General features: G+C 33.5%; 1 non-coding gene and 3 pseudogenes across 1 annotated transcript; 2 read left to right on the plus strand and 2 right to left on the minus strand.

Moving 5' to 3' along the window:
- The first annotated feature begins 22,086 nt into the window (after positions 1-22,086).
- On the plus strand, positions 22,087-22,451 carry LOC126018582 (transcription elongation factor A protein-like 8; annotated as a pseudogene).
- A 299-nt stretch (positions 22,452-22,750) lies between these two features.
- Positions 22,751-66,833, plus strand: LOC126018583 (elongation factor 1-alpha 1-like; annotated as a pseudogene).
- On the minus strand, positions 23,799-23,908 carry LOC126019598 (uncharacterized; annotated as a pseudogene).
- LOC126019322 (small nucleolar RNA SNORA51) lies at positions 62,351-62,483 on the minus strand. Its single transcript, XR_007499049.1, has one exon. It is a non-coding gene; the product is annotated as a small nucleolar RNA SNORA51 (small nucleolar RNA).
- Positions 66,834-144,179: the final 77,346 nt, after the last annotated feature.

Genomic DNA, 144,179 nt, shown 5'->3' on the forward strand with positions numbered 1-144,179 from the left:
TGCACTTTCAAATGTGAAAGGATACTCTTAGATATTTACATTTATTTTTCATTCTTTGCTATGTTAAAAATTTCTTGTAGGCTAAAGGAGAAAAACGAAGGAATCATTTGGCATTTCCATTTGCAATTCTATTACATCCATTAGGATGAATGACACGTCATGTCATAGTGAATGATACTTGATAGATGACTGAGACAGTTGGAAAACACAACTCCTTAGATCATGTTTACAGCTTCAATGATACCAGATGCTAAAGCTGCCTTACTGACTAAATTTGAAATGGCTAACAGGCAAAATAAAATTAAAAACAAAAAGTATGATGAATGAGCTTTTTGGAAGGCAAAGTCAAGGATATAAACAAGGTAACCATTCCCTTGAAAGCACATTTTTACAAGACAGACTATAATTCTTCTGAACTACATAATGTAAATAAAATAGAACTAGACATAGAGTATAATTGATTTCACTCTTTACAGAAAAACATAAATTAAGAGGCAAGCAAAACCAGGTGGAACATATAAAAAGGAACAGAATAGGATATGGCATGAAATAATAAAGATCCTGAGTTGTTAAATTAATTATGTACCACAGTTTTATTTTATTAATTGCTTTCTAAGTAATGATACTAATATGCAAACTGAAAAATATTATACCAGAATGGACATTTTTATGATTATACTTCTCTGCTTTATAATTTTATAAAATTTTTAATTTTTATAATTTTATAATTTTTATATCTTTTATTCTTTTTTATTATTTTTTCATGTTTTTATTGGATCATAAATGAAAAGGGATAATGTACAAGTGATATAATAACCATAATAGATTAGTATGCACAATTTTATATAGCTAAATTAAATCATCCAGAGAAAATAAAAATAGTTTTAGAATCTCACAGCCATTCAAGACTTAATGGAACAAATAGCAAAAACACCAACAGACATATTCAAGAATGGAAATTTAAACTAAAAAACAAAAGTGCAGTTCCAGATATTTTTACTAGTGGTTTCTTAAAGGTTTAGAGTCAAAGGATCACTGTAAAAACAGTGTTAGAGTGGCAATTATTGTTTGCATGGGCCCACCAAAATAGGCTGCAGGCAAACTAGTTTGTTCAATCCAGGTCATTGTCTGTAGTGCCCATACAGTTTTATTTTTCAAACAGTCTCTGTAGTTGGTATCATGTTTTTGTATTGAAGATCCTGGAATCTGTATATCATACATTGAAGTCAGGATGGTGCAGAGTGGCGTCTAATTTAAACTCACAATTAAAGGGCAATGTAGAAAGCCCTGTCCAGTACGCAGGTCGTTGTTGTTGTTCTTTAAATTTTTTCAGTGTTAAGGGAAGACTCTTTTGAGTAAATAGATGTCAGAGCAGCAGTAGGGTCTTCCCTGGTTAATTTTTTATCTCTTTTATAATTTTTATTTGATTAACAAAACCTTGCTTTTTATGTTTATAATGCCTGCCAAAATATTTTGAAGGATTATTAAAACCTCCTCAGTTATAGCTCTCATTTTGCTTATTAAAAACATCCTCTTTTGAGCTATAATTTTGCTGTGAAAATGACTTTTGCTACTTAACACTTTGATTACTCCACATGTACTATATTTTGTCCTCTCTGTAATGTAGAGAATATTTCTTTGAATACTATCAAATCAGCAACTTTGCATTCTGTATGCATGATCCAAATGCTCCAAAAGTGTGTGCATCTAGAATTTTTTGTCACAATACTATTTGAGTTAAATTGCGATTAATAGGGATTGGAGAGATAGCATGGAGGTAATGCATTTGCCTTTCATGTTTAAGGTCATTGATTCGAATCCCAGCATCCCATATGGTCCCCTTGCCTGCCAGGAGCAATTTCTGAGCATGAAACCAGGTGTATCCCCTGAGCACTGCTGGGTGTGACCCAAAAACCACACAAAAAAATTGCGATTAATACTAATATAATTCTGGTGTCTTTATAGATGACCTAAACTTTCAATGCCACTAAAAAAGGCAAATATAAGTTCTAATTCCCAACTAGTGTTCTTTTTAGGTGGTATCAATATATATATGACAACATGGGACTATTAAGGAAAGTACTATTAAAATGGTGGTGGGAATGCCCCTGATTCAATGTCACTATGTACCTAAAAATTACTGTGAAATATTTGTAATCTACTTTAGTCAAAATAAAAATAAAAGATTCAAAATATAAAGAAAAACTTCTAACCTTGGTGCACACACAAAAGTTATTTGTAAATGTTGTACAAATACAAGATTGCTTTTAATGTATTCTACCAATAAATTAAAGCAAGGCAGATATAATTAAAATTTTATAGCTTTACAAAAAGGCAAAGAAAATAGTCTTCTGATTAATTAGACAAATACTGATCAGAATATTAGGACACTTTCCATACTTAATTCACTGTAATTTTAAATTTAGTCTTGAGTTCTTGCTAGTACTTTCTTCCATATGTTTACATGAAATAGGGTTAAATATAGAATAGGGAATGTTTGCCATGAACATATCCAAATAGTTTCCATATCTGGCTTTTCATATCAGGGTTACAAAGATTTCCTTTAGTGATTCCAAAGTACAGAACCAGGACTAAGATCCAAGAAAATCAAAAAGCCATTTGTTTTTTGGGGGGTGGAATACCCGGTGGCGTTCAGGGGTTACTCTTAGTTATGTGCTCAGAAATAGCTCCTGGCTTTGGGACGCTGCGAGATCGAAGCACTGTCCGTCCTAGGCTAGCACGGGCAAGGCAGACAGACGCCTTACCTCTTGTGCCACCTCTCCAGCACCCCAAAAGCCATTTTTGTAATGAATTTTAAAAGTTGAAATTTTTAAATAAATTGTTATTATGACCAAAGTGCATTACAAATCTTTGACAGTAATATTTACGGTACATAGTGACAATGAATGAGGGGCATTCCTACCACCAGTGTTGTCCTCCCTCCACCTCTGTTTCCAGCATGCATCCCATATCTCCATCCTATACCCCCCAGAATGCTAGTGTAACTGGTCTCCACTTTACAACTTGTTGTAGATTGGGTATCTATTCTGTTCCATTGATTTTGGGTTTGGTGTTCAAGTCTGATCAATTTTTATTTCCACTACATGTTCATATGACTGGTCCTGGTATCATCCTCCCCCCCCCTCAATTTATGAGGCTGAATGATTCAAGTTATGTGATTCTGTTAGAGATAAAAAAGATAAGAAAAGGAAGGTGAAAATTTGGTAGCAGCTACCAAAAAAATATGCACCCAGCAAAAGAAATCACCAAGTAATAATCACAAGAGTGAAAAAGAAAGAAAAATGTGAAAAAAAAGAGAAGGAAAATAATATCAAAAACAAACAACAAAACAGGTAAAAGAGGGAGTGCTGGAGTGGCAGGGTTTGGTGTTCCCAAAAGTTGTGAATTTTAAGAGTTGTGGGTCCATACAACATCTCTAAAACAGCCAATGAGCTGCTGCTAAGCTGCACTCAAGACACACTTTATCTGAAAAGCCTAGAACTTGATCCTTTCCCCCATGGTTTGAAAGAAGAAATAGTTCAGAACCCCAGGTCAGAGATTTAGGTGATTTCATTTAACATCACACACAGACCAATTTTTGAAGGCAAAAAACAACAAACACAAACAAACAAACAAATCCAACAACACAAACTCAGAAATTTTCTTATAAGATGAAACATATTAATTGTATTTTAGATATGCACATATCTATAGTGTTATAAATATATGCTGCAATCATGAGTATGCATTTTGCCTCAGGGATTTTATGTTATAGTATAGCATATATTTGTATTTTCAAATAAGTCCTATTTCACGTGGGTTTCCTACTTGCTGACTAATCTCTCATTTTAAAAAAAATCTTTAGCTAGTTTGGAACATAATAATTAATAATTCTTCATATTTTATTTCGCATTTTCTAATGGTTCTGCATTAATGCAGTTTTTTTGTTACTTTCAACTAGCACAATATTATTTAGGATGTTTGATAAAAATTTATTTATTTTTTTTTTGCCTATTGATTGCCTTCATTTTTATATTTCTAATATAAACCACTAACCACTGAAATTCTTTCAAATACACCATGCAGAGTCTATATTCTGGCTCCAGAATTTGTTCTTCATGTGTGACCTTGGATAAGTTATGTAAAATTTTGGAATGATTTTTCTGATGTTCAGAAATGCAATAATAAAATCACTTTGAGGATTTTTCCATAATGAATTTTAGGAATGAGATTATATACGTGTATTTAGAAGGATGTGGATACTCTAAAGGCCTATATGGGCACTCTATATATAACTATATACATATGAAGATATATTGAAGTAATAATATACAACATATATTTAAACTTGAATTTTAAAATGTGATATTATTCCTAGACTTGAAACTCTGAGCCTAAGGAAAAATTCAATGAAAAGTGTCATAAAGAACATATTCAGAGTTTTACTGGAATATTGTCATCCATTGTTTGCATACTAAAAACAAAACACATCTTTCTGAGACAGTCTGTTTCTTGACAAAAAATGTGAGAGTCAGTAAAGTGGTAAGTTATAGCAAAGTGTTCTAAATGATGATTTCAGAGAGTGTACTATGCTTCACTGCTAAATAAAATCATTATGTGTGAAATCCAAGCTTTTGCAGTGACGCTCCTTTTGATGCTGCCTGGTTCTCACTTTCATTAAATCACTGTAATGGAAAAATTTATGCTTAATCTTGAACAATTTTGAGTTGAAGACATTAAAATAAGCAGTAAAACATTCTTCTTTTATAAAAGTACAATAGTATTTATTTTCTGACAGCTTTGAATGTCATTAGCAATTCAGAAGTTAGTTGAAAGTGCTAGAAAATATTACCTCTTTATATTTAGCATTGAATGAAATCTACTTTTTTCTTTTAAATTCCTCTGAAAGCAGAAATTATCAGCAATTGCTTAAAGTTAGGCCAAACAAACATTATAGCCATGTATTAAATTTATTTATATGCATGTTCTCCCAGCTACTGACGCTTCCAAATGGCCTCATTAACTTCTATGGTTGGTCTTACTACAAGGATTCATTGGGAGGTCTAATTGACTTGTAATTTCTAGCAAAATAGTTTGTCACCAGGAATTCTCAAACACAGAAAATAGCCCAAGAAATAGTTAGCTCATTTGTACTACAGAAAAATCTCTTTATCAGAGAACATATATTCTAGACCAGGGATCTCAAACTCAATTTACCTGGGGGCTGCAGGAGGCAAAGTTGGGGTGATTCTTGAGTGAAAAGTCAGTAGTAAGCCTTGAACATTGGAGAGTGTGACCCAAACAACTAAAACAAAACAAAACAAAACAAAAATTTCTCTAGGGCAGGGCCACAAAATGTTGTATGGAGGGCCGTTTGCAGCCCGCGGGCCGCGAGTTTGAGACCCCTGTTCTTGACTATTGCTCAAAATCACAGAAAAGTCTCACATCTGGAAAAAAGACATAGTCTAGATATTCCAAAATTTATAAGAAATTTAACAATAATCTGAGATAAATATTTACTTTGCATGTTAATGTTTTCTCATTATTCAAGAAACTACAAAAAGAAAAAGTTGAGAAATTTCTCAAGGAACACAAAGGTTTTTCTGAAGGAAATCAAAGATATATTTTCACTGACTATTAAACTATAGAAATATGACTCTGGTGTCTGTATAAAACCATAGACTATTTTCAGACTAAAGAATAAAAAGAAGAAAATGACAATATTTTACTCTGTTTTTAATGGTAGAACACACATCTTTGTTACTTGCTAAAAAGTAACTATATGAATGTACATATGGATATAAATATGTGTGTACGCCAAGGTTTGATCCTGGCAGTAACCAGGAAACATTTTAGGGCCAGATTCTGAGCACATTTTCCTGTATGCAAGGCATGTACTCCAGTGCAACACTGGACTATGTTCCACTCCCTGGCCCACAGCACATGAGATTTTTACTTTCTTTTTCAGAAGAAACAGAACAGGGCATATTTGAAAGGAGCATTGGGAGAAAACTAAATGAGGGAAAATTAGATCAGTTTATAATCCAGTTCTTATCAATCATTCTGTTTTAATTATGATAAAAATCAATTTTGAAAAGCACATTAAATAAAAATAATCTCTTGCATAATTTAACATGACTTGAATCTGGAAGATCAAATGGAAATTCTAATATAAGTATCTTAATGATGCATCACTAAATAGTTCTGATCTTTGAAGCCTGAAAACACAAATACAAACACATACAATCGAGGTAATGAGACCATATATTTTTAAAAATATTTTTCATTATTTTTAATCAACATTAATTATAGAGTTACAGAGTTACTCATAATTAAACTTCAGGCATACAATGTTCCAACACCAACACTTTTGACAGTAGCCAATTCCCTCCACCAATATCCTGAATTTTCCTCCTGTCTCTGAACTTGTTTCTAAAACAGATATTTTCCTCTCTATATATCAGTATATACAATTATGTACATGTATATATCTGTATGTATATATATATATATCTGTGATGTAGATATTTCATTTTTGTTTTGAGTTGCAGCTCCCTGATTATTAATGATGTGGAGAATTTTGTCATATGCCTTTTGGCCATCTGTATTTCTTCTTTGAGGAAATGTCTATTCAGCTCTTCTTTCCATTTTTGGATGGGGTTAAATGATATTTATTGTTAAGCTCTAACAGTGCCTTATATATCTTAGATATTACCAATTTATCAGATGGGTATTGGGTGAATAGTTTCTCCTATTCTTTGGGTAGTCTGTATTCTAGTCACCATCTATTTACATTTGTGAATGGGGTTGCTTATTTTAATAACTATTTCTTTCCTTTCATTATTTGAATATATAAAATATATATATATATAAATATATATAAAAATTGAATATATAAAATTATATAAAATATATAAAAATTTTACTTAGTAAGTTTGTAGCTTGTTATTTTACTATACAAATATATTTTTTCTAGAAGCTTTTCTTATAAATTCTATAGGATGTTCTAAATATAGTATCAGGTCATCTATAAATAGTGAGTACTAGGCTTCTTCTTTCCTATGTAGATGACTTTGGTAACATTTTCTTGCCTAATTGCTATGGTACTCCCAGTACTATACTGAACAGAAATAGTAAGAGTGGACAGTATTTCTTGATCTTATAGGGAATGCTTTTAGTTTTAGTTTGTCCCCATTGTATATATTGTTTAAGGTAAGCATCTTAAATCCTTTACTACCTCCCCAGCCACATACAATCTTTCAATTTTTTTAACTCTTTTTTTTTGGGGGGGCACACCAACAGGGGTTATTCCTGGCTATGCCCTCAGAAGTCGCTCCTGTCTTGGGGGACCATATGGGATGCCTCTGTCCTAGGCTAATGCTGGCAAGGCAGACACCTTAACTCTAGTGCCACCACGCTGGCCCCTTTCTAAACTCTTGAATAAAAGAATTATAAGTGAAAAAAAAGAATCATAAGTGAGTTTTATGAGGCCATAACTCTATTGTGAGCAGGACTGAGTTGCCTACTTTAGGGAAGACTTTACAATTTCGATGTCATCTGCATTTCTTTATTTATCGACCATTCTCAAATCTCCAGGTCTGAGTCATTCAGTTCATATATCCAAGTCTAAAATATTATCTTCTTTTTTTATTTTATTTTTTTTGGTTTTTGGGCCACACCTGGTGATGCTCAGGGGTCACTCCTGGCTATGCGCTCAGAAATTGCTCCTGGCTGGGGGGACCATTTGGGATGCTGGGGGTCAAACCCAGTTCCGTCCTGAGTCAGCTGTGTGCAAGGCAAATGCTCAACCGATGTGGTATTGCTTCGGGCCCTAATTCTCCTCTCTTTGGGACCTTTGCTAATTTCACTTCCTTGACTCTGATCAGAAAGTCTATCATTTTTAATTCCAATTGGAAGGTATAAGATTTAGATAATTCAAGTTAATCTCTTCATACCAGTATATTTAATTCTATTATATATGAAAATTCCTATCTTCTGTGAAACAGCATATTCATTAATTCATTGAAAATTATGTGGACATTTTAGAAGATAATTATTGAAGAAAACTCACAAAATAATTAAAATATTATATTAAAAAATCAATTGACAAGTTAAATGTATGCCTAAATTATATCTTAAATGTTAAAATATATATTTGAAAAATTGAAAGGATAAGAATTTGTAATATTGGTGATTTTGGACCACATCCAGTAGGCATTACTCTTGTCTATGCAGTGCTTACTCTACCTTCTATGAACAAAAGATTAGATTTGACTGTTCTTGGGGGTCCATATGCAGTGCTTAAGATGGTAAGCTAAGTAAGGTTTTCAAAAAATTTAATATAAAGATTAAAACAATTTTTACTTTATTTTTTTTTGTTTTATGGGTCACACCTGGCAGTGTTCAGGAGTTATTCCTGGTTCTGTGCTCAGAAATCATTCCTGTCAGGCTCGGGGAACCATATAGGGTTCTGGGCATCAACCACCATCAATGCTGGGCCTGCATACAAGGCAAATGCATTATCACTGTGCTATTTCTCTGGCCTCAATTTTTACTTACTTTAATTAATAATTACTAAAGATTCTGTATGCTGACATTTTATTATTATCAGGATAGTAATTTTGCTTATGTTTATAACAATGTAAAATATTAATAAAATTATATTTCAAAGTTACATTTAATTGTGGCACACAGATAATGACTGATGCTCTATTTTATCCAAGTATATTATTATTTTTCTTGAAATTTTCTTAAGAGCAGTACAAAGAAGATTCTGTCCTCTCCTTTTTTATTTGTGTTGTTGGTTGATGATAGTAAGTTCAAAATATAGATAGTAGGCTTAGTAAATATTAAAAAAACAATTGCATCATTTTGAGAAATTAAAAAGACTTATACCATTATCATATTCATCTGGCAGAGAACTCAGAGATTCTCTATGCCATGCTCCATTAGATGAAAATAATAGTAAAATATATTAACTTCAGAAGTTTCTAGGAAACTGTATTTAAAATGAAAAAAAAGCAAAATCACTGCGTTTTAAGCAAAACTAAAAACAATGTACACAGTTACTTATCAGTACTTAGTAGTATAATAAAGTGCTTTCTTTTTAAGTGAGTGAGTGACATCTTCATCAACAGTGATACATCATCTTTTTAGGTTAGTCAACCCATTTGTAAAATCATTGGGCTTCGTCTTCTCAACTATGTGAATTGCTAAGCACAACTTGACCCTAAGGCATATAAGAAATTAAGATTAAGGTGGTGGGCACATGAACTCTATAGATATTCTAAAACAGTCCTTAAAACACATTTATGTATAAAAATGCTATCCGTTCCCTTATGTATCTCCTTCCCTTTTCCAGAAGATCTCATTTCATATCTTTTTCCATAGATACATCAAAATTAAAATACTGGTTTGATGGAGCCAGAGTGGTAGCACAGTTGTAGGGCATTTGCTTTGCACATGGCTGACCCAGGTTATATGCAAGTTCAATCCCAGGCATCCTATATGGTGCCCTGAGCTAGAAGCAATTTCTGAGCAAATGAGTGCTGCTGGGTGTGGGCCTAAAGAATAAACAAATGAAAAATTTTGGTTTGAGTAACTATTTCTACCATTGCTATAGTTGTTTTAAAGAATTAATTGAGAAATCAGTTTATCTCCTAAGTTTAGGGTGGCTGTATTGTCAAAAAACACCTCAAGAGACATTAATGAATCTTAAGGATTTCTTTTCTTTTGGTCATATCATAGCTATATTAAAATTAAAAATAGATTTTCAATTAAAAGAACGAACTCAATTTTCAGGAATCAAAAGATTTATTATTCTGTCAGATCAGCCCCAGCTCTATACTGTTTCTTTTATACCTAATAATTATATAAAACATCCTACTGAAATTAAAAACGAATTGATTAACTATAGACAGTTACTTTTTCTATTAACAAAAATAATTAATTTTAAGAAAATATTTACAAAAGCTGGTGAAAGATTGATTTTTGTTAGTTTGTTTGTTTTGTTTTGGGGCCTCACCTGGTAACACTCAGGAGTTACTCCTGATTATGCACTCAGAAATCACCCCTGGCTTGGGGGACAATATGGGACAACAGGGGATAGAACAGCATTCAAATAAAACCCTCAGAAGAATATGGAAAATCTATCTGCTTCTAATCTTGCTTATGTATTGCAAATGAAACAATTCCATTCATTTTAGAGATTAAAGAAAAGCATTCTATATATTGAAAACTATCAGTACAAAATTTATTTGGAAAAATTAAACAAAATTGTGGCAAGATCTTAGTATTTCATGACTAAAGTAGCTAACATGGGCCACTTAACAATTTTAATAAAAAATAAAATATGAAATTGTGTCTTTTATACTAAATTTTGATTTATTATACTCACTCTTAAATTCAGCAAAATTCTTATAAAATGCTTTTTTTTGGGATTAACTATATAACTTAAAATCACATACCTTTTCCTCTAAATAATGCAGATTTATCCACACAAGATTGGCAATATCTTGGCAAGCTTGGATGCCAATTTCTAGGACAAACAACAACCCAAACCTTAATAGTGAACCTACCAATTCTAGTCAATAAATTTTACTTTAAAGTTATAGTACTAAATTATGATATGATCTTCTACATTTAAGTCTTTGAAAGAGTGCTCTGTCTCCTTTGTTCTTATGTTCCAAAATTCATTTTGAGGATGCTGTAAAAACATCTGTTGCTTTTTTTTTATTGAACAATTAAGAACTCATTTGGTTTCACCCCAATTCCCAAAAACTTCAATTTTTCATTCAAAAATGAGATGAATATACTCTATTATGACGACAGTGTAAGATTGTCATGACTTATAAGGTTATAAGTATAGATAATTCTAAACTTGAGTACATGACTTTTAGTGGCTTAAATTATTTAAGTTCTAGTCATAAAATTTTATCCTTATATACAAATATAAAGACAATTTTCCAACTAATCAAATTGTTCTTTTGTGCAAATCTGCAAAGCCTTCTGAGTATGTCATATATATATACATACATGTATATGTATATATATATGACATACTCAGAAGGCTTCTTTATATGTGTATATATATATATAATACATTCTAGACAAGATTGTGAACCAGTTAGTTTACATATCTACTTCCAATGAATTTACGAATTTTAAAAAGAAAATAAAAGGAGGCTGGAGAGATAGCATAGAGGTAGACCATCTGCTTTGCATGCAGAAGGACAGTGGTTCGAATCCTGACATCCCCTATGGTCCTTTGAGCCTGACTCTGAGCACAGAGTCAGGAGTAGCCCTTGAGCACTAACGGATGTGAACCTAAAATAGCCAAAAAAGGAAAAGAGAAAAGAAACAAAAAAGAAAATTAAGCAAATAAAAATAGATTTAGGTTGACATTAGTGGCAGAATGTTATATTAAATATTAATTAGCGAGTCCTAGTGGATGGATGGATGGATGTTTGTATGGTAAGGCCTTTCTCAGCTCTGCCAGTACCTGCAGCCCTTCTGCCCGTGGGTCTGTTGGTGCAGCATGATAGTGAAGAAATGATCGACAGGAAGTCAGATGAAGTTTCAGGAGACAACCAGCTTTATTACAAGACCCTAATCACCATGTTTATATTTCTCACGTGGCCTCTAAGCTAAGCTTTATTAAGCAGCCTCCATCAGCTGCCCTGCAAGCACCAGTCTAATCTCTCTCCTTGCTGCATCTGCTCTAAGTTGTTAGCTCCCCTGCTTCACTGCCCACTCTGCCATCTGTTTAGATCAGGCGCCATGTAGTTCAATTTTTGGGGATCTCCATTCTCACTCCAGCTGAATAAGGCCAAAATTAAACACAAGACCAGGGAACTCGCCATCGTTGCTGAGGTCTTCTTGGGTCCAAGGTTCAAGTCCATGACTAGGTACCAATTATTGTATTAATTATTAATTAAAGAGTCCTATTAATATGAATGGCAAGATGGGGAGGCCTTTCTTAGCTCAGCCAGCACCTGCAGCCCCTTCAACCCATGGGTCTGTTGGTGCAGGGTGATGGTGAAGAAATGATCCACAGGCAGTCAGATAAAGTTAAAGGAGACATCCAGCTTTATTACAAGGCCCTAACTGCCATGCTCATGTTTCTCACATGGCCTCTAAGCTAAGCTTTATTAAGCAGCCTCCATCAGCTGCCCAGCAAGCACCTGTCTGATCTCTCTCCTAGTTGCATTTGCTTTCACCTTTCCCCCTAGGCCACTCTTAATTACCAATAACAGACCACTCCCAGCTGTGGAGGGTCTCACTGTCCAGGTAACATTAGCATTTGGCTTTGGGGAAGGTTAACACAGATTATCAAAGATAACATTGTAAATTACCTTAGAAAAATTAAGGAAGCTAAGCAAAATATTTTCAAAAAATGGGCACATATTTATACACTGAAGAGACCAACACTTGTTTAAAAGGTTGAAATATTTATTCATGAAGCAAAATATTACTGCTCAATTTAGAGTGATAACCAAACTAACCACTTTAGATTAATTAGATAAAAACCACAACTAATACCTATATCTTCATGGAATTTAGTCCAATTATAAAAGCACATATTAAATTAAAATTAATTTAATAACTCCATGAATATATATATATATATATATATACTTAAAACTGAGTGATTCAAAGCTTTCTAGCAAAACTATTCTAAGCATGTTATGATAAACTCTAAATTAAGGTGATATTGAGGCCAATAATTGGGATAACTACTCTGTGTTATAGTTTAATTACATCAACAGAACAACTTGGGATACATGTTTGTCTTGAATAGTCATTTTCTCATATGTCCTTTGAAGTATAAGAAGGAATCAAGAAATTAAAAGCTATACTATCACACCACAAAGAGTAGTAGTGCAGTTGAGGAAATACCTACACCAACAACTATCATGACAATCTTAATGAGTGAAAGAAGTAGAATGCCTGTCTCAAATACAGGCAAGGTTTGGGAAGGAGTGGGGCATTGGTGGTGGGAATGTTGCACTGGTGAAGGAGGGTGTTCTGTTTATGACTGAAACCCAAATACAATAATGCTTGTAATCATGGTGCTTAAATAAATATTTTATATATATATATATAAAACTAGAGTTAAATTTATATGCATGTAATTGGAAAGTTTTCCTCATTTTATTATATTTAGTGTGCCCTTTTCTAATTATGGCAGGCTAACATATGATGAAATTATTTAATTAAAATTACAATTTATAATATTTCAACAGCTGATAAATTTATCAGTATGTAATCACCATCCAGAAGTGAGGAAGTCTTAATTAGCAGTCTTCACTGTGGCTTTCATTTTTAGTAATATTTTAAAAATCTTTGCATTGATAATTTCTACAGATCTATGGTAATATAATAAGCTGAATGGCACTATATTTAAATGCATCTAATTAAATTCTAATTATTTTTGAAGTCAGAAAATTTATCACAAAATTAAATTATGTTATGCATTGAAATAGAGCAGTATTAGATAAATCAGTTAACGCACAGACTGTTATCTTCTGAATTAAAAGTGATATCTTCTTGTAACATAATTAAAATAAAGAGGGACATTTCTAGGTCATATTAAAATCCCATATGTAAGATATCATTCATTTTTAAATGGCATGTGTTATTCATAAATCTAACTCCTATCTTTTTTGGACTATATTAGAAAATACTCATGTGTAAGAACAGGTAGGGTGTCTGGAATAGTCAACTAGTTAACACTTTTAACAATGTTCAAATCTGCCTAAAGTAACTGCAAGGCAGATCTCAGTCAAGGATAAACTGTTCTATTTCTCACAACCAAACATCCCCAAAGTACAGATATTCACTACATTTATAAGTTACTTTTCAAAACAACAGTGTTATATAGAAAGCAATCTATTGCTATCTGATTAAATGACAAAGATTTGGTGTAACATATATTAATAAAAACTAATTCGAGATAGAATTGAATATAATGTGTAACAAAAGCATCCGTTTCCCCAAATTGAAGTATTTCATGAATGTATCAATTTATATTTTTATAAAATGTAGATTAAAATAATCCTACACAGAGTTTCTGAAACAGAAAATAGTTTACTATGACTCTTATTTAGGATATAGTAATAACTTCATGTAATGTTCACTGTCTACAAGGTTATTTCTATTTTTCACTTACTAACTCATCAAACAGTAATCTTAGGAGTGCTATTACTGGTAATATCATTACTAGTATTATATACTTTGTATAGTTGCTGTGACTACATCACAGAGTAGTAAATAATTTTAATTATTTAATAAAATTAGGAGAAGCCAGTGAGAAATAATGTACCCAATTTTTTGATTTCATGGACTATATTATTCATAATACTTCAGTTCCTCATTTTATCACATTCATTAACTTACTGAATTGATACTTAGCTTTATTTTAGTAACATCTATTTATATTTCAAGTTGCAAATAATATAGTTTCCTTTCAGAATCCAGTGTATTTCCTACTCTCATCTAAATATTCAGTTATTCATTTGTGGTACTAAAGAATTTACGATATATTGTGTGTTACAATCATCATATATTTTAATTACCCCTTCCACTCCTCCTTTCACACTAACTTAGTATCCTTATAGGCCAATATATCATATTCCCAATGAAAAATTGCTTAATTGGAGTCTAACAGATAGTACAGCAGAGTTGGCACTAGCTTTGAAACATAGATGACCCAGATTTGATTCCTTATAGCCTTTTATTTTCGCAGCAGATGTGGATTGTGTGAGGCTACAGTAGAACAAAGGTTTGCAGCTGTCCTGAAAAGGATTGACCCAAGTTAGCCCATCTGCAACTCTTTCTCTCCATAAATATTGAAAAATGCTAACATTGCCTAGTCAGACCATTTAGGACCAAGAGTGACAAAAAAAAAAAAGACCAAAAAACAAAAAACCCTAGTAACTTGTGTACTTAAAGACCAGCAAGATAGCCTCTATATTATTTTTTCTTTGTTTTTTTTCTTTGGCTATATCTTATCAGGAGTGGTCACAGCCACTGACAGCTGACCAGAAATACTCACCCACACTTCTCTCTATGGTATGCAAGGTCCATGAACCTAGACCAACTGCACAGACTCTCCCCTGCATTGGACCCCATTGGTTAGCACTGGCTGAAGCTGAATTGCCAGCCCTATCTAGACTTTGGTGTTCTTTTACTGTGTACCCTAACCATGATTACTTCTGATTACTTCTAAAGTGGTTGCTTGATCAAGGAAGAGGTATTAATAAGAAGCTTAACTCTGTAAAGGGGAGAAGCCTTGACTAACTTTGAGATGCCACATATATACAAGCTGCACAGCAACCTAATGCATTGGTGATAAGCACTTTTGTACATTACTCTCTTACCTGTGTAAATACACACACATATATGTGTATATATATATATATATATATGTATGTATATATATATAAAGTGTGAGAATAAAATTCCCTACTATACTTATGAAGAAAAAAATAAGTTTTTCAAGGCTAGAGATAATAGTTATGTGGGTACGGCATAAGCTTTGCATGTGACTGACACAGGAACAATATCAGGGATGCCATATAGCCTTCTGAGAGTGATTTCTTTCTTCTTTCTTTCTTTCTTTCTTTCTTTCTTTTCTTCTTTCTTTCTTCTTTCTTTCTTTCTTTCTTTCTTCTTTCTTTCTTTCTTCTTTCTTTCTTTCTTTCTTTCTTTCTTTCTTTCTTTCTTCTTTCTTTCTTTCTTCTTTCTTTCTTTCTTTCTTTCTTTCTTTCTTTTCTTTCTTTCTTTCTTTCTTTCTTTCTTTCTTTCTTCTTTCTTCTTTCTTTCTTTCTTTCTTTCTTTCTTTCTTTCTTTCTTTCTTTCTTTCTTTCTTTCTTTCTTTCTTTCTTTCTTTCTTTCTTTCTTTCTTTCTTTTCTTTCTTTCTTTCTTTCTCTCTCTCTCTTGTGGTTTTTAGGTCACATCCGGCAGTGCTCAGGGGTTATTTCTGGCTCCAGGCTCAGAAATTGCTCCTGGCAGGCATGGGGGACTATATGGGACACCAGGATTTGAACCGATGACCTCCTGCATGAAAGGCAAACACCTTACCTCCATGTTATCTCTCCGGCCCCCTGAGAGTGATTTCTAATCACAGAGATAGGAATAATTACTTAGATTCTTTAAGTGTGGCCACCCAAAACAATACAAAACAATAATCAGTTAGGTGTTATCGAGGTAATTTTAGCATAATATTATGGACATTAGAGCATTTCTCATTTTTTCTATCAAATAATTTGGAGAATCAAGATTATTATTTAATTCTACTAAAATAAAGATGTTATAAAGTGACAGGATCTTTTAATGTATTTGAGAATACATGAAACAAATTATTGATAACATAAAATACAGGACACACTAAAAATATTCATAGCAACACATCTTATAACTGCGTGGCCTGAGCAGAAGTTATTGATTAAGTGTAGTTTTTAAGCTGAATTCTTAACATTCCAACTATTTTTTTCATTTTCAAAAATCACTTTTGATCATATTGAAAGACATCTGGGTTAGACAGGGCACTGTAAATTTTGTACATTTTTAATTATACCATCTGGGGGCTAAAGAAACCTACAGATAGAGAGAAAAACACCTCAGACAGATGTAGTGAGATTCCTTATTTTGAAAAATTTTATGTATATTTATCATTTCTTCAAAAAATAATTGGATTAGAGAATTTATTATGCAAGTGAGAAACAGCACAGTATTGGGCCATACCAGAGATCACTAATCCTTAATAAATTTACACAACATATCAGAGCAGACTCAGAGATTGATAAAGACACCATGAGAGAAAACGAAAGAACTATGTAAGATATTTTGTAAAAAAGCTATATTTTTAATTATTAATTTAAAAATTTTTTAAATTTATCTATGTATAATTTTTAAATTTCACTTGTTTGGGTTTTGTTTGGTACAAAATTTTAGAAGAAAAAGTTTTGCATGGGATAAAACCTTCTCACATCTTTGAGCATTGCAGGAATGACTTCTGAGCACAAAACTAGGAGTAAGTCTGAGCATCACAGGATATAATCCAAAATAAAAATAAAAATGTGTGCTGAATCTGAATCTATATATAGGAGATTAAGAATAGCATGACATGGTTTGGTAAAATTTCTGTAAAAAGTATAAATAACAAGTATATAAAATATTGGGGCTGGAGTGGTAGTGCAGTGGTAGAGGTTTGCCTTGCACATGGCCGACCTAGGACAGACTGCGGTTCGATTCCCCAGCATTCCATAAAGTCCCCCAAGCTGAGAGTGATTTCTGAGCGCATAGCCAGGAGTATCCCTGAGCATCTCTGGGTGTGGTCCAAAAACCAAAAGCAAACAAACAAAATAAAACACAAAAAAATTTTAAAAATATAGCTTTGGACCTGGAGCAATAGCACAGTGATAGGAACATTGTCTGGCATGTAGTCGACCTGGGTTTAAATCCCGGCATCTCACATGGTCCACTGACATTAGGGAGTGATTTCTGAACACAGAACCAGGAAAAAACCCTGAGCACTGCCAGGTGTAGCACCAAACCCAAATATATATATATATTTATAAATAAAATACATATATTTTATTAATATTTATTGTTAAATAAATATATTTTATTTATATATACATAGCATTTCACTTATTGTTCATGAGTGTAGCACTTCTCTTATTTACCATAAATGGACATTTAAAGCAATAAAACCTCTCATAAACATATTTATATATAAAATATAGGTAATTAACAGTAACAATAAAATCATCTAAATGATTGATAATTTATGAATTTTGTATTGTTATTAAACTGAGAAAGTTAAGAAGTAAGATGATGAAAATTTATTATAGATGATATACTATAGAATTTAAGTTTCAAAACCTTGATAGAACCTGAAAGCCATAAAAAAGTTGACCTTAAGTAGAGAGGAGGATGGGGCTGGAGAGATAGCACAGTGGTAGGGCATTTGCCTTGCACACAGAAGGATGTTAGCTCAAATCCCAGCATCACATATGGTCCCTGAGGCCTTCCAGGAGTGATTTCTGAGCATAGAGCCAGGAGTAACCCCTGAGTGCTGCCGGGTGTGACCCCTCCAAAAAGAAAATAAATAAAAGAAGAGAGGAAGAGTTAATTGAAGGGTCACTTGTGGAGAAAAGTTAAATCTGATGGTGGGTCTGATATTAGACAGTGTATGCATAAACCTCTATGATTCATAGCTTTGTCAGTCAAATTCCTGAAAAAATATATTTATTGGAGCAAGTAATTCTCTGTGCTGGAAGCAAATTTCCTTATTCCCATTTTATTGTCTTATAACTGTCAGGTCTATAGCACAAAAGTTGCAAACTTGGGGCCGGGAAGGTGGCGCTACAGGTTAGGTGTCTGCCTTGCAAGCGGATGGACCGCGGTTCGATCCCCCGGTGTCCCATATGGTCCCCCAAGCCAGGGGTGATTTCTGAGCGCATAGCCAGGAGTAACCCCTGAGTGTCAAACGGGTGTGGCCCAAAAACCAAAAAAAAAAAAAAAGTTGCAAACTTGTTATTGGGATTATTTACTAGCTCACAAATTTTTGCTGTGGATGCAAAATAATTAAAAAATTGAACTGGAAATTAATAAAAATTAAGGTTCATTTCACAAAGTAAAGAAACATATGAACTATTCAAATAGAATAATCAAAGATCATTGACTTTGAGAGCATGAAAGATATATCAAACACGATACCTGGTAAGGGTCAGAGAAAGATTACAGTGGGTAAGGTGTTTGCCTTCCACAATGTTAACTGGAAGTTAATCCCTGGTATCCCATATGGTTCCCTGACAGAAGAAATTCCTGACTAAAGTCTGCATTAAACCTCATAACACCTGGATGTGGCTCCTTTATTTTTAATTTTAAATATTCCTTACACGAAGAAGAAATATAAATCCAAGGAATTTATCTTTGCTTCCTTTTCTCTTCAGACTCTAGTGTCTTGTAATATTATATATTTAGATCCCTACAACAGATAAAGTAAATTTTCTTCTTTTACAGGAATTAGAAAGTTAAGCTTGTTCTTCATTAGTACTTTAGTCAAAACATTTAATCTTCAAAATTATTTTCCTCTGAAAAAGTAGGTAATATTATTATTTTTTTCTTTTTTTCTTTTTTTATTTAAACACCTTGATTACATACATGATTGTGTTTGGGTTTCAGTCATAAAAGGAACACCACCCATCACCAGTGCAACATTCCCATCACCCATGTCCCAAATCTCCCTCCTCCCCACCCGACCCCTGCCTGTACTCTAAACAGGCTCTGCATTTCCCTCATACAATCTCAATATTAGGACAGTTCAAAATGTAGTTATTTCTCTAACTAAACTCATCACTCTTTGTGGTGAGCTTCCTGAGGTGAGCTGGAACTTCCAGCTCTTTTCTCTTTTGTGTCTGAAATTTATTATTGCAAGAATGTCTTTCATTTTTCTTAAAACCCATAGATGAGTGAGACCATTCTGCGTTTTTCTCTCTCTCTCTGACTTATTTCACTCAGCATAATAGATTCTGTGTACATCCATGTATAGGAAAATTTCATGACTTCATCTCTCCTGACAGCTGCATAATATTCCATTGTGTATATGTACCACAGTTTCTTTAGCCATTCATCTGTTGAAGGGCATCTTGGTTGTTTCCAGAGTCTTGCTATGGTAAATAGTGCTGCAATGAATATAGGTGTAAGAAGGTAATATTATTTTTTATCAACTGTCTGTATTGATATTTTCTGCTACCTCAATGCCACCTCTGCGTACTTTATACATTAATTAAGACATAATATTCATAGCTCTCAGCCTATTATTCAGTTGACTTCTCTCAGTAACCAGGTTAATTTTCAGCATGAATACCAAACAATACTTTTACTGTAAATGCAAATGATACTAAAATTATAAATGCCTCATTAAATTGGGAGTATACATTGTTGCAAATAGTCATGCAATAATTTACAGTCCATCTCAAATCTGAACTTTATTTTTGCCTAAGTTGTTTTAAGATACCTTGTTAGGAAACAAGATTGTGGAGCCGGCACGGTGGCGCTAGAGAGGTAAGGTGTCTTGACAGCTCTAGCCTAGGATGGACCCTGGTTCCATCTCCCAGTGTCCCATATGGTTCCCCAAGCTAGGAGCGACTTCTGAGCACATAGCCAGGAGTAACCCCTGAGCGTCACCAGGTGTGGCCCAAAAACCAAAAACCGAAAACCAAAAAAAAAAAAAAAAGATTGTATTTCCAAAAAATAAAGTTAATATTCTATTACTACTTGATTCTTTGATCACCAATGAGAATCAGGGCTAAAGTAAATGCAATTTTAATCACCAGTTGAGACTTTTATAACCTTATCTTATGACACTTTGTTAATGATTGCACTATTATATCAAAATAAATAAGATCAATGTGATAGCTTAAAGTAATACTGCTTTATAATATATAAAATGTGTAATTGGTGAAACAATAAATTGACTTTGAGAAAAAAAGGAGCCAGGTATAATACAAAGAGCCAGCCATTTTTTAATGTACTTTAGTTTGTATTTAAAATATGTGGTAGAGGGCCTTAGTGATAGTATTGTGGAAGGGCGTTTGCCTTGCAAGCAGATGAGCCTGTTCGATTCTTGGCATCCCAAGATCCTGAACATGTAAGGAGCAATTTCTGAGTACAGAGGCAGGAGTAAGCCCTGAGTACAGCCAGGTTTGACCCCAAGAAACCCAATATAAAATATAAAAACAAGTGGTAGAATTGATAATTTACATAATAATGGTGATTAATATTTTAAAAATCTAAGATAATTATTGTAGAATGACTAGCTCAACTTCTGTAATAATAAATAATGAATATAGTTTTATGTTACTGAATTTAACAATAGTAAAGCATTGATATTGCAGGAAAGGAATATATACTGCTGGTTTATTTTCCTCTTTGATCAGAATAATCAGTAGAGATTAAATCCTAAAATAAAATTAAATTGCTGCACTATTGACTTTGAAAGAATATGAGGAACTCAAACTAGAATTTCTTAGTGGGAATATTTTAGTAGAGCAAATTGAGAGAATTCCCTCAAGTATATATATTTTTGTATTGGTCTTAAGGCTAAATAACTTCCAAGATCCTTGGAAATAATACTAGCTTTTTACTGTAAATGTTTGGTAAAAGTAATAGTAAAGGTTAGTAAATAAATGCATTTCATTAGTAAGTCTCTCTGTGGAAATATAACACATGACAATGATCACCTGAATAAATAATTTTTAGTATCCAAGTTAACTTTAGATTACCTTCAACTCTCCCTGTATATTTTCAGAATGGAGTAGACCCTATGTTTGTAGTGGAAGTCTCTCAGGGAATAATGATTTTGCTGAAAAATTTGTAATATCTTTACACTACAAGTAGCCAGAGTTCTTTGAAAAGATGGAACAAAGCAATGATATCTGAAATGGCATATGTCAACTATGACATGAAAACTACTACCACTGTATAAAGATGTTATCATTAACCTTTATCAATATCTAGGATGTGCAACAGAACTGTCAATGGTTCGTCAATCATTTTGAATTACCTTTTTGATGACCATTACTAACAGAAAGTTCCTTTTGCAATAGTTAAAGCTAGATATAACTAAACGAGTATCTTAAATTAGGACAATAAAACAGACAGCACTATAACAAGTAAAAATTAAATCTTTACCCAGATCAACACTGGGCCACGGAAGTCTTTTTTTTTTTTTACCAAGAATTCAAATTATTTTTAAAAATTTGTAAATAACAGAATCAAACAGTATTTTGTAAAGAATTATTATGTATCAACCCTCCTCCTAATACCCCAGCTTTAGTTATTTTGACACTCACTGCTTTCAAGGATCAAGTCTTTACTCTTTGATCCTCAAATTATGGACTAATCTCTCTATTCCCAAGTTATATAGCTTTTAAATTATTCTTGTATGACAGAAGTCCTTTGGATCCAGGGCTGTTTCTCTCCAGCTGCTCTGTGTTGCCTGTACTGCTGTTTGAAAAAGTATCTAAATCTTCTCTAATTCATTCTTAAAGGAAATTAAAGATACACTAATTATGTAAAAGTCTTGTGAAGAAAATGAAGGAAAGCACAGAATTTGCCAGAGGCTGAGGAAGATCATCCTTTGGTTTATGCACCACCTGAGGAGGAAGAAAATTTACAATCTTCCCAAGAAGGGGTAAGCCTGAAGCAGAAGGAAATCTTAGAGGAGACCCTACCCAAACCGTAGGGATTTGAAAAGAATATTCCTGTCAGGCATTTGGACTCTGTAGCAATCATAAAAAGAGTATAATAGTTGGAAAGGTTTAGGGAAGAAATAAGAAGAGTGAGAAAGAAGTTTGTGATGATGCAGTGGAAACAAAGACATTCAGGAAGCTGTCCTGATCCTGTTGGTTGCCAGGCTTTAGGCCTTAGGCCTTGAATTCTTTTTTGTCTGATAAAATTTGGCTCCTGATTTGTTTGTAAGCATTTTCTGCTTTACTTTGACCCACCTTTGACTTTCAGTAATATGGCAGAATTTTGTTTAGGATAGTTTCCTTTTACTAGCATCTCATTGAATTATATTTTAAATAATTGTTTTTGTCTAATTTTCAATTAGAAATTTTCACAGAGATGCTCAAATATATGTCCATTTCATGTAATAAAATAGAACAAAAGATTATAAAGCAGCATATGTATATGAGCGCACTTTGGATAAACTTCCTAATTAACATTTTAAACATGAGACAAGACCTTATTGTTGGGATTAGCCGGTTTTCACTTTCCCTTGCTCTGTTCTTGGAAATGGGCTTTGTTTTCACAATAAAGGTTCCCTGGGAACACTGGAAGGTAAGCTGCCATCTGAAAACAAGATAACCTTAACACCTTACAATAATTAAACTTATAAGTGTGTCTTGCAGGGAGACTGAGTTGAGAATGGGAGGGAACCTGGCCATCATTCAAATGAAGTTGTAGCTGATTATAGGATTGGTGTTGGAATATAGTATTATTAAAATTTTGCTATGGAATATTTGTAAATAATAGATAATTATTTTATTTATTCACAATCAAATTAAAAATTAAATACCCTCATGTCACTATATGGTAATATTGTTTTAGGCCATCAATCTACTATTTTTATTTTTTTATTTTATTTTTTAGGGGGGTGGTTGGTTTTTGGGTCACACCCAGCGGTGCTCAGGGGTTACTCCTGGCTATCTGCTCAGAAATAGCTCCTGGCAGGCATGGGGGACCATATGGGACACCGGGATTCGAACCAACCACCTTGGGTCCTGTATCAGCTGCTTGCAAGGCAAAGGCTGCTGTGCTATCTCTCCGGCCCAATCTACTATTTTTAAACTTGCCAGCTTGTTGCCAATAAAACTACTTTAGATGACCTAAAAAATGTCTATTACTATATCTTTTTTGAATGAAGCTCAAGTGACGGTGGAACCAAATCATTCAATGTTACACTAGTGATTGTTAGAGAGCAGTGTACTCCCAGAGTTGTAGCCTGACACACACATGCCCTGGCCGTTCAGGCCTTAAAGTCTGAGCAATGGGAGGAACATGCAAGACTGTTTGCTTAGGTAATTATCCTCCTTGGGAATTGTATCTTTGGAATGTTTAAATGGGATGTACCTCCACTGAGGGAATGTAAGAGCAAGAAAAAGTCTCTGGACCTTTCAAGGTCTCCTCTCAGAATATCTGTCAGCCGTAAAAGGATATCAGATCCCGAATATTGGGGGAATTGCCGACAGCAAGGACTCTTGGTTGTCCCTGTTGCGTGCTTTTATCCTTCCACAAACTCTCTTTGCTATTTGTTAATTTTGTTTCAATTAGCAATAATCACACTACGGATAAACCTAATTGGCTACGATACTGCCACTGCACAAAGCTTATTTGTTAATTTTGAACAAATACATCTGTGTGCACCTGTGAAATACTTGTGTTGATAAACCTGTGAAATCCTTTATAAGCCCTGTGCTTCCTTAGTTCTGGGTCTGCAGATCAGCATATTATATCTGGAAACTGTCGGACCCTTGGGAACCCGGGTATTAATAAAATCCCGATGTTACTGGCATCACGAATTGCGGATTGCTAGTCTCTGTATCTCTGGATTTGAGGGTGATAGGCAACTCTGGCTTCTCTGATTCTAAGAGTGATAACATGTCTTTTTTTTTTTAATTAATTTAAGGGGCTATTTTTTCCAATGTGAAGTTTACATATTCTACTACTATTGATAACCCAGCATGAAACGTATTTATTCATATTTCAAAGAGGCAGTTATTATAAAAATATATTTCAAACTATATGAGAACTTGTAATGACTTTAGAAGAGAAAATTAAACTAATTCACAGCCTTCAGTTATCAGAGTTGGTTGATAGATAATACATTTTATAATTATTATGAGGCTTAGTAATTGAAATAAAAATGAAGCTTTTGCACCTTTAAAAAACTAGCCCAAGGGTACATTTCTTCATTTCCATATAATAAGTTTTAACTATTCAAATCTTGGCATAAGATTATCATTGCTGTGTTCTTCCTTGGTTATTTATGAGATAATTAGGTTTAGCTTTGAGTATATAAAGTACTAATTGCCTCACAATGCTCAAATTAGAATATACCTTCTAAGGTTAGCTGTTTTGAACTTGCAAATTTTAGATGGACATTCTTTATTAGATATTTATATACATAATGCATATAAGTATATTTTTCATAGTTTAGGTACCTAAATGTTTTTTAAATTTTATATATATTTATTTTAATATATTAAACAAATGGGAAAGGCTGTCAAAATTATTTGAAGATGTGCACCTTGAAATTTTTCTTTCAGTTTATAGCATGATAACCTTCCTTACTTAAAAAAATTCAACAGACACTTTGATAAAAAAGAAATACAAATGGCCAAAGACACATGAAAAAATACTCCTCATCACTAATTATCAGAGTGATGCAAATCAAAACAATGATGAGATACCATCTCACACCACAGAGATTGGCACACCTCACAAAGAATGAGAACAATCAGTGCTGGCGGGGTTGTGGAGAGAACTCTTATCCACTGCTGGTGGGAATGCCTTCTAGTCCAACCTCTTTGGAAAGCGATATGGAGACTCCTCCAAAAACTGGAAATTGAGCTCCCATACGATCCAGCTATACCACTCTTAGGGATATACCCTAGAAACACAGAAATACAATACAAAAACCCCTTCCTTACACCTACATTTCTTGCAGCACTATTCACAATAGCCAGGCTCTGGAAACAACCAAGATGCCCTTCAACAGATGAATGGCTAAAGAAACTGTGGTACATATACACAATGGAATATTATGCAGCCTTCAGGAGAGATGAAATCATGACATTTTCCTATACATGGATGTTCATGGAATCTATCATGCTGAGTGAAATAAGTCAGAGGGAGAGAGAGATGCAGAATAGTCTTACTCATCTATGGGTTTTAAGAAAATAAAAGTCATTTTTGCAACAATCCTGAGACAATGAGAGGAGGGCTGGAACTTCCAGATCACTTCATGAATCTCACTACAAAGTGTGGTGAGTGCAGTTATAGAAATAACTACACTGAGAACTACCATAACTATGTGAATGAATGAGGGAACTTGAAAGCCTGTCTAGAGTACAGGTGGGGGTGGGGTGGGATGGAGGGAGATTTGGGACATTGGTGGTGGGAATGTTGCACTGGTGAAGGGGAGTGTTCTTTACATGACTGAAACCTAATCACAATCATAATTTGTAATAAAGATGCTTAAATAAAGATATTATAAATAAAAAATTCAACAAAAGGGTTCAGAGAGATTGCATGGAGGTAAAGCATTTGCCTTTCATGCAGAAGGTTGGTGGTTCTAATCCTGGTATCCCATATGGTCCCCTGAGCCTGCCAGGAGCGATTTCTGAGCGTAGAGTCAGGAGTAAACCCTGAGCACTGCTTGGTGTGACCCAAAAAAACAAAACAAAACAAAAAAATCAACAGAAGTCAAAATCCACTACCTCTTTTGTTATTATTAGTTCATTTAGTATCATTATTTCCTATCTTCACAATATATCCTTCCTGATAGATTTGTAATAGTAAGGTATTATTATGACTGATTATTTTATTATTCATGAAGTAATGTTCATGCACTCAAAGAAAAGATTAATAAATAATACATAGGTAAATATCTAGTATATTATTTTTCAAACTTTAATATGAATATATATAATCTAGTTATCTCAGTGAAGGCAAATATTGTTTTTTTGATATTTTATGTCTTGTGAAATTTTTACTAACTCTTACATATTCACAAAGATAAGAAATATAAAATATGACACAAAACATATAAAAATATAGTAAACCAGACACATTACAGGTAATAATAAAATAGAATATTATTATAGATATTTTGGAAGTAGAAAATAAAAGTTTGAATACTTATATATGGTCTAAATGATAATCTGTCATTTCAATTAAGTAAGAAGGAAATACGGAAGAAATTCATTGATCTATTTGAAAGGAGAGAACTTTTATGGAGGAAATTACAAAATATTTCACTTGGAACATATTTGTTATGCTTGAGAAACAGCTAGAAAAATTGTGACTGTAAATGAGTGAGAAGAAATATATGCAGTCTTCTTAATATGGATTAATTAGATCCATATTATATAAATACACAAAAACAAATTTTGTTTTATGTATATTGATGGCTTTTAGAGATTTATGATAAATATATATACAGCTGAAGAGATAATTAACACTCACTTTCAAAACTATCAAACTATATAAAGTACTATTTTTAAGTTAAATCCAGAAAATTGTAACATGAAGGGAAAAAGTCAAGAGAGGTTTATAAATGTGTATAAGTAAAAGGAAATAAAAAAATAAGTGTATTTCAAGCTCATAAATAAGACATTTCAAAGAGGAAAAAGCTGCTTAACTGAAGTATATTTCACAAGCCACTTGTCAATACATTGCTGCTCTATTTATCTAGTAAGTGGCATGACAATTATATCATGCAATGATTTTGCAATGAGGTTACAAGTCCATTTTTGAACTTAAAATAATGAAATATAGCAAATGTAAAACGGGCTTAGAAATCTTAATTGTAATTATTAGTAGAGAATATATTGTATTTGGAGAGGCAGTACAACAAATTAGGTACTTACCTTGCATGTAGCCCACTGAGACTTAATCCCAGCTCACACTTTGAGCATCATCAGCAGTGATTCCTGAATACAGAGCTAAGAACAAGCACTGAACATTTAAGAGTGTAGTCCCCCAAACCTAAATAGAAACACAAAATAAAACCTCTAAATCTGACTACTGATAAACATAACTTGAACTCTTTTCTGTTATTAACTAATTCATTATTGTCTACTTCATAAGATTTTCATCTTTATTGTGTCTTTTATTTTACAACTGTATTTATAAAAGTTAGGAGCACACAAGGGTTTTATGTGCCTTTATTCTTCATCTATCATAGATTATCTTCAAGGATAGTTGGTTTTTTTTTTTTAAATATCTCCTTGTATCTCCAACTTACAAACATAGCATGACTACGTTATTTCTACGTTTCGCTCCAAATATGTGTTTCTTCCTCTCTTGCTCTCATTCACTTTCTCTCAAATGTCAAAAGGTGATAATCAAAGCAATTTTTTTTTGTTTTTTGGGCCACACCCGTTTGATGCTCAGGGGTTACTCCTGGCTAAGCTCTCTGAAATTGCCCCTGGCTTAGGGAGACCATATGGGACACTGGGAATCGATCTGCGGTCCTTCCTTGGCTAGCGCTTGCAAGGCAGACACCTTACCTCTAGCGCCACCTCACCGGCCCCAACAATTTTTAACTTCAAGACATACACTCAGTAATAGTTTGACAGGTTGTTATTCCAGAGTTCTCCATCATCTTTCATAGTCTAGTAATTTTATAATAATGTCCAGAAACTCATTTATTAATAAATACTGATCCCTTATTTCAACATGTGATGAAAAATATGTTTGTCACTTACCCCTTTAACAACATCTATTATAGTTTATTTTTTCTCTCAATTTTCTACTTTCACTATGAAAGTTATTGCACTTATAACTCACTTTCCTGGATTGTGACCTTCCTTGAATTATTTCATTACTTTAGTCTAACCCCCCTCTGAACCTTACAAAGAGTGTCAAATTAATCTTTTAGCACATATATATTGTATCTCAGCCTTCAAAACCTATATGACATTTTATATTATTAATAATAAAACGCCTCAACACATTGACTTTGCAATTAGAACTCTTAACAAGTCATGTACTCTCATCGTTCTATATGTGTCATCAAATATTTCATTTTGGATTTTTAAGTTACAGCAACACAAATTCTGCAGTGACACAAATTGCATTTTCAAATATTAGTATCCTACTCTTTTCCAGAATGCTATTTTCACTAAGCCTTTTACTCTTACAAACTCAAACTCAGCTTTCACATGAGATATTTTTTATTGAAGTTGCCTTATTCTGACCATAGTAATTAAAGGGGAAAATGTCAGTTCAGTAGAAGTCTCACTTTATAAAGTGATTTCAATTTGCTATTTGTCTCATAATCCAAATTATTTTTCCTTATTTGCAATAATCACTCTGTATCATACAAACAGCCATATCAGAAATTAAATAAAAATTTATATTACAGCAAGTTTTATTTTTCAATATTAGAGTATATCAAATACTCTTTAGAGACAATATTTGCTTAGCTGAATAGTCTGATTCTTTGTAATGAGTCAGATAAATAAACTATTGTAGCTTATTCATATCTAAAATCTTCCAAATTTATTTTTTATCACTTTGACTAGAGCTATTTCTGAATGGTTTGTCTTAAGGCCATGTGAGTTAAAACTATTTTACAATGTCTTTTAGAAGTAACAAGTAAACATTAGAAATTGCGGACTATCTTTTCTGATTAAAAAGGTATTATTTATAACTTCCAGAAGAATGCAGGGCTATTCATAGTGCAAGCAAGCAAGGGAAAAATATGGTTGTTAGTTCTGTACTTTCAGATTTTCCAATGTAATTGTATGAGTGACATCTGAGTAATAGTAATGCTATCAAAAGAATTTTGACTCATTGAAGAAATTATGACTGTTATTTATTTTAAAAAATAATTCAAGGAGTTTGTGGTGTTTGGATGTGGGGAGGAATAGTAATGGGAAAATCAGAGATAGAAAAGGAAAAATTAAGTCCTATATAAAGAATTAATGCAACTATTAGGAATGTAAATATGAGTATGAGTGTACCTAGTGTGGAAAATTCTATTTAGTCTTTGACTATCATTTCTCCAGAAAACTTAAAGGCATTGTGTGTATCCTAACTATAATATTGCAAGATTTGCAAGAGTGGGTTTCACTTAAAAAGTCTTCCAAAGTCTAAATGTATTAATGATGGGTATTAGGAACATTTAATATGCTTCTTAAAACTGTCCCTTCATAAAGTTATGCTACCACACAATGCACTCAAATAAGTATACATTGAGGGGCTCTGGTAGTAATCATAAACATTTTAGAGGTGATAATGTAATATTATATATTAATAATCAGCAAAAACAGAATCAATAGGCCTGTCAAAATTAATATAGCCATAAACATTGTTATGAATATTGCATAGGATTTTAAAGTTCATTTCTATAATCAGAAGTTCTATTGTCCAAAATTGAATAAATTATATAGTTTAATTAAAACAGGAATAGCTTAACTTATAACAGTCATGCCATCCTTATTAGAAAACACTCCATTATTTTACTAATGACAGAAACAAGTTTCTATATGAAGAAAAATCTCACATTTGCACATTGGAATAAATACTATTAAAATACAGCAATTCTGATTATTATTTTTTAAGTTTAGCAGACAGATTTGTGTTAAAATTGCTAGATCTAGACTATGCTCTAGTGATTCACTAGCTCTTCATATATTATATGTGATATTGACCGCCAAGTAACTAGACAGGATCTCTTAAAGATAAATGGCAGTAGGAGTTAAAAATTTGAAATTAAATTGAGGTTGAATCAGGGCTCTATAACCTAATGTAATTAGGAGCCAAAATCCAAAGTATTCATTCACAAAATAAATGAGTAAAGAAGCTATTACTTATTACTTCAGATAATCTTTTTGGCCTCCCATCAATTTGAAAATTTGAAACTATCAAAGAGCATGGTAAGTTGTCAGAGTATTCTACATAAAGGCTGAGGTGTAGAGGTTGGAGTTATTGCATTACTTCCTATGGACTAATTAAGGTAATTATTTTATCCTTCATAGCTATAATTTTACAGTTAGGTGGAGTATGGAGAGTCAATGTATCTCATAAATGAGCTTTTTTTTTGTGGGGGGGGTCACACCCGTTTGATTCTCAGGGGTTACTCCTGGCTAAGCGCTCAGAAATTGACCCTGTCTTGGGGGGACCATATGGGACACCGGGGGATCCAACTGCGGTCCTTCCTTGGCTAGCACTTGCAAGTCAGACACCTTACCTCTAGCGCCACCTCATTGACCCCATGAGTTATTTTTTTAAAAATCTGAGATACTTGGCTGTTTCCAGAGTCTTGCTATGGTAAATAGTGCTGCAATGAATATAGGTGTAAGGAAGGGATTTTTGTATTGTATTCTTGTGTTCCTAGGGTATATTCCTAGGAGTGGTATAGCTGGGTCGTATGGGAGCTCTATTTCCAGTTTTTGGAGGAATCTCCATATCACTTTCCATAAAGGTTGAACTAGATGGCATTCCCACTAGCAGTGGATAAGTGTTCCTTTCTCTCCACATCCCGCCAACACTGCTTGTTCTCATTCTTTGTGATGTGTGCCAATCTCTGTGGTGTGAGGTGGTACCTCATAGTTGTTTTGATTTGCATCTCCCTGATGATTAGTGATGTGGAGAATTTTTTCATGTGTCTTTTGGCCATTTGTATTTCTTCTTTGTCAAAGTGTCTGTCCATTTCTTCTTTCCATTTTTTGATGGGATTAGATGTTTTTTTCTTGTAAATTTCTGTCAGTGCCTTGTATATTTTGGAGATTAGCCCCTTATCTGATGGGTATTGGGTGAATAGTTTCTCCCACTCATCTATGGGTTTTAAGAAAAATGAAAGACATTCTTGTAATAATAACTTTCAGACACAAAAGAGAAAAGAGCTGAAGTTACAGCTCACCTCATGAAGCTCACCACAAACAGGGATGAGTTTAATTAGAGAAATAACTACGTTTTGAACTATCCTAATAAAGAGAATGTACGAGGGAAATAGAAAGCCTGTCTAGAGTACAGGCGGGGCTTGGGTGGGGAGGAGTGAGATTTGGGACATTGGTGATGGGAATGTTGTACTGGTGATGGGTGGTGTTCTTTATATGACTGAAACCCAAACACAATCATGTATGTAATAAAGTTGTTTAAATAAAAAAATTTAGAAAAAAATCTGAGATTCATATATGATTAATTATAAAATAAATTATATTTTGAAAATGCAGAATATATTTTGAAATGTAGTCTTGTAGTGTTTTCATAATCTATAGATAGATAAATGATAGATAGATGATAGATATATAGATAAGTAGATAAAGTCAAGTAACTAATCATTTATACTAGCAAATTGTCTCCAAAAGTCTAAAGTAAATAAAATATGGATGATATCAGGGCCAAAAATAGAGTCAACTACATTTAAAATTAGGCAACTTCTTAAAAATCATGAGAAAAACAGTTAATTACCTTGTCAAAAATTTCTGAACACTGGGTCAATACCTCTGATACTGGGCAATTTTTTTAATATTACACATTGTACTTATTGCACAGTTTTATAATGTTGTTAAGCATTTTCTAATAAAATTATAATTCTCAAATAAAAGCCATCTAAAATGGATCTGCATTTCTCTCACTAATTTAGCTATTAAGGTTGGAATGAATTAGTTGCACACATGTGGACAAATCTGGAGTATAAAAATTTTAATGAATCTATTAATTTGAAAATAATTTTCTGTTTGTTTGGATATATTCTTTATTTTTGTTCTTTTGATTGAGTTTTGAGTCAGCCTGTGGTGCCTTGACTTGTACCTGGATCTACAGTCAGGAATCATTCCTTTCAAAACTTAGGAACCTTATGTGTTACCTAGGATGAAACACAGGTGGGCTGCATAGAAGAGAATCTCTTTGCATAGAGAACTATTTTCTTGACCTAAATTCAAATTGCTTTGCCACTATTTGAGCTTTTCTTGTATTTACCTACATAGTCAATCTAACAAATTAATTATAAGCAGAAGCAATTAAAAATTCAAATGTGTACTACTCACTGTGTAAATTGGTTTTTATGCATGTGTGGTATTTCATTGACCCCTCTACCATATAGATCATAAAGTATTGGAAAAATAGCCTATATTATTTGCTGAGGTGAATTGCATTGTGAACCAAACCAAATGAAGCTATTCTTATTTCTCTGTGCATTTTTATCTATAAAAATCTCTTCATACATTTTACTAGAAAGTTCAGTTCTCCAGAATGTTGGACAAGAATAGAGTTAAGATAATGATTTGAATACAATGCTACTTTATACAAGTTGTCAGATATGTCCATGGTCTTCTCAATAAGATGAACTTAATATCATAAGGTCTTGGTAACAAATGTTTCCATGCTTATGTTAATGTAATACATAACAGCAATAATTCATCCAGCAGAAGAATAAGCTTTATTAGATGTTTATAAAGGTCAAAAGGGAACCTACATAGGCATCAAAAAGGCACCATTAATTGGTCATATCTGTTAGTCAAATCTCATGTTATTTATTAACTATCTAAATAATTATCACTCATATTATAAATGATGGCAATTGTAGTTTGTAAGATGTAAAACATTCCAATTACATCAAATCTGTTGTTAGATTAAAAATTAAGTGTAAAAACCAACTTTTTCTATCTATAGTATGTTCTAACTATAGTATATTTCTATATATGTATACCTATATTCTAAAATTCTTAACTGGAAAAGATAATTGATCTGTTTGGCTATTTAGTTTATTGATCTACTTGACCACTTAATTGATCTACTTCACTATTAGTTTTATGTTGTAAGCAAATACTCCATTCATTATTGTTTATATTTTTATGTATGGAATTACATGGAATTTATACATCCCATGGAATATTGGTCCATAAAGATTTATACTAAGAGGATATATTATATATATCTACATATATCTATATATCTATATCTATAGATATATATTATATATGTAGATATATTGTCATTAATATTTATTTGCTACATTTCCTGTCTAAATATGTGAACTCTATTATAAAATTTCCCTACTATTGTTTGCTATACATAAAATTAATAAGTGCTGGGTAAAAGGAAAAAAACAATATTTGTACTGGCAGTACAGCTAGGAATAATAGTACATTTATTGATATTTTCTATTTTATAGGATTAAATAATAAATTCATTACGATTTTCAATTACAGTAGTAAATAATAAATTTATTTCTATTTCTATTTTACTAAACAATAGTAAATAGTACACTGATTACAATGTTCTCTTTAAAACTAGAAAATTTGTAAATATTCTTCCTCTAGATAAGCAATGGTTTTAATAACCTCAAAAATTCATCTCTTTTTAAAATATTGCCAAGACTCTGAATCCTAAGAGCAGAGATATTTTTTTTGAAAACAAAACAAAACAATGATAATAGTTATCAATTTAAAGTCTAATTCTCCTTCTGATATTGAAAATATAGTAACTTTCTTTAAATTATACTATTGCTGTCATGCAAATAAAATGTCATTTTAATCAATGGAAGCAGTATTTCTCAGTGTTTAGCTCTGAAACAGTAAGGTCCCAGATTCTATTAAACCTAATTTTTAAATTTCACTGAAGTATTTCTGAAGTAGGTTTTCTGGGACAGCTGGTAACACAGGCCTTCATTTTGTGTAGTTGTCCTCTAGGATGTTTTGACAAAGTACAGTTTGAGAGAGAGACCCTGCAGGTCATTTCTTGGGGGATAATTTTCCAGGTCAAATATTACAAAAGCTATGCATGAAACTAATAAATATGGAACTTCTCTCTTTGAAGAAATTGTGAAGGTCAGCCAAACTTCTGATTGTTTCCTCCTTCAACCAATAACAGTCTTATCTAAACCCCTGCGGATTCTTAGTGTAGAGTCAGTAAAGCACTACCCAGTTTCTTTCATCCTATAGTTTTTACTGTAACAATCTAATTTGGTGGAATGCTTTAGGCAATGCTTATAGAAAATGTAAAAGGACAAAACACTCCCTTTAAACAAATAAGTAAATTGCAATTTGTGTTTTGAAGGTAAACAAATATGAGAAATGGAAAATTACTGAATAGGAGGTATGCTTCAAATAGATTAGGATAGTTTATTTTCTTCAGAAAGCTTTAGTTTTATCAATTGGGTAGTGGATGTGATAATTAGATGCTAATGCAGGCAAAGGGGCTGTGGCTAGGCTTCTGGGAAAAAAGTAGATAGTTTGGAAATAGTCATATGGGAAAATGAAGAGAACATTAACATGGGGAATATGTGATGTTCTTGGTACAGAATTAGGGACCACCTGAGCTTGTGAAATGGATTAAAATTTCAGTAGTTGTCATTGTCTGCAGACTGATGCAGCTATCATTCTGTAGCTCTAGAATTTTTTTAAAAGTTAGTTTTTTCTTAGAATTGTCATTTTACCAGAGAGAATTAAAAATAAAAGAAAAAAAAAACAAAGAAATACAAGAATTTAAAATAAAATGCAAGGGAGTAATTATAATATGGGAATTTAATTGGGCAAAGGCTATAGTATAGTTTACCATTATAAGAAAAGAAGTCATCTGATTTATCTAAAGATTGTAAATATAATTCTTTTAAAGTACTTTATTGCCCTTGGTGGGGGGGTACTGATGAATGGTATTACTCAGAGACTCCCCCCAATCAGCCAAATTGATAATTAAAAGTCAATGGGCTTTAGGTTCCATTTGGAGTCCAGAAGATGAGGTTCTGCTCAATCTATGTAGTGCCTGAGAGAAGAATTACATGGGCCATTTATGCATTGCTTGGAGATATTTGGAGTCACATCTGAAAATGTTGGAGTTGAGGAGACCTTTAGGATTGTAACTAGTGAAGTTTAAGGGACCAAATAGCATTAAAAATCTAACGATAAGAAAATAATCTAACCATAACCACTTTACCCGCATGGAAGCCTTGCATCTAAATATAGTATTATCTTATTGGCCCCATACTACTCATTTATCTTGGTAACATAGTTGCTTCAAAAATGAAATATTTATTAGATGTTGTACTCTTGAAAATTGTATCAAAGTTGCAGAAAAATCTTGGAGCTTAAGAAATTAGGGTAGGGCTGGAGCAATAGATAACTCAGTGGTAAGGTATTTGCCTTGCATGCTGCTTCAAGGATGGACCTGGGTTTGATCCCCAGGTCCCATGTGGTTTCCCAAGCCAGGAGAGATTTCAGAGTGCATAGCCAGGAGTAGTCCTGAGTGTCACTGAGTGTGGTCCAACAACCCCCCAAGAAGAAGAAGAAATTAGGTTGTATTATATAGTTCAAATAGTCCTGTCCAGAAACCAAATATGCAGGCCTCTTCTTTACCTATGTATGACAACTCTTATCAGGTTTTAACGATTCTATCTCTCCTCAAACTCCATCCAGTTTTGCACCTTGAGGTCTACTTGAGTGTACAATGACCAGATCCTGTCCCTGCATCATATACAGTTTCTTTATATATCTTTATGCCCCGGGGCCGTTTCTAGACTGTACCTAACATTTCCCTACCATCTTGTACTTTCATGAGATCTTAGCCCAGGCTGTATTTTGACCTTGTCCTAATTTATTGTCTAAATTTATTGTTGTCTAAACTTCTCTTTTTGGATGTGGGTGCACAAGACCTACCAGATTCTCTACTCTGTCTAGGTTTATATGAATAGAGATAACTAGAAAGAAGAAAGAAGGGCTCTGGGTGTCTTTTATTTGTAGTTATTTCCCACCTAAAGCCATTCCAATTATATGTTTTGATTGGCTTCCTATTCAATGGACTACTTTTTTCATAAGCAAGAGTTAAAGTAACCAATGAATTAATGGGAGCTTCACCTTTTCACTTCTGCTGCATTAGGAATAAAATTTTCAAAATATGAAATTTTACATCTTAACATATCCATACTACTCTATATTTATCTTTGTAAATAAAGTGATAGCCTAACCATAGTTTTTAAAAGTCAAGGAGTTTACATTTACATTAGGAAAAGCATATATCATGTAGTAATCCAGAAAGGGATACTTTACTTTGTTTGTAGAAACAGAAAAATATCAAAATACTTTATTTTTGCTTTTATGAGATTCAGTAGATTTTATTTTTATTATTTTTCTCTTGCTCAATATACTTCCTATTTTCTGTATAGTGCTCAGGGGTTACTCCTGGCTCCATGCTCAGAAATTGCTCCTGGCAAGCACGGGGGACCATATGGGACGCCGGGATTCGAACTGATGACCTTTTGCATGAAAGGCAAACGCCTTACCTCCTTGCTATCTCTCTGGCCCATTTTTTCATTTTCTTTATTCATACTTACATCCTAATTTCTCCCCTCCTCTTCCTTCCTTTGTGTTTTTATACTCCCTGCCTGCATCATTTTTATTTTGAGTGCCTAAAATGGATGGCCCATCACTGGCGTTAATTTCTCTAAATAGTCTAGTTCCGTGATTTTCCTAAAATTTTACTTTCTATCAATAAGTTTCAAATTAGATAAGTGGAATAGACTCCTAATTTTAAAGTAACTAAAAACATTTTTAGGATATTTTACTAAAAATTGAGAGAGTGGTGCCAGAGTAATAGCACAGCAATAGGGCATTTTTTTTCCTTGTACATGGCTGATCTAGAACAGACCTTGGTTCAACCCCCCAGTGTCACATATTGTTCTCTGAACCAGGAGTGATTTCTGAGTGAGGAGACAGAAATAACTCCTGAGCATCACAGGGTGTTCCCTCCACCCCAAAATTTAGAGAGTTTAGAGAGACAGTACAGCTAATAGGGCATTTTATAATATATGATGAACACACATTTGGTCCTGGTGCCCTTGTACTCCACCCAGAGTAATTCCTGTATGAATTGTCAGAAATAAGTCCTGAAAACAGTCAGGTGAGTCACAAATATTAAAAGAAATATTAGCATTAATTGATATTTGTTATTACTTTTATGAAGTATTTATGATGAACATTGCTGGATTATGTATATGTATATTTATATCTCCTTATCTCCCAGTCTTTTATTAAAATTTATATCTGGATTGCCAAAAATTAAAGATAAAATTACAAAAGACTTGGAAACTATTAAAATTAAAGTTTGAACATAGCAAAATATTTTTGAACATAGCAAAACATTAAATGAATATTTTATATAGCTATTTCTACTCTTTGCCTGTCACCTTCATAGGTCCTTTTTATATAGTTACCAGAGAAACTAATTGAGAGTAGAAAATTTTCATTTATATCTAATTATAACACTAGGGAACTAACCTAGGAGACACTGAGAGAGTGAAGGATATAATTTAATTCATAAACTGAAAAACATAACACATCAGTTGGAACAATTGAACTTAATATGATGAAATAAATGCCTGAAACAGAATAGAGAAATACAAGTGAAATTAAGTACTACCTGGGTTGTATAACCTTTCCTTGACTTAAACATTTAAATCTCTATCAAATTTTATAATAAACTTCTACTGAATAGATAGAAGCTCTGAGAAATACAAAGAATGATGAATAAGATTCATATGAGAAAGTATAGCAACAGAAAAATCATGGAAATAACATGTGTCTTATACAGTTATACCATGTTATATGCTTTATGGAAAATGTCTATTAAAATTATAATAGAAAAATGCAAAAAAGACAAAGGTGAATATTCACAATAAAAACCTTGCTCTTACAAGCCACCATTCTCTTGCCTCAGCAAAAAGCTGCAACCAATACTCCTGCTAAATCATTCTATGCGGCCCTTTTTTTTTCCACACATCCCCGCAGCAAGCATGCTACCAGATTCAGCTCTAGAAGGTCCCCCAACTCAAGGACACTACCTGAACCTGTCCTGCTGCTAATTATTTCTCAATCCCAAGAAGAACATCGTGTGGGACAAAAATATGCTCTAATTCTCAGCCCCCCGCAAGATTGTCTCAAACGACGTAATGGGATATCTATATTTTCTATGTAAGTTTAATTTCATAAAAGCTATACCTCTAAGTGTTTTTATTCCCAAATGCAAAGATAGACTTTTTCAACCCCTCTCCCCCCTTTTTTTCCAACAGAACCATAGAACACAAATACATTTGTTCTGTCTCATAAATTGAGAAGAAAAAAAAAAGTGGATGGTATCAGGGGCAAGCAGTCTCATGAAAATTGAGTGGAAATAATAAAAGATCAGCCAAAAATACTCAACCCAAAGTCAACGACTAAATAGAATCAAAGACCCAAACTACAACAAGCCATACACAAAAGGGACTTGTTACACTAGCAGTCCAGGAGACTAAGGCTGGAGACAGGGGAAGCATGCTGGGAGTAGGAGTGGAGGGAGGTCAACAGTTGGTGGTGGGAATTGCCCTAATTCTCTGTCACTGTGTATCTTAAATATAATTGTGAAAGACTTGTAATTCGAGGCTGGAGCAGTGGCGCAAGCTGTAGAGCATTTGCCTAGCATGCACTAACCTAGGCGGTGATTCCATTTCTGCCATTCCATATGGTCTCCCAAGCCAGGAGCGATTACTGAGCGAATAGCCAGGATAACCCTTGAGCCCTGAGTGTCACAGGTGTGCCTCAAAAACCAAAAAGAAAGACTTGTAATTTACATTGGTCTCAATAAAATAAAAAACAAAAACTAAAAAAAAAAATAAAACCATGCCATTTCTGGTACTTAAAATCAAATAACTTTCAGCACATTTATACTTGTAAATGTAATATTCCTAATAAATACCATAAAATGATTACCAGTATATATGAATATGTATTTATATTTTATATTTATAATAATTAAATTAAAAATAGGGGTGTGGTATGCTTTTATATGAATATATTCATATAAAGTCCAATATTTGCTAATTCTGACACTCAATTCTCATGAAATTAATACTGCTTTAAGTTTGCTAATGGCAATTTGTTCCTCATAACATATTTTTGAACTTTATTTGTTTAAAATATTCTCATATTTGATATGTATATGATGATCTTGATGAAAAACTGTAAAGCCTATTGAACTTGAAAAATAAAATGACAGTATGCCAGCTGCTTCAATTTGACATCTATCAAACACATACATTTTGTCATGATAGTCTCCATATTTTTTAAAACTCTTCATTTAACTGCCAGAAATTCATACTGGAATGTTTACATCCTTTGTTACTCTTTTTGTCATTTATCTGAAGCTTTCTTTTTTTGGTAAATGTAAGCAAAAGATACTTTTTTGTAATTTTACTTCTAAACATGTGCTGCAGATAATTAGACTAAGCTAGTCTATAGATAGAGCTTGTTATTTAGAGGATATAGGAGACAGCTGTGTTGAAGTCCAAGGGTCAATACTAAAATAAATTTCTGAATATTGACTGCATTTCTTCTCCATCATAAAAAATTGAGATCATGAATATAAGATGGTATGAGGAAGAAGAGAATAAATGCAAATGTTATGACCAAATATATATCACTTTTAAAAAAGAAGAGAATACAGGTAACAACAAATCCATTAAAATAACACACAAAAATAAAATTATATATTAAACTTAACGTTTAGAACTCAGTACTATCTAACATATACAAAACAGAAATAGAAAATAAAAAAAATCTGAGAAAAAAAGAGGTAAATAGACTTTGCTAAATATGCTTTGTTAAAAATTATGTCTTTGCTGTGGCCAGAGTGATAGTACAGAGGTAGGACATTTGCCTTGCAGGCAAACAACCAGGGATGAACTTGGGTTCAATTTCTGGCTTCCCATATGATCCCCTGAGTCTGCCAGTAACAGTTTCTGAGCACTGTCCCCTGAGCACTGCCAGATGTGGCCCATAACAAACAAACAAATATCTTTGTTAAAGAGTATAAGCCAAACAAATTTTAAATGGAGGTATTAATCACAGAATTAGAATAAAAAAGGGAATTCCCAAATCAGATAAATGTTAGAAAATTTATATTATGTTTCTATCAAAGGTGAGTAGAGGATGAATGAAAACTATACTATCAAGTTACATTAATCATCTAAGTAATATAGAATAATTTCTGTATGAGCATTCAGACCTACATAGATCTGAGTAGTATGTACTAAGTACTATGAAGTTGATCCATAAAATAACTCCTTTCCTTTCTTACTCTTCTTTTTTTTTTTTTGGTTTTTGGGTCACACCCGGCAGTGCTTAGGGGTTACTCCTGGCTTCACGCTCAGAAATTGCTCCTGGCAGGCTCGGGGGACCATATGGGATGCTGGAATTCGAACCAATGACCTTCTGCATGAAAGGCAAACGCCTTACCTCCATGCTATCTCTTCGGTCCCTCTTACTCTTTCTTTTCCTTCCTTCCTTCCTTCTTTCCTTCCTTCCTTCCTTCATTTCTCTCTCACTCTTTCTTTCTTCTTCCTTCCTTCCTCTTTCCTCTCTCTTTCTTTTTCTTTCTTTCTTTCTTTCTTTCTTTCTTTCTTTCTTTCTTTCTTTCTTTCTTTCTTTCTTTCTTTCTTTCTTTCTTTCTTTCTTTCTTTCTTTCTTTCTTTCTTTCTATCTTTCTTTCTTTCTTCTCTCTTTCTTTCTTTCTTTCTTTCTTTCTTTCTTTCTTTCTTTCTTTCTTTCTTCTTCTTTCTCTCTCTCTTTCTCTTCTTCTTTCTTTTTCTTTCTTTCTTTTTTCTTTCTTTCCTCTTTCTTCTTTTTTTTTCTTTCTTTTTCTTTCTTTCTTTCTTGCTTCCTTTCTTTCTTTCTTTCTCTCTATCTTTCTGCTTTCTTTCTTTCTTCTTTCTTTCTTTCTTTCATTCTTTCTTTCTTTCCTTTCTTCTTTCTTTCTTCTTTCTTTCTTTCTTTCTTTTTTCTTTCTTTCTTTCTTCTTTCTTTCTTACTTCTTTCTTTCTTTCTTTCTTTCTTACTTTCTTCTTTCTTTCTTTCTTTCTTTCTTTCTTTCTTTCTTCCTTCCTTCCTTCCTTCCATCCTTCTTCTTTCTTTCTTTCTTTCTTTCTTTCTTTCTTTCTTTCTTCTTTCTTTCTTTCTTTCTTTCTCTTTCTTTCTTTTTCTTTCTTTCTTTCTTTCTTCTTTTCTTTCTTTCTTTCTTTCTTTCTTTCTTTCTTTCTTTCTTTCTTTCTTTCTTTCTTTCTTTCTTTCTTTCTTTCTTTCTTTCTTTCCTTCCTTCCTTCCTTCCTTCCTTCCTTCCTTCCTTTCCTTCCTTCTTCCTTCCTTTCCTTCCTTCTTTCTTTCTTTCTTTCTTTCTTTCTTTCTTTCTTTCTTTCTTTCTTTCTTTCTTTCTTTCTTTCTTTCTTTCTTTCTTTCTTTCTTTCTTTCTTTCTTTCTTTCTTTCCTTCTTTCTTCTCTTTTTTGCTTCTTTTTTCTTTCTTCTCTTTTCTTTCTATTTTTGATGCCATACTTCATGATAGTTAGGAATTACTTCTGACTCTATGCTCAAAGATTAGTCTTAGTGGGTTCCTGAAATTATACAGGGTACCGAGAATTGAGCCTGGGTTAGCTGTGGCTAACATACTGTAAGACAAGTGGCCTATGTACTATATCATATACCCAGCCCTAGAAATCTACCTTTATGTGAAAATCCTAAGGATAATTAAATGCATGAACAAATACACTGACTTCTTTCCATTAACTCATTTCTATCATTTCACATATTTTAATTCCACTGTCACTAAAATGAGAATAAAAGGGTAGTTTTATCTGGAATTTGAATCAGGCAGGCAGATAGAATAAGATAGACTATGATTTTTTTTGGATCAAATAAAAAAGCTGAGTTATTATGCAGTCCATATTCTTTGGAGGTATAGGAACTAAGAAATTTTTGAGAAAATTAGCTCAGTAAAGAACAAACATTAAAATAAATTAAGTCTGTAATAATAACACCAGAGAACCACTAGAAACTCATAGTTTTTCCCCATAATATAACCTCTATAACAACTTTTTACTGTATAGGAGTTATAAGTGAGTGAGTCAGTAGGTACAGGATTTGCCTCTCTCTGAGCCTACAAACATGGTACAGTAATAATTCTTGAATACATCTGATTATGAATCAACAAACAAACAAATAAGTAAAGTCTAGGTAATGCCATTTTGTAACAATTTCTATAAAACCAACTTCACATCCATGACAAGTGTATTGTTTGATATATTGTTGTTGTTTCCCAATAGTTATGTTTTTAATTTGTCTTGTTTGGATTACAACCAGCAGTGATTAGGGTTTCTATTATCTCTGTGTTCAGGGATTACTCTTGACAGAGTTTAGAGGGCAATATGTGTTATTGGTAATGAGATCTGGTTTAACCACATGCAAAGCAAGCTGCACTGTTCACTACAACAATGCTCTGCTCCTCAAGAAAGAGCTTTAATAACAATGAATCAGTTGACTCAAATATGTATATGATGCCTCATATTTCTAGAGAACTATTTTACCTGGATGTTGACAAGAAACAATTCACAGAATAAAATAATTGGGAACTATATATTACAAATAGCACATTTCAAATTATGAAGCTCCAGTGAGGTCAATAAATGCCCTTGATGACTCTCCCTTGGCTAAGCCATTTCTGAATGAGTGTCCAGCCTATATATATATATATTTTTTTTTTCCCCCTATGTAAACATTTGAATGGAATCCATGTTACATTGTCTCAACCTAGTGGTCAACTAATCCCATTTAATGTTCTAATGAAACGTTGTTAGAGTCATTTTATCTATTAAAAATACAAAATATTCAGATTATTCGTATCACATTATTTCCTGTGACTGATGTAAATTTCAACCATTACTGACAACCTTGAAGTCTAAAATACTATGAAAATTAAATTAACAAGGATATACTCAAATATAAAACTATTATTAAGTTATAGGTAAATTATAGTTATAGTAAATAATAAGTTATAGGTAAATCTTCAAAAATCATATTTTTCTTGATACATATCCAAACTATGTCACAATTATATTCATATATACTCACTAAACCAGGACAATGACCCCCTTGTGATGATATACTGAAAAAACCAAAGCAGCCATTTGCAAAAACTTATAGTCTAGAGATTCTTTACTAATTTAGCTTTTTATTTTCCAGAAATAGTTTAATAAAAAGATATTTATTTTATAATGAGACAGAAATGGATTTATATTCACTTTAATGTTAAAATAATCTTTATTTCAAGTTTTATAGTAATTTAATTTGTATAAGCTATAGGTAAGGGGACATGTCATTGAATGTTGATAATGAAAAAGTTGGTTTCAAGCATGCACAGAATTATTACAAATAAGTTAACAGTGAATTTTTATGTTATGCTAGCTATGTAGTAGTTTAGCAAGTTTGTTTTTAAAGGAATACCAAGAGTGTCTCCTGATATGTAAAGTTTAAAAACATGTGGTCCCCTAAACTTCATTTAAGCATAATTTCTGAGCACAAAGCCAATTGCCCCTGAACACTGTTTAGTGTGTTAAAATTTTCACATCAATAAATAAACTTTAGAACTTTAAAATTTAAGAATATATTTTAATATTTAAAAATATATATTGAAGTGAGAAGCAAAGGAGTTATTTTCCAACTTTTGCAAACATTAGTTTATTTAGGTTTTACAAAACTTCTCTAGGCTTCTGAATATGATTTTCTAAAGCAAATTTTCACACACTAGTGCACAGGAAAAGGCTTCTCCACTCTAAATTAAAGATTCAACACTAAATTGGTACTATATTCTATCACTACCACCTGAGATATTATCATATGCTATAGAAAATGAGTTCTATATGACAGAACTGCTCTCTACTTCAGATGCCAGGCACAAGAAAACATTACTTCTGCTTCTATTAGTTCAGAGGTTTCCAGGATGACATCTAGAATGAATTTACAGAACTGAAAGATTCCCAGAGTGTCTCCTCAGTGATAAATTTACCTAACCCATCACCAATTTTAGAAAAAATTAACAAAAATATCAAATAATTTAATAGCAAATCATTAGAAGAATCACATTAGACCAGATATGAAGTAAAAAGCACTGAATTTCAAAAAGGAAAAGTTGATGGAGGTAAAGAGATATTCTTTATACCCCTTTAGATAAACTTGAATTCCAAATAGTGTGTTTGCTTTATCACATGCTGTTAGTGTTCAACCAAAATAATTTTGCCATTTAACTTCAATTCTTATTGTCCTGGTTGGTTAATAAATCAAGTAACTTAACAAATTTATTTTAATATGTCACAAATTTTAAGTTATGTTGCATAGTTTTCAGACTCTGATAAGTATAAAGAGAGAAAATATGTTTTATATTCATGTATACAAAAATGCAAACATATATTAAATATTTATATACTTTGATTAATATAAAAGCTCTTAATTCTATTTTTGAAATCTAGAGCCTCCATTATTATAGATCTGGATCCTTTAAAGGAGTAAAATCTTAGACATATCACAAATTGAAGAATTGAAGTTTATGGGAGAGTGGATAAAACATTTATATATATACATATATATATATACATATATATATAAAACTGTGCAGTGGTGTATGGAGAGATATTAGTAGTTTGGTGGCTGACATGCTATGGTAATACTATTTCCTTAACATAGAAACTGAAAGATCTACTTTAAGACTAAAAAACCAATGTCCTTTTGAATTAAAAAAAAATTCTCATCAAAACCAAGCCTCCTTGAAGTGAGTCGGTTGGCCAAAAATCAAACTAGAAGTTTCCTTAAAGTGTTATAGGTCTATTTTACTGCTTACATATTCAGCACAATAAATGATGTGATTATTGATTTTTGTCTTATTGTCTCATTTTGATGAAACTTCCTCAACATTTCAATGTGTGTTATAGCTTTGCCAGTTACAATTTACTTTGATGTGGAGTAATTTAGAAGATAAAGCACAAGCATAAATGTCTGATCCAGACAGAAGATATTTGATGAAATTATTCCAAATATAGAATTGCTGTTTGTCTCTTAATGGTAGCATTGATCAAAATGGAAATCTGTTAAATTGGATAAGATAAAGATAAAAATCTAAATCAGCAAATTTATTCTGTAACAAACAAAATCTCATAGTGTACAATAGAGTTTATTTGATGTGTATAGATTTCTGAAGTGTGATTGAGACATAGTTCTGTTTCAAGTTTCAGATTGAGTTTAGATGCTAAATTATGACCAAAGTAAAGAAAGTAACTTTTTATGGAAGATCAGAGAACCAAAGCTAAATACATTCTATGTGCATATTTATGTTGATTATATTAATGTTTTCATAGATAAAGAAATTCATAAAATACATTAAAAACTGATTAGTAAAGACATAAGTGCAAACTATTATATAAAGTTATAAAATGGATTGAAGATTGTGCTATTTTTAATGAATTTTATGTTAAACCATAGATTATACTAGTTTACAAACCCTACCTAAAATCATTGTTGAATGAAAAAAAATGTAGCAGTCAATAGAGCAAGAGATATTTCTTTGGAATTATGCATTAAGGCATTTTTTAACAGTGACTTTGCTTTATTATTCTGGCTTTAATATTAAAAGCTGCAACAAAAACAGGTGCATATATATTTACCAAAAAGATATTTTTTTTGGTTTTTGGGTCACACCTATCTGTGCTCAGGGGTTACTCCTGGCTTTGTGCTCAGAAATCGTTCCTGGCAGGCACAAGAGACCTCATATGGGATGTCGGGTTTTGATCACCGTCCATCCTGAATCAGCTGCATGTAAGGCAAATGCCCTACAGCTGTACTATCTCTCCAGCCCCAAATGTTTTATATTTTATGTTAGAAATTTTAAAGATTCTGTTTTATGTATCATTGGGTGAAAGAAATGTAATTGTTTCTATGTTAAGGAAACAGTATTATCATAGCATGTCAGCGAACAAACTACTAATATCCCTCCATACACCACTGCACAGTTTTATATATATACATATATATACATATATGTATATACACATAAATGTGTATATACATATATGTATATATAAATGTTTTATACACTCTCTCATAGAGAAAAACTGAGAGAAGCTACAAAACACTAAAAAAATATATGACAATATTTTTCATATAATTTGCAAGTTATCAAAGCAATATTTCATAGTATCAACCAAATAGTTGATATTAATATACACAAAATTATCATTAATTTTTATCTATGATATAAAATGCATGCCTTAATCATACATAATTACCTTTTAAAATTATAAAATTTGGGGACCAGAGCAGTAGCACAGTAGTAGGGCATTTGCCCAGCATGCGGCTGACCTAGATAGACCTCCACAGTGTCCCATATGAAGCCAAGATTGTTTTCTGAGGTCATAGCCAGGAGTAAACTCTAAGTGTCACTGGTTTGGCCCCACATCAATATTTATATATATAATTTTATGTTTCATAATACTATTATATGAAATGCATATCTTTAAAACATTGAAAATCTTCTGAAATAAATCATAGTTAAAATGAAATATTATCATCAAAATATATACTCAAACATAATCTAAAAAAATGTCTTGGTTTAAGAGATACTAAAAAGAGTAAGCAGACACTTGTCTTGCATGAAAATGGTCCTGAGTTTCATCTCTCACACATAATATGAACCTACAATTATTGCTTGTGATATTCCCTGGTCACAGATTCAGGAGTAAACCCTATAGTCAAAATTAATAAAGATTAAGAATAAGATAAGAGGTCTCACAAAATATAATCTAATATGCAAAGGATATTTAATTTCTATACAGCTTATTTCTTACTGTATCAACATTATAAATTTAATTCAATTTTTATTTATTTTGAGGTGTTTAATTTCTTGCTCTTTGGTCAAAATCTTATTCAGAAATTGGTGGAGTTTGCAGGATAATATGTGGTAAAAATGAAGGGAAAATTAATCCCAAATTTTATTTACTTTTTATTATGCTGGTTTGAGCAGCAAATATTTACAAATATTGAGGAACAAATATATACATGAGTCTCTACTCAACTGAATTTCAACGTTCAGTAGATAAAAACCACAGAGAAACTAACAATTCAAGAATGCTTTGAAAACTTTAATAAGTTACAAAAGATTTGGAGTTACTTTAGCAGAAGTATTATCTTTACTTGCAAGAGCCTAAAAGTACTCTCAAAGGTTTAGGAAAATAATGTGAAGAGGACTTGCTGAGCAAAGAAAGTCCCGTTGTTCAGTTTGAAGTATATTCAGAATGAAAACAAATGAGAATTTTATAAGAGGAGAGTGCAGAATGGAAAGCTCAGAAGCTGCCTGACTATAGTCAAGTTGAGGAAGCTTTATAACACAAAATATTTTGGATACATTATTTTCCATCTGGAAACTATTAACTAAGAAAAATTGCATTAATTCAGTGAAGTCAAGAGGACCTTTATCATATCTTTAATGATTTATAATTTTTTGGCAAGGCACAACCACTCTTACTTAATGTCATTCTTAGCCTGGTTCTTTGGAGTCACTATTAGCAATACTTCAGGGACATGTAGTGATTGAGATTGAATATGGGGTTTCTGAAAGCCAATCATGTGTTCCACATTTTCAACAATTTTTCTGACCTGAATATGTTTTAAAGAGGTCTATTTATATATTTCTTTAGTAATATTATTTAACCTATAATTGCAAACATTAGAGGAGGGATCCATAAAAATATTTAAGATACCAAAATCCAAAATTCGAATTGAAGGCACTTTTGATATTCTTTTTATAAATGATTTAAAATATGTTTTATTATGGAAAGTTGAAAACAAAAGTTGTACAAAAATCATAAAATCAACTATTTGGGTAATAAAGTATAAACATAAATACTAAAATAAATCAATTTGGGGCTGGAGAGATAGCATGGGGGTAAGGCATTTGCCTTGCATGTAGAAGGACAGCAGTTCGAATCCCGGCATCCCATATGGGCCCAGAGCCTGCCAGGAGCGATTTCTGAGCATAGAGCCAGGAGTAACCCCTGAGTGCTTCCAGGTGACGCAAAAACCAATATATATATATATATATATATATATATAATATAATATATATTATATATATTATATATAATATATATAATAAAACCATTTAAGAGTTAATAATGTTTAGATTGAAGGCTGTGGATTTGGAGAAAGTGTACATAGGCAACCTAACTGATTCAGATATGCTTGTTCCAACAACCAGCTGTTACTCCAAGTTCACAGTTCATAAAATCTTGGGAAACTACAGAATTATGTAGTTGCCTTTATCTCAAAGTTATTAGAGTGTTGAGGTTCAGCAAGCTTAGTCAGCAAGTGGGATCTGAAAGTTTTAGTACTTGTCAATGGCTACAATGACAAGATGAAAATGGAGTGAATGGTGATCTGGGAATTCAGTTATAAATGCATAATATGGTTCAGATATTAAAATCATGTTGAATTTGGCAGTCACTGAAAGAATGTGGTTATGAGAACCCAGAAGTAGTTATTACATCAAACAGAACTATGCAGTAAATTATCTTTTTATGAAGAATAAAATTCAGCTTGACACCCATCAGCAAGATAGAAAAATTTCTCTGAAATGGAATCTGCAAGTGATTATAAATCTTATATATACTCCATATATCCTATATTGAAATTACAGAAGCAAAAAAAGAATTGGGATGCCATGTGTCCCATGCACTGCTCCTTTGTAATATAATGTTCCTAAATTTATAATACTTTTGTGTGGAGTTAGAGATTAGCAGGGCGAATATATACTTCTCATGCAGGAAGCTTATTTGATCCTTAGAACTGTATGACATTCTGGGTACCTTCTTTGCACCGTTTTAGGTATGGTACTCCCTATCATTGAGTGAGACCACATTCCCACAAAACAAACACTAAGGAAAGAAACTTCTCAGTTACAGCAAATGGATTCATGGTAGAGTTATTTTTATTACAATGGCCCTCTCGAGTTCACTTGAATTTTGTACTTTTGACACATTCTGCTGGGCAAGTTTGTCCATCAGTGTTTTATAATCGGTCTGTTACATACTTCCAAATTTTGGTATAGATTTTCCAAGATTGAAAAAGATGTAAACATAGGTTTTCAATGTTTCACTCTTTTGTCCTCTCCCATTTATTGATATGATTTTTAGTTAAAATATATGTATAGACTCATTTATATTTATCATTATATATATTATGTATGTGGATAATTTAGTACAAAATATTCAATGAATATTTACTTATTTTTGTAGTTAAATAACTAAAAGTGGATCAAAAACATAAACAAGACACTCTTTAATAGTAAAATAAATGACATTCATCTCACAATTGTTAGCATGGTTTGCAAAGAGAATAAGTTATAATTTAATAGTATAATTCTTTGAAATATTATTTTATTTCAGTAGGAGGAGAGCCCCAAAGCGTGGTTTTCCAGCATCTTCCCTAGAGGCCGCTTCCAGCTAGAGCATCCGTCCCACTTGCAGGAACCTCAACCAGATCAGGGACAAATTATGGTGATCCAGCCTTGCTTCCACTAGCAGCAGGGGTGCAAGCACAAACGGATTGCCTGCAAGAGACCCAGCAAGATTGGTGGAGCATCATGATGATCTGACCTTATCCCTTCAAAATGTTAGCCATTATATACTGAGCATATGGGATTCTGTGAGGCCACTGGTCCAGCAGTGTGGTAATTTGGCCCTACTCATGAGCTGCAAAACACTATTACGGCCCAACCATAGCCATGTATTAATTCTATTTAATGAAACAACCCCCAAAATATAGAAAACAACACACTTACAGGCTCAATACGGGACTCCACCACACTTAGAATAAAGATGGAAGCTCTGAGGAACTGAAAAGTATTGGCCACCTATATCACCTCTCCAATAAGGACTTTAGAGAGAAAATATGGAGAATTTTCAAAGAACTCTAAAAAGGACATGGAAAGAACTGAACAAACCATAAATAAAACTCAAGAGGATATAAATGAAGAAATTTCAAACTGAAATAGCAGGGCTGAAAAACTTGGTAGGTGTTACAAAAACTCTCACTGGCAGGTTTCACCAGCAGAATAACAATAGTAGTCATCAAAACAGCAATGTATTGAAATATAGACAGATCCTCATAATAAATGGAATAGACTTGAATATTCAGAGATAGACCCACAGGTTTATAATCAAAAAAATCTTTCATAAAGGAGCAAGAAATACAAAGAGGCAAGAAAGACCTCTTCAACAAATAGTACTGGAAAAACTGGCCAATTGCATGCAAAAAAATTAACTCAGACCTCTTTTTAATGCTTTGCAAAACAGTCAAATGAAAAGAGATTAAAAACTTTGATATCAGACCTGAAGTCATAAGACACATAGAGAAAAACTGGGAACACTGCATGATTGAAGCTAAAGTCATCTCAAGGATTAAAATCCACTGTTCAAGAAAGTAGAAGCAAATATAAACAAATTGGGCTACATTAAACTGAGAAGCATCTGCACTTCAAAGGATACAGTGACTAAGATACTATTCATCCAATACCCATCAGATAACTGGTTAATATCTAAGATATACAAGAAACTGATAGAACATCACACACACACACACATATACACGCACACCATCAAAAAATGGAGGAAATGGGGCCGGGCAGTGGCGTTAAAGGTAAGGTGCCTGCCTTGCCTGCGCTAGCCTTGGACGGACCGCGGTTCGATCCCCCGGTGTCCCATATGGTCCCCCAAGCCAGGAGCAACTTCTGAGCACATAGCCAGGAGTAACCCCTGAGCGTTACCGGGTGTGGCCCAAAAACCAAAAAAACAAAAAAAATGGAGGGAATAAATGAGCAAACATTTTCTCATAGAAGAAATACAGATAGCCAAAAGATACAGGAAAAAAAAATGCTCCACTTCCCTAATCACCTCAGAGATGCAAATCAAAACAATGATGTGGTGTCACCTCACACCACAGATACTTGCAAACATCAAAAAGAACAAGAACAACCAGTGCTGATATGGATGCAGAAGAAAGGGACTCACATTCACTGCTGGTAATGAAGCAGATTAGTCAGCCTTTTTGGAAAACAATATGGATACACCACCACAAAACAGATATTGAGCTTCATTACAATTTTGCTAATCTACTAGATAGCCTATGAACACAAAAATGCAATGCAAATATATCTTTTGCACTTGTATGTTAATTTCAGCACTATTTACAGTAGCCAAATTCTGAAACCAACCCAGCTGCCTGAAAACAGATGAATAAGCAACTGGTGAAATACAATGAAATACTAGAAAAAAGGAAGTCATGAAATTTGCTTATATGTGATAGATATGGAGATTGTTATGCTGAGTAAAATGAGTCAGAGACAGATGGATACACACAAAATAATCTCACTCATCTGGGAGATATAAGAAAAACTTAGGACAGCATTGTAATATTATCCAGAGAAAATAGAGATGAGGGTCAGGCGGACTAGCATATGGTAAGAAGCTTGCCATAAATAGAGGTGAGTGCAGTTTGAGTAGAGAAGGTTACACTATGTCAATGATAATTTGAACTAATAACTCAAGACAAGTGCTAAAGGGAATAAGGAACATGTATGACACCTTTCCATCAACAACAGTACAAAACAGATGGTCAAAGATGAAAGGAGAGAGAAACAAAGAGAGAGAGAAAAAATGGCTCTCAGAGACAGGAATGTGAGAAATGGGGGTCATTAGTAGCAGAAAGGGTGCATTAGTGATGTGCGGTCTACATTTTATTACTGAAACCCAACTATAAAAAATTTTATTACCATGGTGCTTAAATAACACAACAAAAGTCTATTTTAATGGAAAAAGATCATTTTTATTTTTCTTCAAGAAGAAAAAATATAATGTAATTGAAAGGACATATTTGCCTGTGTTCATACAGTGAGCAATGGCTGATGATTTCAATTTGCTTTATATTTAATATAGAATAACTAATAAAATGTTTTAGTTACATTTTATAGATAGGTAATTACGGTACCTGGCTATAGTTTTATAGCTGGTAGATGAAAAGTAACTTGGACACATAGTGATCAAAATTAGACTTTAATCTAAATCAGCAGTCCAAACCAAGCAGCACAACATTGAAATTAGAATATACTCTAATCACTAAAGACATATTGTTATAAATATCACCTTACATGAAATAATATATTACTAGTGTTACTTAATAAAGACCTAGAACAGTCATCAGAGTTTATAATCCAATTACAATGGGATCTTACTCAGTGATGAACATTTTTCTTGCATGTCTGAAGTCCTTGGGCTCTATTACTACTACTGTCATTTTTTAAAAAATGAAGATACTACAAAAGCATATACATTAACGCATTACACTAATATTAACACAGTAACATTAATAATAGTGTAATAGTGTTTTATGTGAGTAGTTAAATTAGTAATAACATCAAATTATGAAATATGCATATAATAAATACAGAAAAATATTGTTGATGATAACTCAATTCTATATTAGCTGATTATTAACTAGAAACCTTTATTATGTTACATGATTAAGATGTTTAGTCAATATTTGTTAAAATTATTGTTTTCAATTTTATGGTAGATTTGCAAGAAGAGGCAAATTTGTATCCTATAAAATTTTTAAAAATCCAATATTTAAGCAACTGCATAATAGAAAAAGTGATATAACTATATATATGAATAAATACATAAGATTAATTTTTTAAAATAAAATACAAGTATTATTTAATATAGACCTTATTTACCTATCTATATTATAGAGGTAGAGACAGTTCATGAGTTAGTGTCATGAGTAGTACAAATAAAAGGAATATCAAGCAATAAAATGTCATTTTAACATTAACAATTAATTAAATGTTGCACTGTATAAAAATATGGAGTTCTAACACATTAGAATAAGTAAATTTATTAACACATTATCAAAATTCAATGAAAGGAACCAATATATGTATATGTTTAATGAACCTTAAAATACCTTCTATCTTAAGTGGTTTAGTCATCATCAAACTATTTATATAGTTTTTATAAACAAGATAAAAATAGAATTATTTAATTAGATCATGAGACATATAAGAAAAGCATAATCTACCCAAATATATTCAGAAAATAAGAAAAATATTAATATATTCCAAAGTAAAAAGTTACCTTAGGTTTTAATGGAAACAATATACATCTAATGCTTAGAATTTAGGCATAGATTTTAATCTTAGAATTTATATTGGATTCTGCCTAAGTATAGTAGGAATTTTTAATTTGAACATATATAACATTTAGGAGCATTTTATTTTATCTGCAATCACATGCCTAGATGTATACTACATTCAAGTAAATACAATAATTAGACACTGACACATTTCCAAGAAATTTTATAATAATCGTTTATATTTTGAAACTGAGAAACCTCATGCAGCCATTAAAAAGTTAATTTCTTGTAGAAATTTTATATAAATCATTTGAAACTTAATTTATCTAGGGTCTTAGGTTTCAATTTATATAGTACAATTTTCAGGAAGAGTCCTCACAGATATCTCTTTCATTTTTATCATTTCTACCACCCAAATTTAGAGCTGTCCCATCAGCAGTTTATGTACCATTCCTCTCAGCATTGTTTACATTTCTTATAGTAAGCACCATAATTTTTTGATCTATTTTATATAGATTAGTTTTACTTATTAACTTTCCTGGACTTATGCCTTAGTTATTCACTTTCAACTATGAGTAAATCCCTCTAATAACTGTTTAATTTTATTAGTTATTTCATTTAGCTTAATATTCATTGATACTTTATTTTATATATTAGTAATTTTAGGTCATTCTTGGAAATGCTTGAAGACTTAAAGCTGAGAGCAAGATAAATGTCCTGTACATTCTTACCCATGCAGAGTTTTATAAAAATTAAAACAGTATCAAGTAATTTTATCTAAAATAACTGTTGGGATGTGTCTTATAGCAGTGCTAAGATTACATTCTAATATGCATATTAGTCATTAAAATAATGTTATTTATTTAAAATTTAAAATACATTTAATTTTAAAATTATGAGTGATTTTTAGAAATTATATATTTTATATTAATTTTTATTGTCATATTATAAAAAATATACAGAAAGAAGACATAACATTTTCCTCCTAACCCAGGTATATTGTAAGCCTTAAATGAGGTGAAGGTTTGATTTTGTATTGTCAAATGTTGACATAATTAATAAAATGTTAGATAAAAATCAAGAATAATTTTATGTTATTATATGAGGACATTGAATCAAATTATCTTTAGCTTCTTATGCTTTAGAGCTCTGTTTTTTTAGATAGGAGACTTTTGTTAAACAATTCCCTATTGTAAAGGTTAATTGACTTCTTCTTTTGTTTAATAATAATCTTTATTTAAGCACTTGATTACATATATAATTGTAGTTTGGTTTTAGTCATATAAAGAACACCCCTTTCACCATTGCAACATTCCCATTACCAATGCCCCAATATTCCCCCACCTCTGCCTGTATTGTAGATTGGCATGCTACTTCTCTCACTTATTGAAATTGTCACCATAGTTGTCAGTGTAGTTATTTCTTTAACTGGACTCACTACTCTTTGTAGCTTCATTTCATGAGCCAGTTCTTCCAGTCCTTATATCTATGGTGTCTAGATATTATTGCAATAATGTCTTTTATTTTTCTTAAAACCCATAGATGAGTGAGATTATTCTCTGTATATCTTTCTCCCTCTGAATTATTTCACTCAGCATAATAGACTCCATGTACATCCATGTACAGGAAAATTTCATGACTTCACTTCTTCTGACAACTGATCTGTTGAAGGGTATCTTGTTTGTTTCCAGAATCTAGCTATTGTAAATAGTGCAGCAGTGTATATTGGTGTGAGGAAGGGATTTTTTGTATTGTATTTTTGTGTTCCTAGGGTGTATACCCAGGAGTGATATAGCTGGATCATATGGAGCTCAATTTCCAGTATTTTGAGGAATCTCCGTATTATTTTTCATAAAGAATGGACTAGCACCAATGTTCTTAGACTTTGTGATATGTGTCCATCTCTGTGGCATTAGATGGTACCTCATTGTTGTTTTGATTTGCATATCCCTAATGATTGAATAGTAATGTGGAGCATTTTTTATGTGCCTTTTGGCCATTTGTATTTCTTCTTTAAGATTGTCTGTTCATTTATTTTCCCCATTTTTTGATGGGGTTAAATGTTTTTTTCTTGTTAAGTTCTCTCAGCCTTTCCTCTGAAATCTGGTTCAAGATAAGGATACTCTCTTTTATCCCTCCTATTCAACATAATGCTGGAAGTTATTGCCATAGAGATTAGGCAAGAAAAAGATATTAAGGGCATCCAGATAGGAATGGAATAAATCAAGCTTTCACTGTTTGCAGATGACATGACACTATATTTAGAAAACCCTAAAGACTCTAACAAAAAGCTTCCAGAAACAATAGTTTCATATAGTAAAGTGGCAGGCTACCAAGTTAACATGCAAAAATCAATGGCCCTCTGTACATCAATAATGATAGAGAAGAAATGAACATTAAAAAACAATTCCATCAAAGAGGAAAAAAAAAGAACAGAGTCAAGGCAAACAGTTTAAAATAGATTATATAAGGATCAAAAACCATGAACCCAGAAAAAACAAAAAAAATAACAAACAAAAAAATTTAAAAAATCAATTCCATTCACATTAGTGTCACACAAACTCGAATATCTTGGAGTCAACTTCACTAAAGAGATTAAAGGTCTTATACAAAGAAAACCTTGCTTCAAAAACAAAGGGGGGAATAGGGAGACCAGAGTGATAGCACAGTGGTAGGGCATTTTTCTTGCATGAAGTTGACCCAGGACAGATTCGGTTCAATCCCTAATATCTCATATGGTCCCCAAACCCAGGAACTATTTCTGAACACATGGTCTGGAGTTAACTGTGAGCCTCACCGGGTGTGGCCCAAAAATTAAAAACAAAAAAAAAAAAAAGGATACACCCCCAAAATAAAAAACAAAACCCTGCTTAAGAAATAAAAGAGGACACATGAAATTGGAGACACATACCTGGCTCATGCATTGGGAGGATTAACATCATTATAATTGAAATACTCCCTAAAACATTGTACATATTTAGTATAATCCCCTCTAAAGATAACCATGACATTCATCAAAGAAGTAGATTAAACACTCCTAAAATTCATTTATAACAATAAACACCAGTGAATAACTAGAGCAACCCCTAGGAAAAGGAATATGGGAGGCATTACTTTCCCTAACTTTAAATTGTATTAAAAAAAGCTATAGTCATTAAAACAGCATGGTATAGAAATAAAGACAGACCCTCAGTTGAATAAACTTGAGTATTCAGAGAATATGCCCCAGACATACAATGAACTAATCTTTGATAAAGAGGCAAGGAATCCAAAATGGAGCAAGGAAACTCTCTTCAAGAAGTGGTGTTGGCACATCTGATTGGTAACATGCAAAATAAGTGAAATGAGACCTACATCTATCACCATGGACAGAGGTCAAATCCAAATGAATTAAAGACCTTGATATCAGACCCAAAAGCATAAGGTATATAGAACAATACATAAGTAAAACACTCCATGACATTGAGACTAAAGACATCTTCAAGGAGGAAATATCACTCTCTAATCAAGTGGAAGCAGAGATAAACAGATGGGAATATATTAAGCTTAGAAGCATCTGCACCTCAAAGGAAGTAGTGCCTAGGATACAACAGCCACTCACAGAATGGGAGAGACTATTCACCCAATATCTATCAGTTAAGGGACTATTATCAAAAATATACTGGAAATTTACCTCTATAACTAGAACAGCAATCATAATTATACCCATCTCTTCAAATCAGTGCCCTAACATATATATATATATATATATATATATATATATTAAATACTCAAAATGATAGCTTCTACAAACTTGAGATCATCTTTCGTTGACTTCTGTTATTTCACATTCTAGAGTGATCTCATTAGTGCATCTCAGGATCTTGTAATTTCAAACCACATCTCATTGATGAACGTGTCTCACTATAACCATGGTAACACCATGTCTAATCCACACATTCTTTCACCTCTTTTACTACATTGTCCTACTAATTAATCTTCCTGCTGTTGCTCTTTGTGTAAAACAGATTTCTATCTACTAATCATAATGACATATCAGATTATGTGATTTTCCTATTCAAACAACTTCACCAACTAACAAATCTGCAAGTAAAGTACTAATCATTTGCATTTTCTAATTTGTCCTTGCCATAAATTTCTAGTCTGACAACTTCACATATCCTTAGTATATTCTTTCTCTGTGTGTGCTTTGCCTGAAAATCTGTAATGTAGTTGCTCATTACTTCTTTCTAGAATCTCTGTAAAAATTACTTTTTGAGAACCATTATTTGATTTCTCTTTATATGCTGCATACTTACTCAAAATTCATTTTCTTTAAATTGTTTATTACATCTATTGTTACAATTATGTAAATCACATTATCTTTTGTTATTTTCACCTAGTTAGATACACTCAACATATGAAAGAATCTTTACTTTGGGAAGCCTGAGTAATAGCACAGAAGGTAGGGCATTTGCCTTTCACATAGCCAATTTAGGTTCAATCTCCAGCATCCCATTCGGCCCCATTACCAGTAGTGATTTCTGAGCACAAAACCAGGACTAACTCCAAATACTAAAAAAATTTAAAAAAAAGGTTACTTTGAGAAAAAGTATCTTATATGACTAGTAGTGTGACTTGACAATAGTGAACTAAAAACCAGTATATGGTGCCTGAACGATGGTGAAGCATGCGGCTGACCCAGGACTGTGGTTCGATCCCTTGTGTCCCATTTGGTCCTCAAGCCAGGAGCGATTTCTGAGGACATAGCCAGAAGTAACCCCTGAGCGTCACCAGGTGTGGCCCTAAATAAATAAATAAATAAATAAATAATAAACAAACAGTAGATACCACAAAGGTTTGAATGAAATGCTCTTCATATAGGAAACCTGGACTCAGTCAGTAGTCTGTGCTCTAGACATTGTGGCAGAGACACAAAAGTACCAAACTAGTAGTAGACCCAAGCATTGTGTCTTTGGTCTAATAACCTAAAAGAAAGAAGGGAGGATGGAATGAAGGAAGGAAGGAAAGGAGGAAGGAAGGAAGGAAGGAAGGAAGGAAGGAAGGAAGGAAGGAAGGAAGGAAGGAAGGAAGGAAGGAAGGAAGGAAGGAAGGAAGGAAGGAAGGAAGGAAGGAAGGAAAAAATGAAGGGAGGGAGGGTGGGAGGAAGGGAGGGAGAGAGGGAGGAAGGAAGGGAGGAAGGAAGGGAGGGAGAGAAGGAGGGAGGAAGGAAGGGAGGGAGAGAAGGAGGGAGGGTGGGAGAAAGGGAGCAAGGGAAGGAGAAAGGGAGGAAGGAAGAAATGGAAGAAGGAAAGATGAGGAAAAGAGGGAGGAAGAAATGAGCGAAGAAAGAAAGGGAAAGTGGGAGGGAAGGAGGGAGAGAAGGAAGGAGGGAGAAAGTGAAAAGGGGAGTAAGAAAGGGAGGGTGGGAGGTGGGAAGGAAAGGGAGGCAGGTTGGAAAGAAGGAAGGGAGGGAGGGTGAAATGGAGGAGAAGGAGGAGGACGAACAGAATGAAAGAAGGAAGGAAGCAAGATTAAGGAAGGAAGGAAGGAAGGAAGGAAGGAAGGAAGGAAGGAAGGAAGGAAGGAAGGAAGGAAGGAAGGAAGGAAGGAAGGAAGGAAGGAAGGGAAGGAGGAAGGAAGGCAGGAAGGGAGGGAGGATGAGGATAAATAAGGAGAAAGAAAGGAGAGATGGAAGAAAGAGAAACGGAGTGAAGGAGGGAGGGAAGGAAGGAGGAAGAAAGTGAAAAGTGAGTAAGAAAGGGAGGGTGGAAGGTGGGAATGAAGGGAGGCAGGTTGGAAACAAGGATGGAAAGAAGGAATGAAGGAAGGTAGGAAAGAAGACAGGAAGGGAGGGAGGAAGGAAGGGAGGAAGGAAGAAAAGAAGAAGCATACTAACATCTATAATCAGTCTTAAATATGTGGGTAATAAAAGTCAGAGCTATTATATTCAGAGGTTAGAATGTTTTCTCTCATTCACTGTTCAAATATTTTAGAGGCCAATTAATAGGTCCATAGCAGCACACTGAATCACTATAAATTCTAACTTTAATGTGCAGAGTACCCATTGCTTCTATCTTGCTGTGCTACTTATTACATTTTTCTAAATCAGAATTCAGATAAATGATGCTTTTATCTCTAAAGCAAGTTACTGTCCTGAAAACAAAGATAAGAAGATATCCTTAAACCACCATCTCTCATGTTTTACAATGATTTATCTCTAGGACATTAAAATAAATTCAAGATACTCTTTTTGGTTTTATATCCATTTTTCTATAATTTTTTCTGTCAAAATATGCATCATGAATATTTCACTTAAATTTATGTGTAGATTTTGGTCCTTAAGAGTTCAGGATTCATGTGTTTTGTAACTTTATGAACTTACAGTTTGACAGTTTTTTCACACTTTCTGTTATGATTTAAAGAATTTGTTCTATTACACCCTCTTGGAAACTTGGAATCTTACCTTAAATGTCATAAAATTATCTTTATTTCACTTTGTGTTGTAAATATAATAGTTGAGTTCAAGCACATCTCAAATGCAATCATAATAAATACCAACTATTTTCTTATTAATAGTTGCATGGTTCTAAAATGTTTTTCAAACACAAATATTTGATTTCTTTATTAATTTTAATAATTCACATAAGAAAACATATGTAAAAAGTTATTTGATTTATAAATTTTATTTTTCTTGGGAAAGGACTTTTGAAATAATGAAAAATTTTCACAGGGCTTCAATACTCAAATAAATTGCTTTACTATTACGTTTTGTTGAAAACTCTGATAAATTGACATTCTAAACTATTTTCATTGGAAAGAGAATATAAAAGCCATTGTGTGAGGAATTGTCTCCTATAAATTAATTTCTGAAAACTGTTCTGAGAAACGAAGGGAACATGTATTCAATGCTTTGATGAAATGCATCATCTTCTTCACACTGTGTGTTTTCATGCAATTACGTTACCCTTGGAATTTAGATGAGTTAAATGAAACATATCACTATAATTAATTTTGAATGAGTCAATACTGTTTCTACTCAATCTGTTTCTAAATATTAGACTCACAAATACATAAAATCATATCTACCACTTAGTTTATTAAAGGTGCATTTTATGACATACAACTTCTTAGTCAATTTTAGAAAATTAACAAATTGATAATTCATACAAATTTACTTAATAGAATAAATTTTATACTATGATAGATTATAAATAATAGCTCAAATTTTGAATTATATTAACTCTACAGGACAATTCGATATGTACTCAAATTGTAGTAAAAATACTAAAATATTTTTGTAGGTGAATAGCAACCCAATGTGTATTAATTTCACAAGCTTTATCCATTCATCTTTTTTGTGCACCTAATTATTTTGCAGCTAGGTAAGTAATATTGCAATTAATACAAATATATATAAGCTTTTAAGTTATTATTCTTATAATACATATCCCAAGAGAATTAAATCACTGAGTTACATAGGACTTTAAAAAATACTTTTTTAGAAGACTACATGTCATTTTATTGTTTGTTTTGGTTCTTGGGCAATATCTGTCAATGTTCAAGGCTTACTCCTAGCATCTGTACTCACGGATATCTCTTAGATTGTTCTGGAAACCATATGTGTTGCTAGAGAGAGAAACCAGCTCTGCTGTTTATAAGGCAACTGCTATACCTATTGTACTATCTCCCCAACTCCAGTGTCTATGCTATTTTCCACAGCTATTGTGCCAGATGGCATTCCCAGTAACTGTAATAGGGATCCTTTTTTATTGCTTCCTCACAAATACAGGTTGCATAAGGCATATTTTAATATAGACAATTCTCACTTTTGTGTAATACTATCTCATTGTCAATTTTTTATTTTCCAATAAATAATAAACAATTTTCATATGCTATTGTCTATATATTGTTTTATTGTCTTTTTTTAAGGAAGTGATATCTTTCCCTAAATATTCATTTTATGCTATGTAATATAGCCCTATTATTAGGGTTTGAGGCTTTTCTAAATCTTAGCTACATCTTGTTTGTAGATTGCTGATTTATCTCATATTTATTCTTAAATGTGTGACATTAGGAAAAAAGAATGCTTCTCTAAACTAAAGTTAATAATCCTAATAAAATATCAACTGTGAGATATCAAATATAATCTTGACTATCATTAGCCTAGAGCTCATGCTTTGCTTTGCATCTTTGCATACAGGAGCTGCAATTGTTTTGTTTTGATTTTGGGCCACACCTGGTGATGCTCAGGAGTTACTCCTAGAACTGCTCTCAGAAAGATTGCTCCTGGCTCAGGGAACCATATGGGATGCTGGGAGATCTAACCAGAGTCCGTCCTATGTCAGCTGGGTGCAAGGCAAACACTCTACTTCTGTGCCATCACTCCAGCCCCCAGAATTTTCTTTTTTAAACTTCACGTTTTGACCCCAATTCTACTTATGAGTTATCTGAGGTGAGAAAGAGAGACAGAGAGAGAGACAGAGAGGGAGAGACAGAGAGAGAGAGACAGAGAGAGAGAGAGAGAGAGAGAACTAGATGATTAGCTATATTTCAGACAAACTTCTGAATACAGACCTCAAAGTACTGGTCCACAGATCAAAAAATAAAAAGGAAGTGAAGGGGTACATCACTTTTTATAAGTGAATACTTATATAAGTCTGCCTTATCATTAACCCTAGTTTATATTTTTCAGAACCAATTATAGTCCACTGACTATTTCCAGGTTATATGCATAGAGATCTATAAACAGTCTGTGGACACTGCTGTGTTTGTCTACCTCAAAAATAATTAAAAAATTGCATTTAAATACAAATATAAAACATGCATTAAGAGTGCTACATAATCTTCAAATAAAAATTCAAGAATTTGGGACCAGGAAGGTGGCGCTAGAGGTAAGGTGTATGCCTTGCAAGCGCTAGCGTAGGATGGACCGCAGTTCGATCCCCCGGCCTCCCATATGGCACCCCCAAGCCAGGGGCAATTTCTGACTGCATAGCCCGGAGTAACCCCTGAGTGTCAAACGGGTGTGACCCAAAAACCAAAAAAAAAAAAAAAATCCAAGAAATTTCTTTTCTTTTTATTTCTTTTTTTTTTTGTCCCCTAATTCACAATACAGACCAGACAAAGGGCCTGGGTTAAGGTGTATATGGGGTGCATTTACTGTACCTCCTCTTTCTGTACAGTCAGTGTAAAGAACACAGCCTGTGGTAAGAATTGGGAGGCCTTATTTCTTTTTTTTTTTAAATATATACAGATATATATATATATATATATAAATTCCTTCACCAGTGCAACCCAAGATTTTTAAAAATTTTTATTAAGACACTATGATCCATAATAGTGTTGTTTCAGGTATACAACATTGCTATGCCAATATTACCACCAGTGTTCCCTTTCCTCCACCATCCTTAGGTACCCCCACACTATTTTGCCTTCCCCTCCATACATAAAATAAATTTATTTTATATTAATTGTTCCAGCAATAGTTAACGTTATAAGAAAATGGAATTATCGTAAAATAAATTAATAAAGGTTAATCTTTAAATATTAATAGCCTTGAAATATTAAACAATGCAAATAAAATAATTAAAAGCATTTAATACAACACATTATACAGCCTATTCTCATGTATCTAACTGATTTATCTCATAGTTATTTGACAAACAAATATATTTAACTAAGGGGATGGAGAGATCGCTTAGCAGTAAGGTGTTTGCCTTGCATGCAGTCAACACAGGACAGACCCAGTTTGATTCCTGTCATCCCATGTAGTTCCCTGAGTCTGCAAGGAGCGATTTCTGAGCGCAGAGCCAAGGGTATCCCCTGAGCGTGCCAGATGTGACTCAAAAACAAAACACAGCAAAACAAAATTTAAATAATTGGATAATATTGTAGCATTATCATCTTTTTGTCATAAAGCTTTTTAAAAGAATTCTTGGAGCTGAAGCTATAAAACCGTGGGGAAGGTGCATGTTTTGTATGCACACAGCACAGCCAAGTGTTCCCACCCCCCAAAAAAAAAAACTTACCAAAATTCTGTAGTAATACATTTAGAATTTCCATGGAATATACAATAGCTACAGATGTAAAATTTATTAACAATGAAGAAAATTAAGAAAATTTAAATAGAAATATGAACAGATTTATAAATAGAGAATATTTTATCCTAAGAAATAGAAAGTTTGTTTTATACAGGAAATGTTATATTATATATACTGCTTAGGAGCATGAATGAATAATTAAAATGATGCAATACAAATCTCTTTGAAAAATAACTGATCATTTTTTGTTTCACAACAGGTTTGCTGCCAGAACACAGCAAAACAAACAGCAAAAGGCGAGCCAAATTTGGAGAGGAAAAGAGTCTTATAAACCTTGTCGTCACTGGGCATGTAGACTCTGGCAAGTCCACTGCCACCGGCCATCTATCTACAAATGTGGCAGCATCAACAAGAGAACTACAGAGAAATTCAAGAAGGAGGCCACCGAGATGGGAAAGAGCTCCTTTAATTATGCCTGGGTCTTGGATAAGCTAAAAGTTGAGCATGAATGTGGTATCACCATTGATATCTCCCTGTGGAGTTTGGAACCAGCATATACTATGTGACCCTCATCGATGCCTTAGGACACAGAGACTTTATCAAAAATATGATTATGGGCACTGTTGTATCAAATAATTAAGGATGGGGCTGGATGGCGGTGGATGGTGCTGGATTTCTTTCTGCCATCCCAGGCCACGTGGCTCTGCAACCCCATCCTGCTGGCGGGTCCCAGGCCCAGGTGAAAGGCGAAATCACTCACTCACAGGCATCAACCTTGGGCTACCACGTGAAGCCATTTTCAAAGATAGCCGACAACCCTTATGGGGGCACAAGGGCAATTGAAACAAGGAAGGTGGAAGCTTGCATCACCTCCAGCCCAGGCCCAGGCCCAGAACTGAAACTTTGTTACAAGAAACAAAAACCTCGGCCTCTTCAAAAACTTATTAAAAGTCTAAATTGGAAACGGAGGAGAAAAAAGACTGTATTGAAAGCGGACTGATTTTTCTGAGAACAACCTTCTGCTTGAATTTGGATTTCGACTTTGAAAACTTCAGACTGGACTTTTACAACTCTAAACATCCAAAAGCGCCCTGTAAAGGTGTGGCCGAAAACTTGCTTGCTAAGTGCCGCCGGGAGGGGAAAAGCGGCGAAAAGCTCCTATCGGCCTAGAAGCAGGAACGCCTCAGCTCAGCTCAGCTCAGCTTTTGCTCCGCTGCAAGCCTGGAATCCACCCTACAAATCAGAAAGGTGAAACAGCAGGAGCGAACCGGCAGCGGGCAGCGGAACCTGCAACCTCATGGTCAACAGAACCGTCTGCGGGGCCTAAAACTATGAAAGGAAGCCACGTGGTAAAATCAGCGTGGGACAAACCAGCATCTGAACTTTAAAAGTTTACAGAAGCCACGTGGTGAGATCAGCGTGGGACAAATTAATCATCTAAACTATGATTTTAGGTGTAGGGACTAAGCAGGTAGTCTTATATTTTACTCATAGTTGGTGATGGAATAAGTTTTAGTTAGTTAGTGGTTTAAAAAAAAATAGGAGTATTAGCAGTTTTAGCCCATTTAACATCTGATTTCTAACCGCCTGCATCTTTGTCTTAATTAAGTCATTTTCTTTATAATTTAAATGTGTTTTGTTTTCCAGTTAATATTTTCAATTGCAAAATGTTTTACTGTGTGTATTTTAAATGTACTTAGCCTGTTTGTAAAATGTATGTTTGCATTTATGCTGTAGTACTTGTATGTAGGAAAGGTTATAGGAACAAAAAGTTCCCCCAATATAGTTTAAAAGTATAGGAACATGAAAGTTCCGAAATAGTGCTTGGTGAAAAAGCATTAAGAGAATTTTAAGTTACAGGTGTAGAGTATATTTTGCAAAAATAATATGTTTTTGAAAAGGGCTGGTATGTTAATTTTCACTCTATTACGTTGGTGCATGAAAATATTAAGAAAAGGGGGAAATGTTGATACCTAAGACCCACCCATTTCTGGGAGGGGTCTTGGGAACCGGATATTAGGTATAACCTTACCTGCAAGACCCGGCCCATTCCTGGGAGGGGTCTTGGAAAAGTTAGATAAGCCTTGGACTGAGGGAATTCGGCCCTTTCGGCCCTGCTGAGCTCGCTGGCTTTGGGGTCTCTGTTTCTGGTCTTGGACCAGGATGGAGGCCAAAGGGAAGATGGTTGAAAGGTTTAAGACGCAGGGTAGCCTAGAATGGCTGCATGCTTAAAAGGTTATGAGATAGGCCACACACATGTGGTGAATAGGGCATGAATAAAGTTAATGCTTCCTGAGGCCTGCCTGTGAGTGAGTCTTAATTACACCGTTCACCTGGGCCTGGAACCCGCCGGCTGGATGGGGGATGAAACCAAGTGGCTGGATGGGGGATGAAGCCATGTTGCTGGGGCCTAAGCACAAAGGCCTCCATCCATCACCATCCAGCCCCATCCTTAATTATTTGATACAACAGGCATCTCGCATGCTGACTGTACCACTCTGATTCTTGCTGATGATGGCGTTGAATTTGAGGCTGGAATCTCCAAGAATGGAGAGATTCGCAAACCTGTCCTTCTGGCTTACACACAAGGTGTAAAGCAACTTATTATTGGTGTTAACAAAATGGATTCCACTGAGCCATCTCTCAGCCAGAATAGGTATGAGGAAATGGTTAAGGAAGTTATACCTACATTAAGAAATTCAGCCACAACCCAGACACCACAGCTTTTGTACCAAGTTCTGGTTGGAATGATCACAGTATGCTGGAGCCAAGAACTAACATAATATAGTTTGAAGGCACCCCGAAAGATGGCAGTGCCAATGAAACCACTCTGCTTGCAGCTGGATTGCATCCTGTCGCCCAATTGTTCAACTGACAAACCCCTTCACCTGCCTCTTTAGGATGTGTACAAGATTGGCGGTATTGGTACTGTCTCTGTGGCCAAGTTGAGATTGGTATTCTCAAACCTGGCATGGTGGTCACAAATGTGACCTCCAGACAATGTTACAACTGAAATCAAGTCTGTTAAAATGCACCATGAAGCTCTAAGTGAAGCTCTCCCTGGGGACAAGTTGGTTTCAATGTCAAAAAAGTCTGTTCGTCACGGCAAAGTGGCAGGTGATCGCAAAAATGACTATTCAATGGAGGCAGCAGGCTTCACTGCTCAGGTGATTATCCTGAACCATTCAGGCCAAATCAGTGCTGGTTATGCACCTGTGCTGGATTGTCACACAGCCTATATTGCTTGCAAGTTTGCTGAGTTGAAGGAGAAAATTGATGGTCCTGGGAAAAAGCTGGACTGCACGATGGCCCTAAATTCCTGAAGTCTGGTAAAAATGCTTTCATTGTTGATATGGTGCCAGGCAAACTCACGTGTGTTGAGAACTTTTCCTGAATATCCTCACCTGGATCATTTTGCTGTTCGTGATATGAAGCAGACTGTTGCTGTGGGTGTCATCAAAGCAATGGACAAGAAAGCAGCTGGAGCTGGCAAAGTTACAAAGTCAGCCTAGAAGGCTCAGAAGGCTAAATGAATATTATTTCCTGTACCTGCCACTCCAGTCTTAATCAGTGGTAGTAGATGAAAAGTCTGAGAATGGTTTGATCAATTGGCTATTTAAGTTTAATAATAAAGTACTGGTTAATGATAATAATGCACCATAAAGCTTTCAGAAGGAAAGGAAAACATTTTGTGGACCAATTGTGTGTGTGTGTGTGTGTGTGTGTGTGTGTGTGTGTGTGTGTGTGTGTGTGGCAGTTTAAGTTATTAGTTTTTAAAATCAATAACTTATAAATGGAAACACCTTGAGCAAAACTGTCACAGAAATTTGAAACCCATTAAAACAAAGTTTAATGAGTAAGAAACAAACAAAACAAAACAAAAAACACTTATTCTATAATAACAGGTATAAAGTAGATGGTAACTGATTATAGAAAATGTATTAAATTTCTTAGCAAAATTCCATTTAGGTTAATTTTCTTTTTCTTTTTATTGGGGGCGGGGTCACACCCAGCAGCCCTTAGGGTTTACTCCTGGCTCTGCACTCAGAAATCGTCCCTGGCAGGCACGGGAGGTTATATGAGATGCCAGGATTTGAACCACCATTGGTCCTTGGTTGGCTGCATACAAGGCAAACGCCCTACCACTATGCCATCTCTCTGGCCCCTAGGTTAATTTTCTTAATCTAGTAGAAGACAACCATCTCAACCATTAGTGATAACATACTCAATGTCACATATTTGAAAATAAATCTTATTCTTTGTCTTAATTATAATTTTATTGAAAATATTGTGATTTACTGGGGCCGGCACAGTGGCGCTAGAAGTAAGGTGTCTGCCTTGCCAGCACTAGCCTAGGACGGACCGCGGTTCAATCTCCGGTGTCCAAGCAGGAGCGACTTCTGAGCGCATAGCCAGGAATAACCCCTGAGCGTCACTAGGTGTGGCCCAAAAACCAAAAAAATATATATATATATATTGTGATTTACAAAGTCCTTCAAAGTTGGGTTTCAGACATACAATGAACCAGGGCCACATTCACCACCAGTGTCCAACTCTCTCCACCAGAATATCACAACTGCATCCTATACCAATCAGCCTGCCAAGATAAAAGGCACATTTTAAGTTTAGCTTGTTAAAGATTGGGTCTCGTAATGCCAATGCTTTTACATTGCTTGGATATTTAGTTCTTTCCTTTTTTAACACTACCAATGCACCTGAGATCCATTAGCTCCTGGCCCCCTTTTTTATATTTGTGTTTCTCCTCTTCCACTCAATTTCTTTCCTTCTCCTCCTCACTATACTGTGGGGCCAAGGGTGTTTGAGGCAACTACCAATGCATCTGATATCCATTAGCTCCTGGTCCCCATTTTTTTATATTTGTGTTTTCCCTCCTTTATTCAATTTCTTTCCTTCTCCTCCTCGATATACTCTGGGGCCAAGGGTGTTTGAGGCAACTCCTATTTAGACCACTGCATTTCTTCTTGCAGTTGTTCTAAATACCACAAATAAAAAATACCATTCTGTATTTATCCTTCCTCTTCTGGCTTACTTTTCAATAATTCAAAATTGAACTGCCATATGACCTAGAAATTCCTTTTTTGATATCTATCAAAAACATTTATATAAAAGGATTTAGAAAAACATTTATATAAAAGGATGTGTGCACATTATTATTCATTGAAGCACTGTACATTAGCCAAGAATTGGAATCAACCTAGATGTTCAACAACAAAGAGATCGTGAAGATGTGGTACATATGTACAATGGAATTCTACATAGTTGTAAGGAATAATGCAAGCATACAATTTGCAGCTACATGGATGTAACTGAAGGATATTATGTTATCCTATCTTACTATTTAAAGAAAATTTTAATATGTTTTGGAAATATGGTTTCAAGGCTATTAATTCCATAAGTCATTGCTTATCCATGAAGCTCAAAATTGTTCATTCAAGTCTGAATTATATTCTGATATATACTATTCTTGCTGAAGTGTTCCTTTCAAAGAGTTTTTAGTCCTTTATTCATTCATTTGCATCTGATTGGTAGAAATGCTTAGGAAAAAATATTTCTCTGTTGACATAATGTATAATTAGAAATTTAATTGTGCTTATGTCAATGTTACATTTATTTTACAAATACCAAAATATTTTAACTCTGTGCCTAATTGAGATGATTACAATATTTTAATATAATACCAATAAGTTATAAATTATTGTTCAAATTATTGATAATTTGGGGGTTTGTTAAACTTTTTAAAACAAAATTCAAATTTTATTTATTTTTTAATTTCCTAAGTAGGCCTCAGGCTGTGTGTAAATCATTTGGACCTAAATTTCTGTGAACCACAAAGACTACTTCTGTTGTTTTAGGAAATAGGAAGTATAATGGATCAAATTCAGTCTCCATATGCCATCCAATGATCCAGACTTTTGAGAAAATCTTTCAAAATTTTCAAGTTACAGAAAAAGCTTTACATACTGTTTACTCAATTTTGAATTCATAAGCAGATAATATATTTGTATTTTATATACAATATATGCTTTACTGCATAATATTTCATCATTGCTTTGGTGAAAATGACTTCTTTTTTTTTTTTTTTTGGCTTTTGGGCCACACCCAGTGGTGCTAAGGAATTACTCCTGCCTCTGCACTCAGAAATTATTTCTGGCAGGCTCGGAGATCAGATGAGATAAAGGGATCGAAGGTGAGTTGTGTGGAAGGCAAACACCCTATCACTAAAGCCCCCCTAAAATACTTTTAATTACAATTATTTTACTTTCTTCTCAAATTTATATTATACAAGAAAGATAAATAATTTTAGTTTCTAGAAAATTAAAACTACTATGTTTTTTAATATAATTTTTATTTTAATTATAGTGGCTTACATATTGTTCACAGTAATATTCCAGGGGAATTCCCACCACCGAATTGTCCTCCCACATCCACTCCCATCCTGCCTCCCATATCCTCCACTCTCCCCCCAGGGACTGCTAGAATGCGTGGTCCCTTCTGTGTCTAGTTTATTACTTAGTGGTCTTATAGCTGTTTGGTCTTGGTGCCTCCATTACTGCCCCCTATAATTGGGAAGCGGGACTAGAAAGTTCAAGTTCTGTGGTTTTGTTTGAGGAAGAGAAAAGTGATATAATGGGGTAAAACTCGACTACGCCGACTATGAGTAGAATCATTCTAGAGGCTCTCATCCTTGGTTTGAGGGACGAAGGGGTAAAGAAGAAGGTGAATGAAACACCACAACAGCTCAAAAAGAGGAATCAAATAAGATATTCAGTGAGCACTGTAGCAATAAAAACATGCACCACATAGTTGCCATGGTCTTGAGATAGGAATAAGGCACAAAGAGGAAGAAAGAAAAGAAGAAAGAAAAAGTAAATATATAAATAAAAAATGGACAACTACTTCAATATCTACCCCAAAACAAAGAAATCAACAAAAACTAGATAAAAAAATAATAAAAAATAAAAAAAAGGATTATTTAGTGTTTTTTGTCTCCCCCCCCCCCCCTGCATAGGCACAGTCAATATTGGGGTCATCCGAAACGGGAATCCCCTTGGCCTAAGAGATACAGGGTTTCTCTACCCTTGGAATATATTGTCATGAGATTATCTATAGACTCCTTTCACGTTCATTTTCTCTCCCCTTGGTGTTTTTGTATGGAAGACTTCTGCTCCAATCTGGATGATAAAAACAGACCTCTAAATCTAGAGGTCTCAGTCTGTGCACAGGTCAAGAGGTCAAGGAGTGGAACTTAGGATATAATATTCTAAAAATGCTTTAGAATCTGTGATTAGAATTTTTGAATATGTTATATCATTAAAAAAAGCATGAATATCTTGATTTTGCTTTGTAATTTCCTATTTGATTATTTAGAAATGAGAAATCTTAGGCCTTTTTTAAGAGACTATAATACCTTATGATTGTGAAAATTTATGACAAGTGGGAGGGAGTACATAATTAACTCTACTTCTTATAACTTGATTATATAAAAATGACAGGTGAACCTGACTTAAAGTTCTGCTTATATCTCCTTCAAAGCCTTGCCAAATTTACTTGATCAAGGGATTATGGACAAAATAGACCTTGACTAAAGAGCTGTAATTATCAAATATAATAGAAACTGAGATTTGTAGTAAGTATATCTCTGTGATATCTCTGTGATAATATAAGAAATTTAAGAAGATTACTAATAAACATAAACATAGCTACTCAAACAACATTGAATATTTCCTATTTCTAAGAACAGGCACTACTTATTTATAATATTAATAAATTTAACTAAGAGTTGACTTGAGATGGAGATGAAAAATAATAATAAGTTTATATTTTCTATTTATTAAAACATCTTAATGTTTACAAGTCTACACTACTTCCATTATTAATTAACTTAGCAATAATTGAATCAAAGGTCCTCTTTTTAAGGTCTTTGCTTGAGGAGCTATAATTGTCACAAAAAAATCTAAATTATTTTATCTTCCATTAACTACTTCTCTATTCAAAAGAGATAACTTAAAATTACTTGAATTAACACAGAAATTTGTTTAAATAAAATTAAACTAAAATGTTGGTGGGAAGATGACCCTTATCACATAGATTGTATAGAAATAAAAAGTTTTATAGATATAAAAAGATATAAAAATACTCAGACCTCTATCTTCCACTCCATATAGGCATCTGAAGAGACACCTTTACAATTATATAACCTATTTGAAAGTTTGCTTTCTTACTTGCAAAATAAACCTAGATACAAGGTAATTTTAAAAGCTGTCTTTATTTTAGTTCAAATATTTATTCATTACTGTATTCTTTTTATTTAAGCACCATGGCTACAGATTAATAATTGGGTTTCAACTATAAAAATGTACACTGTCCTTCAACAAGTAACTTTCCTAACACCAACATTCTTCATTTCCCTCCTCCCCCAGCCCTACCTGTCTTCAAGACAGGCATTCTATTTTCTTTCTATCATTGTCATGGTAGTTGTTAGTATAGTTATTTCTCTAACTGCACTCTTTGTTGTAAGCTTCATATCATGGGCTGGTCCTTCTGGCTCTCATCTCTATTGTCTCTGGGTATTATTACTATACTGTCTTTTTTTTAATTCTACAGATAAGTGGGATTATTTTGTGTATCTATATCTCTCTAACTTATTTCACTCAGCGTAATAGTCTCATATTCATCCATGTAAAATCATATTTTATGACTTCACTTTTTCTAACAGCTGCATAGTATTCCATTGTGTAGATGTGCCACAATTTCTTTAGATATTCATCTGCTGTTAAGCATCTGGCTTGTTTCAATATTTTTGCTATTGTAAATAGTGCTGCTATGAACATAGACGATCAGAAGACATTATTGTATTGCATTTTTGTGGTCATAGGGCACATCCATAAGAGTAGTATTGCTAGATTATATGGGATCTCATTGTCCAGATTAAGAAATATACATATTGCTTTCCATAAAAGCTGGACTAGATGGCATTCCCACAAGCAGTGATTGAAAGTTCCTTTCTCCAACATTCATGCCAGCAGTGGTTATTCTTGTTCTTTGTGATGTGTACCATTCCCTGTGGTGTGAAATGATAACTCTTTGCTGTTTTTATTTGCATCTCCCTGATGGTTAGTGATGTGGAGCATTTTTTCACGTGCCTTTTGTCCTTCTGTATTTCTTCTTTTAGAAAATACCTGTTCATTACTCCTCCTCATTTTTTTATGGAGTTAGATGTATTTTTTTTCTTATTCTGTCACTAACTTGATTATCTTAGATATTAGTCTCTTATCTAATGGGTATTGGGTAAATAGTTTCTCCCATTCTGTGGGTGGCCTTTTTAACCTAGTTGCTATATCCTTTGAAGTACATAAATTTTTCAGTTTGAAGCCCATAACAATTATTATAACCAATGGAAAAAAATCAATCTTTCCCCTAAGGTCTTTCATAAAACAAGGCTGATTGCTCTCGCTACTCCTATTCAACACAGTACTGAAATTACTTGCTATTGCAATTAGGCAAGAAATAGATATCAATGTCAACCAGATAGGAAAGGAAAAAAGTCAAGCTTTCATTGTTTGCAGATGAAATGATACTAAACTTAGAAAATTCTAAGTACTCTACCAAAAAGCTCCTAGAAATAATAGATTCATATAGCAAAGTGACAGGCAAAAAATTAATGCACAAAAATAAGCGACCTTTTATACACAAAAAATTACAGAGAAGAAAAAGACATTAAAAATTCCCATTCACTATAGTACCACAGAAATTCAAATACCTTGGAATCAATTTAACTAAAGAAGTAAAGGACATATACAAAAATACAGCAAAACATTGCTTCAAGAAATAAAAGGACACAAGGAAATGGAGACATATACCTAGTACATGGATTAACATCATTTTAATGGAAATACTCACAAAGCATTATATAGATTTAATACACTCATTCTATGGATACTAATGATATTCTTCAAATAATTGAATCAAACACTAAATTTTATTTGTAACAATAAAATCCCACAAATAGCTAAAGCAACCCTTAGGAATAAAGAAGATGGGAGGTATCATTTCCCTTCAACTTTAAATCATATTACAAAGTGATAATCATTAAAACATCATGTTACTGAAATAAACACATGCCTCAAATCAATAGAATAGACTTGAATATTTAGGGAATGACTCTAGACATGCAATCAATTAATCTTTGACAAGCAACAAGAAATGCAAAATTGAGCAAGGAAAGTCTCTTCAACAAGTGATGCTGGGACAATTGGTCAGCCACATGCAAATAAGCAAACTCAAAGATCTCAATACAACACCATGCACAAAGATCAAATAAAAGATCAAATAAAACCTTGATATCAGACCTAAAACTATAAGGTCTATAGAAGAAAGCATAGGCAAAACCCACCATGATAGTGAGACTATTGGCATCTCCGAGGGGGAAACACTATTGTCCATTATTTTATTCTGAGGATAAAAACTAAGTGTCCATCCCCTAAGTCCCTTTCACACTGCTTAGTTCATAAAGCAAATATTATTTTACTATGCATTGTCTTCATTACAATATCTTTATAATCCAGAAATGTTTGATTGATTACTCCAGGAATTTCTTCTAATTCAGAATAGATGAATAAAAATTAGTCAAATGGCCTTCTATAGACAGTATTAGTAGTTTAATGTGTATTCCTAAACTCATTTCAAACCTTTTCTTAAAATCTCCAATAATTCTAACCTGTTGTAAAACAAACAAAAATATTACCATCTAACTGTCCAGTTCTATAAATTAAAATAGCTTTTATTCTGTGACAATATTTTATATATAATTTAGATTATTATATATATAATTTATATTATATATATAATTTATAATCTCTAAAAAAGGAAAATAGACACTTTGTCCAAATACATAAAGAATTCATATCTAAATTAAATTCTTCATTATAATTAGAAATGCTTTGGTTAATGGGGGGGGGATTCATGATAAAACCTGGGAACCCTGGTGAATGAAATATAACACTGTAGATGGGATTGGTGCTGGAACATAGCATGTCTTAAAATCAACTATGAATAAAAATATAAATCAGAATGCTTAACTGTTTTTAAAAGACAATAAAGTTGAGCTGACTTTATATAAAAATAATATCTAGCAATGTGACAAATATATTTAAGAGAAAAATATATAAAACAATACAATACTAGTATTAATGGGGGAGTTAGTGATAATGTTCAATTTGAAATTTAATACAATTTTTGATATCTAGAAAAGGGAGAACTTAGTAACTGAGATGGAAAAATTGCTAAGTGAAGACAACGTTCATTAGTGCAACTTAAATTTTTATTTTAAGTAGCCAATGGAAAAGTAAAAAGGAATAGAAAAAATATAGAGATAAATATTTGAGAAGTTAAAAATTAAAGACTGTATTTAGTGATGACAATTTGAGAGGATGAGATTTATAAAATACTTTTGTTAGTAAAATATGAGGTGCTTGTGATAAACAGTGATGTTAAAGACTTATACTTCATTTCGGTTTGCTTCTAATTGGAGGTAACAAATGTGCCTCAATGTATTGGAGGTGAGCATGATAAAAATAATTTTGAGATAGAAAATACTGTAAATTGACAAAAAGAATTCTTCCCAATTATATAAGGAATAATATATGTGCAGATTAATTTTTATTTCTAAATTTTAATTAGGAGATTTAAAGTATCTCAAACATTTGGCTCCTTTATAATTAATTTTCAGAGAAATTATGACACTAAATATCTTGTTACAATGCTCATCAGGAGAATCTATTCTATTTTAAAAAATCAATAATTTCATCATTTATAAATAAAAACAAAATCCCCTCTCTATTGTTTCTAATTATGTTTGAATCAAGCTAATGTCTTTGAATCAAGTATTTCAATATACCATTTTTCTTTTCTAAAAACTGTCACAGTATTTTTATAATTCATTAATTTTCCTTAGAGTTCTTATCCAATTATTCCTATTTAATTGTTTTGCTATAGGGTATTCTATTACTTATGTGTGATTTTTGATCTTCTATTTATTTAGGTGGTATTCCCCAGAAGTTCTTGGATGTGTGGACACCAAAGAAATATCTAAGTGAGTGATAAAAAATGGTTACATGGGCAGATCTGAAAATATGTGGTACTGAGCCTCATGAGGGATATACCTGTATCATTTCTTGGATAACTTCCAAGAATGAATGAGATCATTCATTCTGGGACTTGAGTTTTAAAAGGGAAGCTATTTAAATCTATTTCTTATCGTATTTATTTGTCACACAGTTTGTAATATTTGAAAAGAAATACTCTTTTAAAAAGAAGTGAACTAGAAAGATGAAAGAGAAGTTAAAGGTGTATGCTTTGGGACCCAGATTCTACTCTTGCACTTTCTATGGTCCACCAAGCCCTGCCAGGTGTGATCTGATCCTGACATGAGCACAGAATAGAAGTAATCTCTGAGAACCAAAAGGCATGGGACACTACAATTCCTGATATATATATATATGCAAACTTATAAAAGCACATATTTATGCTTTAAGTTGTATATAAATATCAGTTATTAGTTATTTTAATTGATACTCAAAAATTCATGAAGATAAACAATGTTGAAAAGTAGAATGCTCAAATGAAGCAGCTCCTGACTTCAAATACATGTATTCTTGTTAGAAAGCAAGAAGGGAGATGACTATATTTGATCCAGAGATGAGATGTGAGATGAGAAGAATAGCTTGGGTGAAGAACACTAGACATTTCTTTTGTATTTCTTCATATATTTGTTTGTTTGGGGGCCACACCCAGTTATGTTCAGGACTTACTTTTGACTACATCCTGGGATCACTCCTAGCAGTGCGCCTAAGAACATCTGTGATCCATGGGACTAATCAAGGCAAATTTCAATTTATTGTATTATCAGGCTCTAACTTGACATCTCTGTGTCAAATCATTCTTTTTTCTTTCAGTGATTCCATAGCATTCTTACTGTTTGATAATATACAGATAAAACTGAGTGGAACACTAATTTGACATTTAATTCATTTCAAATCCAAAGTCATACATTGGTCTGATCTACTGAGAATTTCCTTGATAATTATTTGCTCATGCTATTTCCCTTTCTAATTAAGAAACTCAGCAGTAAAGAGGAAGTGAGCATATTTACCCTTACTGAGAATTAAATGTACTAGGCAATGCATGAAGAGTTGGGAATCAAACATTATTAGATTTCTGTTCTCCTGTAATTCAGATCATTAGACAAAACAAAGATGTGTGAAAATAATTGAAGCATAATGCATTTAAAAAATCAATAAGTGAAATGTTGAAGAAGTGTGTTGGAGAGATTAGTTTTAACAGGGTGAACATTAGATTTGTCCAGAATAATTAATGATAATTTTAGAATGAATTTAGAACTGAAGTGGATTTCTGAAGGCTAAGTAATTTACCAAATTAGATAGGATAGGGAAAAATTATAATTATGCTAGTATTTTTATTATTTAAATTAACAATTATTTATGTTGCTAAGTTTATTTATTCATGTGGAGTCATAGCTATAAAACATCCAGTTGGTTCAACATTTTAGAAGAAGTACAAATAGCATTTCATATGGAGTGTCAAGAACCCAATCCACAAAATATCTCTCAATCCCATATGCATCATATTAAGGTGATTTTATTTTTAAAATTGAAGATCACTCTAGCTTGGTTACTGTTGAAAATTTGCATTAAACAAAATGAAGTTCCCAAAAATAAACATACTGAGGATGGTGAGAAAAGGGTGTAGAGTTCTTGCCTTGAATGACCCATCCTGCAAAAATGCTGGTACCATGAGTGTATTCTCTAAAAAAATAAACAAATGAACAAATAATATTAAAATAAAAAATAATGAACACTTTTGAACCAAAATATTAGAAAGATGATAATCAAAATTAGTAAAAATTTGATATTTAGGCCATGCTTTTTTGTACGGCATTGTTACAAATGTTAATTTCCCATTTATTTTCAATTCTTCATTATAATTTTATTTCCTTTTTCATTTATTATCTTTTTGCCATACCAGGCAGTGTGTGGAGACTCCTGACTTAAAGCTTGAGAACCAAGCAGTTTTCAGGGATAAAACCCAGGCTTCCCACATTTACAATAGATATTCCAGTCTACTGAGCTATCAATTGGACCCTAACATGTTATTTTTTGTTTATTTTTATTTATTTATTTATTATTTACCATAGTTTGGAACCCAAATTATGTGCTGTTCAGGATTACTTTTGACTGTCTTGAAGAATCACTTCTGGAATGCTCAAGGAATCATTTTCATAATAGTTGTGTGCAAATCAGTGCCTTTACCTCAATATAAGTATCCCACTTGTATTGAGGTATGTTCAATACCTCTGACAAGCATCCTTTTTTTTTAAAGAATATTTTTAGGACCAAGAGAAATAAACAAGGATTAGTATATTTCCAAACAAAGTTCAATTCTTGGCACCATTCTGTTCACCAAAGATTTTCCCTAAGCACTGAAATGGGAGCATCCCTTAGAACCTGAGAAGCATTCCTGAGAAAAGGACTCTCTCATCCAATAATACTTAGAGACTGATTCTATCTTAGTGATATCATAAATGAATTGTATATTTGAGTCTTTGGGTTTTTTATACAGCACTGGATACATACCCAAATAATATTTGCCAGTATCTTTTGGTTTACTTTTTTTGGAGAAAGATAGGTAGATAGATGATAGGAAGATAGATAAATAGATAGATGATAGATAGGTAGATAGATAGATGATAGATAGATATATGATGAATAGGTAGATAAGCATAAATAAAGATTCAATTCCAATAATGGTAAAAAGCAAGAAATTTGACATAAGTATGAGCATTTATTATTTTTATAAGTGATATTCTATAAAGAATAATATGCTTTACCATAATTCAATAATCAGAAATAAACATAATTTTGTATTATAAGGATGAAATATATATTATATAGTAATGGATGACATTTAGAGTTAGCTATTTCGTTAATATAAGTGTAAAAACATAATTTAGATATGATATTTAGAAATAATGATATTTTTCAAGGTATTATTTCAATTTGTAAAAAATATGTAGGCCAATAATGTTATATTGGTCATGCTGACTATAACATCTATAAAAGTCTAGCATTAAGTGTATTTTATAATGTAAAATATAGGTGTCATTTATCATTTTCTAGTAAATATTAACAGGTTTTAGACTCTATTTCCACAAACACATATTGGATTCAGTACATGAACCTAATCATAACACAGAATCATAAAATGAATAACATTTTCTTTTTGTTTATTTCTTAGAGCAAAAATTATTAGCAAATGCTTTTATGAAAATCCTTTGTTTTAGAGCCAATAATAAAATTGTGATCACAGTGAGAAAAGCTATAAAATTATTGTTACTGGTAATTTCCTTATTATATTTATATTTTTAAACAAGGAAAGAGTTTTTCCAGTATGTGATATTTTTAATTAAGTGAGGAACTTTAGAAACAAGTATATAAAGTTTTTTTTATTTTGTTTTATTTTGGTTTGGGTTTTGGTTTTGAATTTTGGGTCACACTTGGTGGTGCTCGGGGTTACTACTGGCTCTGTGCTCAAAAATCATTCCTGGCATGCCAGATAGCCAACCTGGGTCTGTCCTGGGTTGGCCACGTGCAAGACAAATGCCCTAATTCTTTTACTATAGCTCTGGCCCCAAGTTTTTTATGTTCAATGTGAATTTATACCAGTAGATAGCAAACATAAACTTAAAAGAAAATTTTCTAAAAGTGAAATCTGAGATAATGACAAAAATATGAAATTTATGCACAGCTGATCATTCCCTTTATAAATCTTTAATAATATCTTTTAAGAAATAACAACCTGGAAATAAAGTTGCTTAAAAACAAGTCATAACCAGATTGAAGTAATAATTTTTCCCTATGAAACTCTTAATGAGAAAAATAAAGTGAAATATAATGACAACCAAAGGCAAATAAAAATATATGTTCATCATACTACCATGGTGTATAATAAAAATTGTTGAATATATAGCCGAGGGAGCACAGAAAGTTTGGCGATTATATTGTAAGTAACCAACTCAAATTGGATTCTTGGCACTTATTTGCACATGATCCTCTGAACTCTGGCAGGACTAATGACTGAGCATCGAACCAGGAATAAAATCTGAACATAGGAGTAAGTTCTGAACACAAAATCAAGAAGAATATTGCATGTTTATGAATGTGAGGGAATATATCTTCCATAAAGTAGGACAATATGGACACTTTGTATGGGATGGTTCACAAAAAATAATGCAGACTATATTACAAAGTTGATATATGAGAAAAATGAAGAAACAATGAAAAGGGGCTGGAGCCATAGTACAGCTCTAGGGTGTTTGCCTTGCACGTGGCTGACCCTGTTTGGACCTAAGTTCGATCCCAGACATCCCTATGGTCCCCCAAGTCAGGAGTGATTTCTGAATGTATAGCCAAGAGTAACTTCTGAGCATAATTGGGTGTGGCACAAAAACAAAAACAAAAAAAGAAAAGAAAACAAAGAAAAAAGAAACAATGAAAAAATGTAGGCATAATAATTATTTTACATTTAACGTATAATTATAACCATGGTATTCAATAAATAAAACATTAAAATATAGTTATATTAAAATACCTTTAAAGCTATGCATATGAGATATGGATGAAAGTAATAAATATGAAGGTATAGAGTCCAGCTCAATATTACTGTGGGTAGGATGCTTGCTTTGTATTTGTCTTCTCCATGTTCAATTTTTGGCATCACATATAGACCCCTATCTGACTAAGTCCTTAACACTTCTAGAGACAGGAGCGAGGTCTGAGCATCTCCAGGTGAGAATTCTTTAGGTAAACACCTCAGTACTGAAGGAAAGTATTTTGGGGTATATCTATTTCAGGGTTCATCTCCCACCCACCACTTGATATGCAGAAATTAGGTCAACTGAGATTCTGGGGGGCTCAGTTACACCTATAGCCACACATAAATAATGCACATTAACTGTTTTGTGCTATTTCCAAAATCATAGTTGAACAAATAAAAACACAAAATTTTATTATACAAAAGATTTGTTTACTCCTTTAAAAATAATTCCTGTTTGGGCTGGAGAGATAGCATGGAGGTAAGGCGTTTGCTTTTCATGCAGAAGGTCATTGGTTCGAATCCTGGCATCCCATATGGTCCCCTGAGCCTGCCAGGAGCAATTTCTGAGTGTGGAGCCAGGAGTAACCCCTGAGCGCTGCCGGGTGTGACCGAAAAAACAAAACAAAACAAAAATACCTGTTTTTTGCACACTATATATGAATGTTTAGTCTTTCCTTTTGCTTGATTACATAAATGTAAATTATTTATCCATGTGTTTAAATACTTTTATAAAGTCTAATAATATGGTATATTTGTAGGGACACAGAAGAATTTAAAAAGATGCTGTAATTGTTCTTTGTACCCCATGACTTAATATTATAACTAATATATGAATCCTTCTAGTTTGACTTTAAATCTTTGACTATAAAGGGAAATACTTAGAATAATATTACAAATAGATTAATTCAAATATTCTAAAGCAAGCCATGTACCTCAAGGTTAGCAAAAGATTTACTTTACTTTGGGGAAGAGAAGTTTTATGATCAACATTATAGAGTATTGTATGTGATGAAATTCTTAGGTGCAACTTGAATTGAATTGTTGAATATTTAATCATACAGAGAAGGAGCACTTTATGTAATGGATACTATATGTCAATTTTATTTTCAAAGGTATAAACAAATTTTTATGATGCAAACATATAATGCAAATTTCTACGAAGCAAACAATATCTAAGCTAATGTTCTAATGTTCTATTTTAATAATATTTAGTTTCATAATAGTAAAAATTATAATTAACAAAAACTTAATGAAATTTACATTTTAATACATAAAATAGTTATACTCTAAAAATGTAAATTAAGTTCTTAGAGAAAATGGCAACTTCTTTGTAACTCTGGTTTAATTTATCAAATTTGAAATAATTATAAATTCTAAATTTGTGTTAAAATGCTATTCAGCCTAAGATATCTCTGCTGAGTATATCAATTAAAATTTTCCTTCTAGGTTCCTGAAAGATAATACAAGAGTAAGGTGCTTGCTGTTTTACCTCAGGCTAACTCTGGTTTAATTACTAGCAATGTATATGGTTCCCCAAACACCACAATGAATGACCTGAGCACATAGCAAGGAGTAAGTCTTAGCACAGCTGGCTCTTACTCAAAACCAAAACAAACAAGTTCTACCACTAATTTTTATCAATTTGTCTTCATAAATAATTCTAAAAATAATGAATAACAAATATATAATTATGTGTGCCAACGATAGACTTCACTCGACTTACAATTAGAAACTTTGGATATATTCTATAGAGATAAGATACCAATCTGTAGATAAATTTGGGCATGATTACTAAAAAATAAGCTGATAAACCATCAACACTCAGCTTTATATATAAAATGTGAATATTTATTTTTTAAAATTGTTTTGAGTGTTAAATATTTGTTGTGTATTTAGTCAGATGCTCTGAAGTAATAACTGTACTTAAGGAGTCTCCTGATGGTATTAATAATAAGTGGAGTAATAAAACTAGCTGCTGGGTCGTTATATTAAGAAATATAATTATTTTTTACAGATCTCTCCTAGAGCTTATTTGCAGGGGTATAAAGGCTACAGATACTGATTATGAGGTCTGAGAGTTATTCTTAGGGATACTCAGTAGCTCAATGTTAAGGGCACCAGGGCTATTCTACGGTGCTGAGAGTCTTTAGAACTATAGCTAGGGATGTTTTCAGAAATTCATAGTTCTGAATTTAATCTTGATCAGATGAAATCTCTTTAGTGTCTCTCTGATTTCTGTACTACCTTGTTTTAACCAGAATAGCTTCTGTGTTACTGATGTTCATTTCATATTCTGTCAGGTCCTTTTATCTTTACTATGTCACATTATCACTCGGAGAAGTTCAAGAGTGAAATGAACTATGACAAGAAATAGGTTACTGCAAACCATAGGATGTAAAAATGTGAAGCAGATGTTCTCATTAAGACCCTAATAAAGAGATTTCAGCAATTCAGCAGATCATTTGTAGAGTCTCTTATCCTCAAATAGCTGATACTTGACTGGCCTTCCTTCTTAATGGCATTCAGATATCTACACACTTGAAAATAAAAACATCTAGTTATCAGGGAATACCTTCTTTTTAAGCTTAACCACTGTGTTCATATTTCTCCAGTACGGAACTCCCAGGTGTGTGCATATCTCTTTTAATAAGTCATCCAGAGTGCCACTTTTCTGTAAGTGTCTTGCTAGTGAGAGAAAGCTGAAACATGTTTTGTCTTATCAAACATAGCAATCACAATAAAATATTATCAGAATTAGAAAAATATTTGGGCCTGGTTAAAGAAACTAGCAGAAAAGTTTAAGTAATATGTGGAGATCAAATATAATATTTTTACTCTACCATTTCCTAAGAAGTTCTCAATGATTTTTACAAGAAATACTCTACTTTGAAAGGCTTATTTTTGTTCCTTATTATAGTTGCACTGAATTATAACATTGTGCTACTTTGAATATGTTAATACAAAGCAATATATATCTATAGATTAAGTTCACTAATAATTTCTACTTTGATCTTCATAATAAAATAGACTGAATTTCCCAATACCCTTTACATTTTCTAACTTATAGAAAAATGTTTAATTTGATAGCTATAATTTGATACACAATGCTACTCATAATGGAATTTCATGCATAATTAATTTAAACATCACACCCTCCTCAGAGTATCTACTTCACACAACCATTGATTGGCCCAGAGTCCCTCCGTACCTAAATCTCCAAGAATGTCTTTGAGGTAAATTCACTGCTGTGAGAACAATTTTTCTGTTTCTGATGTTTCTGAGCACATAATTTCCTTCTATGATCCTTTATATTTCATATATGAGAGTAATATAAGTGTTATACATTATTTTGGGTCAAATAGATAGTACAGGGGGTATGATATTCAACTTGTATGTAGTCTACTCAGTTTTGGACCCCAAAACCCAGATGATTCCAAAGCGAGCCAGGAAGAAATGCTGGATGAAGAGCCTAGGGTACCACTGAACATCTAAGGATGTGTGTGACACACTACCCATCCAATTTTTTACAATGTTTAATCTATTTTTGTTTGATTTTATAAAAATCACTTCTGAATAAACTCATATGGTATATTTTATATATTTATTTCTCTAAATTTAGTAACTTGATGATCCTTAATTTCAGATGAAAGTTTGAATAAAAATTAGTTATACCTTGGAAATCCTCACTGTGAACTATAGCATTCCCACATGCATATTACATATAAGTGACCTCATCCTGCATTTATTCTTCTGCTGGCTTATTATTTTTCTTTTCTTGGGGGAGGTTGGGACACACCTGGTGATGCTCAGGGGTCACTCCTGGCTATGGGCTCAGAAATCGCTCCTAGTTTGGGGAACTGTATAGGATGCAGGATATCAAACAGCTGTTGGTCCTAGGCTAGCAAAGCATCTTTTGATGTTTATGTTTATTTTCATCTTTATGTTTTAGAGGAACTTATATACTTTTTATTAAGTTATACATCTCTACAAAGAAATTCCTACTAAGTTATTCATTCCTAGTATCAAATGACTTCGATTTCTGCCCCAGCCTCTGAACACATTTTTTTTTTATTTTTCAATAATTTAGATATGGACTATTGTAGCAATGTGGGAAATATCTCATCATCACTTTTATTTACATGTTTCTATTAATGACTCATATTGAAAATTTATTTATGGGGCCGGTGAGGTGGCGCTAGAGGTAAGGTGTCTGCCTTGCAAGCAAGCGCTAGCCAAGGAAGGACCGCCCTGTGTCCCATATGGTCCCCCCCAAGCCAGGGGCAATTTCTGAGCGCTTAGCCAGGAGTAACCCCTGAGCATCAAATGGGTGTGGCCAAAAAAACAAAAAATAAATAAATAAAAGAAGAAAATGTATTTATATCTGCTTGCCTGTTTGTAGGTTTCCTTTGGAGAGCAGGTATTTTAAGTATAACAAAATTTGTATCTAAATTTTATTTTAGTTTCTATGTTAACAATTTACCTAAATATCTTATGTAGTTTATTTTTTAAATTCTTGCTCTATTAATTAAATGTCCAAAGGTATATTCAATCTTAGTGTCTTAAAGGTCTTAGTGTCTATTATCACCTACTTTAAGTCGATGTACCTTCAGGTTTAATATCTAAATCCTTAATCTAATCTGACTTAATTTTTGTGTATGCTATTTAACAATGTCCTTGCTCCTTTTTTCCTTCTCTTTATATATGTCAGTCAAACATCCCAATTTTTTTTTCTGAAGAATTTTATTTTTTTTTCTTTTTTTAAAACAGGATAGTCTTGGTTTCTATAACATTGATTAGTTGTCTTTAATATGTTGTTTTATCTCTGGACTTTTTTTTTTCTTTTGGTTTTTGGGCCACACATGGTGATGCTCAAGGCATCTATGCTTCATGCTCAGAAATGGATCCTGGCTTGGGGGATCATATGGGACACCAGGGGATTGAACCACAGTCCGTCCTGGGACAAAAATGTGCAAAGCAAATGCCTAGCACTGTGCCACCGCTCCATCCCCCAATCTCTCTCTATGTTTTTTTATTTATTTTTGGTTATCACAATATTTTGGATGTCTTTTTATTATAATATTTATTTTCCCTATTTATACTAAGAATTTATTTATTTTGTTTATTACTCCAAATAACTCTATCTTGGATTCATTCTTGCTTATTGGAAATGATCAGCATTGCTTATTTATTAATATTATGCTTTGTTTTCTTAGATATTTTACATTTGAGGTTAGCTCTTTATTTGTGTCTTTTACTCCTTATTGATGAATTTCTTTATGAACTGTTCTCTAACTTTCTGAACTAGCTATTACTGTATCCCATAACATCAGAAATCATATATTCATAGTTTATTTCCTCAGTAATTCTCTCAACAATAAGCAGAAGAAATACTTTGTTAGTAGAATAGTTGGCAATAAAGATAAATTTTAAAAAAATACAGTATGATTTTATTAATGTACACAACACTTCATAATATATTAGGATATTTTATAGGTCTGGAAACTATACCAAGATAATCTTGAAATGGAGAAATATCCTCTTCACCTGCTTAAAAGGAGAAGAGGTCTACAGAGATTTTCAAGTTGATGGTACTGTTTTCCTTTTTAAAAAGATTATATACTGGAGTGTTTCCAGACAAGAGTATTCTGGGAGATAAAAATGTACTGTTGATTTGCACCTGCAGAGCAGCTACAGGCTGCCTTTTTTTTTTTTTTTTTGGCGGGGAGTGCCTCACCCGGCTGCTCTCAGTGGATTACTACTGACTCTGCACTCAGAAATTGCTCCTGGCAGGCTTGGGGGACCATATAAGAATCTGGGAATCAAGCTTGGGTTTGTCCAAGTTGGGCCGCATGCAAGGCTAATGCCCTAATGCCGTGTTATCTCTCAGACCCCCAAAAGCACTATTTTTAACTGAACATAGGTGATTGTGCCCAGAGAAGTGCCAAACAACTGCACTTCTACTCAAGGAGCCCTTCCACAACACACACAAAAAAATTATCAACACACTACAAGGCTCACAATCAGAAAGCAATGCATAATCCCACTACACTTAGTGAATTACAATGGTAGCTCTAAAGACCCCAACTATTGTCATCTACCTATATAGACTCTCAGATCAAAACTTTAAACAGGAAATATTAAGGGTATTCGAAGAACTCAAAGAACCTTGAAACAGACAGCAAACATAAAGATGCAAGAAAATATGAGAGTAAAATGAAAAACTTAACAGAAATAAAAAACTTGGTAGGTGAAATAAAAAAAATCTGGAAAGCCCATTAATAGAATAACAGCTACTGAGGGAAGAATCAGTGAACTGGAAGATAACTTGAATACACCTTCATTGAGCAAAAGTTGAAAAAAGATTAAGAAAAAAAAGAATGTGGAAAAAATCCTCAAAATAGCTAGTCCTGCCCCCCCAATTAGAGGGGGAAACAAGGGAGACACCAGGACCAAAGAGGTGCAAGACTACTATGCAGTAGGCTAGATACAGAGGAGACCACACATCCTAGCTACCCTGGGGGTGAGGGAAGAGGATATGGGTGGTAGGACAAAAACGGAGGTGTAGGGAGGACAATTTGGTGATGGGAATTCCCCCTGATTTTATGTAAATATGTACCTAAAATATCATTGTCAACAATATGTAAGCCACTATGATCAAAAATAAAAAAAAATAAAAAAATAAAAAAAAATAAGTAAACAGATGACAAGAAAACTTTAAGATAAATTCAACAGGAACAACATAAGATTCCCATCACCAATGTCAACTTAAGAAGCATTTTGCTCCTAAAATGCCAGGGAGAAAAACTCCTGTAAAGAAGCAACTGTCAAAGACATAACTGCTGAGTAGTTCCCAGAGCTGAAAAATACTTGCAATCATATTCTAGATACCTGAAGAATACCAGCTGAGAAAAGATCCAAATATTCTTGCCCCAAGGCACTTATTAGTCATTATGATGAAAACCTAGATATAGAATATGGAAATCAGCAATATAAAAAGAGAAATTATGTACAAAGAAGCAAACTTAAGATTTACAACAGATATATCCCTTTAGTCTGAAGGCAGTATGGAATATAGTGAAAAAAAATCTATGAAATGAAAATGCGCTAAGAATAATTCATTTAGCCATATTTTATTCAGATTTTAAGGAAACATACAGTTTCATGAATAAACAGCTGTGGAAAATTACATACTCAAAACCAGTGTTAAAATAAAAAACTGAAGTATCTATTTTAAGGCATGACACACTTCACAAACAGCAAATTTCTACCAAAAATGGCACAAAATCTCATAATTATCTTCTCTCCCTATGTCACTGGACCAAATGTATCAGTTAACAGACAAAAATGGGAAACTAATCAGAAAGTTGAATTCTGTGTTTTCTTTCCTGAAAGAGACACATTAGAATAGACAGAACAAAAACAGACTCAAAGTCAAAGGTTGTAATACAATTCTTCAAGAAAACTTTTCCCTTAAAAGGCTGGGGTGGTCATACTAATATCAGATGACATAGATTTAGTTCTTAAAAAAGTTATGTGACAGAGGTCATTTCTTAATATGAAGTGATATGCATATCAGCAGAAAATTGCACTCCTAAACATATATGTCCCCAAGGATGGTCCATCAAAATAATTAAAACAAGGGCCATAGAGATATCATAGTGGTAGGGCATTTGCCTTGAACACAACTGATCCAGGAGGGTTCATGGGTCTAATCCTGATCCCATATGGTCCCCTGTGCCTGCCAGGAGCAATTTCCTAGAACAGAGTCAGGAATAACTTTTGAGCATCAAAAAAAAAAAAAAAAAAAGGAAGAAAAAGAATAAATTTTTGGAATCCTATAACTTAAAAGTTTTGAAGCAAGATCATATGGAATACATGAATAGACCTATTACTACTGAGGAAATTGAAATGTAGAAGTGTAATCAAAACACTTCCCACAAATAGAAAATCAAGTCCAGATGGTTTCAATAAATTTGTACAAATCCTTAAAAAGGATCTACTATTGCCAAGATTTTTCATAAAATTGTAGAATAGAACAACTACCAAACAGTTTCTATGAAGCTAACTTCACCTTGATGCCAAAAGAAGACACTCAGCCCACAAATTAAAGGTATTACAGTTCTATATCCTTGATGAACAAAGATGCAAGTATTCTCACAAAATAATAGAACATAAAATCTAATCAAGTAGGCAATACACCAGGCCAGAGGAATAGCACAGCAATAGGGCATTTGCCTTGCATGCAGTCAACCCAGGAAGGATAGTCTTTGATTCCAGGCATTTCATATGGTCTCCTGAATTGGCCAGGAGCTATTTCTGAGTGCAGAACCAGGAGAATGCCCCGAGCACCACCAGATGTTACCCCCCAAAAAACAAACAAAGAAGTTCATATACCATGACCAAAATATGATTATTCCAGGTTTAAGAGACCATATCAACAAAAGAAAATATAAATATATCAATGATCAAAGCAACAGATGTAGTTAAAACATTTTACAAGGTCTATCATCCAATCATGACAGAAATCTTAATAAAATAAAAATTGAAGGAATCTTCCTCAATATATTCAAAGCCATTTACCACAAGCCAATGGCAAGCATTGTACTCAATAGGAAACAATTAAAACCCTTTACTGTAGAATCTGAAACAAGAAACTGTCATCATCTTCATACTTCTATACAATAAGGACTGGAAGTACTTGCCCTAGCACTTTGGCAAGAGAAAAGATAAGGGAATCAAGATGGGAAATGAAATTTAGCTCACTGTTTGACATGATACTACAATTAGAAAATCCAAAAGAATCTACAAAAACTATCAGAAACAATAGCCTTTTTTAGTAAAGTCTTAGAAAACAAATATGATACACAAAATTTCTTGGTTTTTCTATATACAAATAATAAAAGAGAAAAAAATAGTTATTGAAAAAAATCCCTATTCACATTCATGTCTTTGAAAATCAAGTACCTTTGTATCAATTTAACTAAAGAGTTAAAAAAAAATCTATACAAAGACCACTCAAAACATTACTTCAAGAAATAAAAGAAGACATAAGAAAATGGAAAAACATACCATGATCATAGATTCGAAGTATTAGCATCATGAAAATTGGAATATTTACCAAAGCACTGTGCAAATTTAATGCAGTCCATATAAGGATACCATGATATTTTTCCAAGATAGATGAAACACTTCTGTATTGGAAATTGAAAGAACCCTTATTATATGGAATGATAAACTTCCATGAATAGCTAAAACAATTCTTGGGAAAAAGAAATGTGAGGCATAACATTAGATAACTTCTTAATGTACTATAAAGCAGTAGTCACTAAAACAGCATTGTTTTGAAATAAAGACAGATCTTCATATCAGTGAAACAGACTTAAATATTTTGAGACTGACCTTCAAGTATATGATTAATGTTTGATAATTGTGTAAGCAACACAAAATGGAGCAAAGAAAACTCTTAAGCATGGTGTTGGGAAAACCGGTTAACAACATGCAGAAAGTGAACTCACCCCTTTCTTTAACTCTGTGCACAAAAATCAAATAAATATGGCTTCAATATCTTGTTATCAAACCTGTTACCATAAGATACGTAGAGGAATATGTAGGCAGAACACTCCATAACACTGGCCTGATCCTAAAGGTGTCTTCAATGGTGAAACATCACTGAACAAGCATGTGGAAGTGAAGATAAACATATGGGACTTATTTGTGGGAGTAATAAAAAAGATAAGATATTTTAAATAAAATATAATGGATATAAGTGACAGGAAGACTAGTTCATGATATGACACTTTTCAAAAATAACAGATGAGTGCATTTAGGTCAAAAAAGGGATCACTATACAATTAAAAGTTGGAAATGAACATTCTGAATACTACTTGGGTGCTGAAAGGAGATAAAGCGATATGTATGTTATCTTCCAGTGACAATAATTTAAATCACTTTCTAAAGGGAGAGGTTGGGAAAGAGAGAGAAAGAGAGAGACAGAGAGACATAGAGAGAGAGGAGAGGAAAGGAAGATATATAGAGAAAATCTTTCTGGCTCACAGGAAAGCATGGGAGAGGGTAGGAAGGAACTGGGGAATATTGGTGGTGAGAAATGGCAACTGATGAAGGGTGTTGTACATTGCATAAATGAAAATAAATTATTAATAGTAATATCAGGGAAAATAAACCCAACTGTATTATGAACAAACTTGTAATGATAGTGTTTATATAAGTAATTAATTTAAAATAATTATATACATTGCTGTGATTTAGTGCACTGTTATTCATAATTGAGTTTTACACATGTAATGTTTCAGTACTAATTTCACCTTCAGTGTCAACCACCATCCACTTGTGTCACAAAAGCCGTTCCATAAATCCCTTCCCAGACTGCCATCTTAGCAGACACCATTTTAAGTTTGTTAAAGACTGGGTTTCATAATTCCAGTGTTGTTGACTCTGTGTTTGCATATATAGTTCTGCGCTTCCTTAACACCACCAATGTAAATGAATGTAAATGTAAATGTGAATGAATCTTGCTTCTGTCCCCCATTATTTCACATACATCTTTCTCTCTCTCCACTCTAATTCTTTCCTTGTCTCACTAAACCCTGGGTTCTTTGCAACTCCCCTTTAAAACATTGAATTCCCTTATGCAGCTATTTTAAATACTACATATAAGTGACATAATACTGTGTATAACTTTTTCATCTGACTCACTTCATTTAACATGGTATCTTCCAGTTTTGTACATGTTATAGCAAATTGCATGATTACAACTTTTTGTTTAGCTATGTAGTATTCCATTGTGTATATATAATATATATACATACTTTATGATCTACTGATTTTTAAAGAAGTTAAAATAATTCAGATTTTTAAACAATTGTGGCATTAGTAAAATCCATATGCATGTATAAGCACTAGAACTCAATTAACACATTTTGAACTTGTAAATATAAACTAAATAAAATTAAAAAATTTTGATGATATTGATAACTGTTTTATATTAATACTAGCATACTATATATTATATTCTAAGTCCAGATATTTACATCTAAAAGGTAATTTTATGTGGGTAGTATCACATGTAGTTTTTGCTTAGTGATTTGTAAATTTTATTTTGTTCTAAAAGTAAATATAGGAAATATAAAGCAAACTAAAAATATAAACAAATGATAAAAAGAACAAAATGATTCTCAAAATATTCTAAGAAGTCTCAAAAATTTTCCTATGATATTAAGATTTATATTGTAAAGTATATATCTTTATATATTTTTTCATTCAGTTAGTTTAATATTAACACATATTTTCTATTAATCTGTAAAGAAAATATATGTGGATACTGTTAAGATGTTATTTTGTTGGTATTATGTAATCTGAATATCTTCATTTGTTTTTTATTTTGTTTTTTGTTTTTTTGGGGGGTTACATCCAGTGAAGCTCAAAGATTGCTTCTTGCTCTGCACTCAGAAATCACTCCTGGCTTGGGACACCAGGGAATTGAATCGTGGTCCATTCTAAGTCATCTGTGTGCAAGGTGAAAGCCCTACCACTGAGCCACTGCTCTAGTTTCAAAATCTCTATTTTTGAATTATAAAGTTTAAAGTTAAAAAATACAAACTGATAATAATGTATTTTCCATTGTGATATTTAAAACCACATAGAGCTATCTATTTGATGAAGATATTTGGTTTTCCAATATTTGATATTTATTTTCAATTTAATTTTTGGTGGTCCAAATGTGTTAGAATAATGAGCTGAAAATGCTTGATATATGTGTAAAAAGAAGTAAAAATTTTAAACATAATTTGTATTTCTATTATTCATAATTCAAAAATATAATTTGAGTAAGTTCAGAATGAAGAAAACCTACATGCTAATTTTAAAACAAAATAAAATCATATAAAAACATAATTACATGACTTGAGCGCAATTACCTGTGCTTTTATACCAAAGATCAATTCAATACATAAATATTGTTTAAGTCAGTCAACTACTCCACTGTTTGACATATTGGGGAACTTTGATATTTTCTCTTCGCATAGTAGAGAAGGGATCATTTTCTATATCTTTACCATATAGTTAAAATTATTCAGAGGAAAAGCATGTTTTTCTCACTTAAGACTTTATTGTTCCATAAGCAAATAATATTCTTTTCTTGCTTATGACTTTGTTTCATAAGTAAATAATAATCTTATTTCCTTGAGAAAATTTACTTTTATATTTGCTTATCCTTAATAAGCAGCAGTTCTTTCCAGTGTAGAAGATAATATAAACCTAAATAATAGGTGTATTTAGCTTCTTTTCTTACAATATTCTAGGTTTAAAATTATCATGCTCATCAAATACTAATTAAAATTTTATCATGCATTCTTATCTATATTACTGATAAAAATATAATGATTCAACCTTATTGGGTGTGATTAGTCATTCTATGTCCTAACATATTTTTATAGGTGTCTCATACATGGCTATGCATGGATTAGACAATCTGAGGTATGTATATATGACATAACTCATTTGGAAAGAAAGACAGGAGAAAATTTAAAAAGAATTGCTCCAGAAGACTGAAGACTTATGTAGTATTTTCCTTTTCTTGCAGTTTTTGATGATTCTATCATTTAATTTGTATTGAAAATAAATTCTTATGAGAAAACAATGAGAGTGAATGAGATTTGTTTAATATGCATGACTATTTCAAAGTCATGTTACCAGATAGAAATTCTTGGAGCAATTTTCCCAGGACCCATTTTGTTCCCTAATCACAACCCCTCATCCAATAGCAGATTGCCTCTGAACTTGCCCTTGTTATTCTTATTATGATTGCAAGATACCTAGCTATTAAGAAAATTAAAAATTCTGTGTCCATATTTTTATAAATATGGAAACGTCTAAGACATGTTGAGGAGTACATAACCTGGTATAAAATGTTCAGTTAGACAGATAAACTAAGCTAGAGAGAGGCAGAGTGTTGGGAATGAGAAGAGAGACAGGTAAAAAAGAAGAGAGAGAAATAAATCTCACAGAAATAGGCCTGAATTTTGCTTCATTTTTGAGTATGATAGAATATAGTCATATTCTATATTATTTTGGGTGAAGATCTTAAGATATAAATTTGTTTATTCAAGTAAAAAAACGAGAATGAATACAGAACACTAAACATATAAACAAGCGGCCCCAATATCAGTTATTGAAATCAACCAAACTTGATATTAAAAAAAGAATCTCGCAGCCCCGGGGACACGGTGAGCTTGGAAGGGGGGGGGGCATGCGGGTGGCAGAGCCAGGGAGAAGCGACCAGCCCCGGGGACTCAGTGAGCTTGGAAAGGGTGTCAGGGGAGCCACGCAGGCGGAGCCAGGGAGAACTGACCAGCGGTGAGCTTGGAAGGGCTGCCAGGGAAATCACATGGGCGGCAGAGCCAGGAAGAACCAACCAGCCCCAGGACGGGGATGCAGTGAAGTTGGGAAGGAGGCCCCAGAAAGGGCATGAGCGGGCCATCGGAGTGTCACATAACAGGTACCCCAGGAAGACCCTGAGTCCTGTGAGAAAGGCCAGATGGAGCTCAAAAACTTACACCAGCTTGCCAACGTGACATAGGCAGCTCGTGGGGACAGAGAGCCAGGAGGAACAATGACCAGATAGCCAAGAAGCAAGCACAGTCTGACTCCCAGGTGGGGAAGGTGAGTCATCTAGGCTCAACGGTGCCCTCTGTCACTGTGGCCAGGAGCGGAACTGCACTGTCTGACTGGAAAGGGGTGGGGGGGTGAAGGATCAGGCTTGACTGGAGGTCGAGGGGAGGGGCCAAGCCTCAACAGCATACCCACCAGGAGCAGCACTCCAGAGAAGGGACCCAGCCCCAACACACAGGTGGCAAAAGTAGCCTGAATACAGAAGGCAGAGCATTCTAAGCCACATCAATATATGCAAAGGAATATGGGTAGATCAAGGAAGACCCTGAATTCAGGGGATATGGAAAGGATCCCTAATAAATTTCCAAGTCCCCCAAAACACACAGACCCAACAGAAGAAGTTCTTAAAGTAGCCATGAGGAATGAAATGCAAGACATGTTAAAGAAAATGAAAGAAACATTAGCTAGTGAATATAAAAAATCCTTGGATAAACAAACCCACCAACTAAAAGAATTATTAAAAAATATGAGTCTCCATGCAAACAGAATTAGAGGAATTACATAAAACCATAGAAAGCCAGAAGAGCAGAATTGCACAGCTTGAGAATCACATAGAACAACTCAAACAAAAGACAACAAAGAAGCTAACAAAGAAATAGAAGGTAAAGCACTGGAAGTAAAAGTCCAGTATTTAATGAACAAAGACAAAGGAAACAATCTAAGAATTGTAGGTATACCAGAAGGGGTGGAAACAGGGAAAGGGGAAGAACAATTAGTCAGGGAAATAATAGCAGAGATCTTTCCCATCCTCTGGAAAGAAGCATCTGAGAAAATCCAGGAAGTGAAAAGAACCCCCAACAAAATAGACCGTAACAAACCAACTCCAAGACATATAATAATTCAAATGGCAAGAAGCAAGGAGAAAGGCCACCTACTTAAAGCAATAAAGGAGGAAAAAACCCTCACATACAAAGGAAGGAACATTAGAATCAAACCAGATCTCCCATTTGAAATACTTCAAGCAAGAAGACAGTGGAATGACATATTTAAATGACTGAATGAAAGAAATTTTCAACCTAGAGTCCATTATCCAGCAAAACTCTCATTCACATGGGAGGGCAAACTAAAATCATTCTCAAACAAAAATGATCTCGCATTATTTGCGCAAACAACACCGAACCTAAATGACCTACACAGAGATGAATGACAGAATCAAAACCCCCGATTGTAACAGCAACCACCCTAAACAACACAACTGCACAACAGCCCTCTCTGTCAATAATCTCCTTAAATGTTAATGGACTAAACTCTCCCATTAAAACACACATAATAGAGAACTGAATTAGAAAACATAAACCAGATTTTTGCTGCCTACAAGAAACAAACCTACAAGTACAAGATAGGCACAGGCTTAGAATAAAAGAATGGAAATCAATGATCCAGGCCAATGGAAACCAGAAAAATGCAGGGATGGCCATTCTGATATCAGACCAAATTACATTCAACCTCAAGAAAGTGATCAGAGACAAAGAGGGTCACTACTTACTGATCAAGGGAACACTAGACCAAGATGTGCTAACACTGGTTAATATCTACGTACCTAATGCAGAGCCAGCAAAATATGTACAGCAACTGCTTGCAAAACTGGAGAAACACATAAAAGGAAACATGATAGTAGTAGGAGATCTTAATACTCCACTATCATCACTGGACAGATCCACCAGACAGAAAACAAACAAAGAAATAAGATCCCTAAATGAAAAACTAGAAGAACTAGGACTAATAGACTTATATAGGGCCCTCCAACCCCAGAAAGCAGAATACACTTTCTTCTCAAGTCCACATGGAACCTTTTCCAGAATAGACCATGCCTTAGGAAGCAAATCTAACCTCCATAAAATCACAAAGGTAAGAATCATTAGAAGCACTCTGTCAGATCATTATACAACAGAGGTCAAAATTGACTGCAAAAAGAAGCAATGGAGAAAATCCAACACCTGGAGATTAAACAGCATGCTGCTTAAAAACAGCTGGATCGAAGAAGTACTCAAGGAAGAAATAAAAAGATTCCTTGTGTCAAGCGATAATAAAGAAACAACTTGTCAAAACTTGTGGGACCCAGCAAAAACAGTAATCAGGGGGAAACTCATTGCAATACAATCTTACATCAGGAAAGAGGAAAATGACAAAATTAGCAGCTCAAAGGACAATCTTAAGGAGCTGGAACAACAGCAACAAAGAAACCCAAACATAACCAGAAGACAGGAAATAATAAAAACCAGAGCAGAAATAAACAACATAGAAACTAAGAAAACAATACAGAAAATCAATGAGTCCAGGAGTTTGTTTTTTGAAAGAATAAACAAGATAGACAAACCACTGGCAAGACTCACCAAAAAAAGAGAGAAAACACCCAAATAAGCAGGATCACAAATGAAAGGGAAGATATTACAACAGAACCCCAAGAAATCCAACATATCATGAGGACATATTATAAACAACTATACTCAGTTAGGCTAGAGAACCAAGAAGAAAGTGACAGATTCTTGGAAAAAATACCAGCTTCCAAGACTAGAAAAGGAGGATTTAGAAAGCCTAAAAAGGCCAATCACTTCGGAGGAAATTGAAACAGTAATTAAGAAACTTCCCAAGAACAAAAGTCCAGGCCCAGATTGTTTTACAGTTGAATTCTATCAAACATTTCAAGAAGAATTACTTCCACTGATTCACAGGCTCTTCCAAACCATTGAAAAGACAGGAGTCCTCCCCAATTCCTTCTTTGAGGCTAATATCACTCTGATTCCCAAAGAGGGCAAAGATACCACCAAGAATGAAAACTACAAACCAGTCTCACTAATGAACATAGACGCAAAAATAATCAACAAAATCTTAACGAACTGAATCCAGCACTATATCAAAAAAATTATACACCATGACCAAGTGGGTTTCATCCCAGGGATGCAAGGATGGTTCAACATATGCAAATCAATCAACATCATATACCACATCAATAATAAAAAAGACAAAAACCACATGATCATATCAATCGGTACAGAGAAGGCATTTGACAAAATCCAACACCCATTCATGTTGAAAACACTAAGCAAAACAGGTCTGGAGGAACCTTTCTCAAGATAGTTACAGCTATCTATGAAAAGCCCATAGCCAACATTATCCTTAATGGTGAAAAACTGAAAGCATTTCCACTAAGACCAGGAACTAGGCAAGGATGTCCACTTTATCAACTCTTATTCAACATAGTCTTAGTGGGACTAGCAATAGCAATCAGACAAAGGAAGGGAATCAAAGGAATTCAAATAGGGAAAGAATAATTCAAACTATCCCTTTTCTCAGATGACATGATAATAAACATGGAAAACCCTAAAGAGTCCATGGTAAAACTCCTAGGAACAATAAACCAATATAGCAAAGTGCCTGGATACAAAGTCAATACACAAAAGACAGTAGCATTTCTCTATACAAATAATGAAGTAGAGGAGAGAGAGATTAAGAAGAGCACATTAAAAAAAAAAAAGAACACAACTCCATTTTAAATAGTATCAAAAAAATCAAATACCTAGGAATCAACCTTATATGAGAAGTGAAGGACTTATACCTGGCAAACTTCAAAACACTTCAGAAAGAAATTGAAGAGGATCTTGGGAAATGGAAGAATATCCCATGCTCATGGGTAGGTAAAATCAACATAGTCAAAATAACTATCCTACCCAAACTCCTATATAGATTTAATGCAATCCCTGTCCAAATTCAGACACCATTCTTTAAAGACTTAGAACAATAAATCATAAAATTTATCTGGAACCAAAAATTACCCAGGATAGCCAAGTACATAGTAGAAAACAGGAAGCTGGGTGGCATCTCTTTACTATAACCTGAAGTTATACTATAAACCCATAGTGATCAAAACAGCATAGTACTGGTACAAGGACAGAGCCTCAGACCAGTGGGTTAGAACAGAATTTCCAGACACTAGCCCCCAGAAATATAGTCAACTAATTTTTGACAAAAGAGCCAAGAACTTGAAATGGGACAAAGAAAGTCTTTTCAACAAATGGTTTTGGTACAACTGGAAAACCATCTGTAAAAAATTTAAAATTGGCCCATACCTCACCCTATTAAAAAAGTCAACTCAGAATGGATTAAAGACCTTGAAACCAGACCCAAATCTATAAAATTTATTGAGGAAAAATAGGCAGAACACTCGAAGACCTATATATCAAAAAAGTCTTTAATGATAGAATGCCAATGGCAAGAACTTTAGCATCATACATAAACAAATGGGACTACACCAAACTAAAAAGCTTCTGCATGGCAAAAGAAACCCTACTTAAGACAAGAACACAGTTAAATGAATGAGAGAAAATCTTTGCACATAAAATGTCAGATAAAGGGATGATATCCAGAATATACAAAGCTCTCAGAAAGCTAAGCCCCCCAAAATCAAATAAAGCCATAGAAAAATGGGGCAATGAAATGAATAGACACTTCTCTGAGGATGACCAAAAGATGGCCAACAAACACATGAAAACATGCTCACCTTCACTCATCATTAGGGAAATCCAAATCAAGACAACAATGAGGTACCACCTTACAACAGTGAGGATGGCTCACATAAAAAATAATGGAAACAATTTCTGTTGGCAGGGATGCAGCATGAAAGGCACTCTCATCCACTGCTGGTGGGAATGCCTCCTAGTCCAACATCTATGGATAACAGTCTGGAGAGTGCTCAAAGAACTCAGAATTGAACTGCCATTTGACCCAGCAATTGCACTCCTAGGTATCTACCCCCAAGCTGGAAGGACATTCATTCCAAATATGTGTGCACCCCACTATTTATTGCAGCACTCAGTATAATAGCCAAGTCGTGGAACCAAACTCTATGTCCAACAACAGATAAATGGATCATCAAGGTGTGGTATCTATACACAATGGAATACTACATGACAGTCAGAAATGATACAATCACAGACTTTGCAGTAACGTGGATGGACCTAGAACATATTATGTTAAATGAAGTAAGCCAGAAGATGAAATATAAATATAGAATGATAGCACTATTCTGAAACACCTAGAACATACACCTTATATACCACTAATACTCAACAATCAAATAACAGGGTTTAACAGGGTAGAAACTCCAAACACTGTAACAGTCAACATATACCGGGAGCAGTGCCCAAAATACATGAAAGAGGAACAACACAAACTTTACACATTATACCACAAAGAAATCATCATCAGCAGAAACAGCAGCATAGAGGAAACAGGTATGTAATCAGCCTTCTACTACAAAGGCCCATATTAAGCCCTTAGGGATCTTATACAGGATTACAGGTAAAGAGTATCATGGAAAATCACTGACTCCAACAAAAAGCATTTCATAACAATATGTTTTAATGCCTTAACCTTACTATATTTAAAATAACCTGTCAACTTTTCTGTCCACAGGCGTTCTTGGATACAAAGGGTGGACAAACTTTGATTGCATCTCGGGGCTCAGTCACACGAGATAGCATACCCAGCTTGCACTATGAGAATGTCCAGATAAAACTCTTTAACATACCCTTTATCTCTAGATTATACCTTCTTTTAGGACTTGCAGCACGAGACCAGCCAGACCACCGAAGCAGCAATTGTGACATACAGACTTATACTTCAGGCCCTACTCATCAATCACATTCAAAAAAATTAGCATTCCCTTGCTCTTTTCTCTTCTCTTCTCACTACTTTCTCTTTTCTTTGTCTCTTTTTTCTTTTTCTCACCTTTTCTTGTTAATTTATTTTCTCTCTTCTTTCCTGCCCCTTCCATATACTTTCCCCTTTCCCCTCTTTGGAAATCCGACTATCCCTTCACCCCTCAATCCCATCCTGATTTCCCACCTTATTAAAACTCTTCACCCTCAGTTCTTAATCCATTAGGCATCAAGATTGACCTCCTATCCCAATGAACCAGTACCCAGCACCCAAGCGAAGGGACAACCAGTCAAACCCACACCTATCCCCTACAAGAAAAGGCAACAAACTTCCGGGCTGACCCATGCTGCACGATCCTCCTTATCAACCCTTCCTAATGTGGACTGTTACTTGAAACCAGACATACCTCTAAAAGTATCCCCAAAGTAAGAACTCTTCCGAAGACCTCCCTGCCTCAAATCTTTTGCCAATCTCAAGAGGGTCACGTTATGTAATGAAAAGGCGCCCGGGAACCCACACACCACAAGAAAATCTCAAAAGACAATGGGGAAACCTATGCTCCCACTATAAGTATTAGACCTGTATTACACCACCTCTTTACCTGATTTTCCCCAAATGTATGGTAATCTCTTGCAACACCTTGTTCCTTTATTTACTTTTTTATTTCATTTTTTTCAATCTTTTTTTTCTTTTCCTTTCTTTACATATGTGTGTGTGTGTGTGTGTGTGTGTGTGTGTAAGAACACACATATTTTTATCTCTATTTTTATCCTTTTTGGGTGTGTGACCTGTTTTTGTTTTCTCCTTTTTCCACCCTCAAATGCACCGGCAATATAATGTAGCACCATTTCTCCCTGCAAAGGCACACTAAAAAGGGGAAATCTTACGTATAAAAATGAGCTCTTATCTACTAGGAATATTTTTACAATATGTTTACAATACAGGGGCATCTCCCACCTTGAAAATATGTCACGTGGACTCAACATAACCCTAGGTGATTAGACACCAATCGTCCAGCCTTGAACCCTGGATCCCAGACATAGAAATGACACAGTTTTCCACAACAGCCACAGTAAACAAATCCCATTTGGGACATCCTTAACACTGCTCGGACACCAACAAGTTCCACCCTAATATGATATCCTGACAAGGAGGAAAATGGGAACAACTTGACCTAAGAGCAAGTTACCCTATCTCACCAGCTAACGATAAGACAAAATCAGAAGACTTCTCACCCTTTGGTCTATCCAAATGCCAAGATCGCTATTTACAGATGACTGGGCTGAAAGAACCATGACCAGACTCTAGGTATCCTGGGACCAATAAAAAAGCCCTAGTCTAGGGTTTGAGATACGACCTGCACAACAACCGTGATCTCTAGTTCCAGATGTCTGTCTGAGACATTTGCAACAGAAGTGGTCTCCTGGAAATATAATGAAAGACGCTATCCCAGGCCCCATCCTAGGATCAGAGCAAAGACCAGGACCAACAACCACAGATGACGGATTACAACACTGAGGTAACAGAACTTCTAGAAACACAAAGAAAGACTTCATCATAAGTTCTACTCCCTGACCTGTGCAGATACCGAGATCTCTAGATACAGAGGTCTAATTTTATCACCCAGGACGGAGCAGAAGTCTTCCATACACCACAAAAGCAAAAAGGGGAAGATTAAATGAACCTGAAAGGAGTCTATAGTTAATCCCATGACAATATACTTCAAGGGTGGAAAAGCCCTGTATCTTAGGCCAAGGGAATTCCTTTTCAAATGACCCCAATATTTACTGTGCATGTGCAGGAAGGGAAAAAAAGGCAAAAAGCATAAAACAACTTTTTGTTTTATCTAGTTCTTGTCGATTTCTTTGTTTTGGTTTGGCTATTGAAGTCGCTGTCTCCATTTATACTTATTTTTCTTCTTTTCTTTTCTTCCTTTATGTGCTATGCCACATTTTTTATTTCAATACCATGGCTTTTATGTGATGCTTATCTTTTTTTTCCCCCTCTGGAGTGCTCACTGGATACTTTGACACTTATTGTACTGTTGTGGTGTTTCACCCTCTTTTTCCCCTTCAACTCTCAAACCTAGGATGAGAGCCTATTTTTTCCTATTTATTTTTTATTTTATTTTTTCCTATTTATTTCTCTTCTTTTTTTTTTTTTTTTTTTTGGTTTTTGGGCCACACCCGGTTGATGCTCAGGTGTTACTCCTGGCTATGTTCTCAGAAATCGCCCCTGGCTTGGGGGGGGACCATATGGGATGCCGGGGGATTGAACCACGGTCCTTCCTTGGCTAGCGCTTGCAAGGCAGACACCTTACCTCCAGCGCCACCTACCCGGCCCCTACTTTTCTCTTCTTCAAACAAAAACCACATAACTTGTACTATATAGACCTGCCTCTCAATTAGAGGGGGACATAAGGGAGTTACCAAGACCAAACAGGGGTAAGCACACTTAGTAGTAAGCTAGGCATAGAGGGCACCACTTATTCTAGCAGCCCCGGGGGTGAGGGAAGAAGATATTGGAGGTAGGACGGAACGGAGTTGGAGGGAGGACAATTTGGTGATGGGAATTTTTTTTGGATAATATATACCTAAAATATTATTGTCAATGATATGCAACCCACTATGATTAAAATAAAAATTATATTAAAATTAAAAAAATTTTCTAAAAAAATGGAGTCTTAAGTAAGGAAAAGCTAAGTACTCTTCTAGTGTTGTGGCTGGTAATGTGTTTATTCAAGATAGCCAGTTCTAAAGTGGATGTTGCCCTCAATCAAATTTAAGTCGAGTCTTTTTTATTGATAAAAACAATTGCCAGAGCTTATACCATGGCATGTTTATTGTTCCTCATCTTTCTATTCACACATATAATGTATGATATGCTCCAAGTAGAGAAAGAGATGAAAGAAAAGAGTAAAAAAGTTATATTTTAGTACTTGGAAGGAAATAACCTCATTTAAAGAAAGAAGAGCATATAGTCAAATTTTAGAAGTCCATTGAGAATTATAATATAGATTCAAGATGCAAGCTGTATTGAGGCCTTGTAAATTCTTATAAGCAGATTAATCTTAATTTTTTGTCCTAAGTCTAATGATTCTTTATGTGTAAATCCTTTATAAGTGAAGCAGAAACAACACAATAAATCTAAGTATATAAGTGATTTTTTTTTTTGCTATAAGAAAAGCTATTTAAGAAGGAACAGTGGAGATAATTTATCCAAGATTTTCAGAACATGTTATATCCCCTTGTTGGAAATACTATGGAATTTTAATTAATATAGCATTGATTTAGGCAGCCAGGTAAGGTCCCCTTAGCAGTAAATTTCAGGAAGCCATAAAACCAAGAAATATTTGGAGACACAAAATACATCTGAAAAGAATTCATTCTGCACCCTTCTCAGCACAAAAGGCAGACCTGAGCTAGAGATAATTAACAGGCACTGACAATGCCCTAATAATTCTGTGAGAATGAAGGAACTGCAAAAAGCTCAAAGTATTCCTTTTATTCTTTAGTCTTCAAAGAGAGCACAAACTGCAACACCTTGGGGGAAAAAAGATAAGAATAAAAAAGCTATAAAATCAAACTATACCCAAAGCAACTCAGCAGACACTCTTGAAGATACCTGCTCTTCCGTTCTTGGGTGTGTACTATATTTCTTTTATATTGTTGCCATATATCTCTTTTACTCTGAAAAAAAAAAAAACTATTCTCCATTGAACTTGCACATAATTTTTTTGCAATAGAATGTACTTTTCTTCACATTTGTGTGTGTGTGTGTGTGTGTGTGTGTGTGTTTGATGAAGATAAGACTCTACTCCAAGCAGAAGTTGGAATTCTTTTCTGTGATGATAATAACTTTGCCTGAGCCTAGAAACACGCAGCTATCTAAAACTCTAGATGGCAGGGACTGAGTCTCAGTTTATATTGTAAATAAAGTGGGTCTCTAGTACTACTTGATGTATATATGAATGATACCTAGCAATATTTCAGTTTCGGCGCTAGAGCAGATAGGACATTTGCCTTGCATGCAGCAGGCCAAAGACCAAACAGGGTTTGATCCCTATTAGGTTCCCTGAGCCTGCCAGAATGATTTCTGAGAACACAGCCAGTACTAATCCCTGAGGCACAGGTGTGGCCCCCCAAAAAAACAAAACAAATACAAAATAAAACAAAAAGACCTTCAATTTCCACTCTATGAAGATCATTCAGACTTTTCTTTTACTGACCATTTTATTTGATTTTTTTTTTTTTTGTTTTTTTGGGTCACACCTTGCAGCTCTCAGGGGTTACTCCTGGCTCCACGCTCAGAAGTCACTCCTGGCAGTCTCGGGGACCATATTGGAAGCCGGGATTCGAACCACTATTCTTCTGTGTGCCAGGCAAACGCTTTACCTCCATGCTATCTCTCCGGCCCCATACTGACCATTTTAGACACACCATAAGTGTGGCAGCAATAGATTAACTATAATTAATAAACTAAATAGTCATAAATGACAACTAATTTTATTCATGAAATCTATTATCAATATTTAGTCATTTAAACTCAATTTATTGCATTTTCAGAAGTTTTATTCTTGTTTATGTTTATTTTGTTTGTGGATACTTTGTTTATTAAGTGGTCAGCAGTGGTTTAGAAAAATATGAGTAAAATAAAGTCATATAGTTATGTTATTTTAAATATTTTACAGGTATAGATTATGTAATTTTCTGACAAGTCACAATTTGCAGTGCTAGTGACAAATGCTATATGCCAGGCATATTGCACTTTGAATGGCTTATGAAAACTTGCAGATATAAAGATGTCATTTTTGCACACAGAAATAGCCCATGAATACCTCTGTCCAGGTAAATTGATTGATTTTTATCCCCATATTTTTATCTCTTTGTGTATGTGTATAGAAGTGTGTGTGTGTGTGTGTGTGTGTGTGCATGTGTGTGTAAGTGTTATCAAGTAGTCTATTTTTGGACAGGTTATTTTTATATCTTAGCTACTGTGTGAAACTTTGCAACAAACATGGGAGCACAAAAATCTTTTCATAAAATAATTTTAGGGTCCTTGGGTTCTCAGTCAAGAAGTATACAGCATTGCTAGGACTTGAGGAAGCTCAATTTTCTTTTCTTTTCTTTTTTTTTTTGTTTCCTTTGGACCACACTCAGTGATGTTCAGGGGTTACTCCTGGCTCTGCACTCAGAAATTACTCATGTTAGTGTGCCAGGGATCATATTGAATAAGGAGATAGAACCTAGGCCAGAAGCATTTGTGGCAAATGTCCTATCTACTATACTCATGCTCAACCCCAGGTAGCTCAATTTTAATTTGAAAAGTGCCTATATTGTTTTATAAAACAGTTGAATCAATTAACATTTCCATAAAGATTGAAGGAGGATTCAGGTTTTTCCATTCATCACCAACAATGATCATTTGATTCTTACGCAATAAATGCCGGGCTCACTGTTATGAAGTTATTTTACATTGTTTTGATTTGCATTCCTCTCATTAAATGATAAAAGCATTTTTATCATATATCCAGCAGGCATCTGTTTGTCTCCTTTATGGGAATTCCTGTTATCTCTTTTCTCCATGTTTTGATAGGAATTTTTTATTTTGGTGGTGTGTTACCAAGTATTTCAGTGTATCACCAAGTGTGACCTCAAAACAGAACAAATAAATAATAATTAATGATGATACAATGCATTTTCTACTTTAACAGAGTATGAATTACTGAAGTTTTTGTACAAATAAATATATTGTGTGTTTATGCAGATAATGCTGTTTTGGACCAAGAACAATATAAAATTTATCAAGTTATATTCAGATTTTTAAGCAAAAAAAAAAAAAATAAAAGGGAAAATAGGTCAAAGGTTGGGGTGAAGTTTAGTTTTTAGTTGCTATTTTTGGGCCACAAGATATCTAGAATGTAGAATGCCTTATTCTCAGTCAACCAAGATTTTAGCACCTGCATCACATAGGGTTCATTGAGTCTCATGAGAAGTGATTCCTATGGTCAGAGCCAAGAGAACGCCCTGATCACAGTCAATTATTGCTCAATATTCATGAAAATAAGAAAAGAAAAACAACAAAGTGTCCCTAGGCTTCTTTAATAGCTGAAGGCTTAGCATACTGAAAGGAGATGATTGATTATAATCTCTATTACATTTAATAATTGTGTTTATGAATATCAGGTTTTAGTGAGAATACATTTTAATTCTCAAAAGTACTTATTTTTTCTCATTTGTTGAATTGGAAATCAAAAAAACAATTTAAGAAGACAATTGCATTAACCTTATAGTTACTCAATTTTAAATATATATTTGTTGCTTTCTCAATATAACTTTTAGAAAATCATGTTTGTGTTATAGTTTATTATTATTATTAATTATTATTATTTATTTGATTTGGGGCTTTACACCTGTTTTTGCTCAGGAATTAATCCTGGCTCTGAATTCAGGCATCACTCTTGGCAGGATTGGGGCCCATATGGGTTGCTGGGGATCTGAAAAAGATCAGTGCATGCAAGGCAAAAATCTTACCCACTGTGGTATTATTGTGTTGCATAACAATAGGCCATTCTACAAATATTCTACTTTAGTATAAGTATAATGAGATTCTTTCAAACAGTGTCACGGTCAGTCAGTTTTTAGTCTTTATACCCAGTAGCAGTCGACACACAATGTTGACATCAAAATTCTGAACTTTGGCTTGCTGATGCAGTGCTGCTCAGGTACAGTAATGTTTGAAGGACCTTTTTGTGCTTGGATCATACTGCTATGAAAACTAGCCATGAGCTCCAGACCTTCAGGCTGTCTGAAAGCTCCTTCTTCTATACACCTCCTTATACAATATACACTGATTATAATTGGAACCTAGAAAATTTAGATAGATTTTTTTCTCATAAAGGCCTAAAATTTTATAGTAGAAATTTAAATCACAAGATCTTATGACAAAATATGTGAGTTAAAAGTTGTATAATTAAATAAAATTAGAAAGGTCTCTTTGTTCAGAATATTGCTGTGCCTTTCTATTTGCATAGTATAAGGACATTTATTTACCACATGTTTGTTCATCCTATCTTCCTAATAACTCTTCCAGAATCCTGACCCATTTTTGATCATTTAGATGGCATCCAAAATACAATCATCTTTTTCTTTCTCATCAACCCTACTAGAATTGGAAATCTAGAATAGAATTGAAAATCTGGAACAGAGAAGATGCTCAATGAATATCTTTAAAATAAATAATGATATATTGTAGTTATCCTTGTTTAAGATTTTAGGGTGCTTGTTTTTTAAGTTAGCATTTTTATATTATATTACTTATATAGGGGCTGGAGCAATAGTGCAGTGGTAGGGCATTTGCCTTGCAAGCGGCTGACTCGGGACTGACCTCGGTTCGAGCGGCTGACTCGGGACTGACCCCGGTGTCCCATGTAGTTCCTCAAGCCAGGAGCGATTTCTGAGAGCATAGCCAGGAATAACCTCTGAGAGTCACTGGATGTGGCCCCCCCAAAAAAGATTTCTTATATACTAAATATTTATATAATTAAAAATACTCTAGATCAAATATTCCAGTGCTTAACTAAACATCCGTAGGAGTGTAAATTAATACATTTTCATTTACTCTGAGTGTTTGTGCGTTTGAGGTAGTTACTTAATACACTCTATATTAGCTTTCTCATCAATAAAATGGGGGTTCTTATTAATATCTTTATATGTCATGGAAATATTGTAATATTTGTTATTATACCTTTGACTAGTCTAAATGAACATATGAGCAATTATGACATAATTGGTCACTTTTTCCACATTATCATTTTGTTTTGTTTTGGGTCACACCCAGCAGTGCTCAGAGGTCATTCCTGTTCTTAGCTCAGAAATTCTCCTGGCAGGCACAGGGGACCATATGGGATGCCGGGATTCAAACCACCATCAGTCCTAGATTGGCTTCTTGCAAGGCAAATACCCTACCACTGTGCTATCTCTCTGGCACCTACATTATCATTATCATTTTTTATTTTGGTGGAATTTTCAGAATAATAACATGGTTGTGCTTTGCAGAAAATATATAGGAAAAATTACAATCTTGTAAAAATATGGATAATATCAAACAAAGATACTGGGTACACCATTTTTGATGCGCTTACTAAGTGAAAGTTATCTACAGTTATTGCAATGCACTTTCATGATTGCTGTCCAGTTTTTCTGAAATATATTTGAAGTGAGTTTTCTTCTTTAGACTACAAGTATTAAGGAAAATATGACTGTTGCTTGGGTAGTGTGGGTTAAAGCACATATATATGTTACACAGAAATAACAATAATACTTTTAGCACTAGTATTTAGCAGAATTTATATTAAGCTAGTGCCACTTTGTGGAAATAAATATTCCCATTATACCTGTATAAATATTCTCATTATATTTGTATGAAGTTCCATGAGACTCAAAAAACCCTTTAAGTCTTACTATGCAAGCAGATATAGAATCAAAGCTACCATAAAAGCACATAGATATGCATTTATCTCTGGAATTTAGAAATTTGAAAAACTCTTTGGAGTACTGTAATAAAATTTAATGTTCATCTCTTCTGGCTGAAATATGCCATTCTATAATTCATACTTGAAGTCCAAAACCCCAGAATGTAACTTTACAAAAATTTGTGTTGGTGCAAATCTAATAATTCTAGATAAGAACATTAAAATTGACCTATTCTCTAATAGGAGCAGACTCGTTATAGAAATGGGAATCTGGGCAAAATCAATCATACACATAGGGAGAATCCCATTGTGAAAATGAAGGCAGAAATTGGGTGATGTTTCAGTAAGACAAAAAAGGGCAAACATTGCCAATAACTCCCAAAATCTTAGAAACAAATTATTCCTTAGAATTATCAAAAGAAACCTTTTTTGCTAACACCTATATCGTAGACGTTTAGTCTCCTCAACTGAGCAGTTCGATTGCCCCCGCATTCTATATGGTTGCCCAAGCCAGGAGCAATTTCTGAACGAATAGCCAGGAGTAACCTCTGAGCTTCACCAGGTGTGGCCCAAAACCAAAAACAACAACAACAACAATAAACCAAAGCAAACCAAAACAAACAAACAAACAAACAAAACTGAGCTCAGAAATTTCCATAGAAGACTTTCAGTTTGAATTCAGATGTTATACATTGTACTAGTTTTATGATAGCTTGCTTCTGTTCATCTTCAGGAAATATTGCAAGCTTACTTAAGAAAGTAAAACTTAAGGACCGTCCCACAATACGAAGCTCACCACAAACAGTGGTGAATGCTGTTAGGGAAATAACTACACTAACAACTAGCATGACAAAGTTAATGAATGAGAGAAGTAGAATGCCTGTCTCGAATATAGCAAGGGGGTGGTTGAGGAGGGAGATCGGGGGCATCAGTGGTGGGAATGTTGCACTGGTGAAGGGGAGGTCTTCCGTTTATGACTGAAAAAGGAAAGATAAATTTCAGTAGAGTTCAATGCAAAGAAAGATTTTTCTCCATTCATCATCTCTATGATGCTTTATCATTATTAAGCCTCGGTTATCTGCTACATGAAATGAAGCAAATGCTATATTACTACACGCAGGGTTGTATGTGTATATTGAGCAGTGATGGCTTCGGGACCTGAGATTGTAGTTCCATGGAATCAATGATAAATTGCTCTATTTAGATGTGAAGGCCCTGGGTTAAGTCCTGGAAACACACGCACACACACACACACACACACACACACACACACACACACACACACAGTTTCCCTCTAGAACATATTTGGTAGTATTCCCTGAGCATCTTTAAGTATGAACCCTAAACCATAAAAAATGAATTAATTAAAAATGCAGAAAGATTTACTCCAAGGGCTTGAGATCATGCTTTCTATGCAAGAGATTAAGCTGATTTTCTAGTATTTTTTCTTTACCTTCCCAACACCCCAGCCAAAAAAAAAAAATGGTAATGACTGTCAAGCATAAAGTGGAGTAGTCAATAATCAACTCAGGGTTTAATCCAAAAATGAACAAAAAGAAAGATCATATTTTCCCATTTTTCAGGAAAACTTATTTTTAATTGATTTTTAACAGTAAGATATATGTATGTATGTATGTATGTATATATATAGCATTTCATGTTCCAGTGAAAATTAATATGTTCAATATTTTGGTTATTCAAAACACAGTTGAAAACATAATGGTATATTAAATAAAATAGATGTCTAATAAATGTCATGTTGCTTAGAAAGTAATAGAATGTAACAAATTAAAATATTTTTGTGTAAAATGTATATGGACTAAATTATTTTCCTATATATATTGATTAGAACAAGATTCAATCTCCTCAGCTTTATAAAAATCTTTCCAGTTTTCTAAAGTCGTCTTCCTCAACTTGACCTTTAGAAATCAAGTACGACTATACTTCATGATCTTAGGAAGAAAATGAATTAAGTTATTTTTTTAAATCATGAACACTTTGTTTCAAATCTTCCTTCAAAATGTAATCTATTGCGAGGTGAGGATGGTTGAATTAGAGTTTTATCTTAATCTCAGTTTTCACATACTCAAAAATAAAATTTGAGCATATCTTGGGGGTGGCCTGATAAGAGGTTATAAGTGTGGTTTTGCTTAATAATTTAATATCCATTATGTCTTAAATTCAAAAGAATAATTTATTACATTTTGGAATGCTTCTCTATCTTCAGCGAATATTCTTTATCTATCAGAACTACATTGATTTATAGGACTCTGATTATTTAAAATTCATTTCTATTGATCCAAAATGGTTTCTCCATCAATTTTTATGCTAGCATACTGTCCAAGGAATGTTATAGATACATAATGAAAAGAAATAATACACATACATATATGATTCAGTTAACACACTTGAAATAAGATGTTTCTGCTTTAGAAATTTTGCAAATAAAAATAGATAATATTACAAAATAGTTAAAGTATAAACTTTAAAAATAATAAATTTTGCTTTTATCTACCATAGGAATAGCTATCCACTATCTACTGATGAGTATTGAAATACTTCTCTTCCTTATCTTTAGAGTAATAAATTAAGACTGGGTTACATAGTTTGTATTTAATAAATATTTCAAGTATTTTTATTTGATATTAACAGAGTGGCAATAATAGAAAAAAATGTATTGTAAAATTACCTGCTGCTCTAATTATTCTATAATGAGGATTATAAAATAAGTGCCATACAGAATAGAGAATATAGTTTTCATGAAATTCATAAAGAGCGGGGCCGGCGAGGTGGCACTAGAGGTAAGGTGTCTGCCTTGCAAGCACTAGCCAAGGAAAGATCGCAACCTCGGTTCTATCCTCCTGCATCCCATATGAACCCCCCAAGCCAGGGGCAACTTCTGAGTGCTTAGCTAGGAGTAACCCCTGAGCATCAAATGGGTGTGGCCTGAAAAACCAAAACCAAAAAAAAAAAAAGAAATTCATAAAGAGCTAGAATCATTTAAGCTAAATTTTTATAAATATTGTACATAGCTATGAAGAAAATAACTTATGTTTCTACTAGTGGCATTTTTTATAAGATTTGTGGTAACATAAAGGATTTTGTTTTTAGTATGTTACTTCTATACTTTATTATTACTTTAGAAAAGAAAGCTTTTTAAACTCTTTAAACATAAATGCCATAGCGAAATTAAAGTTTCCCACTGAAATTTTATATCCTGTTCTTTTTTATGCCATTGTCCACATTTATTTTATATATTTGAATATTGACATTATACAACCCAACACATAACAAGAAGTAGCATGGTTCTTAGAAAACTTCTAAATTGACATATATGAACCCCCCAAGCCAGGGGCAACTTCTGAGTGCTTAGCTAGGAGTAACCCCTGAGCATCAAATGGGTGTGGCCTGAAAAACCAAAACCAAAAAAAAAAAAGAAATTCATAAAGAGCTAGAATCATTTAAGCTAAATTTTTATAAATATTGTACATAGCTATGAAGAAAATAACTTATGTTTCTACTAGTGGCATTTTTTATAAGATTTGTGGTAACATAAAGGATTTTGTTTTTAGTATGTTACTTCTATACTTTATTATTACTTTAGAAAAGAAAGCTTTTTAAACTCTTTAAACATAAATGCCATAGCGAAATTAAAGTTTCCCACTGAAATTTTATATCCTGTTCTTTTTTATGCCATTGTCCACATTTATTTTATATATTTGAATATTGACATTATACAACCCAACACATAACAAGAAGTAGCATGGTTCTTAGAAAACTTCTAAATTGACATATATACTTTTCATTGCCAAAATAACCTACCTTGAAATTGGACCTGCCTTGTTTAAAAGTCTCTTTTATAGGTTAGGGAAGATTTTAAGTAGCATGACACTTATTTAGCATTCATGATTTCTGAATTTGATGTCTAGAATTTTATGGTCCTTAGTGCATCTCAGGGTATATTATTGGGAGTCTTCAGCCAACACCACCGTTGGTATTCAACTCCCTCTGCAATCCAGCAATCTTCAACAGTGGATCAATTGAAACAGCATCTGAATACACAAATGTGCAAACAATCTTTAAGATTTATCCCTGAACCAAAGATCTCTGGGTATAGCCCCTATTTAACAAAAATGGTGCACTCAATGTTTTTAACCTAGAAGAGTATCCGTTACATTGTAAGTGCTAAGTAATAAGTAGGCATATAAAAGATATTTTAACAGTAATAAATCTCTTAAGGTGGAGAGATAGTACAACAGTTATTAAACTTGCCTTGCAAATGTCTGAACTAGTTTCAATAACTGGCATTGCATATGGTCTCAGAAGAAACACCAAGAAGAATACCTAAGCACAGAGCCAGTGATCCAGGACTAAGACCTTAACAAAGTAGATACAGTCCTTAAGTGTTTTTCTTAATTAAATAAAAGCAATAAATTAAAAAAACACTTTAATAGACTTTTTGGGAAAAGAATTTTCACATTTTTTAAATATTTTTAAAGTACTTTATTTTGAAACTGGGAGGCTTGATAACATTAGACTTACAAAGCTCTCCTAGGTGATTCTTATATGAATTTCATAACTACCAAAGTAAATGTTTCATTCTGACTGCATTGGTCATGCACTTGCCTTGCATAAAGTTCCCTTCATCAAAGAGATGAGAAGAAAAAAATCTTTAAAAGTATGACTTTCATATCCCAGGAAGATTCTAGCAATAATAGGCTGACATTGATGGGCAAAATTCTTCATTCATGAAGATTTTTTTTTAGTTTTTGTAAGTTTTATAAAAATTTTAACAAGATTTTTAAGTACAATATTTGGATAAAGTTCATGAAAGCTTTGGCTGATCTTTTATTACATTTATTACTGCCCACTTCAATAAAAAATATTTCACTCTTCAAAAGAGTTTTTGTTTTCTTTCATGCTAGCCTGACTGCATTGTATGTAGGAAAAAACGCCCAAAGTTCATTTTAATGTCCTTATTTGTGTTCTAAAAAGGGCTTTAAGGTTAAATGTTATCAATTTATTATAGAGATTTGATTTGAGATCTGTCATGTTGCGATACTAAGTTCTTCTAAAATAAATGTGAAATGTTGGCAAACTAATAGACGGGGCTCATTAGTGATATCCCACAGAACTTTGTGTATGAACTAAATTGCTTTTTCATGATTTTTTACTAAGCTGCATTACAGGTGTAGGTGGCAAGGCATGTATGTGTCATTTCTTCCAAGTCTTTCTTCAGTCTCATAAGGAAGGCAAGTACTCAATGTTTGGTATTGGCCATCATTATACAATCAGTGCCAGTTATGGTACCTAAGATGTATTAGATTGTCAATGTTTTTATTGAATTAGGGTACATATTTGATGTTAGGTGTAAGAGGTACCAGATTAGGAGTTAGTATTTAGACATGAACTGTATAGTCTTTTAGTCCAGATATCAACTTAGTGGATAAATATATATGCATGTTATTATTAACAAGTTTATAGAAATTACCAGTGATTATCTAACTCTGAAGAACTGGTTCCATTGCTACCAAAGGACCAAATAAATAAAATACATGGTGGTGGTTGAGAAAGATCATTGTTGGCAAAAAATCTTCAGGCTGTACTTGAGAAACTTATGTCCTAAAAACAATCATAAAGAACATTTGCTTTACATGAGGCCAACCTGGGTTTGATTCCATGTACCACATCTACCCAGCATTAACAGAAGTGAATCCTGAGCACAGAAGCAAAGTAAGCAATCAATAAATAATTATAAATATAACAAAACATTTTATCCTACTGTTTTGTTGATCAAGAGAACATTTTTAGAAATAATGAGAACCCAATCCAAAGACAACAGAATTGATACCCAATTTACAAGATAGACACAGAGAGGACTACTTATACTAGCAGCCTGGTAAGGATGAGGAATATGGGATGCATACTGAGAACAAGGGTGGAGGGAGGACAACTTTGGTGGTGAGAATTCCCCTGATTCAATGTCAATATGTTCCTAAAATATTATTTTAGAGATATGTTATTCACTTTGGTCAAAATAAAAATCATTATTAAAAAAAATTGATATGATGAGTTCCAGATCAGTGGGCACCAGGATGAAAAGTGAAATCTCCTCATTTGTTGGTCTTCTTAAGAACAACATGACTTAGTCACAGAGAATTAAGTTATCCTTGAATGAATATAAAATATATTCAATTAGAAAATAAAGGGTATTCTATAAAGAGATAATATAAAAAAATAAAGAAATTGTTCAAGTTGATATATATCAGAATTAACTATTGCAAGAGGTTTTATTATTTTACATAATTTTATATTATTTATTTCTATTCTGCCCAGTCAGTTCCTGAAATATAGCAGAGGGACAAGAATGTTGATGTAATTAAAATAGAAAATATGCATATTAATATTTATGTACATTGACATTATATGAACTAGTAGATAGAAATATATATAATTAGCACCTAAGTTTCAGTATTATTAAAATTTTTTAAAATTTAAATTAAAAATTGCCACAAAATGTCAAATATTTTAATTTAAAATCAAATAGGCAGCTATGTTTTTGGAAACAAATAGTTGAACTTAATTGATAACATAAATTTATCAGTATATATAAAATTAATGGATTCAACTTTTTAGTTTTCTTTCCAGTTAAAGTTATATATTTAAACACGCTGTTTTGTGTACATACCTTGTATAATAAATCTAGTTATAAAAGGGAAAATTATATTAAATAATGGACTTTAAGACTCATTTAGTAAAATAAAATTGGGTTTCTAGAGTTAGGAAATTATTCTTAAACCATAGCAGAAACTCAATGGCTAATTGACATAGAAATTATTCTAGTAATTTTGGGCCGGTGAGGTGGCGCTAGAGGTAAGGTGTCTGCCTTGCAAGCACTAGCCAAGGAAGGACCGCAGTTCGATCCCCCAGTGCCTCCTATGGTCCCCCCAAGTCAGGGGTAATTTCTGAATGCATAGCCAGGAATAAACCCTGAGCATCAAATGAGTGTGGCCTGAAAAAACAATAACAAAAAAAGAAATTTTTCTAGTAATTATATGTGTCCAATTATAAAACTGCCACCTCATTATTTCCAACTTTATTTATTATTATTTAAATTGTACAATAATTACTAGCAATAGTTAATATTACTGAATTGATAAATGTGAAATTGTGATGGTTTATAAGAAGACATAATTTTCATGAGAAAATATTTAAAAAAAAACATTATGACCTTATAGACTACCCAGACCTGTTAAATACTATTCTATTGGAAATCACATTTGCTAGTGTATAAATATAAAAATAGAAATATGTCTAAATCTTAAAAATTGCAATGAGTTCAACATAAAATGCTAATTATAAAGAAGTATGAAAAGCATGATTGGAGTGAAACCAAAGCCAGTTGAAAGTCACAGACACACATGCAAAAACTAAGAAAATAATGATACCGGAACCATATTGTGGTCTCTTATTTTAACATAAAAATTCATGATAGCGGGCCCGGAGAGATAGCACAGCGGCGTTTGCCTTGCAAGCAGCTGATCCAAGACCAAAGGTCGTTGGTTAGAATCCCCGGTGTCCCATATGGTCCCCCGTGCCTGCCAGGAGCTATTTTGAGCAGACAGCCAGGAGTAACCCCTGAGCAACGCCGGGTGTGCCCCCCCCCCCAAAAAAAAAACAAAAAAAAATTCATGATAGCTCTTGTAATTATGTCTTCATTAGTCTCTAGTGAAAGTTGTAGCAAAGTACAATAAAGAATTGATATGAAACAACAGGTAAGAAACTGGATATAAGAAAGATGTTTGAAGTAGACAAAGAAGATGAATGAGTGAATGGGTTGTAATAGGCATTCTGTGGTGGAGGTTAAGGCAGATACTTAACAAACCTCATTTAAAAAATAGTTAAAACAATAAGCATTTTCAAAGCATATGTATATTGAGCCAAGAAAGAAAAATAGTCAATTCTCAATCTCTTTCTGTCAGCAGGGCTTAAAATATTAGACAAGAGTCTAATATTGCAACATTAGTTTCAATATATATGATAAATTAATGGAGAACTTAACTTGGGAATTTCAGAAAAATGGAAAGAAAATGAATGAGAAGGAGAATAAAAAATAACTTACTCTTGATTTTAAGTGGGTGTCCTGAATACCCCCAAATGATGTAGGTCACCTGATTGTCTCCCCCGAGTGATGCTGATGTGAGAAGTGGGGAGTCAAGCAGGTAGTTACCTCACAATAGAATGCTACTTGTTCTGACCTAATCTACCTAAATACAGGGAGGTCTAAACTAGTAAATCCAGGAAAACACAGATACAGATGTTCTTGTCAACCAGAGGTGATCATTAAGCTGTACTAGATGTCTAACTTATCTGTATGACTCCAACCAACCAAATTCTTGTGAAATCGTAGCTTCAGTCTGTAACAAAGGAGTGCTCTTTTCAGGAAAAAGGAGAATAATTTCTGGCATTTACCAATTTCCCGAGGTTCACAGTCTACTTTCAAAAATATAATTTCAACAAGCAAAGGTAAGTGAAGGAATTCATTTGGGGGGCCACACCCGGTGACACTCAGGGGTTACTCCTAGCTATGCATAGCTCAGAAATCACTCCTGGCTTGAGGGACCCTATGGAATGCTGGGTGGAACTGAGGTCTGTCCTGGGTCAGCCGCTTGCAAGGCCACTGCCCTACCACTGTGCTATCACTCGGTACCTAAAGGAATTAATTTTGAAGTCAGCAGTCAGATAAGCCTCCAGCAATGGCTTTCTATCACTGACAGAGACAAAGAGATAGGGAAATTGAGATGTTTCAGAGAGAATAAAAATGTGCCTGTTTCTAATACAGGCACGGGTTGGGAAGGAGGGAAGAGGGGGCATTGGTGGTAGGTATGTTGCACTGGTGAAGGGTGGTGTTCTGTTTATGACTGAAACCCAACTACAATCATGCTTGTAATCATGGTGCTTAAATAAAGATTTTTACTAAGAAAAAAAGAAAACAAAAATAGGTCACACACCCAAAAAAGATAAAAATAGAAATAAAAATATATGTGCTCACATATACATATAAAAAGAATGCAGTGGCAATATAATGTAGCACCATTTCTCCCTGCAAAGGCACTCTAAAAAAAGGGGGGAAATCTTAAGTATAAAAACGAGCTCTTATCTACAGGGATAAGAACTCATACTTGTTTACAATACAGGGGCATCTCCCACCTTGAAAATGTGTCATGTGGACCCAACTTAGACTCTAGGTGATTAGACACCAACCAATCAGCCTTGAACTCTGGGTCACAGACATAAAAATGACAGTTCTTCACAACATCCACAAGAAACAAATCCCATTTGGGACATCCTTAATACTGCTTGGACACCAACAAGTGCCAGCTCTAATATGATATTCTGACAACGAGGAAACTGGGAACAACTTGACCTAAGAGCAGGTTATCCTACCTCAACAGCTAATAAGACAAAATCAGAAGACTTGTCACCCTTTGGTCTTTCCAAATGCCAAGATCGCGATTTACAGATGACTGGCTGATAGAACCATGAACTGACCATATGTATTCTGGGACCAATAAAAAAGGCCTAGTCTAGGGATTGAGCTATGACCTGCACAACAACCATGACCTCTAGTTCTAGAGGTCTGTCTGAGGCAATTTGCAACGGAATGGGTCTTCTGGAAACATAATAAAAGACACTATCCCAGGCCCCACAATAGGATCAGCTCAAAGACCAAGACCACCAACCACAGAAGAAGGATTAAAATGACACTGAGGGAACAGGACTTCTAGAACCATAAAGAAAGACTTCATCATACATTCCAATCTTTGACCTGTGCAGACACTGAGATCTCTAGATACAGAGGTCTGATTTTATCACCTAGGACGGAGCAGAAATCTTCCATACACCACAAAAGCACCAAGAGGAGAGTAAATGATCCTGACAGGAGTCTATAGTTAATCCCATGACAATATACTTCAATGGCAGAGAAGCCCTGTATCTCTTAGGCCAAGGGAATTCCTTTTCGAATGACCCCATTATTTATTGTGCCTGTGCAGGAGGGAAGAAAAAAAGAAAAAAAGGCAAAAAAGCAGAAAACAATTTTCTTTTTTAGTTATTTTTCTAGTTTTTGTCGATTTCTTTGTTTTGGTGTGGTCATTGAAGTTGTTGTCTCCATTTATATTTGTTTATTTTCTTATTTTCTTTTCTTCCTTTATGTGCTCTGCCATGTTTTTTATCTCAAGACCATGGCCTTTATGTTTTGCTTATCTTTATTGTTGGAGTGCTCACTGGATATTTTACTTGACACTTCTTTTTGTACTGTTGTGTTTCACCCTCCTTTTCCACTTTGTCTCTCTGACCTAGGATGAGAGTCTCCAGAAGGACTCTGCCCATTTTTGGCATATTTGATTTTTGTTCCCCAGTTTAGTACCTTTCTCTTCGTCGAACAAAACCACATAACTTGAACTATCTAGTATCGCCTCCCAATTAAAGCGGGAAATAAGGGAGGTACCAAGACCAAACAGGTGTAAGACCACTAAGTAGTAAGCTAGGCACAGAGGGGACCACTTATTCTAGAGGCCCGGGGGTGAGGGAGGAGGATATGGGAGGTAGGATGGGAGCAGAGGTGGAGAGGGGACAATTCGGTGATGGGAACTCCCCTGTTTTTATGTTAATATGTACCTAAAATATTATCATCAATGATTTGTAAGCCATTATGATTAAAATAAATATTATATTAAAAAAAGAAAAAAGAATATATAGGGAAAAAAAAGAAAATGCAGGGGCTTCTCCAGCTGACCCAGATTTTATCTTCAGCATTACATACAATCCCCAGATAATATAGATGAACTAACAGGATGAGGGGATAATTACTGGGGCCTCTGAGTACTACTTAGAAGGCCACAACTCTTAACAAAAAGGAAGTTAAAATTTTTCAACACCAGTTCAGGATTACCGAAGAAATAAACACTATAAAGAAATTTATTAGAAACTTATAAATTCTTATCTTTCTTTTTTAATTGGTTATTGGCCATGATTGTAATATTGTTTTGGATGTACTCGTTATAAAAAGCAGAAATATTATATTTAATTTTAAGAGGCAAAGAGTGACTCATCATATTGTAAGCTTTAAATTATTTATACTTAATAATGCTTGGCAATTACTGATATTAGTTTTTGTTTTCTGTGTTTTTTCTTCTTTTGGCTGTTGTTTTGGATTTCCTGAATCTTGGTGAAATTTAGAATTACTTGCATGTATGGAAAGTGCTCTACCTATTGATGTGTGTCCCTGGTTCTGAATTATTTCTGATAATTAGTCCTAATTTCCTAGTCCTTGGATTATAAAAATGTAACAAAATTTGACTTATTTCTGTGAATTATGAAAGACTATTAGTAAGCAAAATATAGTCTGTCTGTTTAAGACAGTATATACCAGTTGATAATGTATACATCTTGAATGCCATAACTTCCAGTCCATTCTTTTATGGACACCAGCATATTTATTACAAGATATATTTTTGAGAAACTAGATTAATATTTTATATTCAGTTATATGGTTAATTTTTGATGTAAATAAAATATTTTCATAAAAGTCCTACTGTTGGCTGTACAACTCAAATATAATTCAAGACATTGACTATATGCTACTGTATTGCATCTCAGTTAAGATACTCAAGAGGTGTAAAAATATGCTTTATAAAAATAATTAAGAAACTAGATGTAGCTCCCAGTACAGACCACATGCTATGTAGGATTGGGACTTCAAATTTGACCAATGTCGGTAAATGTCTTCTTCCAACACCGTGTAGTTAAGGCCTCGTGGATTCCTATATATTGCTGAGCCAGCACAATGTCATATTGTAATGCTCTAATACTGACATATCTTGTTTGGTTTTCAGAATATTTAAGGAATGACTCTCAAGATGCCTGGTCATGGTTTATGAAGACTCTCCCCCAAAATAAAAATAAATGAATGATAGTGATACAAAATACTTTTAGATGAAAAAATAATTATATATCATCTCTCGTTATTTTAATAGATCATTCCCTAGGGAATTTTCATTTTATGACTTCAATATGCTCTATTTATTATTATTATTATTTAAAGGAAGAGAACCTCTATTTACAGTAGCTAGTATAGTTTACCATTTATATTGTTTCTCAGAAGCACTGATAGTATTTATATAAACTATTAAACTTTATATATGGTTCATACATAAACTCTATACATACTTTGTATATTAATGACTCATTACAGAGCTAAAAGTATACACAGTTAATGTTTATATTTTAAGGAATGTTAGAGGTCAGTGTCTATGTGCAGAATAGTACACTGAGTTTAATTCATTTCAAGCATTTTCAGCTGACTCACTTCCATAAAACAGGTACACAATATTGTTTGAGAGCAAGTTATTTAATATATACAAATAGTTCATAAGGATAAAAACTAAACTTCAAACAAAAATGTATAATATAGTATGTTACATTTTCTATAAGCATTTTCTCTTAACAATACCCAAATCTATTACACAGTTTAAGGGGCCTACAAAGGAAAGACAAACTTGCAAATGTGTAACTATTTTAAGTTATGAACAAAACTTGCAGATAATATATAAGCATGCATATGTTTAAGAGGACTGTTGAATATCACTGTGATGCTAGGTAAGGTGTGGGTTTTGACATTCCAAATACATGCAGTCTTACAGTAATCTCAGAAATGTTTTTTTAATGGAAAATTCTAAGCAATTCATCTTAACATTGTCTTTTTAGCTCTACTCAAAGTCAAAATAAAAAGCATGCACCACACTAAATGTATCTCACTTATCATTGGTAAGACAACACAACTCAGTTTCTTCTGTTCTTCAACTTAATTAGGTCTAAATTATTCTACAATAATGAAAAATAAGAGTCCTAAGGAAATAAAATCTTATCAATTCCAGAGATCTGACTGAGATAATAGCAACTGAATGAATCCTCTAATAACATAATGAAAGAGGCTACCCCAGGCTCCATCCTAAAATCAGCACCTAAAGACCACGATCACCAACCACAGAAGACAGATTAAAATGACACTGAGGGAACAGGACTTCTAGAGCCACAAAGAAAGACTTCATCATAAGTTCCACACCTTGACCTGTGCAGATACCGAGATCTCTAGATACAGAGTTCTGACTTTATCACCCAGGACAGAGCAGAAGTCTTCCATATACCACAAAAGCACCAAGGGAGAGTAAAAGAACCTGAAAGGAGTCTATAGTTAATCCCATGACAATATACTTCAAGGGTGGAGAAGCCCTGTATCTCTTAGGCCAAGGGAATTTCTTTTCAAATGACCTCAAAATTTACTGTGCCTGTGCAGAAGGGGAAAAAAAGGGCAAAAAGCACAAAATATTTTTTATTTTATTATAATTTTTTATTTTATTTTATTATAATTTATTTAGTTTCTGTTGATTTCTTGTGTGTGTGTGTGTGTGTGTGTGTGTGTGTGTGTGTGTGTGGATATTGAAGCTGTTATCTCCATTTTTATTTTTTTCTTCTTTTCTCTTATTCCTTTATGTGATCTGCTATGTTTTTCATCTCAAGACCATGGCTTTTATGTGGTGCTTATCTTTATTGTTGGAGTGATCACTGGATGTTTTATTTAACACTCCTTTTTTGTACTGTTGTGGTATTTCACCTACTTTATCTCCTTTGTCTCTCAAACCAAGGACGAGAGCCTCTAGAAGGACTCCACCCTTTTTCGACGTTTTTGATTTTTACCCCAGCTTATTACTTTTCCTTTCTTCAAATAAAACCACATAACTTAAACTATTTAGTCCAGCCTCCCAATTAGACGGGAAAACAAGGGAGGTACAAAGACCAAACAGGTATAAGATCACTAAGTAGTAAGCTAGGCACAGAGAGGATCACTCATTCTAGCAGCCCCGGGGGTGAGGGAGGAGGTTATGAGAGACAGGACGGGAATGGAGGTGGAAGGAGGACAATTCGGTGATGGAAATTCCCCTGAGTTTATGTTAATATGTACCTAAAATATTATTGTCAACTATATGTAAGCCACTGTTTAAAATAAAAAAATATTATTAAATAAAAAATACTATGAATTATACCAATTATTTTCCAAGAAAATAATAAAAGTATTATTTCGATGTAAATTAACTTATGAGGGGACAGCAGAGTGATAGCACAGCAGTAGGGTGTTTGCCTTGCACACAGCCAATTCAGGATAAACATGGTTTGATCCCGGAGTCTCATCAGGAGAGATTTCTGAGTACATAGCCAGGAGTAATTCCTGAGCATCATGGGTTGTGACCCCAAAACAAAACAAACAAACAAAAAATTAATTTATGGGATCATCCTATAAAACAGGTATGGATGTCTAAAATTTGTAAAATAGCAAAATTTTCTTTCAAATCTATGTATCTCTTGATTTTCCTTTAAATATTTTTTTAATTCTCATCACATTAATGCTGACCTTACAGAAGCTAGTGGGAAATACATATGTTGGTTATTTAAGGACATATTTTATTATGTTAGTTCTCTGTACTCTGGTCACTTAGCAACTGTTAAAAGGTAAAAGCAGCATGTAACAGCTACATTAAATGCCATTTTCTTTTTCTCCTGCATTATATAATCTTTTTATTATTAACTTTATATTTTATGTCCCTTGTTTTCCATACCATGTCTACGACCAGGACTGTGAAAATTACCAGTTGAAACCGTCATTGAAGCCATGTATATATATATATATATATATCTCAAATTCTTTATAGCTTTTTTGAATTCTAATTATCATGAATTATTTTGTTTAAATATGATTTTGTTTTTATATTATATAAGAGTAATATATGTAAACATGTATTTTTATATAATAGCTACACACATATATATGTATATTTATAAATCTGAGCACAGAACTGTAAATAAGACCTGACCACAATAAGGTGTGGTAAAAAAGAATAAAATGCACATAATTTTTAAAAGGCATAGGGTTACTCTCTGGGAAAAGAGATTTAAAAGTTTATATTCTTATCAATTTAATAAAGCCATTTTCTGGGCTTAACAGATGAAACTTCTTTAATTTGAATTATATGCATAGTTGGTTTTCCATACTAGTAAAATTTACAGGAAGTGTGTCTTAAACTGACTTGGACAACACATGTATGATGATTTTCACAGTGTGAATGCTTTAATTCTAACATTCTGTGATGTGAAAATACAGGCTTGGAAAATTTTGATAGTTTATAAAAATAATGTGAGAGAATTTATACACTGAGGAATAAAAATTATTTCAAAAATTAAACTGAAATCAATAACCAGAATTAGAGAGAATTAATTAGAAAATGAAAATATACAGAGACATTAAAGAACATTAATTATGAGATTTGACTAATAGTTCAGGTATGAGAGTTATCTGGCAATTGTGACAAAAATATACTATGGAGTAGGTCTGGAGCAATAGGACAGTTGTAGGGCGTTTGCCTTGCATGCAGCTAACCCAGGAAAGAACTGGTTCAATTCTTGGCATCCCATATTGTTCCCCCAAGACAGGAGCCATTTCTGAGCACATAGCCAGGAATAACCTCTGAGTATCACCAGGTGTCCCCCCTAAAAATTCTCTGGAGTAGTGCATGGCAAACTAAATATCCCAAGTTATATTACCCATTAAAATATAGTAACAGTTTTTTGAGTGTAATTGTAATTAATAATGGCATTACAGCTTAAATGGAACATATGGGCCTACAATACATCAACATAAAGTTCTGAATCAGGATAAATTATGTTAAGGCTTCAAAGACATATTCTTTCTTTTGAATTTCTGTTCAGTGAGTTCTGAAGTTCTTTTCATCCTGTAAAGCATTTTTCAGTGTAAAATGCCAGATGCTTTTGGTGAGACACATAATTTTCATAATAGACTACTTGCTAGTTCCAAATATGTTCAGATATCAGAATTTATCCCTTCCACATTTCTCACTGCTATTTTAATAATAGTAAAGCCTCCAAAAATAAAATAAATGATAGGTCTTCTACATTAATGAAATGAAAGCAAAAGATCTAAGATCTACTTTGACAATGTTGATAGTCATTTGTAATACCTTAAAATTAAATATTTCATTCTATATATGTTTCCACTTTACAACTACAAATTTTCTATACTTTATCACCTCTTCCAAAGCATTCTAAGATCCCACAGAGGTTTCTTGCCTAATTTATTTTTCTAATTTGCTTAATAATGTGAATTTGAATGATTTTCTGGCCAAAATGTAGATGGCTCATTTTCTCTTCTCAAATACTCTCTATTTTATGAAACTCGGTAGGATTGTCTGTTGACTTTGCCCTTATTTATATTACTATAAATATAGTAATATAAGCTAAGCTACATTTTTACAACTATAAGATAGAAATTAAAACATGCATTATTCTTTAATACCTTTTTAAAATGTAATTTTATTTATTTCTAATGTATCTATATATGGATATATATTTTTCTCTCTCTTTCTCTCTCTCTAACCTCACCTGTTTTGGTTCTGCTTAGTACAAAAATCTACAAGAAAAGTCTTGCCTGGGATAAAAGCTCAGGTCAAAACCAGGGCACAGAGATTGTGCAGACTACCATTCTTACCTCCACATTCACCAGCAATATAATGTTATCAGACCCTTTTGCATAAACACTCTAAATCAGGGGTCTCAAACTCAATTTACCTGGGGGCCACAGGAGGCAAAGTTGGGGTGAGGCAGGGCTGCTATAAGGGATTTCACAAAAAAAAAAGTCCTCAAACGTCATTATTAACAGTTTTAATTATTTCTTCTGAACATGAATAGAACATTGAGTGAAGATCATGAACAGTTCTTCTGAACATGGCATCTTTTGCCTATTCCTTGCTGCCAGAGACTTGACAGCGCTTTTTCTCACAAATCTGAACCACATTTGCCTTTAGAGAGGAAGCAGTTGAGACCCACTGTATGGCTTGAAAATAATCATCATTAAGTCTAGACCAGTACTTTGACTTATTGAAGTTCAATATGGAGAATAACTTTTCACACAAATATGTGCTCCCAAAAAGGCACATGGTGCACTTGAACATTTGGGAAAGCTCAGGGAAGCTGGGGGGCAATTCTCTCAAAAATTTCTCATGCATGTCTGCTTTTCGACTAATCTCCCTGAACTTGGCTTTGAGATCAGAGTTGCATTGCAGGTCAATGAGCTCCATTTGAAGCACTGGAGGGGCATCTTGCACATCAAAGGAAAAGGGGTCCACAAAAATTTGGAAATTGGCTATGTGCTTTTTGAAGTCTGCAAATCTGTGATTCCTTCTCTAGCTTAAAAATAACATCAACATATTTCTCACCACTGAATAGTATGCCTGCATCCACAAGTTCCTTGCATGCTGGGAAATGGCAAAGGTTTTTCTGAGAGAGCTGGAATTTCCATAACACAAGTTTTGTGGAGAATGCTCTCACGTTGTCATAGGCAGCACTGATAAGCTACCCCAGGCCTTGTAACATCTTGTTTAGTACATTCAGCTTATGTGTGATGTCAACAAGAAAAGCTAAGTCCATGAGCCGTTTGTGATCACTCAACTCAGGAACAGCATTCCCATCCTTCTCCATGAAGGCTTTCACTTCTCTCAACTCAAAACATCTTTTCGGGACATTTCCCCTGCTGAGCCAACGTACCTGGGTGAAATAGAGCACATCTCCATATTCAGACTCCATTTCCTCAAAAAATGCATGAACGTCCTGTGCTTTAAGCCCCTGGATCTTATTTGGTTGATACATTTCACAACAACAGACATCACATTGTCACACGGCAGGCATTTACTGCAAAGGGCCTGCTGATGGATAATGCAGTGAAGAGCAATGGCCTTCTCTAAACCCTCCTCTTCAAGTTTTTTTTGAACAAGTGCCACTAGTCCATTTTTTCTCCCTGTCATCGATGGCGCTCCATCGGTTATTATTCCAACAAACCTCTTCCATGGCAAACCTGCATTCTCAATGGCATCACACAGATGCCGAAATATCTCATTAGCTGTGGTCTGGCTATGCACTGGAATTATTGTGAGCAGCTCCTCTGTCAATTAAAAACTGCAATCAACACCACGGACATAAATTGTGAGCTGTTTAGTGTCTGTTATATCTGTGCCCTCATCAAGAGCAACTGAGTATGCATCAAAACATTTGGCTTTCTCACATAGTTGATGATAAATGTCACTTGACATGTCAGAAATGAGCTCTGCCACAGTGTTGGCAGAAAGGCTGATTTTGCTAAACTGACCTTTCTTTTCCAGACAGATAATACTTGCAGCCTGTAACATGCATTTTTTTTAAACAAACTCTCCTTCTGTGAATGGTTTCCTTGCCTTAGCAATCATCTCACTAACCATGTATCTAGCTTCGAGTGATGCAACATTCTCTTTGGTTGCTTTCTTGAAGAAATCTTGTTGTCTCATTAGACATGCTTTAAGACTGGCAACCCGCGTGGCTCTCTCATTTTCTTGATATTTTGCGCATTTCTCAGCATGTTTAGTTGAATAATGGCGTTCCAAGTTGTATTCCTTGTGCACTGCAACTTTCTCTGAGCAAATAAGACATGTGGGGATGCTCCTGTGCTCAACAAAGAAATACTGCGTCTCCCACTTTCTGAAATTGTCTGTGCTCATCATTAATCTTTTTCTTCACTGCAGGCTTTGATGAAGTCATGATGAAGGTATGACAAAATTTATTTCTGTAATAAACTTCTCTCCTTTCTCTCCTTTAGACCTCAGATAATGCAAGGGACAGCGAGCAGGAGCATCAGAAATGACGTCTGCACTAGGCTCAAAATATTCGCGATTATTTGCTTACCAAATATTCGCAATTAAAATCGCATTAGTAAGAAAAAATCGCTAAAAATCACATTAAACATTTGCATACCTCTAACGGAACAGCTCAGGGTATGCGAATGTTTAATGCAATTTTTTCTTACTAATGCGATTTTTATTGCGATTATTCGATAAGTAAATAATCGCAAATACTGTGATATTTGAAGGCCAGCCTTGGGCCACAAAATGTTGTATGGAGGCCGTGAGTTTGAGACCCCTGCTCTAAATAAAAGGAAATAGTATTCAAAAACAAGCTCTTATTTATTAGGGATAAGAACCCATATTTCTTTATAAAATGCAGAGTCACCTCACACCATAAGCATACCTCATGTAGATCCATGTCCACGTGATAGGACAGCAACTGTCCAATCTAGAACCCCAGCAACAGCAACAGCAACCAAACTCCTCCGGAGTAAATTCTGAATGTCATCCTGGCACCAACTTGCACCAGTTTTAACATGACATCATGACATGAGAAAATGGCAACAACTTGAGCTAAGAGAAGGCTGCCCCATCTCAGCACCTAATGGTATGATGCAATCAGAAGACATGTCATCCTTAGCCCTAAGCAAAAATCAAAATAGTTATCTACAGAAGACTGATTTTGACAAATATGATCTGGATAGAATCTATCAGGGGACCAATGAGGAAGTTCCTAGCCTAGGCCTCGCCTAGGATTTGTACAAAAACCAAGATCTCTAATTCCAGAGGTCCAACTTTGACAACTGTCACTGAGCAAAACTTCTGTAACTGTGCTGAAAGACTTCTCTAGGCTCTGTCCTGGGTTCTGAACAATAACCAAGACCACTAATTACAGAAGACTGATTATAAGAACAGTGATGGAACAGAACTTCTAGAACCATAAAGAAAATCTCTCCTAGCCTTCACATTATGACCTACACAAACAAAAAGATCTCCAGCTACAGAGGCGGGATGTGATCACCCACATCTGAGTGGAAAGGTTCCTGGCACCATAAAACTGGGTAGGTAAACGAGTGAGCATGGAGCCTGTAGTTGTTCCCATGGCAGTATGCTTCAAACGTGGTGAATCTATGTATCTCTTAGGCCAAGGGAATTCCCACTGTAACCTTCCAATATTTAACATTCCTATTCAAAGAGGAGGAGGACGAAAAGGAGGAGGGGGGAGGAGGAGGAAGAGGAAGAGGAAGAAGAAGAAGAAGAAGGAGGAGGAGGAGGAGGAGGAGGAGGAGGAGAAGGAGGAGAAGGAGAAGGAGAAGGAGAAGGAGAAGGAGAAGAAAAGAAGTAACAACCTTTTTTAAGAAGTTGCTGGTCTGCTTTTTGTTGTTGTTTCTTTTTTTTCCTCTGTAACTGATGGTTTTGCCTTCTGGTTTATCCTTTGTTTATTCTTTTTGTAATTTTGTTGATACTTCCTTATTGTTTTTTGTTTCTGCTTTGTTTTGTTTTACTACCCTTTTCTTCTTTTTCCACTTTCTTCTTCTAAATGAATATTTATAACACCTAGACTGACTCCTCCTAGTTTTTCTCTTTTTTTTTTTTGTTTGCCATCCCCGCCCCCCCACCCCCCATGGTAGCAAAACCAGACAGTCGAATGTTCATTTGGTGGAAATAAAAACTGATCAGACATGAAGACCAAATCAGATGTCAACGACAATAGAATCGATACCCAATCTACAACAAGCTGTACAAGGGGGGAACAGTTGCACTAGCATAATGGAAGTAAAGGATATAGATATGGGATGTATGCTGGAAACGGGTGGAGGGAGGACAACACTGATGGTGGGAATGATCCTCACTCATTCTCACTATATGCTTTAAATATTACTTTGAAAGAATTTCACTTCAAACACAATAAAAATGTAAAAAAATAAAGAAATAAGTAATAATAATCTATATATAAAAATAAATTAAAACATGCATGAATGTTTTATTTTCATAACAAATACATTTCAGCATATAAAAGATTTGTTTGTCAGACACACATGACCAGTTACAAAAAATTGAGATTAATATCCATAAAACCTTGAAATTAAGACTGACCTATGGATTACAGGAGTTCTACTAAAAAGATCTAGCTTCAATTTTTAATAAGCTGTTTTCTGAATGATGAATAAATAAAGAAAATAAAGAAATATACTATAATGTAAAAAATACATTGTGGTTTTTTTTTACAAAGTCCGTCACACTGCCCATTGCAAAGATATGTTTATATCTTTAAAATATAACAACATAACCGATGCAACTGTGGGCTTTTTAATAAGTGAAGTTTGATTAAGGACCTGATTATCTATGTAATTTCCTTGAATTACATGGATGTTCTATGTGATGATATTTCTATAACTACTCATAATCTAAATAAATTTCAATGAAAATTTGGATATTTAAAAATATTTAAATGTCAACTGTGACTTTAAAAATATTTAGCTACTTATGTAAAACTGAAACTTTATGGTTGTCTGAGATAAATTTAATGAAATATAAACTTAATAACCTAATTTGCAATTCATATTATGGGCAGGATAGATACTGAACTATATGAGTAAGTGAATGGAGAATGGATGGATAGTGTATGGACTAGTTATTGCATCATATGAGTTCTATGAACCCATATACAATACACTGGAAACATCTAAGGTGAGAAAAATAAAAAATCAATATATCACTTGTCATATGACAAGAATGATAAAGTAAATAAATTATGAGTAAATGAATTGATAGATACAGGTTAAACTTCAATATAGGGACAATAAAATTCCCATGCTCTATATGTTTAGTCAAATCAAGTAAATAGTCCAGATTAAACAATACAATGTTTGAGTTTTCTCAAATTCAGTTTGGTGACATCAATTGGAAGGGTTTTATGAGTTGATGTACTACCTGTGAATTCTAAATCAGGTTATAGGAACTTTGTGCTATAAGGACAGTTGTAGATAAAATGGATATAAACAGCAGTAAGACCAGCTAGAAAAACATTTTTACTCTTTTGGACAAATGTAGTTTCAAGCATATAACATCTCTAACTATAAAAAATGAAGTATGAGAGATTAATCGGGCCACTGAAAATAACTGGACATACCAGAAATAGGTGGGAAAAAAAACAAGGCAAGAAATGCTGTTATAATTACAAATAAATTTTTTCAGTAACAAGAAATATTTTATTTTATTTTTTGTAACTCGACTGCAGATTAAATTGCCTTTTTTATTACAAATTTTATTTTTTATTTTTTTATTTTTTTAATTTTTATTGTGACTGAAGTGCAGTACTAAAATCAAAACCTAGTTATAAATTCTTAGAGCACATGTCAACAAAAAAGACGAGTCCAAAAAAAAAAAGTGAGAGAGAGAAAACTGTGTGCTGTGTATAAGCTTTTGAGTCATTATAGTAGATACTTGGGACTTAAAAAAATTACAAAATTTATTCTCTTATCTTTCTTCTATTTGTTCATTTTATATCTTATAGGCTTTCTTTTAAAGAAGCAGATCAAGACAGACATAAATCATAGAAAATAAAGCCTCAGATTCATAACTGAATTCTAACATAGAATATAAGGCAGAGAGGATGGAAGAGGCATGAAGAGAGGAGGTCAGTGTAGACAGCTTGGAAGGGACAGTGGTAGTTTGGTAATAGAATTATTTATATTATTATGCTTTAATGGCATGGAATTGGATATTTAAACACATAGGGTTATGTCAACAAAAGTTAATTCAATATTTTTGTTGACTCATCTATCACATTTTGATGTAGTTTTAAAAATTGAAGTGCATAGAAAGAGCTTATACCTATAGCTGAAAGATACAGCTATATGCTATTTGGCAAAAGGTTTAAGTCCATATAAATACTAAGATAATCAGATTATTTATTAATATCTAAATAAAAATATTTTATATTCTTCACAAAAGAATATTTGTCTGTTGTAGGATATTCAAAAAATCTTATTAATTCAGTACTAATTGCATGAGGTTAATGTATTTATCATAGTATATTTGAGATTTTTACATTCTGATGTACATAGTTGTAGATCACTACTAAAATGATTTTTATAATGGCATTAAATAAACATGTCATAATTTAGTTTTTTATTTGCTTTTCATATATTAATTTGCAATTAATTTACTGAGTATTTAAATGGTTAACTTAAATTAAGATTATTTATGATTAATAATTCTAAATACTTAAGCTCTAACTTGATTCTCAATATCAATTTTCCAAGTAAAATATATGTGGCACCATTATTTTTTATTTATGAGTAAGGAGTGATAAAAATGCCAATAACCAGTAAATTTTCAGCTAATCTTTTAAAAATAATATGAATAACTGAACTTCAGTCCCTGATTCTTTCTTAAAATATGCATCTGAAATTTATCTATGAATTCTCCATTTTAATTGAACACTCAGTTGGAATAGTATATTACAAAGTAATTTGATTTCATTTGTTGGCTAAATATTTAAATTATAAGTGAAATAGAAGTAAAATACAACTATTTAGAAAATATGACAAAGAAGAGTTAGTGGAAAAGCCAGGGTGATAATTTACATGTGCATGTAAGAGGCCTAGATTCAAAACTTACAAGAAATGGCCCGTAGAGAAGTGCTAGGAGAAAAACTCTGAAGATTGCCATATATGGCCTCACAACAAATATTTTAAAAAGCAAAGAGGAGAAATAAAATATCCTGTGGGAGCAGAGTTGTTTTACTGACAGACATACTAGAACCCAAAATTAAAAGGACTAAATTACACTTAGAGACATTAATGCCTAAGTTATATTTGCATCTTTTAATTTATTGACATCAAAACTCTATATTTCCTTGAATATCATGAGGAATTGAATTAGAATGCATACTAGTATTTTAATGTAAGACTACGCAAAGTTGCTTGAAATTTTTCTTGAATATATTAAACACTTTTAGATGTTCCTTATACTTATGTGACAATACAATAAATGGTTTTTCATGAAAATGCTATTGATTTACAGATATATGAATCTACTTCTGATGAATGCCTTATATTTCTGAGACTGCAGATAAAATTTTTAAATTAGTTTTGACTGCTAAATACTATATATTCCAGATCCATTTATAAATAAAATATTAAATAATTCACATCAAAACGGCAGAATGTGTAAAAAGATAATATTAAAATCTTAAAAGTTGTTAAGTATGAATATCACTGGAAATGAGAACTTTAAAAAGCTAATATATAGAAGAAAATTACCTGTGGATATTCCCTGAGATATTTCTTTTGGTTAAAGAAAAAATATTTAAGTGTAATTTGGGGACAAACTTTCAGAGCAATTGCTATAGTTAGTCAGTGGTGTTACTTCCACTCAACCTTAAAATTGCAGGAGGATTTGCTAAAATAGAGATGACAATTACATGCAGCCACTGAACTAGATAAAAGTACATGTTGGAAATATTCACCATTAGTATTGGAGATTTTATAAAATCTTGCAATACATTCTATTTCTAGATCCTTATCATGATGGTTCATAGTGTTAATAAGTCTCAGGAACTGGTGTTTGGTAAAAAAAAAAAAAGGTATTCATTTTCTGTCCAGTCCAATATATGACAAGCCATAATGATTTCTAGAGGATCATTTTTAGTTTATTAAATAGTCGATTTAAGCTCTCTCAAGTATTAAAAGAGTGACCATCTAGTAAAGACTAGACTTTTAAAATACTAATTTAAAGCCTGCAATTCTAGGTGCTTCGGAAAAGAAAGCTGAAATGTTTTTTACTGCAGAAAAGTATATTAGTAACTTATTTATGCATCAGTTATCTCCAGGTATTATAGTTTAAATAATTAATAACATGGAAGCAGTTTACATTGTGGTGGAGTATTTAGCAAGAGAGAAAGCAATAAACAGAGAGCTGAAACTTAATGAAGACTTAAATATATGTAAACATAGCATTGTTTGTAATACTATAATTTTTCTTTAATACTTGTTCATTAGGCATTACCTGGTAATTCCCTTGAAAGTTCCTGAAATTACCATTAATAAGGAACTCCATAAACTATTTAATAGCCTTCTCAAGAGAGTATCAAAGGGAAATGCAGGTAGAAAAACAAAAGGACTTCTAAGGAACTTTTCTAAACATACCAATATAAAATTATTTAAATATATATATGTATACATATATTGCTAATAAACATATGTCCAAATTACATCAGTATAATTAAAGAATTCTGTTAAAGTGGAATTTCAGCTTAAATATAAGAAATAAATAAGGAATGCTAACCAAGGTTCCTAAGCAAGGCTAGATAATGTTTTTGCAATATAGATTATAGACTCTGGACACAACATGGTTAGTATGTCATTACTGGAATGTTAGAGATTTTGTCACATATTATGAAAAACAGCAATAGCAAACAACAACAACAACAAGAGACTTTATTGTAAATATCGCTTACTTGGACAAGAGAAAAATGGTATCATTGATGTGGCTGTGATCTTGACATAATCAAAACCTTAATGCATATGATCTCAGAAAAACTACGATGTCAACATTCTATAATTGATTGGCACAAAACATTCTGACTGTTGTACATTTATGTATTGTGATACAGATTATATTAAAAGTTGTTAGAAATACAATAATTAAAAAGATTAAATAGCTAAAATAGGGTGATTTCCTGAATCAAAATATTTTTTAATTTTTATTGTGGCCAAAGTGAATTACAAATCTTTCACAGTGATATTTAAGGTACATAGTGACAATAAATGAGGAGCAATTCCACCACCAGTGTTGTCTTCTCTTGGAATTCAAGAGACTTTCAGTAGATTGTCAAAATATTCGGGGCTTGAGTGGTCACCCGAAGCGGTAAGGTGTTTGCCTTGCTGGCGCTAGCCTAAGACAGACCTCGGTCCATCCCCCCAGGCATCCCATATGGTCCCCCAAGCCAGGAGTAACCCCTGAGCATCACTGTATGTAGCCCACCACCACAAAAAATACAAAAAATATTAATAGAACTATCAAGGTAGCACAAAGTAACAGAGCACATCCTAATTATGTGTGTGACCTTTATTTGGATTCACATAACTATCACATGAATACAACACATTTTGATATTAAATAGGGCATATATATTCATATATTGTTTTTGATGTGAGTGACTACTTATATATTCTAATTATACCAAAAGAGAAATAATAAAAAATTAGCATATGGACAAAGAAATTGTATAAAGCAGAGAATATAAGGTAAATGTCCAGATCTATATAAATACAGATCCAGATTCATACATACATAGGAATATTACTTTGTTTTCCACCAAAAAACTTGCAAAAATGTTAGTAAAATATTTAGAAAGGTATATTTGGAAACAAAATCTAGTTCTAATTTTTATTCTATCCAATACATCTTTCTTCTTTGATCTATTTTTTAATCTAGAGAACAGGAATTTCAGTATTAACATGGTAAATGTGCTAATAAATACATATTGACATGTGTCCTTGTCACATAGTATTTAACTACAAATTTTCGTTTTTACCATATGATTACATGTTCAATGAAAGAAAAATAAAAAGATAAGCTGTAACTATATATAAGGGGAGCAAGATAGTAAGAATATTGAACCTACATAAAATATTAAAATAGCCAAATAGAATTTATTCATTTTCTACCCAAAATTGATTTGGCTATGGTGATTCCTGGCACTGCAGGGCCTAAACAACCTTATTCTAGAACCCAGCAGTTACTTATCAAGGCAGTTGGTCAAATATAGCAGACAGTGGCCCCTGGGCATTATATAAGATGCCCCTAATAAAGCAATTATTCTTTTTAGATTTATACCTTATTAACAATTATTTGAATACATTATAACTTATTGTAATATATTTTAAAATGTTAAATATAAATTTGGATGGAATGTAGGGGCCTGACCTGGCCTTTATCAGAGCTTACTACTGGCTCCGTGTTCAGGTATCATTCCTATGGGGCTCAGAAAATAACAAGTGGTGCCAGAGATTAAATCCAGATCAACAACATACAAGGCAAGCACCTTATCTACTGTTTAATCTTTCAAAAAATAAGTTACTGCTGCTGCTTCTATTGCTGCTGCTGCTGTTGTTGCTGCATTTGTGTCACACCAGCTATGCTTAAGACTTACTTCTGACAGGGATCATTTTGACAGACTTAGGGAACCATCTTGGGTGCTGGATAATGAACCTGAATCTACATTACACAAGGTAGTGTCCTAACCAATGTACCGTATTTGCTGGCGTATGATATGACCCCCTAATTTTGCAGTTAAAACATAGGTTTAGGCCTATATTGGCTGTATCAGACAGAACGTTCCTGTGCTACAACTGTATGTACCACAGTGAGCCAATCACAACAAGCAAAAGTTCAAAGGTTTTACTGTAATAGACTTCCTCTCTGACTCTGGCCAATCTGAGCAGGCTTTTTATAGTGTAGATTCGGGTACAGAACATTGTCTAATTTGCATGCATAAAAAGCCTGCTTGGATTGACTGAGTTAGAGAGGCAATCCGAGCAGCCTGGCAGTGATTGGTGCAGGATTGAGTTGGAAAATTCTTTTTGTGGCAATATTCAGACAATTTTTGTTTTGCGGCATATTGAAACATTTTTCGGGATATACACGGCGTATAAGATGACCCCGATTTTAGGTTGACTTTTTTTTGTTTCAAAAGTCGTCTTATATGCCGGAAAATACGGTATATCACTATGGCCCAGAACATACTTTTTTATAATAGAATTTATCAAAGATTTCAAGTTGTAATAGTTACTTATCTGATTGATGATCATTTAAAAAGTCGATCAAGTTGAATAATTCACATGAGTTTTAGTTTATGAAATATGTCATAAAATCTGTTACACAAAGAGTAATGGAATACTTTCTTGTTTAGAGAAGTCCGCTTTCTTTTTTTTGGGGGGGGGGGGCGGAGCACACCCGGAGATGCTCAGGGTTACTTCTGATTGAGCTCAGTTGTCATTCCTGGCAGTGATCAGAGGACCATTTGGGAAACCAGAAAGATCTGTGAAGGCAAATTCCCTTCATGCTGTGCTATAGCTCTGGACCCTTAAGTTCACTATCTATTCTAACAAGAACTAGCACTTATTAGATAAGACACACCCATATTAAAACACATTATTTTCATCTCTTAAAGGTCAAATAATTGAAAATTTATCTTGTCAAAAATTTCTTCATAATCAAACCCAGAAAAATCTTGGCTAAATACAAATTTCCAAAAAAAATGTTGCCTAGTGACTTTGACTCATAAAATTGAACAGAGTATCTCATTAGAGATTGATATAATTATCTATCGCTCTAGAGAATTTTAAAATACGCCAGAGAAATTAGGTTCAGAACTACATTGGTTCTACAGTACTCTCTAATTTCAGATGATGTTTTATGCTCTAAGACATAGAATAATATTCCACTCTTAAAATAAGTAAATTTCAAACTAAATATGGTGAAGAAAGTTTAATTGAACAAATGAAGAAATTTTTTAAACATGCATTTTCATTTGGTACTCATGCTTCATTTCATTTGCTATGAAGATAATAAACCATTAGTCGCTTTCAGAATCCCTTTAACAATTGACTACTAAATATATAATTCCTTGTAGAATTATAAGTGAATATAAGCATAGGAATCCAAAGAGTTGTTAGAAAAACCTATATAATTTCCAAGATAATTTACAAGACAATGCATAACAACTTCAATAAACCCAAAATATCTGGACCTTTAAGATATTTTCCTAGAAACATTTGAATATAATGAGAAGTGTAGTACATATATATATTATATGCTATAGATATACAGTAATTATTCCTGACAATATATTTTATTTTATTTTCTTAAAATCAGGCTGTATATCCAAAAAAAGACATTTACAATACAAAAATGGCTCATACATCTATATATAGATGTATGCCCTCCATCTAAGACAAATTCATTTTCAAAACTCTTCGTTACATATAATTTCTATATTTGAGAAAAATTCAATTGGCCTGTTCTTTCTCCCAAAGGAAAATTATGTAACTTTAATCTATTAAAATGAAATTCATTTTTAGTATCACATTAACCAGATGTTATGCTAAGCTATTTCTGCATAATTTAGAAACTAAATTGGCTCCTTACACATATGTTAGTGATTCAAGGCCAATTCTCTCAGTGTTAATCATAAGATATTATCATTGATAGGACCAGATGTTACAACAACAAACCTGAGGGTCAAAGTTAATCTTAATTTTAGTGTGTGCGTATGTGTGTAGAAAATGTTTTATTTCTACCTCTTTAAATATATTGTATAGTGGCAAATGGTGGTGCTCTGCATACAAATATTAAAAATAGTTTATAGATCAGGGTTAGAAATATAACATATGTGATTAAAAATAGCTGAATAATGTAAAGAAGCAATTTAATAATAACTATTTTCCAACCATTATTAAGCATTTTCATTTTATTAATTCATTGCTCTCAATAGATAAATAATCTTTGTTTTCTTTTTGGGCCACACCCGGTGACTTTCAGGGGTTACTTCTGATTATGCACTCAGAAATCATTCCTGGCTTGGGGAAACATGTGGGACACCTGGGTTCGAACCTTGCTTCGACCTAAATGAGTGTGGGCAAGGAAAACTTCCTACTTTTTGTGCCACCACTCTGGCCCCAAGATAGATAATCTTATAAATGTTAAAATACCTCCTATGGTTTGATATATTTAAAAAGAACATCATTTTAGGATATTTTAAGTATTAATCTATAAATATTTCATATTTATATGAACATATATGTGTTCATTGTGTTAAGTTTACATTTTATGTGAATTAGTTCAGTTAAATTTGTAACCTTCTAGTCTATTTGTCTTCCTGAGCAATGTTATTAATATCTACCATAATAAACCTCATACTAATAGAGTATAATATTAGCAAGTGTGTGTTATGTCATTGTTGAGAATCAAATTGTTCAACAGACCTTAAGTTCTTATGTGATATTCATATATTAAAAGCTCAGGTCTGGTCAGAGAGATAAACAGCCAGTAGGAAATTTGCTGTTCATGTAGCCAACCAGGATTCAATACCAGCACTCCATTGCTGAGTATAAAGCTGAAAGAAAGTCCTGAATTCCACAAAGCTTGCCACACCCCCACAAAAATAGCAGACTCACAAAATTTCTGAACACAAAGCCAAGAGTAATCAAGCACTACAGGTGTGGCCCCATTGCCTAAAATAAATATGGCAGAGCAGAATGTTGTAAAAAAAATTCTAATATGTAAAAGACAAATTAATTAGAAGCACACGTACACTCATATATATATTATATGAAAGAAATGAAGAAAAGTAAAAATATAGAGAAAGAAGTAAAAGATAAGTGAGAAGAGCTAGTAATTCATTCCCACAACCCAACTATACATTTTCTGTATATATAATGACTACAATATTTGATACCTCTTGACTCCAATAATACATCAGTTAGATGACTCTATGATGTTGAAACAAATTTGTACATTAAGATAGGACCCAAAATAACTGAGAAAATATATGTCATTTTTATAAAATAAGAGTCATGTCTGGGGAGTTTACCCCCTTTTACTTTTCTGACCTCAGGTCATTTTTGCCAATGGCAAACATGTTTTACGTCTGTCTTCACTGAATACATCTTAAGTCTAGAACATTGGTCTTCTAACCAAAACATTTGCTAAGATGGGTCACCTTCAGTGCTCACATCTGAAGAAAATCTTGCTTTATTTTTTTTAATTTTTAATGTGGCCAAAGTGAGTTACAAATCTTTCACAGTAATATTTAAGGAACATAGTGATAATGAATAAGGGGAATTCCCACCACCAGTGTTGTGCTCCCTCCCTCCCTTTTCCCAGCCTGCACCCCTCTTCTCCCTCCTTTACTCCCCAGGATGCTAGCGTAACTGGTCCCCCACTGTACAGCTTGTTGTAGATTGGATAGCGATTCTATTGTCGTTGACTTTGGGTTTGGTGTTCAAGTCTGATCATTTTTATTTCCACTAAATGTTCATATGATTACTGTGTAATCCACGTGGAGAAGCCAGTTAGCTTATACTGAACCAAGATTCTCTGAATCTATTTTTACTGTTTTTACATTTGACGAGTCAAATCTGGCTCTCAACTGGTACTTTCTAGTTTTCCTAAATAGTACCACAAAGAACTTACATTGGTATACATAGTTTACCATAGCTTCTATTGACTTTTATTCTATTGCCATTAGCAATTTCAGAGAAAATTCAGCAGACATCAACTCTCCAATTCACAGACAATCAGATTGACCTTTAGAAAAATATATGCATTGAGATAGTGTGACCCATAAGCAAATAAAAATTTATGAATGATGAGAAAGACTGAAAAATCAAGTATAGATGAATTGAGATGATAGCAAACTGTCATCAAAATATGACCAGTAATTAGGAAGTGACTTCTAAAGGATGACCAGCAAGTAAGTGATTGAGGATGAATAAGCATTAAGCAGAGAGATGCAGGCACTGAACAGTAAGAAGCAATTGGAGTTCAAATTCCAGAAACAAAGCCAAGGGTCACACTACTTTAGCAACTAGCTATTCTTGACCTCCTTTAAATAGCATTTGTGTAGTAAAAATGAGGGTGATGACATAAACCTCTTTCTAAAATTGTTCATGTCATTATTGCTTTTATAAAGCACTTAGAGCATTAACCATCACATAATAAAATGCTTGATGAGTAAGAAGTATTATGGCTCTATTATCTTCTACTTATAATATATATTATATATGTGTGTGTATATATATATATTAAAAAAGAGTAGAAATGAGCAATCTTAAGTTTGTGACCTGCCAGAGATAATAGATTCCTGTAGGAATTACCAACATCTTTAAAACTATGTAAGCACCAGCTCCCTGGATTTCCATTAGTTAAATTGTTCAGGGCCTTAGTGAACCTGGTATAAACGAGCTAAGGGGATTTGAGAGTTGGCTTATTATAAAAAGAGTATGTCAAGGTGATTACTGGAATTGTAGATAATGTCCCTTGTTGTGATATAGTTGATCCTATTCCTTTAAGCATCCTCTGCTTGTATTAATTGTTACATTAAAGTAATAAAGGCACACATTAAAGACTATGGTTTCAGAGTACTAAACCAATTGAAGACACATGAGGGTCAAGGGATTTTGTTGCATTTGTTTTACTTGTTTTAAAATGAGTTAAAAAACAAAAGCAAAACCATGGTATGTATTACTCTGTGTTGTTATATTATATTATACAACTTTCTTCATTTAATTTGTAGAAACATACATAAAAGTTGCCTACAGACTTGTGCTTCTGAACAAAGATAGGTTAAATAATGCATATGTTCTAAAATAAAAATAACTGAACAATGTTTGCAAGGAAAACATAAATTACAATATATGGTGGTATTCATGTAGATATTAGCAGAGGACTGTAAAATTTAACTTAAACAGCCTTAATATTCAAGCTCTATGCCATGATTAAATTTTAAATATGGTTATAGCTTTCCTTGACAAAAATATGTTTTCCTTGACAGCACTCTTCTTTTAATTTACAAAAATTCATACATGAAAGTTGCCTACAGACTTGTGCTTCTGAACAAAGACAGGTTTAAATAATGCATAAATTCTTAAATGAAAATAACTGAACAACAGTTGCAAGAACATAAATTGTAATATACGGTGGTACTCATGTGGATATAATCAAAGGACAGAAGAAAATTTAACTGATAAAGCCATGATATTCAAGGTATTTTTCCATGATTAAATTTTAACTATTCTAAATATGTTTATAACTTTGTTTTACAAAATGTAAGTAAAGCAGCTAACTGTATTGTTCTCATTACTTAGGAATACAATGGAAATCTCATGAAGGATGAAAGCTACTTCAAATTATAATTTGTACAAATTAACAATTTAGAATGATGCTCAGAAAATCAATCCTGAGTACATCTGTGCTAAAGGAAGAGTTTCTTTCCAATGTAAATATAGTTATATATATATATATATATGTGTGTGTGTGTGTATATATATATATATATTTAATCATGTGTAATAAACGTGGTTAAGGTATACCTGTTATGGATCCAACTCTTTCATGATGAAAAACAAGCACCTAAATTTGAATATGGTCTTTGAACAAAACCGATAATATATAGACAGTATTGCTTCTTGCTTAATTTAAGTATTTAACGTCTGCATTTCAAAGCCACATCAGCATTGGATCCTGTCCAAGATAGGCTTGACCTGATCCCATTGGCTCTATCCCCATTATCCCACAGCAATATGCAAAGCAGAGAACATGTTTAAATTGCTCACTGCCAGCTGGCCAGTTTCACTCCTGACACAGCAATCTGTGACTTCATGCCTTGCTCCAACAGGAAGGGAGGTCTTTGCCTAAAGGATAACCGTAGACACGATGATAATATAACCTATTCCATTTAATGTTTCTTTCCAATGGAAAAGCATCTATCTTTAATTCATTGATTAAAAATAGAAACAGATACATATTAATTATAAAATGTTGACGGTATACAAAACATTATTGCATATTATACAATATGTATGAATTAATTAAGATGCATTAATGAATATAAAGAAACCAGTTACTAATTTAATAAATACATTTTATGTGTCACTCATTCAATAAATTTTACTATTTTATAATCCTCCCATATCAATTTTATAGATGTTTGTACTATATTGGACAAATTGTCAAGGCAATCAATGATAAAGTAAACACGTTTCAATCCAATCTTTAATGCTTCATTGGTAACAGTTGTAATTCTACCTAATATTAAGGATAATAGTTTAACATATAGAAAAATTATTAGTATATATTTTTGAGATCTGAAAATGACTAACACTCAAAAGGCAGGTTTTTAAATAAAAGGTTTATAAGAAAAGATAAGATACTTTTAAAAAGAATTAAATTTTAGGGTTCGGAGTGATAGCACAGCAGTAGGGCGTTTGCCCTGTACGCAGCCCGCCCATCCAGGACAAATGGTGGTTCAAGTCCACCACCATGTAAACTGCTTCCATATGGTCCCCCAGACCAGGAATGATTTCTGAACTCATAGCCAGTAGTAACCCCTGAATATCACCAAGTGTGGCCCAAAAAACAAACAAACAAAAGCATTAATTTTTAACTGGGGGGCCGGCGAGGTGGCGATAGAGGTAAGGTAGCCTTGCAAGCGCTAGCCAAGGAAAGATCGTGATAGCGGTTCGATCCCCCAGCGTCCCATATGGTCCCCCGAAGCCAGGGGCAATTTCTGAGCGCTTAGCCAGGAGTAACCCCTGAGCATCAAACGGGTGTGGACCGAAAAACCAAAAAAAATTTTTAAACTGGATTATAATTTATTTGGTAAAATTTTTTATTAGGCAGAGAATTTTCTCTGACTTTGCTAAACCAGTAAGTAGGTACAGTAAAGGGCTCATTTTTTTTCTCCAAGCTGTATAAGGCACCCAGTTTCTGATACAAGCAAATTATTCCATGTCTTATTTTGCCCAAGATTACAACTTTAATCTTTGAATTGAATAGTAATGACTCATTTCGACAAAAGACAGGCATAAAGGATAGCTTGTACTTAATGTATCCTGCCTATTGCCTAAATTAGAGCTTACCCATAAGAAAACTCTAGAGTGGTTATTCAGAAGAGAAAGGGGAAAATTGATAACAAAAAGTAAGTTAAAGGAGTCAATCCTGTATAATGAATGGAATTTAATGATACACTTTCTTAGTCTATACAAATGTACACTTATACTGCAGCAACCTGAAATTTCCTTAGTGTATAATGTAATATTCTTTGGAGTAAAAAAATACATATATGTTAGATATTTTAACTACTAGACAGAGAATATCTTTGTGACACTTAATACTTAAAAATTCCTTGCAAGCATAATATAACTGATGATTGCTTTAAATACACAGGTCTAAGTTATATAGGAAAACAATAAATTATTATACAGAATTATTTTACTAATAATAAAAATACTTATATATAAAATAAAATATTTTGTCTTAATCTTCATATTTTTCATTTTAGGGTTTTAAGTAGCATATTTTTTGCAATTTGTCTCTACTCAAAATAAGCATCACATATAAAAATCACATCAATTTCTATATGAGTTTACTTATTGTAATTTGTTGTGAGATTTGTTTTGATTTTTGTGGTGCAAAGATTGAACTCAGAACTACATACATACATATATATGTATATATATATGTATACACACACACACACACACACACACACGGTAAATACTCAGCTAGTGTGCTCTATCTTCCACTTTTTTCAATCTCTCTCTCTCTCTCTCTCACTCTTTTTTTTTCTTTTTGGGCCACACCCAGTGACACTCAGAGGTAACTCCTGGCTAAGCACTCAGAAATTGCTCCTGGCTTGGGGGACCATATCAAATACCTGGGGATCAATCCATAGTCCATCCTAGGTTGTCCGTGTGCAAGGCAAATGCCTTACCACTTTCGCCACCACACTGGCCCCCTGCTTCTCTTAATAGGATTATTTTCATTGAAACATCTCTGCAGTCCAAAAATACATGGAAATGCTAGTATTCATAGTCAGATGTTTATCCTCTTCTCCCATTTCCACCTTGGAGCTAGTTTTCAGTCATGATACTATTACTTTTCTGATTGACAAAATAAAAGGTGCTTATATGAAACTGTAGATCATGCTTATAGTTTATGTCAATAAAAGGCATAATATTTAAATGACTTTGGTCAGTTTTTCATCTATTTGATTTATAGGTAAGTGGAAATTTTGCTTTTATTTATTCATGCTCATACTTGATTAGTAATATAGATTTTTGTTTGTTTGTTTGTTTGTTTGTTTTTTGGGCCACACCAAGGGACAGTTAGGGGTTACTCCTGGCTGTGTGCTCAGAAATTGCTCCTGGTGGCGGACCATATGGGACGAAGGGAATCTCATCACAGTCTATCCTAGGTCAGCTGTGTGCAAGGCAAATGCCCTACTGCTGTGCCACCACTCCGGCCCCAGTAATACAGATTTCTAAAAGAAATATTTAAATAAATTTTCTGTACAGTAGTTAAATCATGGCTTTCATCATTATTTTGTTTTGCTATTAAATTATCTTAAGAAATAAAGTGGCAATTGAAATTATCATTATGTTTGTGTTAATGTTTATGTATAAAACTGCTACCCCTTCACCCCTATGAAAGTATCCAAGACCCTTAATTATTGTCAATTTTCTCTAGTCCATATCTTATTCCCTTACCCTCTCCAATATCCCCTGTGAGGCATTTGGTAATCTTAGTTCTGTATTCCAATTCAAACAGTTTTACCATTTAATTTTTATTCATTACATGCTTAAAAAAATAATAAAATACATGAATGAGAACACTTAATATGTATTCTATTTCTGATATATTTTGTAACCTGATACTGTCTAGTTACATTCAAGTTGTAGAAAAAGACAATATTTCATTTTTTCTTATGGTTCAGTTTGTATTCAACAATTTATATATACAAAAATGTATTTATCTACCTATCTACCATTGGGCATGAACTTTTCCATATGTTGGGT

The sequence above is a fragment of the Suncus etruscus genome, chromosome 9, assembly GCF_024139225.1.
Source record: "Suncus etruscus isolate mSunEtr1 chromosome 9, mSunEtr1.pri.cur, whole genome shotgun sequence".
NCBI classification, from domain to species: Eukaryota; Metazoa; Chordata; class Mammalia; order Eulipotyphla; family Soricidae; genus Suncus; species Suncus etruscus.